The sequence below is a fragment of the Lemur catta genome, chromosome 19 (assembly GCF_020740605.2).
Source record: "Lemur catta isolate mLemCat1 chromosome 19, mLemCat1.pri, whole genome shotgun sequence".
In the NCBI taxonomy this organism is placed as follows: Eukaryota; Metazoa; Chordata; class Mammalia; order Primates; family Lemuridae; genus Lemur; species Lemur catta.
In genome coordinates, this window is record NC_059146.1 from 12,511,691 (window position 1) to 12,641,923 (window position 130,233).

General features: G+C 34.7%; 3 protein-coding genes across 5 annotated transcripts; 1 reads left to right on the forward strand and 2 right to left on the reverse strand.

Annotated features, from left to right (window-relative positions):
* Positions 1-4,656: 4,656 nt before the first annotated feature.
* Positions 4,657-37,833, forward strand: STAP1 (signal transducing adaptor family member 1). The gene is given in 10 exon segments (XM_045532417.1): positions 4,657-4,878; positions 13,198-13,269; positions 18,137-18,250; positions 19,906-19,962; positions 22,653-22,825; positions 25,031-25,159; positions 31,225-31,294; positions 33,752-33,848; positions 37,771-37,808; positions 37,810-37,833. Coding segments are annotated over 10 exon segments (894 nt in total). The 5' UTR covers positions 4,657-4,758.
* A 2,988-nt stretch (positions 37,834-40,821) lies between these two features.
* Positions 40,822-107,017, reverse strand: UBA6 (ubiquitin like modifier activating enzyme 6). 2 transcript variants are annotated; one of them, XM_045531650.1, is made up of 33 exons: positions 106,889-107,017; positions 103,476-103,538; positions 97,124-97,218; positions 96,617-96,645; positions 92,389-92,483; positions 91,803-91,914; positions 88,571-88,651; positions 85,622-85,744; positions 83,722-83,845; positions 80,468-80,571; positions 78,824-78,886; positions 77,960-78,036; positions 76,878-76,944; positions 71,996-72,139; positions 70,577-70,644; positions 69,766-69,844; positions 68,761-68,841; positions 64,942-65,019; positions 62,886-63,067; positions 61,460-61,565; positions 59,145-59,234; positions 58,961-59,041; positions 58,100-58,228; positions 56,595-56,646; positions 56,448-56,511; positions 55,370-55,439; positions 53,795-53,866; positions 50,614-50,731; positions 49,332-49,525; positions 48,458-48,585; positions 47,461-47,548; positions 47,161-47,255; positions 40,822-43,916 (listed from the first exon to the last, which is right to left on the reverse strand). In XM_045531650.1, the coding sequence occupies exons 1-33, from the start codon at positions 106,957-106,959 to the stop codon at positions 43,781-43,783; spliced, it is 3,159 nt and encodes a 1,052-aa protein (XP_045387606.1). In that variant the 5' UTR covers positions 106,960-107,017; the 3' UTR covers positions 40,822-43,780. The 2 variants fall into 2 exon arrangements, with proteins under 2 accessions (XP_045387606.1, XP_045387608.1); XM_045531652.1 differs by lacking the exons at positions 61,460-61,565; positions 62,886-63,067; positions 64,942-65,019 and having other exon boundaries at positions 106,889-106,987.
* A 10,535-nt stretch (positions 107,018-117,552) lies between these two features.
* Positions 117,553-128,073, reverse strand: GNRHR (gonadotropin releasing hormone receptor). 2 transcript variants are annotated; one of them, XM_045531774.1, is made up of 3 exons: positions 127,519-128,073; positions 120,539-120,758; positions 117,553-118,303 (listed from the first exon to the last, which is right to left on the reverse strand). In XM_045531774.1, exons 1-3 carry the CDS (start codon positions 128,038-128,040, stop codon positions 118,059-118,061), a joined length of 987 nt encoding a protein of 328 aa, XP_045387730.1. In that variant the 5' UTR covers positions 128,041-128,073; the 3' UTR covers positions 117,553-118,058. The 2 variants fall into 2 exon arrangements, with proteins under 2 accessions (XP_045387730.1, XP_045387731.1); XM_045531775.1 differs by having other exon boundaries at positions 118,059-118,303; positions 120,539-120,630; positions 127,519-128,040.
* Between the last annotated feature and the right edge of the window lie 2,160 nt (positions 128,074-130,233).

Sequence of the window (130,233 nt, forward strand, 5' to 3'; positions counted from 1 at the left end):
ATACTGTGTAATAAGGATGATGGCTTGTATTTTTTCAAGTACGGGATGATATTTTAATGATGTATTGCCAACAAACATGACCTATGTAAGTGTATCATTTAAGTATGATGTTCTGAAAAGAATTCTATAACAAGTCCTGAAACCTGCCCAGCCACTGACTAGCTGTGTCATCTAGGGCAAAATTGTGACACCATTCTAAGTGTTTCTTTGATGATATCATGAAAGTCTAAATGAGATGCTCTGAAGATTTCTTCCTACCTGACCAGTGTATGATTCTTTAAAACTGTGTCTTATTTTTATGATTTAATTAAAAATTATAAGATGATTTTAATCAGAAAATAAATTACTTGTTGAACAAATACATTAATCAGGAGTTGAACTAATAATGTTTTAAAATTTGTAATGCTTTAACAAACGCTGTCACCTATCAAAGCCACTTTTTATTTTATTGATTTACTTTTGGCAGGGAATTTAAAGGGGTTATGAACTCGGACTCTGAAATTAGAAATGCCTGAGTTGCACCCTACTCCAGTAATTCTACCATCATTATTGCAAGTTAATTAAATTATCTGTTCCTCAATTATCTTGTCGGTAAAATGGGGATAATATTAAAGTTGTTGAGATGTTAGAATTAAATAATTCCTGTTAAGATCTAAACCCAATGCCTGGAACATAGTAAGAATCAGTAATAAAGCTATTGGTATTTGTGAAGAGATCCATTTTTTAAAAAAAAGCTACTGGTATCATTATAGAGAATTTTTTACTACATTTAGCAGTTTTATCAGTCAGTCTACATTATATATAATTTGGTGCTATCCATTTGGAATAGATAATAAAAACTAATATTTATTGAGCATGCCAAATTCTGTGAATGCTCCAAATACATTTGAGACATTTGGAACATGCCTGTAAGAGACCAATTAATATCCCTATTTTATAAACAAGGTCACTGAAACTCAGAGACTTAAGTAACTTGCCCAAGATCACACCACCACTAAATGGCAGAATTAGGTAGTCTGGGGATTCTGACTCCAGAACCGAGCTCTTAATAACTATCCCAAGGCTGGGGAACCTATGGCCTTAAGTCCACATGTGGCCTTTTGGTCCTTAAGTGCAGCCTTTTGACTGAATCCAAATTTACGGAACAAATCCTTCTATTTTTATTAATACATTTTTGTCTTTTATATTTTTATTTTATTTTTAAAATGAACATACTTAAAATACCAAAGAATAAAATAAGTTTCAACAAAATAATCCTCCCAGATTGACCGACACAATTAGAACATTAGTAAACCATAAGGGCTAAATTGACAGCTGCTACACTCCTTTAGTTGTAACTTCCCCCGCCTGCCTGCTGCCACTACCACAGGAGGTTGGCAGGTAAGAGTTTATGGGGGTCAAGTACGCCAGTCTCTTATCAGCTTTTGACAACAGTGCACTGTGTTTGTGCTTGAAGTGAAATTTGTGAATAGTTGCACAGCTCTACAGTATTTTTTAATTGTCTGCTTAACAGCCCATCATGTCAAAGAAGACGAAGACAACACTGAAGGAAGAAAACAGATTTTTTAATAAGGATTGGGAATTGTAATATTATCTTCTTTCTGCTAGAGATGATTTGTTTGCTTTGTGATACTACAATATCAACATTAAAGAAATTCAATGCTCATCAAAATTATAACACTCATAAGGACCACAAATATTTCAAATTAGAGGGAGAGGTGTGAAAGTTTGTATTGCAGAAATAAAAGATGAAAAGCAAAAACAAAGACAATTCTTTCAAGCAGCAATAAGATCTGGAAATAATGCCACTGAAGCAACTTATAAAGTAGCTTATATACTTGGGGGGAGAAAGGGAAGCCCTTCGGTGATGTAGAAATTGTGAAAGAAAGCATTGTTGAAGTTGTAGGATGCTTAGACCCTGATAACATTTCAAAGTACAAATAACTGCTTCTTTGAAGGAGAACCATAACTGATCAGCAGCATGAATTAGCCCTCAACTTAACAGAACAACTTTATGCAATACTTCAAAAGTATTCAGTCCCTTTGGATGAATATATATTATTCAATAGCTTTGGATAAATCAACTGATTCTACTGACTTGGCACAGGTTTTACACTTCATTCAGATCAGAAGATTTTCTTTGCTACAAAAAGTTACTCGCTTTGGGCACTTTTGGGAACACAACATGGGGAATAGGGATATCATCAATAACTTTCAAGATAAATGTGAAGTTGGACTGAATTTGGTAAATTTAGTGAGTGTATGTACAGATAATGCACCTTCCATGACAGGAAAACATGAAGGGTTTATTGTACAGATAAAGTATTAACAGATCGAGATGCTCTCATTTCTTTTCATTGTATCTTGGATCAGCAAAATCTCTGTGCTAAAGCTACTATTTTAAGTGACACTTTGCAACAAGTTATAAGCATTGTTAACTATGTTTCTGCAAATGCAACAGGGCCACATCAGTTTCTTAATTTGCTAAAGTTGAGTTATGAGTTATTCAGTGTGGATTTGCCATATCATTCTAAAGTGTGTTGGCTATCACAGGGACAGGTGTTAGCCAAAATTTTTCTCTCTCTAAGAACAGATAGTTAAATTTATGAAGAACAGAATCAACAATGTGAATTATTGAAGGAAGATCTCTATGGGAATGTAGCATTTCTGTGTGATATATCAAATCAAAACAACTGGAATATTTCTTTGCAAGGTAAAACTAACTCTATATATGATATGTGGCAAAAAAAAATCCAAGCTATTCAAAAAAAGTTATATTTTTTCAAAACAAAAAAAGGCAACACAGTAATTTTGAATCTGCAACTCCCAATTTCTGTTCCAAACTGTTTTTATTTTGACAATGCATCTGAAAACTCTTCTCTAATTTACTGATTATCAGTCTGTATTGTTCTACTCACTTTGTAGACAACTTAGCTCCCCATAGCCACAGCTGTGGGATCAGTGGGACCCATACTGGTGGAGAAAACCATGCGGTTTTTCCATTAGGAGAGGAGGATCAGACTGAAGATTCCTGGCTTGCTTTGATTTCTGAGAATAGGCTGGTCTTACCGGGGCCATGCTTTCCAAAATCTAGAGTAGTTATGAAATACTGAAGGTGAAACAGGCAATGATGGAAATTCTCAGGACCCCTGTAAGACAAATCAGAATTCCTTCTAATAGTCTTTGCTTCCATCATTCCCTGAACTGTGCTAGGCCAAATCCAATATCTTGAGAACCATTCCCCACATGCAATTATTGAATGCATTTTAGCCCCAGTATAGCTCTATAAATCTCACTAGATAACTGTGGGGACTCCATCCAGGGATCATAGTATTAGTGATCTACAGCTCAGAAAACATAAAAGAACAAAATGAAAGTTTGAAAACCTATAGCTTTGCTAGATATTTTTTGCTAAAGGTCTTATTCTGTTTTGTGTTGCTGTAACAGAATCCTACAGATTGGGTAGTTTATAATGAACAGAAATTTGTTTGGCTTATGGTTTTGGAAATCCCAGAGCATGGCACCAGTATCTGGCAAAGACCTTCATGCTCATTATCCCATGGCAGAGAGTGGACGAACAAGAGAGAGTGAGAGTGAGCATGAGAGCCAAACTTGCTTTTACAAGAAATTCACTCACTTGGTAACTAATGCACTCCCTCAATCATGGCATTTATCCACTTATGAAGGCAGAGTCCTCATGACTTGATCACCTCTTAAATGCCCCACTTCTCAACACTGTTGCATTGGGGATCAAATTTCCCACACATGAACTTTGGGAGACACATTCAAACCACAGCACCAAATATCCACCAGTAACCCATATACTTGAAACACCTATTGGCAAAAAAGTGAAAAATTCCATGTTCCCATAACTGTGGTTTTTATTTAGTGAACCATGAAAATGGGCATGAGATAGGAGAACCATTCTTTTTAATTTAAACATAGCTTGGCCCTGAAATATTTAACCACCAGAAATAGTACTAGTAAAATTATCCCATGAAGTGATTTTTTTTTCTTTTTTGAGACAGGGTCTTACTCTGTTGCCCAGGCTAGAGTGGAGTGGCATCATCATAGCTCACTGCAGCCTCCAACTCCTGGGCTCAAGCGATCCTCCTGCCTCAGCCTCCCGAGTAGCTGGGTGACAGGGGCATGCCATCACACCTGGCTAAATTTTAAAACATTTGTGTAGATATAAGGTCTTGCTATTTCCCTGGCTCTTCTCAAACTCCTGGCCTCAAGTGATCCTCCTGCGTTGGCCTCCTGAAGTGCTAGGATTGCAGGCGTAAGCCGCTGTGACTGGCCTGAAGTAATTTTTAATGAAGTCGAGTTTATTCATGTCTTCTGGAAATAAAAATGGACAGCAATAAACAAACAAAAAAAAGATAGAAAAAACAAATGTGTCCTTGATGTCTCCCCTAAAGTCCACAATCTCTACACCTGTTTCTTTCATCCTCAGGTGATGTTAATCTTCTGTTTGTTTTGCCACTGTAAATCTAAGTACATGTCGTTTACTCAGAGATTACCGTCTAAAAGTTGGTCTATGGCAGTTCCTTCTTGCCTCACAAAAAGTAAAGGGAAAAGTGTGTGTGTGTGTGTGTGTGTGAGTGCGAGCGTCTCCTGTTGGTGGTGGTGTTGGTGGTTAAAAAGCAAGTTGAGACTTCCTCTTTGAACACTTGCCTTTTCCTCCCACACAAGGGAGATTTCATTTTGTTTGAAACTGGATATAGTTGAAACCAAACCACACACTGAAGAGAGGGTATGATGGCTAAGAAGCCCCCGAAACCAGCCCCTCGCAGGATCTTCCAGGAAAGGTTAAAGATTACTGCTCTGCCCTTGTACTTTGAAGGTTTTTTATTAGTCAAGCGGTCAGGATACCGGGTGAGTCTACAGATGATAATGTTAAACCTGAAACTTCTGTCTTAATATAAAATTATTTCATAGTAATGTGATATGACAAAACTTCCTTGTTTCTGTTGGAATTAAACCCTTTTCTTTTCCTTGAGCTCAGAAAAATGATTCCAGTTTTTCATAATTTAAATATAAAATACAGCTTAAGCATGCATGTAAACTACATATATTAATAGGTTCTAATATTAAGTTACTAATATAAAACATTCAATAAGCTACATTTTCAAATTATTTAAATACCACAGAAGATTTTGGCTTAGGAGATAAAATATTTCTTATATTTTCTCCACCATTTACTACTATGCTTCAATGATGATGTGTACCATTAAGAAAAATGATATTATGGTTGAAATTATAGCTTTTGCTCCTATTCTCAGTCATTTAAACTTAATAATGATCAAATTATAAAAATACTAAACTTTTATAAAAATTGTTTAAATGATAAATTAATACTGTTTAACATTATGTATAGTTACACATTCTAAAATCACTGGTTCAAGATAGTAACTTTAAAAGATAATATTTAGGGTGCTATTGTAGGTATTAAGTACACTAAGCTACATAAATACATTTGTTCAAAGAAAATCCACAAAGCATTCCATATTTTTAAAATGTCAAAATTAAAACCTATAGTTAGTTAAAATCATTGCTTTGAAAATAGTAATTGTGGTTAAGTTGAAATTAATGAGAAAAATAAACTGAAATTGCCTGTTACTAGAGAAAAAAAGAAATCATTGACTTAGATCACATTTTATGGAATTTTATATTGACAGAAACTCGGAAAAATTTTAAGTGTTTTCAGAAATGCCATAAGAAATGTTTAATTATGATAATAAAATATTTTCTGAGGATTCATTAATATTTATGGAAAAATTATATATATTAAAATATCTATAACAGCACATTCATATTTCCTACACATATAATCAGATCATTTACTATTTGCGAGTAATGACATGGTAACTTGTATTGTTATAGGTGTTAAACATATATGAGTAATATTTTGTCAGCTATATTAGAATATTTTTTGGTTGATTCCATTATATATGCTTTTAAAGTAAATTCAGTCTTGTCACCAGAGGTTTGCCACATTGTTACACTTTGCTAAGAAAGGGGAGTTGAGAAAAAGAAATTTCTTTGTAATTTAAATTTTCTTACTCACTGAATGTCTTCCAAAGTATTCAGAATAACTTTCTGATAGGAGGTTCTTTTTAATGTTTATAGAAGGCATGCCATTAGTATGACTAGCAGAGAACAAGAATTTTAGAGGGTCAGTAAAACATGTCTTTACCCTAATGGTCTTGCCACTTACAATCTGTGGTCTTGTGCAAGTTATTCAATCCCTTGAGACTCAGTTTTTTCAACTATAATATGGAGAGAATACTACTTGCCTCCCAAGATAAAGTGTCTGGGATATAGTAGTAGCTCAATCAGTTTATTCATTCAAGCAACATTTATTGTGTGCCTCCTATGCACTAAGCATCAGTCTCAGTTCTGGAAAATATGAATAAAACAAAGCTCTTACCTTCAAGAGGCTTAGTTTAGTAGGGGTAACGACTCCCTTACCCAATTACTATTCTTTACCTTTTCTTAGAAAGCATGCTTTGAAATGGAATAAACTATAGGCATAAATATTTCTGAAGAAATTAACAGATTTTTCCATTTGAACTTCTAGTAAAGTATCTTTTACTTGTATGTCAGAAAGAAGAGAGCAAGAGGACAATACTAATACATACTTAGGGGGTTGTTTCAGGGATTAAAGGGATAACGTATGTAAAACACCCGGTTCACACTAAAGGTTAGACTCATTCTCTTCCCCTTTCATCATTTACCATATTCTTAGTAACATACCAAAATCAATTTGGGGTCTGCAAGCAAAATGGCTCAAAGGAGAGCCACAGTGATAATTAAAGTGCTTGAATATAGAAGCTATGAGAAAAATCCAAGGAAAATAAGTGGGATTTCCAAGCAACTGGCAGCAAAATGCCTGTGAACCTTTGGAAGGAAGATGAGCCAGATCATCCTTGGAGCTAATGGGCTAGAGGAAGTTGGGAGGCTCTGCAGAATGTTAAGTGGGGTCTCTGTTGAAGTAATCCAGAACATGAAAACTAGAAAAAATACATCTGAGAAGTAACCTTCTCTATAAGTTGATTACACATTGAGAGATGTTTCTTAGCCATTTTTGTGATGGGACATTTTTAAGAATTTAAGAAACTTTGCTCCAGGAAATTGTGCCATCATACACAATTTTGCATGCAATTCCACAAGGCCCCGGATCTCAGGTCAGGAATCTATGAAAAGCACATAATTTTCATGGAAAAATAATGTGGGAAGATTTATTTAAATCACAGCCCTAGGATTATGGATAGACCAGGAAGATGTATTTGATAATAAAATCTATTACATGCCACAGTGGATACCAACTGCATCACAATTCATACAGACAGAAAAAAAAATTCTCATTTTTCTGGAACTGTTTGAAAATAAGAGAATTCGGGCAACATCTCAGTTTTTTCAATTTGTGATGTGTTAAAGTTATGATGTGGGTACATTCTATGTGATAATGGGTACATTCTTTGGAGGTGTGACATATGGTGGATATCACGCTGGGCTCTTAATGTCCTGTCACTCTGTTCCTTGCAATAACTCTTCTGGGTAGAAATTATTTTATCCACTTCATAGATGTGCGAGTTGTGGTTCACAGAAGTTATGTTCAAGGTTCCTCACCCATTAATAGCCAGTCAAACTTGAGTTCTAATGCCATTTGATTATAAGCTTCCAAAGGCTAGAAAATGTCTAATCACTAGATATTTTATCACATTGAGCTCATCAGTAAGCTCAGTATACTTTCGAAATCATTTGTTTAATTGGATGAAAATGAGACAGTGACCTTAAATTCTAAATACAAGGGCATCTAATGATTATGAAGCTAGTAATAAATTCAGAAGTCTTATTTCAGTCCCTTTTCTTACTTTAGTGATTGAACACAAACGATTGTTAAAAAAAAAGAAACTTTGTGCTAAATATATTTTATGCAAAGATGCATACTTCAAAATTAATTTTTACAGTGTTTAAGTATCTCTGTAGATATAAATATATACCTAGATATTGTTTATTAAGATTAATAGATGAGTCAGATTTTACTGGTACTTATGAGGTCTTATCAGTAACTAAATCAAGACTGTGACCTGCAGGTCTCTGCCTACCGAATACTAATTTGGTCTGTCCTTAGGTTTGTGGCTGTGGTTGCAGATCACAGGGCCTATTGCTATTTGTTACCTTACTTTTCCTCCAAGGCTACCTTTCCTCTCCACTCAGTGACTTTATACTTGCTTCTTTCCCCCATTTAATAAATCTTCCTAAATTCTTTTCACAAATCTACAGGTCTGCTTACCTGTAAAACTCCTAGTTTTCCCTGATTAAATTCTACACAATTTATATTACAAGACTGTGAATGAATACCTTTGTAATTTTTCTCAGGAGCACAAATGGATGTCTGCACATACATACAAAGGGAACTCGATAAACCCTGACTGGCTATTAGTGACATTAATTTTTTTTTTAATCTTATGGCAGGCTAATACTGTACTAATGAGACTAATTAAGATGAACAGAGTGGTAGACTTCGACGTCAGCGTTTTCTCTTGCTTTCCTTTCCTCCAAGAATCATATAATCTTGGGGCTGGACTAGATCTTAGATGCCACACTTTAGTAAAACTATACAACTGATGGTTAAGTTCCATGAACAATGCATATTCTCTGCATTCCCACATCCTCCAACACTCTCCCTCATCCCCTTCCTAGTTCCAAAATACAGAATAGCCTTGTCTTACTCCTTTCATTGCAGAGGCTTACCATTGGAGCAGGGTGTAAAAGCCTTAAAAAGATTGGTATGATAAGTAAACAAAATAAAACAATTCCTGAAATAAATTTGAATTGTTTTGTTATTTAATTGAAGGTCTAATCTGGGAAAGTTCAACTCTTTTTCAACCCAGTTAAAGACTAATCACTGGCCATGGGTTTTACAGAAAGAACATCTGCCTGATCTTAGTGCCAGTATATATAAATATTAGTAACTTCTCAAGCCAAATTTCTCAATGTAGTTTTTGTCTCTTTATTTAAGAAAACATGAAAAGGTGATTTTATATAGGAATGACAATGGGTTTCATTGTTCTGGTCTACAAAATATTACACAATCATTATTATTATTATTCAGTGGTTTTTAATATATTAAAAAACTTGTACAACCATCACCACTATCTAGTTCCAGAACACTTCCATCATTTCAAAAGGAAGCTCCATGAGCAATCACCTCTCCTCTCCTATTACTGGGCATTTTCTTCTCTCAAGTTGGAAACCAGACACAGGAATCACACAAATAAAAATCAGTTGGTTGCTTTTATTATTGACAAAGTCTATCAATATGTGGTTTAGATTTAAGGCCAAAATTATGTTAACATTTCACCCCAGACTTAGGTAGCCTTGAGCTACCTTGAGTCACTGACTCAGCTTGAGAGCCACAAGCCTGCGCCTCTTGGAGGTGTTTGCCACCTGGCAGGGAACAGAGGAAAATGGCCACTCTCTTCTGGTAGACTGAGCTGAGACAGGACAGGAAAGGGCTCAGCTGAACATGCTGCCTCCCAAACTCACCTACTAGATACCAGTCCTGTGCTCTGAGAAGGAGATAATTCATTCTGGCAGCACGGTGCGGATAGATTGCAGAGTGGAAGACGGTGGCAGAAAGGCCAAGTAAAGGGCTATTGTGGTAGAAATAACACTTTGCATCCTATATTAAGGATAGGGTTGAAATTAAGATGTGTTCCTTTGTTTTATTCAACTGCTTGACCCTGAGATGTGTCAGGTATATATTGGGCATCTGGGATTCAGACAAGAGGAAGAACCTCTTTGCCCAGTCTTACAGTTGCTCCTTTGGGGACCATCTATTGGCCGATCCTTCAATCATATGTCCTTGTGAATTATTCTTTTCTATGGTAATTCATTCTTGGTTTAGAAGGCATCAGCCAGTTTATTTCATGTTATAGCCAGTTCTCAACTGTAAGGTAGGATTGAGGCGAAAGACTGCAGGGTTCGGGCAAAGATACCTTGCCCCAAGTTCCAACTCTGCCCGTGAGGTAGACTGCTGCAGGAATACTACCAATTTGTTCAAGCCTCACTGTATGCACTCCACCCCCCATTAAAATGTGACTTTCCTGCTTCTCCCACAAAGAGGGAGTCTATTTTTCTACCCTTTGAATTCCGGAATGGGTCATGTGACATACTTTTTTAAATGTGAGAAAGGCAGAGGCTTAGAATATGTTTGTACATTGGGTTTTGCTCTCTCTTGCTTCTGGGAAGCCTGCCAGCATGTGATCAAGTCCAGGCTAGCTGACTGGAGGATAAGACACCACACGAGTGAGACTCCAGTCATCCCAGCCTTGCCTGTTGTTGTTCCTGCGTTCCCAGCTAAGACCCTAGACAAGCCAGTGAGGCTGCCCTAGACCATTCAGCCATAGCCAAGTCCGCCCAGATCAGAAAAACCATCAGCCAGCCACAGAATGGAGAGAAATAGAAAACATGTGCTGTTTTTGTCCTCTAAGTTGTAAGATGGCTTGTTATGTACAAAAATGTAGCATACATGGCACTTTATTAGCCATGAATACAAAGGAAGAAAATAGTTCCACCAAGAACATGAGAAAAGATGGTGGCTATAATTCAAAATAAATTTAATCTTGAGCCAGGAGTTTAAAAGCCCAGAACCCTAGGAGCCAGGGAAACAAAAGCAAGATTGGGTTATAGAGTTCCTATTATTCGAAAAAATAAGCTTCTAAATTCTGAAGATGTGACAAACATTTTACTGGCCAAAAAAGGGTAAATGGTATGTCAATTTTTTTTCTTTGAGACATGGTCTTGCGTCATCATAGCTCACAGCAACCTCAAACTCCTGGGCTCAAGCGATCGTCCTGCCTCAGCCTCCCAAGTAGCTGGGACTGCAGGTGCACACCACCATGCCCAGCTACTTTTTTCATTTTTTGTAGAGACAGAGTCTCCCTATGTTGCTCAGCCTGGTCTCCAACTCCTGGCCTCAAGCAATCTCCCCACCTCAACCTCCCGAAGTACTAGGATTACAGGCATGAGCCACTGCATGTCAATACTGAAGAGACACAAAATACCACAAAATAAAGGGTCTTCACATTTACAAAAAAAGAAAAATAATTTATATGACTTTCTTAAATTAATCCCCAATATATAAATCACTATGGTTTAACAAGTTGCAAAAATTTCAGCTTATTAAACTCTAAAGGAAGGAAAGATCGACATGTCTATTAAACTGACTGTAACTTTTTTAAAACATACCTTGGAAAGAGCTGGGGATGAAGGTAAGTATTTAGATGTGAAAAATTTTAAGCTTTAAACTCACTTGCCGTTTTTTGGTAATAGAGTCAATCTTCACTTGAGTAAAATGGAAGTCTGACTAGGTTATTTAAATATTTTAAACTTAAAAAGTTCTATTTCTATAGAACCCATACTAATGTGAATGCATTAATAATTAAATATTCACCACATGAATGAAATTTGGGTTTCAAAGTTCAGCTTTGATGGTGTTAATTTTTTTTATCATTATCAATTTCTCACATTTCCTTGATCTATACCAATAATATATACTATTTATTGAACCCAAACTACGAGCCATGTACTCTCTGCTAAGTGTCTTATATGTCTTAAATAATTCATTCCTTCCATCTGTCCTAGAAGATAGATATTATATGCTTAACCTATCCTGAGCTCTTAAAATGGTACATGTAACATGTGCAAACTTCTACTGAAACTGCATAAAAAGTCTTAAATCAATGAGAAGAATTTTGGAAAATGATCTATTTAAACACAAATCAACTTATAGTCATGGGTCGCTTAACAATGGAGATTTGTTCTGAGAAATGTGTTGTTAGGCAATTTTGTAGTTGTGCAAACATCATAGAGTATACTTATATCTAGCCTATTACACACCCAGGCTATATGGTATATACAGCCTATTGTAACTAGGCTATAAACCTGCACAGCATGTTACTATACTGAATACTATAGGCAATTGTGACACAATGGTAAGTATTTGTGTATAAATACAAAAAAGGTACAGTAAAAATACAGTATGATACATAAAAAATGGTACACCTGTATAGGGTACTTACCATGAATGGAGCTTGCAGGTCTGGAAGTTGCTCTGGGTGAGTCAATGAGTGAGTGACGAATGAATGTGAAGGCCTAGGACATTACTGTACACTACTGCAGAGTTTATGAACACTTGTATACTTAGGATACACTATATCACATTTTTCTTTAATAGCAAATTAACCTTAGTTTACTGTAACTTTATAAACTTTTTAATTTTTTTAACTTTTTGATTCTTTTGTAATGACACAGCTTAAAATGCAACACATTGTATAGCTGTGCAATAATTTCTTTCTTTACATCCTTGTTCTGTATGATTTTTTCTATTTTTAAATTTAAATTTTTTTTTACTTTTTAAATTTTTTTGTTCAAAACTAAGACGCAAACATGCACATACACCTCAACTTACACAGGGTCAGAATCACCAATATCACTGTCTTCCACCTCCACATCTTGTCCCCCGGGAAGGTCTACAGGGGCAATAACACACATGGAGCTGTAATATTCTATGATAACAGTCCCTTCTTCTGGAATACTTCCTGAAGGACCTGTCTGAAGCTGTTTTATAGCTAAGGTTTTTTGTTTTAATAAGTAGAAGTAGTACACTCTAAAATAACAATAAAAAGTATCGTATAGTAAATACATACACCAGTAACATAGTTGCCTATTATCATTATAAACATACTGTGCATAATTGTACGAGCTATACTTTTATATGACTGGCAGAGCAGTAGGTTTGTTTGCACCAGCCTTACCACAAACACGTGAGTGATGCCTCATGCTATGTGATAGGAATTTTTCAGCTCCATAATACTTACATTATACTACAATTAATTTGAGAAGAACCAGCTTTCGGAGGGTGATGGACGCTGCCCCAGGAGCGGGAGCTGTCCTATTCCCTCCTCTTAGAATTTGCATTGCAACCAATAAAGGCCGTTTCTACCATAAAAAGAAAAAAAAAGAATCAATTATAAAGTTAAGTCATAAAAATTAGGTGAATTACCCAAGATGAAGAAGAACCTTATATCACATAAACAATTTAAAAAGTTATAAAGGAAGATATCAATAGGAAAATAATTGAATATATACTAACAAATAATGCTTATGATTTCTTTCTTACAGGAGTTTAAACATTATTGGACAGAGTTGAGAGGAACTACACTTTTCTTTTATACTGACAAGAAAAGTACAATAGTAAGTAGACGAACATGTTCAGCTGATTCAAATTGTTCCCAATGTATCCTTGTCACATACTCTGTTTTTCAATTTGGAACTTCTGCCATCCAAGAATAAAGATACTCTATTAAAACCAATTCAAATAAGAAAATTTAAATCTGTGAGGGCTGTCAATTATGATAACCAATGGTAAAATTTCCTGGGCAACTCAGAAGAAGGTATTAATTCATGTTTTTTACTTTGCATTCTTTTCTTTCTGATCCTGATAATTAAAACTTAGTTAAAAATTGAAAATCTTAACTAGATATATGTATATAAGTTGCTTAATACCATGTGATAGCTTCAATTTCTCCCACTTTTTATCTTGCTCTAGCATGCAATTATAATCTGAAAGAAACAAGATGCTCTCCAGAACATTATAACATACAAACTCACAATTAAATTTTTCTAAAAAGACAAAAACATGCTCCACAAAGCAGGACTTCTAAGAGCTTAACCATAAGAATAACAATAAAAAGATTCTGAGATTTATTTATTCATATTAATTTCAAATTCTGATTGTGTGTTTCATTTTTTTCCAGGAATAAGATGTAGCATCTTAGTGGCAAATGCTTGCCTACCTTGGAATGCTATACTTATAAGAGATTTCATGAGCCAGTACCATGTTTAAATATGAACATTGTGGACCATGGATATAGTAGCCCATACTTCTTAGAACATCATTATTAGACGCCTAGATCTAATGAGGAAAACAAAAAAAGAACCTGTGTGATATATTCCACCTACAGGCATTTCAGCTCCATTAGTGGTGAACTAGCCAGAAACCATTTTTAAAAAAACAAACTTAAAATGGTCACCTTTCACCAGGGTTCTGGATAGACAAGATTTGCACAAGGGTGTTTTCAAATACCATACTAAATTTTAAAAAATTAATTTCTCTGTTGTACATTCCAATTTCCCAGTGATATCAGTAAATATAAAAGCCCCTGGTCTAAACTTTGTATAATGCATAGTAAACGAGAGAACATATAGTTGTTGCTCACTTCCTACATGGCAAGAGTCAGTATAGCTTAGCCATTGAGAGCCTGGTCTCTTTGGACAGACTGCCTGCATGTTTATCCTGGCCCTGCCATTGTACCCGTGGGATCTTGGGCTGGTTACCTGACTTCTCTGTGTCTCAGTGTATCAGACAGGGAACCGGTAGAAAACAGATGACATCTCGACTTGGGTAATTTGAAGAGCATTTAATAAAATTTTAATAAATATTCAAAGCAGTTGACAGGGCGTAGGAAAATCACAAAAGATAGTACAGACCCCTGATGGTAATTATAGTATCCTCTTGTCACACCTAGGAGTGAGAAGAAAGAGTGGGAGTGTAGTCAGGAGAACTGTGTGGAGGTGACTGCCGTGAGAGGAGTATGGTCTTTGATTGAGGGAGTAACCGCATAGGGTAATAAATACCCAGCCTCGCTTTCCTCACCCTTCTGATCTACCAGTGCTCTCTAGTGGTCCATTCCAACAGGCAGTCAGGGGTAAGCGAGCCCCTTGATGTTGTCCATCTAGGTCCCTCTCCTGGTGCGATGTTGGGTGGTGAAGGAATAAAAATGACTCTAGAGGAGCAAACAGAAGATCTCCAACACACTCAATCTTCAAATCTCTAAAATTCAGATAAAAACAGCAGCCCATCTCATAAGGCTATCAAAAGAATTAAATGAGACAGAATATGCAACCTGGCACATAGTAAGCATTCAAGCATTAAAGTATCTCATTTAATTTTCACAACTCTACAGAATGGGTACAATTTTAATCCCCATTTTATAGGTGGGAATAGTCAAGTTTAAGGATTAAGAAATTATACAAGATCAGACAGCTGATAAAAGGGGTACCATCCCTGTCTTGCTCCTGAGCCAGCCGTCTTAATCATTACACCAAGAAGCGATTATTATAATTAAATGCCGCAGAATTGCCCATTTACCAATTGTGTTAAAAGAGGATGCAGACTTCGGGGGAACTTTTTTGGGTGATAGTCCCAGGAGAAAGTACTGTGGCTAAATGTAAGAAAAAGCTTGCTAGGACACAGAGCTGCTTAGGAGGTGTGAGTTCCATGTTGTTAGAGACGTTCGAACACAGACTACATAGAAGGATAGCCTGCAGGAAGTTCAAGCATCAGATGGCAGGTGGGTTAGACAGATGACCTTTAAGCCTCTTTATAACACTATAATTAAAACCAGAAAGATATGATTTTCTTTCATCTAATCAATAGATCAGCTTACTGCACTCTATCTAACTCTGCCACCTTTTCCTCTGCTGCTTCCTCCTTTGTTGCAACACAACTCACTGACCTTGAGCTAGACAATCCATCAGAAAAGTATTCTTGGTCAGGCGCGGTGGCTCACGCCTGTAATCCTAGCACTCTGGGAGGCCGAGGCGGGTGGATCGCTCGAGGTCAGGAGTTCAAGACCAGCCTGAGCAACAGCGAGACCCCGTCTCTACTAAAAATAGAAAGAAATTATCTGGCCAACTAAAAATATATATAGAAAAAATTAGCCAGGCATGGTGGCGCATGCCTGTAGTCCCAGCTACTTGGGAGGCTGAGGCAGTAGGATCGCTTCAGCCCAGGAGTTTGAGGTTGCTGTGAGCTAGGCTGACGCCACGGCACTCACTCTAGCCCGGGCAACAGAGTGAGACTCTGTCTCAAAAAAAAAAAAAAAAAGTATTCTTATGTAATATTAAATTCTGTCTTCCTTCCCTTGTACCTCTCCTTCCTTTTTGCAAATTTATTTATTTAACTTTAAATTGACATATAAGATTGTATATTTTTATCATGTACAACATGATGTTTTGGAGGATATATACATTGTGGAATGGTTAGATTTGAAAATAAATAAGCCAACCCAAACTCACCTTCAACCTATCAATATAGAAATAGCTCTGGAAAAAATTTATGGACATATTTGTAAGCCCTACCTTATTCAGAAAAATAAAATAGACTTACAAGAATACAGTAAAGTAAGTTATATTAGGCATAACTAAGAAGAAAATAAAAGGAGATAAAAAGAAGGCAAGAATGAGACTAATTTAGAAAAATAATATATATACCATAAAAACTCTACTACACTTACTAGAGGTGGTTCTTTCTAATACTAGAGGGCAAGTCTGGCCCACAGCATACAGACCAATCCATATGGACCAATTGCTCACAAGAAATATTTTTATTGTACTTGGACAAGATAGGAATTACTTTTAAAAATCCTCATAACAAGTGGTGTGTGGTAAACGTTGAACAATGGCTTTCTGGAAAAAATGTATATGTGAATATATGTACATAAACTTGTAAATATTACTGATATAAAGAATATGTAGCACATAATTTAGAAAATGTACAATATTCTTTTTTTTTTTTTTGAGACAGAGTCTTGCTCTGTCATTCTGGCTAGAGTGCAGAGGCGTCATCATAGCTCACTGCAACCTCAAACTCCTGGGCTCAAGCAATCCTCTTGCCTGAGCCTATTGAGTAGTTGGGACTACAGGTATACACCACCATGCCCGGATAATTTTTCTATTTTTTGTAGAGATGGGGTCTCACTCTTGCTCAGGCTGATCTCGAACTCCTGATCTCAAGCAAGTCTACTGCCTCAGCCTCCCAAAGTGCTAAGATTACAGGCATGAGCCATCGCACCAGCCCTACAATATTCTTTATTGTAATTTCCATATAGCCGATTGATTTTCACAGAATGTGTTCCTTGATTTTTCCTTGATTTTGCATTGGTAGCCAACTGTCATTGTAATTCCATTATGATTTGACAAATGGAGATGTATTCCAATCTACTATTTCCCTAATAAATTTATTGGCATTAAATATGATATTTGACATGAAAGTTGACTGATATTTTCATTTACATTAATGAGTAAAAGAAAAGTAAAATGATGATTCTGTATGTCAGAACTTCTTGTATTCTTAAAGTCAATGACACGAGCAACTTCTTTCCTGAGTTAGATAATACTTTTTGAAATCTGAAAGAATATTTTGTCAATTTTTGTTCTATTTACAGTGAAGCAGCTTCAGACACAACAAACTTTGAAGTTTCATCCATATTATTAACATTTTTTCCTTTTCTTTCTTAAAGTCTAGACCTGGGGCCACAATCTGTGGACCTTGGGCCATATCTGACCTGTGGTCTGATTTTGTTCAGTCTTTGAGCTAAGAATGGTTTCTTTCATTTTTAAAATGTTGTAAAGAAAATAACAAAAACAAAAACAAAGAAGAATTTGCAAGAGAGACTGTATGTATGTGTAAAGTATTTACTATTTGGCCTTTTGCAGAAAAAAAGTGCTGCCTCTGAAATAATCAGTCAAGCCCTGATTTATAAGGTTTACCAATTTCTGTGGTGTAAATACTCCCACCATGGCTGATTTCAGTCTGTTCACCTGACCTCACTGAACATGGAGTTGGGATGAAGATCACAGTAGCACACCACTATCTGGTATTTTCATGACACAGCAACAAAGATGTGAATAACTAACTTCAAGAGCATAGAGAATAGTCAAATGCAGTAATATAATTAGGAAGTAACAAATTTTAAGTTTTAATTACTTTTTAAATATATAATTTACTTACTGACATGTTTATATAATTTAATTTCTAATAATGGCTGTGTTAAACAATCTACCTGCAAAATTCCTAAAAACTTAACAATTGGCTTTTGCAAACTTGTCCAGCACACCACCACATAATACATTTCCAGATGCCCTCTGGGATTGGGAAAACCAGGGTATCATGCAAAGTGTAACCCGTTTAAAAGAAGATATTACTTATTTCCTTCCTGCTAGGACTAATGTTTGTTACCATGAAATAATTTAATGAGGTTTTCCTTTATCTTTGCAGTACGTTGACAAATTAGATATAATAGACCTCACACGCCTTACTGACCAGAGTTCAACTGAAAAGAATTGTGCAAAATTCACCCTTGTTTTGCCAAAAGAGGAAGTGCAACTGAAGGTGAGTGAGGAGAAATAGTCTGCAAAAGGGTTGTGGTTATAAATAACACTTACCCAGTGGCCAAAGTAAAGAGGAATTAAAAGAGAGGCTAAGTCTTAGACTTTGTTAACATTCCTTGCTTGCTTTTGGCCAGGAACCAGTTTTCTGCATTGGTATTTAAAAGACCATGATGACTTGTTTAGTACACAAGCACCATGAAACCATATACTTCTGTCCTCTGACAAAGTCAGGGATCCCACCTGGTGTTTTTTAAAATGTTGTTCTTGAATCAGCACTCAAGGTGAACCAAGTCAAGTCAACCAACAACTACCAGTAATAACATAAAGAGAACAACCTGCAATTGAATAAAATGTAATTGGAGACTTTCCCAGGAAATTACTGATTGACCTTGAAAGCACTGGTCCTTCAAACTTTAGTGTAATAGGAATTACTTGTACTTAGGAAATCCAGACCCCACCATAGAATCTATATGTTAGGTAAACTTCTTAGATAATTTGAGGATGCGGTGGTTCAGAGCACAGGATTAGAGTCAGATACCTAGGTTTGAATTTGCACTGTTTTATTCATCAAAGGTGTGAGTGCAGGCAGGTTATTTATCCTCCTTGTAGTCTTTATTTCTCCACCCAGAACTAAATCTTTGCTCAGATGTAACCCCCTTGCTGAGGCCTACCTGGATCACTTTCATAAAAAATGGCAACACTTTTCTCCTCCCCTACCTGCAGTCACACTCCCAATCTGTCTTACCTTTTTTTATACATTTTTCCCATTTATTTCCTTCTGACACTGTAAAATTTACTACTATGTTTATTATTTATTGTTCCTTGCTAGACCCTAAACTCCATGAGAATTTCTGTTTTGTTCCGTGATGTAAACCAGTATCTAGAATAATGCCTAGCACATAAAGGTACTCAATAAATATCTGTTAAATGAACAAATTGGTAAAGCAAATAAACAAAAACTAATAGTACCCTTTGCCAAGTTGTAATGAAGATGAAATCAATGAATACCTGTGAGGTGCTTAGAACAGTAGCTTCCATCATAAGCACTCAAAAGATGCTGGTTAATATTATTAATGGTAGTAATAGCAATTATTTATTCTTATTTTTTTAAAACAGAACACAATTATATAACTTCTATACAACCCAAAAATAAAACACCACAGTAAAATAAACAAGTAATAGTAATTAGAGCTAAGAATTGGGAGTTTCTACATTGGTTGCCCAAACTTAAAGACAGTCAATATTAAATACTTATGAAGTGAGTAACTGTGAATTGACATGCTACAAAAATAAATTTGCTAATATTTTTCTGTTAAGTAAATTTGCACAATTGTATTTGTTTTAAGTAAGCAAACAGATTAAAGCTATATATGTCTGTCTTCTGACAAAAGAAAATAGTATTGAAATATTTCATAACAAATAAAAATTGATAGTTATAAACAAAAAAATGAATTATGTTTTCCTTTTTCAAACAATGTGGCTTCAATAGAAGAATATGTATTTTGTCAATCTTGCTGGGTTTTGATGACTTACATATTTCAAGTTATAAAATAATATGAAATTTTAAAGTTATTTGAAGTTAATTAAAGTATTAATGCTCATATTCACTCATGGATTTTCTTCTTTGTTTTTATCTGCTTTCACCTTCAACTTTAGACGGAGAACACAGAAAGTGGGGAAGAATGGAGAGGTTTCATTCTTACAGTAACAGAGGTAAGAAGATCATTACTTTTGAGTGATTCATTTTTTTCAATAAATATTTGCTGAACACCTACTACGAACCATGCAGAGTGAAAGTGGCCGAAGCAATGAAAAAAGATAGATCTAAACTCTTGCACTTACTCATGAAAGTTATATCAGGTGGTGGAGATGGAGAAATAAAATAAACGAGTAAACAAACAAGATCATTTCTATTGTGATAATTGTTACGGAGAAAATTAAATAAAGCAATGTATTAGGGAGTGACAAGTGCTCAGAGAGATCTACTTTTTGGTCTTATTCTTCTGACACAGTGGTCCTTTGTATATTCTAATATTTTCAGCTTACATTGCATCTTCTAAAATGTTTTTCAATTCCTTTCCTATTCATTTAATATGTATTTATAAAATGCTGAGATGAATGTTATTAATAACATAGATAATATAAAAGAGAGAGACCATCAAAATGAAAACTCAACCTTTAAACATTTGCTTAGTGAGTCTTAAAACAAAGGGATGCTTATCTGTTCAACTCTGTGGCATCTTATCAGAAGCAAATAGTAAGATCTACTTCTTAGAGTTAAGTGTTACAGCAAGATAACATTCATTATTTTAAATAAACCCACTGTAGCAACTGCCTTGGAAAAATGAAGTATTTTGATAACCAGCCCCCAAAAGAGAACCATGTCTCTAATACTTTTAGAGGATATGAAAATTTTCTGTGTTTATTAGGGCCAGTTAAAAACAGACTATCCAAAGCTAATTTCTAAGTAAAGTCATATATGAAAATAACTACTGCACTTCACCAAGATAGTGGATACTTTCTTTATCTCAGCCAGTAACAGGTAAAAGTTGGAAGTTCAACTACCATGTAGAGAAGTCAAACAGGCCAGAAAAGTGGGCCAGTTAGAGATGTGAAGTTCATGTTGACTTTTGGCAGGTAGGGAAAGAAACTCTTTGGGTGATTGCACCCTCTCCCTCTGGTGTAAAAAAAGCATCGTTGTGTGGCCTGGTGGATCTTATACTGGGGTACAAGCATCCCAAGGGTAAGTGACTAAGTGTCAAGGAGTGCCCTAAAACCCAGCAAAAACTTGGTGCATTTTCCGGTATGCTAATTATACTTGAAGTTTTGGCCAAACATTTAGCTTTCAGTTTTTTTCCTTGAGGTAAGGATCAAAACATCCATAGATATATTACAGAATATAAAATAAAATTCATGTGAATTTTCAAGAGAAGATAGATAGCCTCAGATTTTGTCCTCTGTCAATGTTTTGTGCTATGGTCCCAGCTCACTGTGTGTGAACATTTACACTGTGTTGTTGTTAGGAGAACTTCAGGACAGAAGTGTGAGAAGCACCAACTGTGTGTAGTAGAAAGAACTGAGATGTGGCTCGTGAATCAAACCCAAGTTTGAGTCCTGAACTTACTAGCTATGTGACCTTGGACTAGTTATTTAATCTTTCTGAGCCTGGGTGTTTTTTTTTTTTTTTTTTTTTTTGGAAAGTTGGGATAACAATATCTTGTAGCATTGCTGTGAGGATTTGCAATAACACATGCACCATGCTTGAGCTGTAATAGTCAATAAGGAGTAGCTGTTTCATTAGCTATTTTCCCCATTACTTAGTCATTTAGAAGAATGGTCTCTAAACCTTTTTAACTGTGTATCCCATTAGTAAATTTTTATTTAAATTTCATACGTACATATATACATAATAAAGCAAACAATAATAGGAATTAATGAAATAGAAACATAATAGAAAGTGAAGTTCTGATGTTTTCTTCCCCTACTCTAATGGCCTTTCTTATATACCTCCTGGAAAACATGCATTCCCATCTGGAAATAAAGATTATCATCAGACAGAGCTGCCTCCAGATATGGACTAGCTGGTGTCACCTATAGAAAACTATTCTACCACTCACACTACACCTTCCAAGAGCACATAGCTGGTCTTAATGAGGTCTACATCAGGGGTATGAATACAATTCAGAACATTTGTAGGTAACTCAATCCAAAATATACGGTGCCCCAAAAGTCACCATATGTAGCGAAAATGGAAAATTGTAGCTAAATATACCTTTATTTGCAAAATATTCATTACAAAATTTTCCCTTTGTATGGAAACTTTTGGGACACCCTGTATATCTCCAGAAAAGGTAACAACAAAACCAACTAAGTAGAGAAGTACCGTAATTCTAATGTGTGATTGAATGTTTGAAACACACACACAAACACAAAATATAGACCTCTGTAATGCTGATCCTCAGTGATCTGATGAATAATCCCATCTCAATCCTATGCTGCCATATGGCTGGGGGAGTTTATTCCAGGTTGCTCATGAGAAAGTGAGGCACCTCAAAGGTGCTCTGGAACTTCCCTGGCATTGATAAACTAGGGAGCTCAGAGTGCAAAATGAGAGGATTTTGGTCCTTGAATTAGCTTGTCGTGCAAAGTCAGTATACTTTGCTTTGGGGGCCAGACAAAAAGGAAGATGTCTTGAAAGAAGGATGGGCACCAGTGCAGGTTCTAGTTTGTTTAGAGGCCGTTCTAAGACACCCTTCTAGACCAAGATCCTCTATTTGTGATTCCACCCATCCATCTCTGTCTGGTAACTGAAGCTTCATAGGACCAGAACAGGCTCAACTTTACTAAAATCAGTAAGTTATTGGGCTGGCTTTCTCATCTGCCACTTTTTTAATTGGTTTCAGCTGTCAGTTCCCCAACATGTGTCACTCCTACCTGGGCAAGTAATTAGACTGCATGAAGTCCTAGAGAGAGAAAAGAAAAGGAGGATTGAGACAGAGCAGCTGCCAAGTACGTCTGTGGAAAAGGAGAAGGAACCAACGGAAGATTATGCGGATGTACTAAACCCTATGCCAGCGTAAGTGCACAATGAGCTCTAGTTTATTCATTTGATTAAGACCAGTTTCTAATTATCAAGGAGAGTTAGCCACTTGACCTTATTAAACCAGGGACAAAAAGTGGTCTTGGGGATAAACTGCATCTCTCTTGAGTACATGCCACATTTCCTCTTCTATGTCATGATCAACAAAATGCAAATTTGAACCAGCCCTCTTACCACACAGGAAATCCCCTTCCACCTATATCTTTAGATCAAATACATCTTTCCGGAACTCAAACCTAAATAAATATTCTTACGAAGAAGGAAGGAAAAGATATTTTTTCACCATGAAAATATATGATTGACTGACTTTTGTCTTTTTTATATATATATATATATATATATATATATATACACATATATATATATATATATATATAAAATAGACTTTATTTTATAGAGCATCTTTAGGATCATGGCAAAATTCAGGTCCAGAGATTTCCCATATACCATCTACCCCCACAGATGCACAGTTTCTCTAGAATCAACATCACCCACCAAGGTGGTACATTTGTTACAACTGATGAATTTACACTGATGCATCATTATCACACAGAGTCCATAGTTTATATTAGGGTTTACTCTTGGTGTACATTCTATGGGTTTGGACAAATGTACAATGACATGTATCAACCATTATAATACAGAATAGTGTCATTGCACTAAAAAACCTCTATGCTCCACCTATTTCTTTTTCCCATCTAATCCCTGGCAATCCCTGATATGATTGACTGATTGTCTAACAGAAAATTATACCAAAGGATTTTAAATACCTGGAATGTTCTGTTCAATTGACCAATCAGTGAGTAGTCGTTGAGCTTATACTTTGAGAAAGGGCCCATGTAAAGCATGTAAGGTGTTGTTGGAAAAATGAAGAGGCATAGAACATGCTAAATTCAGCAACATTCTACATTTATCTTATATTATTGAAAAGATTGTGAGCCCTTTCCTCCTGGAATCTTGGTGTTCTTATCGATGAAATTTGTCCTGATTCCATCTTTGACATCAGATTCTGACACATTCTATCTGTACTAGAATCGCTGAAAACTGCCAACCATCACTTTCAGCTGAAACCAGCGACAACTGATGGACTGATAGGTTAAGTCACATGCACTCCTTTTTTTCCTCAAAAAAACTAGTAATGTATGTTTATTACAGATACACAAAAAGATTAAAATAATTCCTTGTTCCATCACTTGGAGATATTTGCTGTTAATATTTTGGTGTATTGATTATCCTGCAAGATTTTTTTCTGTAACTATGACTATATATTTTCTTGACTATAATACACAGATGGTCCCTGACTTACAATGGTTCAACTTATGATTTTTTTCGACTTTACGATGGTGCAGAAGTGATATTCATTCAGTAGAAACCATATTTTGAGTACCCATTTGAGTTCTGTTTTTCACTTTCAGTACAGTATTCAATAAATTGCAAGAGATATTAAACACTTTATTATAAAATAGGCTTTGTATTCGATGATTTTGCCTAACTGTAAGTGTTCTTAGCATGTATAAGGTAGGCAAGGCTATCATGTTCAGTAGGTTAGTTGTATTAAACACATTTTGACTTAAGATATTTTCAATTTCTTATGAGTTTATTGGGATGTAACACCATCACAAGTCAAGGTGTATCTGTATATTATAAAATTAAGAGGTGCTTTATTTTTTAATTTTATGCATAAAAATACCACCAATGCCATAGAAGGACATATTATACCAAAAGGGGTGAGTTCAGACATGTCCTTAAATACCTGTTTTTTAAAACAGAGACCATACAAGAGAAACATTTAGATTTATTTTGTATTCCTGAAAGGAAATTGTCAACAAATTTTTATCCAAGATCTTATTTACAAACTGAGACTGAGGATACATTGTTAATTTTTTTCGTATATTTTCAAATGGTATTGGTGATTATATACTTATCAGTAGATAACTTTTGTTTAAAGAGGCTTTAGAGGAATGAAGGAAGAAGGGCCTTAAGCATTAGCATACACGGAGTGGCACAGGCTTATAAATATAGTTCATTATATTCATAATTATATAATTATATTGAAATAGTAAAGCTGGAAAATTTAAGAAATGTTAACAATTGCAGCTCTCAGCTATGGTAGCATTCTTTCAAGTAATGATCTTCATCAGTTGAAAAAAACATTTTTGTTTTTTAATCTCACCTCTGTAGATGTTTTTATACAGTGTCCCGGAAAGAAGCAACTGAGATGCTTGAGAAGAACCCTTCCCTGGGAAATATGATCCTGAGGCCTGGTAGTGACAGTAGAAACTACTCCATCACTATCCGGCAGGAGACAGAGTATGTTTAATTTTCAAATGCATGAAATTGTTGTTAAAGGCATGATATCACTTTACATAGCAAAGTCATATAAGTTCAGATCATCACCTGCTATGTGTTTTATTGGGGTTAAAGATATGAACACAAGAATAGGGAGGGGATGTTATGAAAGCAATGCTAAAGACTGAACCAACATTGATATGTGCAGTAAAGAATAAGATGAATGAGCATGTACATTACTTTGGTCCTGGATATAGTTGTATTGTTCATTCATTCAATAAATATTTACTGAGCAGCTACTATGTACCAAGCAACAGCCTAGGCATTGAAGATACAGTAGTGCAAAAAACAACATCCCAGGCTTCAGTGAGTTTACCTTCTTGTCATGAAACATAGACTGTAAATAAATACATAATTTAAAATATCATATATATGATGATAAGATCTGTCCAGTAAAATTAAGCAGGGTGAGAGAGATGGAAACCCTCAGAGGTGATACAGACAGCACATTTTTGTGGTTGCTATTGTTTTAACACAGAGTGGTCAGGGAAGGCCTGCTTTATTAACTGACATTTAAACAGAGACCTGAAGAAAGGGAAGGAACAAACCATGCCAGTATCTGGGGTAAAAGTGGTCCGGGCAGCAAGTGCATACGCCCTGAGGCAGAAGAATGCTCAGCTTGTTCAAGAAAAAGAAAGAGGACACTGTGACTGCAGTGGAGTGACCAGGAGAAAAGTGGTAGGAGTTGAGAGTCCGGAAGTAGGGGTAGGGGCAGATCACTCAAAGCCCTGGAGGTCATTGTCGGACAAGGGTTTTACTCTGAATGACATGAGAGGGCACTGGACTATTGACATAATCTAACTTATGTATAAAAAGGGCCACTGGCCACTTGGGAGCCTCTTGTCAAGGTTAAAAATTTCCTTCTGGTAAAATGTTTTACCTTAGGTAAAGTCAGTAGCACTTACATGCAAAAGTTGTTTTTTCTCTGTAATTAGGGTGGTTGGATCTTTTTAAGGGCTCCCCCAGCTTTCAGAGTCTATGAAAACTTGCATTTCCATAGGGACCCTGGCTTCATTAACACCTTCACAACATAAAATATAATTAAAATATAGAAGTTTGTCCTATATGAAAATATTTAATAAATGATTATCTTTAATATAAAAGCATAAACAACTTTAATTCTTGAATTTGCTATTATCTGTGGGGATAATATTACTCTATTAACTTTTTTACTATAACGTGTCTATCAAGGAATCTACTAATCCATCCCATAAATATCTAAAATTCTAAATAGATTGAATATGAAGACATTGATGCTGAATAAACACAGTAAAAATAAAATACTTGCAGGACAAAGTTTAAATTATGGCATTATGACTGCATTGCTAGTATGACCCGGGGCCTAGTAAGCTTCATTCACTTGCCAATTACTCTGTATAAACAGACACTTGTCTTTGTACCTTAGCCATGTGCACTGAACAGACTGCAAGAGTGTTGCATGGTAAACCAGGGCATGGTTCTGTGTGTATGAAAATGTGTATGTGTGTGTCTGTGTTTTTATTCTATGAGGAATAGTGTTTTATGCTACAGATGTGGTTTGTGACCAAACGTAATGAGGCTCTATACTTAGGATATGAATTTAATGTCACAATTTTTACTTATATTTCATACCCAGCAAGCTACATTTTAAACTTATTAAAAAAGAGTCTGACAAAGGAGTTCATATCAAAGTTGCATACTTCTAATTTTAAGTGAGCTTCCTTTCAGTTTGAATTCATATGGAAATTCATGCTTTTGTCAGCTGATGGTCATAAAAACTTATAACATTAGTTTTCATAAAACTAATCACCTTCTCTTACCAAAGCTCATATTTGGAAAGCAAGAAGTGAGGTAGAATGGTCAAACTGAAGCATTCTAACACTGGAATCAGTATGTGCTCATTTAGGCTTTGGGGAATAGTTTATCCTGGGAAGTGGGTAAGAAAAATGTGAACTGTATTGCACAAATTTTTCTTACAAGCCAAATACCTCTAAGATGTCAGGGATTGTTCTATGTGTTCTCTTAATGCCTCAAAACATGCCTTTTAGAATGTCTGCATTTATTAATAACATCTTCTATCTAACAAATCACTTATTTTAAAGGGTAGCAATTGTAGAGAGCATTAGAATTTCACCTTGTTATACTATAGAGCTTGATGTACAGAATTTGGTAGAAACCTAGGCTGTTAAAAAGACAAAACCTATGTTTCCCCACGTAATTAATTCATTCCCTTACGGGTTATAGGAGAAATGTTCAGCCAACAAGCTAGATGAGTATATCTGGTAAAACACTCGCTGAAAAGGACAAGATGGTTTACAAAGCAGAACTTAAAAATAAAATTACCTCCATCTATTAACAGAGCAGCTGTGGGAGGGAAGGCTACTGTTACCAGGAATAAACAAAAGTCATTCAATGCCACGTTATCAAGTGACTCCTCTCTTGGTGCAAAATACCATCCACTTTTACCCAGCCCAGTGGTGTGTAAATTCCTAAGACATAAAGCCAGTCTTATGACAAACTTTATGTTTTGGTTTTGTTTTCTTGAAATTCTTATGACTAGGTGCCAAGCTAGTAGTATAGACATTTTGGAAAGCCATTTTCTAAGGAGGAAATAGAAATTATTTACCTAAAATTTCTTTGCAAAAATTGAGGTCAGAAGCTAAGAACAAGTACTTATAACCACATTAAAGGCCATATATTAAAAAAAAACAAAAAACAAAACTGGCTATTTCTTTTTTGAGGTCATAATCAGGAAACCTTAATATAGCAAATTTTATCAATCTTGTTTTTCTCATCTCTCTTTATTTCTTTGGAAAAGCAAAACAAAATATGCAAGAAAAACAAAAGGTCTAATATGAGAGTCAAAGATTAAGCAACTTCAGGCAGAACAAAAAATTTGAAACAGTATTTTTCATGTTTTACAAATAAAGAGGATGAGACTCACAGAAACCACTGAATTAAAACAATAAATTTTAACGGTAGTAAAAAATAGTTATAAATTACTGAGTGCTTTAATGTGTCAGACACTGTACTAAGGGCTTTGGAAACACTAACTCACAACAGCAAGGCATCACCATGTCCATTTTACAGATGAAGAAATGAAGGCTCAGAGAACCTACATGACAGAACCAGAATTTTGTTTTTGTAATTTCTTTTTAAAAATTTTTTATTTTTAATTATTATGAGTACATAATAGTTGTGTATCTTTACAGGGTACATGTGATATTTTGATACAGACATCCAATGTGAATTAATCAAATCAGGGTAATTGGGGTATCTATCATCAGGCATTTAACATTTCTTTGTTATGAACATTTCTATCCCACTCTTTTATTTTAAAGTATACCCTAACTTATTGTTGATTACAATCACTTTGTTGTGCTATAAAATATTATTCATTCTATTTATTTTTTCACCCATTAACCACCTCCACTTTATGCCCCCCTCCCCTCTCTCTACACTTGAGATCAATTGTTTTTTTAATATTTAGCTTCCATATATGAGTAGAAACACATAAGGTTTGTCTTTCTGTGCTTGGCTTATTTCACTTAACATAATGTTCTCCAGTTCCATCCATGTTGTTGTAAATGGCAGGATTTCATTCTTTTTTGTGGCATGTAATATTCCACTGTGTATATGTACCACAATTTCTTTATCCATTCATCAGTTGATGGACACTTAGGATGGTTCCATATGTTGGCTATTGTGAATAGTGCTTCAATAAACATGGGAGTGCAGATATTTTTTTGATATACTGAATTCCCCTCCTTTGGATATATACCCAGCAGTGGGATTTCTGGGTCATATGTAGTTCTATTCTTAGTTTTTTGAGGAACCTCCACACTGTTCTACATAGTGATTACACCAATTTCCATTGCCATCAATGGTGCATGATGAGGGTTCCCCTTTCTCCACATCCTTGGTAGCATTCATTATTGCCTATCTTTTTGATAAAAGCCTTTTTAACTGGGGTGAGATGATATCTTATTGGAGTTTTTATTTGCATTTCTCTGATGACAAATAACGTTGAGCATTTTTGCATATAGCTGTTGGCAATTTGTATGTCTTTTTTTGAATAACATCTTTGCTGATCATTTGTCCATTTTTAAATCAGATTATTTGAATTTTTCCCATCCAGTTGTTGAAGCTCCTTATATATACTAGTTATTAATTAATCCCTTGATAGATGGATGGTTTGCAAATATTTTCTCCCATTCTGCAGGTTGTTTCTTCACTTAGTTGATTGTTTGCTATGCAGAAGCTTTTTAGCTTGATGTGATTCCATTTCGCCAACTTTGCTTTGGTTGTCTGTGCTTTGGGAATATCATTCAAGAAGACCTTGCCCAGACCGATGTCCTGAAGTGTTTCCCCAATGTTTTTTTTTTAGTAGTTTCATAGTTTTAAGTCTTAGATTTAAGTCTTTAATCCATCTTGATTTGATTTTTGAATATGGTGAGAGTTAAGGGTCTAGTAATCTTCTGCATAGGGATTTCCAGCTTTCCCAGAACCATTTATTGAAGAGACTGTCCTTTCCCCACTGTATCAGAACCAGAATTTGAACCACATTTTTTTAAATCAGTCTTCCAAAGAATAGCAACCATTTATTTCATAGGAACATAGGAATTCTTATTGAAGTTGGAGAATTTTCAAAAGTTAACTGTCTGATTACAAAGATCTTTTCATGACAGAGGCAAAGGTAAAGCCAGAGCCAACCACTCTAAAAGGGTACCTTTAAGACTTCCATCTTTCCGTCACCCATCTATAACTGACTCCTGAAGTTTCAGCATTAAGGAATACTCTCTTTTAGGAGGGGAAAGTATTGGTTAGGTTTTACCCCATGTTTTGAAAGTAGGTCATTGGAATTCATTTATTAGCTGTTTTCCAATGTGATGTATAGTTAAGAAGAGACATAATGGTGGATAAGGAAAAAGTCCCCTGAATAGACGGCTTCAGTGTAGCTCAGTCCTAGAGGAATGTGAACTGTAAATGAAGGGAGAAGTGATAAAAAAAAAAGGTGGAAAAGGCCCTGTAGTCGAGATTAACCTGATGAACAATTCTGCTTTAGCTTCTCTACATAGAAAACGAAAGTTGAATTAGTTTGTTGTTCAAGCAAATGACAATGTGATAAATGCTATTAATTTGTCAACATTAGAAAAAGTTTTGGTCCTAATACTCTTGCCATATGAATCAAGGGATTTCAACACATACTCTTGTTCAAAACTAACTGTCATGGACACTGACTTATGATCTCAATATAAATTCATTTAGTCCTAGCAGATAGCACTGTGAGATGGGCTCCTATTATTATATTTTTAAATTCAGTTTCATAAATATTTATTGTGTATCTAATGCTGGAATACGAAGATGAATAGAATATGCTCCTTGTTCATAAGCAGTTCATAATAAAATACCATGTGTTTAGAGTGGTAATAATTTAGAGTGCTATGTAACCATAGAAGAGGAAGACATTAAGATTCATTTACTGGACTTACACTCCCATCTATGTGTTCATATAGTGCCTAACACCTAGAATTTTCTGTATCTCTAAGTCAGCCCTGAAGTTAGCAGATATCCAGGGTGATATATGAGCTATCAGGAACAGCTTTTGAGGGCTTTCTGGTTGGATTAGTGATGAGATAGAATAGAAAGTAATTTGCTTTCAATAATTCTTTCCACTTCTCTTTTAATATAGAGAATATATATTTGATTTATATATGCTTACACAGGATTTTATAATGTCTACTTTGTAAGTTACCAACATTTAAAGAAATTATTTCTACCTAAAAGATTTTCATTTTTTTTCTGTTTATTCTTTTTTATTCACCCACTCAATGACCCAGATTTTCTATATCCCACTGTATAACCCTCCAAAAAGGAACATAGCAAACCATGTAAATAGAACAACAAAACCACCAGGGATTTTTTGCCAATCAAACTATAGTCATGGGAACATAGGTTTACTATGCAGGTGATATTTTATACTTACTTTAGTTTGTGTTGTCCCAATCCTCTAATCAAATGGAAATTAACCATGTGTTTCATTTTAGCACTCCGAGAATCAAGCACTACAAAGTGATGAGCGTAGGAAAAAACTACACTATTGAACTGGAAAAACCTGTAAGTAGCTATTTCTTTGTTGATGCAATTTCTCTCGATTCCTCCCAAACCTGCCTTATAGAATACAAAGAAAGATGGAAAAGCAGGCTTCTTCCCCAGGGACCTAGTGCTGGCAAAAAATAGCCAAGTTAAGGATCCCTGAAGGTGGCAGATACACAGGATGAGAAGTGAGATGCCAGAACAGGTGGGTGAGGCAGAATAAAAGATAATCTGCTTCTAAAAATTCTTTCCACTTTTATTTCTTTGCAAGTCTTTATCAAAATAATTATTTCAGGGAAAGAAAGATATGTTAGTTCTGTTTTACATCCTCCAGTTATAATATGCGTATTTGAATGTGTTTATTTCTAATAGGAGGAAATCTGTGAATTCCTAGTCCATTAATACCTCCCATGCAGAAGTTCAGAAATCCCCGCTTAACAGAAACATACCAGGGAAGAAAGGGTTTCTTCTCTATCTTCAAGTCCTCTCCCACCCTAGCTGACTAACCATGGCCTAATGATATAACTACCAGATACCATGTTAGGCACAGAGCTAAGTCCTTTACACATTATCTAATTTAACCATTATTATTACTCTGAGGTAGATATTGTGTTGCCTATTACACAGGTTAGAAAACTGGTATTTACACTGATCTCAACCAATGAGAAAGTGGTGATGTGGCCTACACTCCAGGGTGCTGAAAAAGGGGAATGTAACACTGTGATTTTAGGCTGCATAATGGGAAAATTGGGCCAGTAAAGATGTCTCTGAATATCACTTATATAGAACTGGTTGGTCTTAAAGATATTTTTATTTCTCTAAAATTGAGCTCCTAGTTCTTCTGCTTCTTCAGGTTTATTGTATAGATTAAATTAAAAAAAGGAATAATGTGGTTGAATTTCTTATATTTTGGCCATAGCCCTTAGAGAGCAAGGCAGCTGCTGATTCATACAGCCCACTTACACATTTGCCATGAATGCTTCCCAGAGCTTCTCAGTTCTCAGATCCATGCCTGATCAGGCTCTTTTTTTTTTTTTTTTTGAGAAAAAGTCTCACTCTGTCATCCAGGTTCGAGTATAGTGGCGTCATCATAGCTCACTGCAACCTCAAACTCCTGGGCTCAAGTGATCCTCCTGCCTCCTGAGTAGCTGGGCCTACAGGTGTACACTATTACACCTAGCTAATTTTTAAAATATTTTTGTAGAGACTAGGTCTCGCTATTGTCCAGGCTATTCTCAAACTCCTGGCTTCAATTGATCCTCCCGCCTCAGCCTCCTGAAGTGCTAGGCTTACAGGTGTGAGCCACCAAGCCCAGCCCTGACTAGGCTTTTTAAATAAAGTTCTAATGAAGGAGGCAAAGAACTAGACTGCTAGAGAATAGTCCAAGTAACCAAGTAACTAGAAGCAACGCTCAGGGAAGGATAATGTATCTTTGCAACTGGTGAACTGGGGCTCATTTCTGTCAGCCCATGTAGTCCACCGTGTAAGGAAAACTAACACTCTAGATTATCCTTTCACCCTCCGCAACCCTATCCCTCAATCCCTCAATCAAGTTGTATTTTTGTTTTTAATTTTTTTTTAAGAGACAGGGGTCTCGCTATGTTGCCCAGGCTGGAGTGCAGTGGCTATTCACAAGTGCGATTATAGCACACCACAGCCTTAAACCCCTGGGCTCAAGCGATCCTCCTGCCTCAGCCTCCCAAATAGCTGGGACTAAAGGTACATGGCCCACACCTGGCTCATAAATTCTTTTTCCTCTTCAGGGTTACCTGGGATATTCAGGTTTAACCCGATTTTACTTGTATGGAAATATGGATGGGGACCTGCAGCCTTGGGGCCACACGTAGTCTTCTGGATCCTTTAGGGCAGCCTTTTGACTGGATCCAAATTTTACAGAACAAATCCTTTTAATAAAACTCCTGGACTGAAGCTATCCTCCCATCTCAGCCTCCTAAGTAGTGAGGATTACAGGAGCGAACCACCACACCCAGCTCTAGTTATGGCTAACTTCAGCAAAAATAAATTTATTATTAGGCCATAGAATGACTAGAAGGCTAGCAAACTTTCATTCAGGGACTAGGAAGCAGTTGCTTGTACTAAGAACCATCTGATTAGGAAGCTACTGCCCTTCCTTGTTCCTCTACTAAAGTTCAAATTTCAGGAAGAAAGCATTTTATGGCTGAACTTGAGTCACCTTCTTAGGCCTTAACTAAGGGAGAACAAGATACCTACTTATTTCAAATGGGTAAAAGGTAATTACTTAACAGAGAATTGACACATGGTCAATTAGAAAGGAGAAATAAGACACATGGATAGGTAAAACTATGGTCATTCAGTAAGTCATTGAAGTAAGGTACTGACATGATTTTTGGAGATCAGGAAATACACAGTAATCTCCATTAAATTCCAACTGAGCCTTCTCTTACTGTATCTTTACCCAGGTGACACTGAGCCTTCTCTTACTCTCTCTTTATACAGGTAACACTCCCAAACCTTTTCAGCGTCATTGATTATTTTGTGAAGGAGACTCGAGGAAATTTGAGACCATTTATATATTCAACTGATAAAAATCTTGGTATGTTCTTCACTTCATTGCTGTATTAAGGAAAATAAAACAAAGTTCCCAAAACTCTGCATATGATTTGTAATACCAGCCAGGTAGGAACTGTATTTCAGCCTTTATGGTTATCCATTTGGAAATCATTTTGTCACTGAGTCTGTGAAAATAAAGGAGTACCAACATACATTGTGAATAGAGTATGGACCTATTCTAGAGAATGAAACAACCCTGAGGCACACATGTATTGTGACTATTAGCTTCATTCTGTCATTCTACTTCGCTTTATCAAAGAAGTTCGGAGATATGAGAAAACTGTAATCATATGGATTAATAAGAACCAAACAGGGGATTTAAAGGGGTGATCTGTCAACAATATTAGATGCTCCAGACAGGATAAAATAAATGAGGATTAAGGAGAAACTATAGGAATTGGTCATTAGGCAATAGATGATATGAGAGAGAGAAGTTTTAGTCCACTATAAAGACAGAAGTCAGATTGTAGGATAACAAGGAATGAGTGGGTGGGGAGGAACTACACATAAAGACTGTAGTTAGAACAATCTACAGAATCTGTGGGCCCTGTGTTCATAAATCAAGAGTTTCAAAAACAGTTATGATAGACCATTAAACCAAGTTTGGGGCCCTGTACAACTGCACAGTTCACATGCCCATGAAACTGACCCTGTTTACAGTCCAATTCTTGGCAGAGCACGCCAGGCCGGATGCAATAGTTTCTATCCTTTGCAATGATTCCTCGCACACGTGGTGACTTGGCAAGCTGTAAGCAGGAGACACACAATATCTCCAGCTTGTTGGATTTCAGTTATCAAAACAGGTCCCTGTTCCTACAGATTATGAGGGAAAACAACTTCATCTGGCTGCCTGCATCAGGGGCATATGTAGAAAGTCTCACTAATTAATATGTCAGCAAGTTTAAAAGTCCAAATTCTTAAAACATCACTATGAATCTTACGATGCCAAATAACAACAACAAAATCCCCAAAAACTCAGAGTCTGAAGGAACTTCAAAAAATTATCGAGTAGTGTCTTATCTGCAAAGGAGTCACTCACAACTCAGTACAGCAAACAGCTCTTAAGCTGTGACCATTCAGCTTGCTTGAAAATTGTTCACTGGTTTTTGAAGGAAGCAGCACAGTTCACTTCTGGACAGTTCTCATATTAGAGAATTCTTCGTTAATACTGAGCCTGAAACATTTCTTCCTTTAACTTCTACATAATAATCCAACTTGTAGCTTTAAACAATACAGCTTTTTTATTTTTATTTATTTATTTTTAAAGAGAGACAGTCTTGCTATATTGCCCAGGCTGGTCTCGAACTCCTGGGCTCAAGCAATCCTCCTGCCTCAGCCTCCCAAGTAGCTGGGACTACAGGTGCACACCACCACACCGGGCCCGATACAGGTTCTGTAAAAGGTCATCAAACATTTTTAAATGGCCACAATGTCTCCTCTTAGTCTTTTTTCTGTCATCTAAATTATTGGTTCTTGTAGCTCTCCCACTGTCATCTTTGACTTTCTCTGTCCATTGTCTAATTTATAAACATCTCTTTTAAAATATAACAAGGGATGAACACATTGCTGCAGACAGGACCAACATAATACATTACCTGGGCATTATGCAGGAAAAGACCACCTAATAGAATTTTCTGGGAATGAGCTATTATCCCCCACCACCCTGAGAACAAAGAACTTCTTGTAACATCTCTAAAATAAAAATTTTTTTGCGAGGAAGGAAAACCCAATGTAACTTGCCTCCTCCATGGATGACAGACATTATCTCAGTTATCTAATGCTGTGTAACAAACCACGCCTGAAACATAATGGCTAAATCAACAACCATTGTATCTGGTTATGAGTCTGTGGGCCAGAAATTTGGGTTGATTCATTTGGGCAGTTTTTCTGATAGTCTCATTTGGTGTCACATGACTGTAAACAGCTGGTGACTTGATGGGGGCTGGATGGTCTCATTTAACCTTGTTCACACATCTGGTATATACTGCTTTCAATAGTTATAAATATATTAAGCAATTTAAGAGAAAATAGTCTTTTACCCAGATTTTTATCATTTCTGTTGTTCTCTGCCCCCCAAAGTTTAACATTTTCCTGTGGTGTCATTACTCTTCAACCTGATGAACTTCTGAACCTATTCAGTGAATTAATTTCAGATATTTTATTTCTCATTTTGAAAATTTATTTGGTTTTATAATCTTTACTTCTTTGTTGAAAACATCTCTCCATTCATTTTAAGAGTGTTTATAACCACCTCATGGAACATAGCTGCTTTAAAGTCTTTGTCTTATAATTCCAATATCTTGGGTATCTTAGTGTTGGCATCTGTTGTCTTTTCCCTTAAGAACTGGAGAGCTGGTCATATTTGTTTTTTTGTGTATCAAGTAATTCCTAGCTCTTAGTATATCAAATAATTTTGGATTGTACCTTGGACAGTTTGAACATTATATCCATGAGCCTCTGGGTCTTGTCAAAATCCTCTGGAGCATTTTTTTTAAAGCAAGTCATCATTCTGATTAAAGTGAACCAGTTCTGTCTTACTTTCTATGGGAAGCCATTCCAGTATTAGTGCAGTTTTCAGAGCCTCTGTTATGCTGTTTCGGGTCTGTACATCTCAGGAATTATTAGCCTGGGACCTGGGCAGTAGTTTTTATCTCAGTTTAGTTTTCAAAGCCTTTGCTCTCTGTTTTGGGCATGCATAGCTCAGAGGTAAGCCTCCACTTGTATCACTTCATACACAGACCTAGGGATGCTTTTTTTCAGCTCTCACCTCTCCAAGATTTCCTGTATACTCTCCAGCCAACAAGAGTCTTTTTTCCTGGTTTTCTAGCTAGAGAGATGGGGCTTCTTAAGTGTTGTAGCCACCTGTGCTGTCATGTAATTCTGTGAGACTGTGGCTGACAAATCTCTCTAAAGAAGTCAGAGAAAAGAAAGAGAAAAAAGTAATTCCAACTCTCCTTACTGCCTCAAGCTCATTTTTTACTGGTTTCTCTGGCCAGAAGGATGAATGTTCTCTTGGGGTTTTAGATGCCCATGCAACCACTGCCACTGTCACAGCAGCACCTTGACTAGGGGCCACCCTCAGGGCAGGGTCAGGAAAGAAAAAAAACAGACAACAGAAAGAAAGAAAATGGGCTGTTGATGTAAAATGTCAATGATTTTAGAATCAGACAACCAGACTGCTATCACTATGTGATCAGGAACAAATTAAACTCAACCTCCTTGCATTTCAGATTTCTTTGTTATAAGGATTGTGGAACGGAGCAGAAGGAACAGGGAGGGGAACATAGAGGAAGACTTCAAATAATTAGAATATCTTCTCTAGAGTAACATACTTTCTTTCATGGAAAGAAAGATGGAAAAGTGAACTGGAAAGAAAATGAGAATGGAATAGGACTTTCTAAGAAAAGCTACAAAAAGGTCAAAACTTATCTTGACAAATAATGCTGACGTTCTAAGGAAACTTTGTGAAACCCTAAAATTGTTTCAGGAATTTAGACTGATAGCTGGTTGGGGCACAATGAGACTGCTAGGGCATTCAGCTTTAATTTGTCTTGAGTTGTAGAACACCTAAAGGGTTCAAATCTGGAGATCTGGAAAAAGTTAATGTAGTTTACAATAAAATACTATCTAAAAGAAAATGAGATTTCTTTTAATCTTTGTTAATCCATATTAGCATTTAGCTTTCTCTCTAATATCAGAAAGCAAGAACATAATCCCAGCACTTTGGGAGGCTGAGAGGGTAGGATCACTTGAATCCAGGAGTTTGAGATCAGCTCGGGCAACATACCATACCACTGATGTTCCACACACAAGCAAGAAAATCAACTCACATTGAAAATAAACAAAACCTTGTTCTGTGATACTGGTTCTTTAATTAATCAAGTTTTTCCACTCACAATTTCTAGGCCAAGAACCCAACATGGAAGGGAGAAGTGAGAAGATGGAAGAAAAATCCACACATCGCATGAAATAAAATGTGAAAAGTACTCCTTCACGTATCTTGGTAATTTTTATTTTCAAAGGAAGATCTTACTCTTAGAGAATTATCTCTGTATTCTTGATCCTGATTACCAAGTCAGTCACCTGGACACCAGAATTAAACACTGTAGCATACAATTTCATCATCTTATCAGAATGAAATCAATTCACTGGGAGACCATAGACTATGGCTGTGGGGGTAACTTCTAGTGTATGTATTCCCGAGCACTGATAAAAGTTGAAAACATAGTACTTTCTAGATAGAGTTTTTATTTTCCTAGGCTTCAGTTAAATACATTTCTCCTATACAACTTCCACAGCAGATTCTCTAGTTTTCCTAAATTCTACCAATTCCAAAAAAAAACCCACTAGGTTTTGTTGAAATCTGCTTTGACCAATTTATCAAATATAAGTCATTTTAATTATCAAGTTGGAAGCCAGGGACATAAAATGTACTCGGAGAAGCCCTTTTCCAATAGAAATAATCTGTGCCACATTTTTTGTTACTGGAAATAAACGAAATTTATCCATTTTCATGTTTTTCTCTGGTAACATCTTTTTGATAGCTCAAAATCAACCCATAACTCCTTACAAAGATGACAAAAGGCTGTATCATCACCTTATTTCACAAGTGCAACAGTCTCACAATCAGGATGAGACTGATTATAAACACCTAGAGTTCCTTAAAAATACTAATTCCTTAGCCCCAGACTATATTTACTGAATTAAAATCTCAGGGATATTTTAAAAAGTTCTATATTATTTTAATTATTATTATTTTTTGTCCACACTGGAATGCAGTGGTGTGATCATAGCTTACTGCAGCCTTGAACTCCTGGGCTCAAGAGATCCTCCTGCCTAAGCTTCCAGAGTAGCTGGGACTACAAGCGCATGCCACCATGCCTGGCTTGGGATATTTTTCCATAAATATTTTTTCTTCATAAAAAAAACTTCTAAATTGATTTTGATGAACATTCAATTTGGGAACCACTTACACAATCAACTAAGAATTAAAAGATACAGAAGTGAATAATAAACCAAGTTAGTATGTGGGAGAAGACAGAAATTCAGAAAGGTGAATCCTTCATTTGGGACCACCGTGTGCTGGAAACATTTACAGATTTGCAAGAAACTACTCAGAAGTTGAATGGAGATAAGGCACTTAGTATTCAAAGGTAGAGTCTAGGGCCAGTGAAGAGGTGAGGGCCCTTGCTCACACTTTGGAACCCTGAAGGGTTGCACCCTAGGAATAAGGTGAAGGAAGAGCACTAGCACAGTCTGTAGCTCTGCTTTGAGTCACAAAGATAGCCCAGAAAATCTCAATTTCTGAAACGAGATCAAAATGACCCTAAGTTACTAGTGCCCGGGTACCCTAGCAGAAGCAAAAAACTCTCTCGAGGATGAAAATACCATCCTGGGCATCAAATTATTTCAAGTTTTCAAGTACAACACTGGCAAATAATTAAAGATAACCACACACAAAGGAAATAAGACAATAAGAATGAAGACTAAAAGAAACAAAAGAAAAATAAAAACAGATTTACAGGAGGGTTTTAGATTGTGGAATTATTATACACAGACTATAAAATAATTATGCTTTTCATGATCAAGTAGGTAAGAGATTGAAAATTTCAGCAAGACAATTGGAAACTGCAAAATTAACAAATTTGCATGTTTGCAATTAGAAATTTGAGAACTGAAAATACAAAGGGCTAAGAATAACCAAGACAGTACCAGAACAGTAAGTTGGGAGGACCTGTTTTGCCAAATATCAAGAATATTTCAGCTATGGTGACAAAGACAGTATATTAGCACATGGATAAAAAAGAAAAGAAGGCAGAAAAAATTCAGAAAGAGACATATAGACATATGGATATGATACATGACTTTGGTGGCACTGCAGAAAAGACAGGAAAAAATCAGATTTTGCAGTAAATTGTGGTGAGGTACTTCCTAGCACACACAAAACTCGTATGTGAAAGGGAAAACTAAAGCTTTTAGAAGACAACATAGGAGAGTATCTTCATGACCCTAGAGCAGGGAATGATTTTTAAAACTCACAAAAAGCTCTAACCTTAAAACAAAAGATTGATACTTCTCAGTACCTAACCATTAATAAATTCTTTTACCCAAGAACATCATAAAGAGAGGGAAAGGCAAACTACAGAATGGGAGAAGATACTTGCAACTACATAGTCAATAAAGAACAGAATTTATAAAGATCTTTTATGAATTAAAAAAAGATGTCCAACATAACAAAAAAATATGTGACAGAACTGACAAGACACTTCACAAAAGGGAAAGTTGAAATGGTCAGTAAACTTATGAAAAGGCGCTCAACTTCAATGGTAATTAGGGAATGGCGGAGTAAAATTTCAGTAAGATACAACTGCATATCCATCAGACTGGCAAAATAAAAAATGTTACTACCAGTGTTGACCAGAATGTGGAGAAATACGATATCTCTAGCGCTTAGAAAAAATAACGTAATCATCTAATAAAATTTAAGATATGAATACCTTACGACCAAGCAATTCTAGTCCTAGATATATATCTTATTTGTATCAGGAGATATATAAAATAAAATAATGTTCATTGTGGAACTGTAACTGCCCCCAACTAAAAACATCCCCATCATCAACAGAATGAATAAATGGTGGTATATTAATACAAACGTAAATTATACAGCAATGATGAAGAATGAAGTATAGGTGCAACCAACATGGATGAATCACATGTTGAATGAAAGAAGAAGCCACAAAAGAATGAAGTATGATCTTTTTACATAAAATTCAAAATCAAGCAAACTATTATTTAGGTTTACATACATAGTAACACTATAAAAATGAGATAGTCACCATAAAAGGTAGGACAGTGATAATTACCAAGGGATGTGTGGGGCAGCTGGTTGTGATTGGGAAGGGATTACATGGGGAGTTTCTGGACTGCTGTCAGTGTTCTATTAAGTTGACTGCTGGTTATATACATAGCTCCTTTAAAATTATTCTCTAAACTACATATTTATATTTTATGTACTCTTCTGAATATATATGTTTGAAGATATGTTTCTTAATTAAAAAACAAAACTAAGATGTAGAAAGAGAAAAATGAACACAGATTACCAATTGATATGCTGATCCCCATGATTTCAACTTTCTGATTTTTGTTTTTAAATCTGTGAAAAGCAAAAATCGTTAAACCCATACCGAGAGATTGTATACTAAATGATTAGATATTTACAAGCACAATGAATTAATTATGTTTGTTATAGCTGAAAAAGTTAGGTAAAGACGTTTCTTCCTCAAGATCTCAAGGGAACAATTTTCGTTCTGTCTTCATTTTACTAATTATAAAATGATAGATTCTAAATATATTTATAGTTGATTTTTTAATGTTCTATCACTGTTACCACCAGAGTGTGCCATAGTAGATAAAAAAATTAAAAAAGGGTCCATATTCATTTCCAAGTTCTACCTTTGGAACAATTTATGAAGAACTTACAGACAAGTAACGTAACTGTTTTGAACTCCAAAAAGGAAACGACGTTAGAAATCCCCAACTAGTAGTCCAGGATTTAACAGATATAGGTTTTACATGGTCACGACTATTTCTCTCCAACTGTTTTAAAAGAATTTCCAGGAGCCAAAACCTCTTTCAGGTAATGTCCCTCCACAACCAGTGACTGCTGTATCTCCATGATTGCAAAATTTGAAAATTAGGAAACACCAAAGCAACATTACTCACAAAATGAATAGCAGAATCAGAATCTCTAGAGTCAACTATGGAACATGATTTACAAAGATATTCTCAAATTTCTTAATTTATTTTTAGTAAGTAAAAAATTATTCAGTGGAATTATACAAAATCAAATCATTAATTTTTACACCTGGTATTTCAATCACCAACGGTGATCTCATGGTACAGTAATTGATAAAAGAAGAAGAACCGTCATTAGCTTCACCCTGGCTTTCTAGCTTACTAGAACTAAATAAATCATGGCAATAACCATTATCTACAGAAAAAAAAAGTAACGACAAAATGATTATAAGTTTAATCACAAAATGAACTTAATCCTTATTGATTTTGTTCGTATCTGCTAAAGGATTGATGTCCATAAATATGAATTGATAGCATGGCTCTACATTTAATTCTGAAAAGATGTGGAGACTTGGACAAAATATAAGCAAGCTATTACATCATATATGAGGATTGTTCGATGGCTACCTGGAAAATATCAATTACTTTCAAAGAGCCCAAAACAAAGTGAAAGTGGAAAAATGCCTTCTTATACAAGTCCTTTTATTAGTTCTATCCTCTAAAGTTCCAAGTCATTGAGTCTTGATATTCCTGGATTCAATTTTAATTAACATTAATTTTAAGTATTACACTTGGGATTTGCACAACTAGAGAGAGTAGGATATGGTGAACAAAAAATGGCTTATTTCAAAGGTAGCCATTTCTTTAAACTCACCCTGTCCACTTTTCCCCAGCTCCCAATGTATAGATTATCCTTTAATCACACAAATTCACTCTCCACTCCCAAATATATTTTCCCAACTAGATGATATTTTTACAAAAGAAACCATGCTCACTGAAAAAGCAATTTAAACTATTTGTAAATGGAATAAAAGAAAAGTACAGAGTATAAAAAGATACGAAATTGAAGTAACACTGATATACATCTGGTTTTTAATTTATCAAAATACCTATTAAGGTCTGAATGGGAGTAGAAGGAAAAGAGCTAGAGGGAAATGATTTCCTACAGTTATAAAATGCCAATTGCTTTAGAATGCATGGTAGCCTTAGTAATAAAAGAATCACTTGCTGTTTTCACTGGGTTTACAGCACTGAATACTGTTTACATCATTTTAATAAAAGCACTTATATGAACATTTGCAATAGCTCATATCAGAAAACAGAAAGTTTCTCTCAATAAAGACTTAAAAAAATAAATTTTTATCTTTGTCAATTCCCTCTCTGGGGATGGGAAATAAAATGCTTCCCTTTAAAATAAAAATATTAAGTTTTTTTTTCTGTTCATTAGGTTTCTGGAAGAAAAAAAATCAAGACCCTACTAGTGATGATTTTTTAATTTCTAAGGATACTCCCTTCACAAAACCTTTTAGTCTTATATACTATGACAATCAGAGTTTTAAATAAATAAAATCACCACACTAGAAGGCATACTGAAAAATCAAATGATTAGTCACATTTATCTGTTCACATTCATGGATTATCTAAACGGGTTGTCAGAGTCCATATAATACTGTTAATATTTAGTCCAAGTTAACATGTCCACTGACCTACAACAATGATGCTATCAACAAAAATCCTGATTTTGTTGAGACAGTGATGTAACAAACTCTCATTAAACTAGCAAAGGTAACAGGACAGTAACTCTAACTGCACAATTTAAAATGTCTATTCTTCATCCACCACTACCATCCTTACCCTTTATACGGTATTAAATTCTCAAAGCCTACTCACTGGACAGTTGCAGGGTGCCACTATTTGTGTAGAAAAATGGGCTTCAAATACTAAACAAACCAAACCAATTCATAAAATGGGATTAAACTTTTTGGACAGTTCCATTTGTTACTTTCAATTTCTTGATCCTTATCTCCTCTGGTCATAAATATTTTTTCCTTCTTTTTATCCAAACAGGTAAATACACAAATCTGCTTTAAGTCTTATAAAATGGCATTCCAGTTCAAAGTTGTTTGTGATCAGAGCCACGTGTGAACTGTTTGAGAAGTGTATACTATGCTACAAAATGTTTTACAGTTTTTCAGGGTAGTTTCATACTGATGTTTCCCTTAAATTAAGGCTTCATCAAAGAGAAATCCATAATATTATGAGCTGATTTTTTTAGCTTCTGAATTAAGTGCATTCTTTTCAAAATCAAGTAGTTCTGGAGTAACCTTAAGACAACTTCCATTAATCAGTGTCATGAGTGAAGTAGTATCTTACTGGAGGTCCAGGCAAATCTTCATCTCCATCAGTGTCTGGGGCAAATGACACAGTAAGATCCACATATTTCTTTTCAGCAGAAGGTTTCACAAGTTTATGCATTCTAAGAAAAATAAGCAAAGATGAATATTTTGGTAAATTCTGTAAAATAAAAGAATGATTTGCTGACTAATGCCATCCAGAAAATCTGGACTTCTATCTAGACTTTATTTTAAAATTTAGTAATCCACTTGCTTTCAAATATTCAGTTTTCTTTACTAAAAGTTCTGAACTTAAGACACTCATTTACCTAACAATGAATCAAACTGGACCACTGCTGGTCATGACAAAGAATACAGACCATTTATTAAAAGACAAAAAAAAATTCCCATAATATAAGCAAGGATTTTAAAAAATTAATTCCCCTTCTATATTCCCTATACAATTTGGAGACATTATACATTCTCAAGCATTTCTCTGTAAAGAGTAAAAAAGCAAGCCAGATTTAAATCTTAAAACGCAAGATAGAAACACCACAGTATAAGACATTCTTTTTTTTTTTTTTTTTTTTTTGAGACAGAGTCTCGCTTTATTGCCCGGGCTAGAGTGAGTGCCGTGGCGTCAGCCTAGCTCACAGCAACCTCAAACTCCTGGGCTTAAGCAATCCTACTGCCTCAGCCTCCCGAGTAGCTGGGACTACAGGCATGCGCCACCATGCCTGGCTAATTTTTTGTATATGTATTTTTAGTTGGCCAGATAATTTCTTTCTATTTTTAGTAGAGACGGGGTCTCGCTCTTGCTCAGGCTGAAAGACATTCTTAAGTTTTGCCCTCATATCCAACTGTTTATCCTATTTACTGAAAAATCAATTCATCTTTGCTATTGTCACTGCTACTGTTTTCATCTTTGCTATTGTCACTGCTACTGTCTTAAGTCATCATCTATATACCCCTTAGATTATTGCATTGGCTTCTAGCTAGCTGCCTTCAGTCTCTCTTCTACCTCTAAACTACACTGCTGCCAGCATTCTCTTAAAATGTAAATTTGATGTTATATTCCTGCCTAATAATGTTATCCATTATATATTGTATACCTACTTCATGCTAGGCTCTGAACTATATAATCTATTTAATCCTCAATAACTTTCCATTTTACAAAGATATTTTGTCCCGTATATAACTTCTCATTTTTCCACCATTCATTGTTATCACCTTACTCATGAGTCATTCCAAAATACTTAATTTCCAAAATAGACAATGCATGCTCTTTTTAAGCTGCATGTGTTTGCACAAGTTGTTACTTTTGCCTAGCATAGTCCTTTCTCAAAGGTAGCTCAAATGAAATCTACCCTGAACTAGAGGTTAGAGTTAGCAGTGCCCAACGTACTCTGTAAAAAAACCTTTATTATAATAATTATTCAATAACATTTTAATGATCAATTAACATGTCAATTTCCCTTAGTAGACTGTGAACTCCTTGAAAGCAGGGCTATTGGATGAAGATATATGACAGTAAAATATTAACAGTGGTAACATTTATGGAATATTCTTATATGCCATTACACTATTAGTCCTTAACATTATTTTAATGCCTAACAACTATGGGCACAATCATCTCATCCTATTAGATAAGAAACTAAGTTTCAAAAGCTACTCCAGTGACAAAACAACTAAGTGGCTGAGCAAGGATGTGAACCCAGGTCTTTCTAAAGGTGAGTTCATGCTCTTAACCATGATCCCACTGACTGACCTAAGGTGTCCAGGCACTTAATAGGTACTCAATAAATACCTGCTAAATGAGTAATGCAATAAAATGGGAAATATCCTTCACAAACATTATCATGCTGGATGTTTCATCATGCTGGCCAACTGTCAAAAGCACTTTCGTTAATTATTTGCAGTGAATTTTAAATTCCACTGATCAATACACCTCATGACCATACATTCCACTATCATCTAGGTAGTGTACAATAAAGGAATTCTAACCACTACTCTTAATTTATCCAAAAATACTTAGGAACCTAAATGAAAAACAATGTAAGGCAAATCAATGCTTTTATATAATAGTTTTATTTTTTCAGGTATAGATAATTAAGACTGGATTATAATTTAAAAGTGATAATCATAGGCAAAGCCAACAGATATGTTAAAGATAACCATTATGCAGAGATTCACTTATTCAAATGACAAGTATTTATTGATGTCTACTATGTACCAGGTATTGGTCTAAGCACTTGAGATACAACACTGACCAGATCAGTGAAACTTATGTTCTAGTGGGGGTGGGGGTGGGAGACAGATACAAACAAAAAATATAAGCAAAACACAGAGCAGTCTTAAGATACTGATAAGTGGCATAAAGGAGAGAGAAAGTAGAGCAGAGTAAAGGGGTTTGGGAATACTAGACTAGGATTGGGGACAGGTTGCTGTATTAAATGGGGTTCAGGAAGGCCTCTTTAGGAAGTGCAAAGATTAGAGGTAAGGGTTAGCTATTTCACCATCTCAGAAAGAGTTACAACAAGAGGGAACAACTAGAGCAAAGGTCCCATGCTGGAACATGACTGGAATGTTCAAAGAAAATTAAGGCAGCCAGTATAGCTGGAATATTGTAAGCGAGGGGGAGAGAAACAGGAAAGGAACTTAGAGGGTAACTGGGAACCCGATCATTTAGGGCCCTGTAGACCACCGTAAAGCCTATGGCTTCTTTTGGTTCCTTTTCTTCCTTTTGGTCTCTGCTCAAATATCACCTTACCAGGTAAGAATATGATAGACAGAAGGAACACCTAGATTACTCAGTATAATACAGAAGCTCAACAGCCCCAGCTTCCCACATTTCCTTTTCCCTTTATTCTTCATTTTCTCCATGGCACTTACCATCATCTGACATACTTATCTAGTTATGCAAACTCAAGTAGGAAGGAATTTTGCTCAGTGCTGTACTCCTAATGCTTTGAACAGTACCTAGTACACAGTAGGCGCCTTTAACAAAAATCTGTTGAATAAATGAATAAAAATAACAATCTGGCATTTTTGTTTTAATCCTGCCTTATAAGCCAGGTAATTATATGTTTCAACTTAAGAAGCAGGTTCACTTAAATGTCTTGACCAAATCAGGTTTCTAAATCTGTTAACTGAAGAGCTGACTCTGAACTACCATAAATTCACAAGGGTACTGTAATCTTGTCAATCTCACTTGAGAGGTAGCCTGTTGGCCTTTACCTGGCAATTTCACTGTCTTCATTAATCCCATTAAGCAAGAGTAACGCTTTTATCTGAATTTCAATAACCTCTATATTTTAATTTTTCAGTGTGTGTCCAGCTTATATTTCAATTCGTTTGAATTATTTGCATATAATGTTCAATACTTACGTTAACTTCAATCTTTTCGCATGACCAGGCATTACAGGAACATAAAGCATTTTGACTCCCTGTACCACCATTGTTGGCTCAATTCCATACTTCTCCTAAAAGTCAATACCCAAAAGAGAAAAAAAAAATCAAAGCCTTACCCAAACATAACTTAACATTGTTTATAAATGACATTTTATGGCCAGTAAAGAGAGCAAACCTGTGCTAAAAAATATTTTTAATTTACAATGAAGTTACGGATAAAAACTAAACAGAAACCATACTCAAAGCTAATGACCCAAGTCAATAAAAGTATCTCACTTTGACTGCATTTATGAAATCCAAGAGAGTAAAATCTTCTTTTCCATGTATAGTCCATCTATCCCAAATTGTAAATGATATTCCATTTCTGTAGAAAAACATTCAGAACAGAAACATTTAAATTTTCTTCCTTTCACTGATAATTTAAGAAAAAAAAACAGTAGTCCATTATTTGTGATTTAGCTAGAAATTAACATGGGGGAAAAAAGGAAAATACAACTTTTAAAATATTTCCATAATCTTATTTCACCATCACATCATACAGGTAATCACTTTTATCAGTACCTTGTTGATCCATACAGTATCTCATTATAAATCAGTATGTCTTAGTGAGAGAGTGCTTTCTCTCTCTTTTTAAACAGCTGCATGGGTTTCATTGTGTGGAGGTTCCAGTCCTCTATTACTAGACACTTGGGTTGTTCCAATCATGGTATGATGAAGAATGCCATAATGATAATCTTGTATATATATAATTTGAAATGTGTGCAAATTTATCTGCAATTTTGAAATATAGTGCCATATTTCCCTTATTGTGGATTATATTATTTTATACCCTCATCAGCAATGTTAAGAGAGTGCTTGCTTTCTCACACCCTTGCCAAGATAGGTTTTTTTCCAAGTTTTGGCTGCTGCCAATAAAAAACTGCAAAATAGAGACTTAGGGAATTGCTTTGCTTTGTCACAAGCTCGTGGAATTAGATTCTAGATATCATGATTCATAGTTAGATACTAGAATACTTCTAACTCATCTGGATTAGGTAGACATAGATGAAATCATGTTAAATAGAGTGGCAGGATCAAGTTCTGTGAGAGTTCTTTGGCTAGTTTAGTCAGAAATGCTTCATAAAGATGAAGTTTGATCTGATCTTGAAGTAATGGCAAGGATTTATATATATATTGAAAAAAAAAGGTGAAACCAGTTTTTTTCCCTTTTAAAAGTTAAAATATTTTATTTCATTCTCATTATACAAGAGAAGTAGTAGATGTTCATATATACCTGATTTTAGTCTTTCTTACTTCAGATGTCTCTGTAAACACTATAATTGGAATGGCTAAGTTAAGGAAACAATTTTTGTAGGCTTCAAATGGATAGCCACCAGTTACTTTGATCATCTCCAAGGCAACCTAGATAAAACAAGGTAATCTGATTATATAGACAGCCTAAAACTATTCATGAGTTGATCTACTCAATTTTCCCAAGTTCTACTCAAGCATTTCTCTGTGAATAGTAAAAGCAGATACAGAACTGGAATAATGTACATTTCTTATTTATAAGCCTCTACACCTTGAGCATATTTTATACTTTCAAACTTTCAATCTACTCTATATGTGGTCAACAAAATTATTAAAAAAAAAACATTAATTTGACAATATAATTTCCCTACCTTGAAAGCAGATGCCAGAACTAAAAAAATATAACAGTCTAATATCGCTTAATATAAGAGAACAGGTAACTACACAGCTTCTAAGAATACCTCCAGAGTAATGACATAATATGGTATAACTAGGGCCATACTAAAGATTCTGAATCATTAAGAGTAAAGATTAAGGCAGTTCATTTTATTCAACAAAACAGAGCATCTGCATTGTATGGTGGTTATAAAGATGACTGAGAGGACTATTGCCTGTAAGAAAAATTATCATCTATCTTGAGATTATTTTTTATGCTAAAATGTTTATGTATAGGAAGTCTCAAAATGTAGATGACTATTTTCAGAAATAACTTCAAATTTTAAATTATAAAATCTAGTATTTATCCTTCCTTCTTTCTCTAAGATCTCTGAGTGACTGGTTGGGGTTGGTAATGATGGGAAAGACAGGGAAGAGGCAATGAAAAAGGAACATTTTTATTCAGAGAATAATGAACTTACCAGGCCAGAAACAGCAGCAGTGGATGTGGCTATAGCAGGTATAATTTTGCCAGCTATGCGCTTTGTTTTGAAACGGTCAGCTGGTTCAATGTTATACATTTTGGCACGAAGATTTGATGCAGCTGTGATGAAATCTATGTGTCCATTACGATCGTCATCTTTTTCAAATGAAAGCACTGCCATCTGAAGGTCACCTGATTGTAAAAACCAGAAAAAAAAATTTCCTTAGGAAGTGGTTAAGCTGCCAGTTTCACTAGGTAAAAAGTAATGTGGGTTTACTGTTAATACTTTAAAGACTCCTTTTATGTTTTTAAATGACTGAAAAATATAAGCAAAATCAAGGCAACTGAAGTTATTGAAGGACTTGAAAATGGCTTTAATACCAATAAATTAGAAAAGTTTCTATATTTAAAAAAGCTAATAAACAGTAAAGTAAGAAAGGTATGTACCGTACATCTGCTATCAAGTGGTTTATATTAATAATACAAAAGTCAACATTTGTTATTGTTCAAAAATTCATTCCATAAATCCTACCCTGAAACATTTTCCCTCTGATAACTAAGAATAGGATCAGTTGGTCAAATAAAAATATGTATCTTTTTGAAAGTTCTGTAGATCAGTGGTTCCCAAAATCATTGTAATTATTATTTTAGATTATTTTTCCTGAAATACTGGTTCACGCATAAAATACTAGAAGTTTGGGAACCACTGATTAATGTAATAAAAAGATGGGGAGCAGGTCTAAAAAGATGACTAATGGCTCTGTTTTTAAGGAATTAAGTTCAGTTTTCTTATATTTTGATATTTAAGACCATTTTAGCAAGGATGTATATAGGTTCGTTTATATTCTCTCTGTTGGTAATTATGGAGACTAAGAATCTAAGAAGAGTTCTGTTTATGGTTCTTTATCCTAAAGGGATTTAATTGGGTCTGTCTAAAGATTTCTCTCCACAAAGACCTCATTAAACTGAATTTTTAATTCATTAAAAACATAGCTATTCACCCATTGTTTTTAGATCTGCTCACCATGAGAAGGACTAAAACAATCAGAACAACAACAAAGCAGTTAATGTGATTTGGGAGAATTGTATTTCAACATTCTAGGATAGGGCAATGGTGGGGAAAATGAATTTAGTCAAAGATGAACAATGACTTTCATATAATCATGAAATCAGTATTATTATTACTGTTATTATTAAATCCCACAAACTTTTGGGCATAGAGTTTAGTGAAAATAAAAACCCATCTGGTTCAAAACATTTTTATAAAGGTTTTCCCTTACTTTTGGTAGCTTCATTAGATAAAATAGCCTTTTCTAGTTGGAAAGCAGCATTCCTCTCATCTTCACTGCTAATAGGAACATGGTCTGGTTTTCTTGCAGTTTCATCTGTTTGAACCACCTTTAAACATATGAATATATTTTTTATTAATGTTATATTCTGCATCTAAGTTTGGTTACCACTTATCTGTTTTATCAAATAAATCACAAATAAAAATATTTCCTCCATGTATTTTAATCAGATTATTAATCATCATGGTCCAACATATTTTACACCTTCCTTTAGTAAGTAATATTGTTATTTACGTATTTGTTTATTATCTGTCTTCTCAGACTGGCATGTAAACTCTATGAGAAGAAGGATCTTGATGTGTTTTGTTAACTGAGAGAACTACAATATATCTAAAACAACTTGTTCAAAGGGGATGTTAAAAATATTTATTGAATAGCTCATATGCTCTAAGTCCATATAGATCTCTTTTAAAATTACACATTAAAAGCTAATATTGATCAACAGTTCGTGATTCTGACAAATCTACTTTAAAATCAAGTGGCACAACTCTAACTTGTACACAGCTGTTTAACATTACCAAAGAAATTGAAGAAATCCATAAAATATATATTATGGGCATCCTTTAAATATTTATTGATGGCTGACAGGAAGTTCTTTCCTAAAGAATGTCTTCCTTTATCTAGAAAGTTTAGCATGAGTAAGGCAGTGCATACCACAAGTAATTTATCATTATGTTTGGGTTTTTTTTGAGACGGGGTCTTGCTCTGTCACCAAGGCTGGAGTGCAGTGGTGGTATAGCTTACAGCAACCTCAAACTCCTGGGCTCAAGCGATCCTCCCAAGTAGCTGAGACTACAGGCACGCGCCACCATACCTGGTTAATTTTTAAATTTTTTGTAGAGACAGTGTCTCGCTATATTACTCAGGCTGGTCTTGAACTTGTGGCCTCAAGTGATCCTCCTGCCTGGGCCTCCCAAAGTGCTGGGATTACAAGCATAAGCCATGGTGCCTGGCTCTTAAAAGTACTATTTCTTATTTTAAAAAAACACACTCAGATCATGCTTTTACATATTAAACATTATTACAAGTATGTAAGAAATATTAAGGAGTCAAGGAAGCAAAAACTTTTTGTTTGCTAGAATGTCTAGTTAATATTTTTGGCTGTGACATCTGTAACTAGATGTGCAGGCCTGACGCTTTGGTATGAGCTTCTTTAGGGAGTTGTTAGAAACTCTGTAATTCATGTTCAAACTATAGCTAAATTGCTCAGGAAAATTTATTACTCCCAAACTTTGACACTGATATGGAAGCAATGCAAGCCAGAAAACATACTGAAGCAAGAGCAATAAAAGCCAGTAAAGTTACTGAAGTAGGTTTCCTTGACTTCTGTGTAGGAGTTTTGTCCATGAGAAAGACGGGCTAACAACTTTCTTTCTTTGGGACTCCTGTCTATCCTTACTATATTTTTATGCTTTATAGGCTACAAGTCATGAACATTTCATTCAGCAAACCCATCTACTTGTGCAAAATTAACTGCCTATAAGTCTTCCTTTTCCCAAAAATAAAACCGCAGAATTGAAGACTGCACACACTGCTTCTTTCTTGAATTTTGCAGGGAGATGGTCATTACTCCATCTTTTTGGGTATAGTTAAAAGGTAAGGGGAAAACAAGGTTGTTCTGTGGATGATTTCTAGAGTGCATACAAGTATATACTGATAATATAAAAAATAATATTTCACATTTTCAGACTTTCCTACTTACACTGCCTAAATTTCATGTCCCATCTTTACTAATACTCCCTTATCTCTTTCTCCTTCTAACATATTTGCCTCGCAAAATCCCAACTGCAGTCATATCCAATTTTTCATCTATTCTGTAGTACAATAGCTCCCGAACAGCTAAACGTGGCTGGAGAAAAGGTAATGATCTTCTCTCCAGCCACATTTAGTAGACTACATTAAGCAGATTAACTTTCAGTGGGTCCTCAGTGTTGTCTTACAAATTTACTACATCTTCTAATAAGTGATTTTCCCACTCTGCTGGCAATTATTTCATACTTTTATTCTCTGCTCTAACTTCCTTTATCTTTCTATCCCCTCCACTCTGAGCTACTACACTTGCTTGTAATTTCAACTAAGAAAATAACAATCTTTTTTTTCTCATACTCCATTTCCAATCCCCTAGAAATCCTCTCAGGGTTGCAGTAAAATATATACAGAATCCAACCCTTTATCATCACTTTCCTATTACCTACTATTTCATTCAAACCATTATCATCTCTTGCCTTGGATCTCTCAATAGCCCTTCCTGCTTTCTCTTGGGTCACATAAAATCATCCTTAACATAAAAGCCAGAACCACCCTTTTAAATGTAAGTCAGATCATCTTGTTCCTCTGCTTAAAATCTTCCACTGGTTTCTCATCTCTCAGTAAAGCACAAAGTACTTATCATAACCCCAACTACCTCTCCAATCTCACAGTTTATCACTCTCCCCCTTACATATTCTCTTTTAAGTTCTGGCCTTAAAAGCCCTTCAAGGTTTTTCTCTGTACTTGTCCCTGCTGGCTGTATTGCTTTTACCATTCCTTCACTTCCTGTGGGTTTCTGCTCAAATGTTACCATCATCATATAAATGATGGTAACACTTCCAATCCATATAAAATGGCACTAGCTCCATCACTGTTTTTATTTCTGAAACAGGGTCTCGCTTTGTTGCTCAAGCTGGAGTGTAGCGGTGCAATCACAGCTCACTGCAGACCTGAACTCCTAGGCTCAAGTGACCCTCCTGTCTCAGCCTCCAGAGTGGCTGGGACTTTTTTGTGTGGAGACAGGTCTCACTATGTTGCCCAGGCTGGTCTTAAACTCCTGGCCTCAAATGATCCTCCCATCTTGGCCTCCCATTATGCTGGGATTATTAGGTATAAGCCACCATGCCTGGTCTCCATCATTCTTTATTTCTTTTTGGTTTTATTTTTTCTTCTTAACACTTATGTTCACATTGCAATATTATATACTTATTGGCATTTTTGTTTATAGTCCATCTCCACCCCATTGGAATATCACATCCATAAGGGCAAGAACTGTTCATTATAGTATTTTCCAGGTTCAGCATTATGGATACAAATGGAAGTGTAAAAACTATTTGCTGAATGAATGAATTTTCAAACATACCTTGTTGGAAGGTTTGAATTCCTGAACCTTTATTTCCGAAAGAATACTCAAGAGGGCATCTGCTGATAAGTCCTGTTTTTTAAAAAAGTAATCAAAAAAGATATTCTTCTATATCTGAATTCCAAAGCTAAAAACATCTTATAAAAGCTCCTTAATCACATTAAAATATTTGAATAATTATCATCTGAATATTTACACCACATCCATTTGAGACATTTACCTTTATTTCTATAGAAATATCACCCATCAAGTTTATTAGGGGGATGGTTAGGGATGAAACAGTACAAATTAGTCCTGCGATTCCCAACCCCTGGGCTGCGCACTGGTACCAGTCTATGGCCTGTTAGGAATCAGGCTGCACAGCATAAGGTGAGCCACAGGTGAACAAGCAAAACTTCATCTGTATTTACAGCCACTCCCCATCACTTGCATCAACGCTGCCTGAGCTCCGCCTCCCTCCCCATCAAAGGTTGGGGACTGCTCCATTAGTCTAAAAACCTAAAATCTTAGTTCTTTCTTCAAATTACTAAAAACGTAGTTTTAGGAGTGGTGATGAATATAAGACTGAGTGCCTTGAGATCAGAGATTATCTTTATCATTTCCTTAGCTTCAATTTTTTACAAAGTTCCCTGCACAAAGTTATACTCAAGATATAAAATAAACAAGTAAATGAAATTCATACCTTGAGAAGAAAATACTTAAATGGTTCAAGATGAACTTAGATGAATTTAAGGCTATCAGATCCACATTCCTTATTAAGAAGCTACTTAGGAAGAAATGAGGTCAACTACCACTCTTATCATAAAATTACCACTCTTCTCACAAAAAGAATATCAAACTGAATGCCGTTATTTTTACCAGACATTTATGGTGTATTTTATTTGCATTAATTCCAAAAAGGATTAATCTATAGTAAGCATTTTTATCTAGATCTCAAATAGCCAGTGTTAATTATGTACCCGGTTCATATTAGCCTATCTAAAAGAGTAGTAATTTATGTAGCTCTAATATACATTTGTGAAGAAAAATTCACTAATGCAGATCTGCCTTTCAAATAAAACTGTATTAGACCCTTTATCTTAATCAATGAAGATGATGTCTAAGAGAATGGGTATGATAATTAGGACAAGAAATGTCAATACAGGGGAGCATTTTCAGATTCTCTGAAAGCACTAATACAACCAAATAAGTCAAACCAATGTTAACAAAGAAAATCTCTAAGAAATATTTTTAAATTGCTATGAAATTGTTCACTTTGGCTTTTCAGAGTAATTTGGATAGCTGAAATTGATGAACAGGTTATAAATATTTTAAAAATAAAGTATGGCTTACAAATATTACTTTTTCCCTACCTAAATTTGGAAAGAAAAATTCAACTTTCATCTACTTAGTAATACTGCAACGAGCTTTTAGTTTCTGCTACGTTGGAAGGGGCAACAATACAAAAAATAAAAATTTTATATCAAAAAGAATGATTCTTATAACCTGTAAACACATTTTGATACAATCAGCTGATCAGGCACCTAATTGTAACCTGCTTTTATATCACTTGCTAGGACATAAAGAGTATCTTACCTCTTCTGTACATGGAATGCAATATACTGTAGCATATAATTTTGCAGCATTCTGAAGGAAACTGAGGTGCCTTTTAAAATTAAAAAATAAAGCAAAGTTTGAATGCATAGTTTTAAAGATGATGTTTAACTCATTAGGAACTATAGCCTTTAAAATATGATTTGAAGAAAAACAATCAGAATTTTGTTAAGGATTTTTGTAACAGGATTATTTTTTAAAAAGTCAGACAATGAAATTCTGATCTACATCAAAACACTGCAGAAGTTACAAAAGAGAAATCAAATGTTTACCCTCAAAAGCACTAATAATCAGGCAGTGATCATAGTTACTTCAGGCAGAGAACTGAGTGGCCAGAAGTAGACAAAAATCAGATTAGTGAAAAAAAATTCATTTTAATTCATAAGAAAATATTGTACATTTGGTCTTAAAGAGTGTACGTCAGGTTCAAACTAAGCAAACAACTTTGTTTAAAAACAAAAAAAAAGTTAATTCTTATAGGAGAAGTGGTTCAGGTAAGGTGACTGGAATCCTAAAACAAAAACCAGACAAGAAAATTAAGCATGAAATTATTTGTTAAAAAGAAGGTTAGTAAAAGGCAAGCTAAGTGTTTAATTAAAATATATACACATTAAGTGTTAATCTAATGTGTAGCTAAGATAGTATATCTAGGTATTCATGCAGAGACCAACTCCTTTGAAAACTAATTTGAGATTATTTAGGCAGATATTCAGTAATCATTTTTTCTTCCATATAACTAAAGATTCTTATATACTGGCTTCATTAAATATAAAAACATTTATTGTCATTTTATTTTACGGATAAAGTCAAAGAAGTGATTTTGGTTTTATCTTAGAGTAGATATTTATTATAAAATATGAGGTTATTTACAATGTAAACAAATGGATTCACATTTTTGTGGGAAGAAGGGTTGTAGCTGCTTTGTAGGACAGAATGACTTGTCAACTCTTAGATTAAAAGGAATGAAATAACATTAAATAGCCTGAGGTTTTCACTCTGCAATTTACAGATAAGAAATTTACAATGAAGGATGCATATAAAACTAGATATAAATACTTACAAAGGTTCATTTAAATCAAATTTTATTGGTGAGGGGGGCCTCTTTGGTGATTGCCAAAACAAACCTAACAAAAAGATACAAATATTATTTTTAATGTATGTAGCCAGTAATAAATTACATTAAAATTTCTTCTCAAGTTATACTTACTGCCATCTTTTAATCGTATGTCTAGAGGGAAACAGTGAAGAAGCTGAAGAGCCTAAAGAAAAAAAATGAATTAAAAAAACCCACTACTTAACATTATCTGAGGTAAAAAATTTTTTAAAAATAAAAATTAAAAAATTTTATATGTATTTAATAGATGCACATGCTTCAAAAATCAAACCACATTAAAAAATATACAGTGAAGTATACATCTCTCCATTCTCCCTTCACTGCCTCTCATACCTGGAAGAACCTCTATTATCATTTTTTATCAATATTTATGTAGTTTTTTTAGGGGAAGTACCTACACAAATACAGATTATTTCACTCCTTCTTATACAAATGATGGCATATTTTATATATCACTCTGCTCTTTTCAAAGAGCTAATCCTTAAATAATGATACCAGAAAATACATAGCATTTTGTATTTTGAAATAATATGATGTTTGAGATTTGCTTCAAATCATCTGGGGGAGGGTGAATATAGGTGGGAGTGTAGACAAAATGAGATTATCTATGAGTTGATAATTGTTAAACTGGGGTGATAGGTAATTAATGATAACATTAGGGTTCATTATTTCCTCTCCATTTCAATGGCTGAATTTTTTCAACTGAAAAACATTTTTTAAAAAACCTGAGAGAAGGTAAGAACTAAAACTTTCCTCAGAATTTGAAATAAAAAGGACACTGATAATAATCATCTAAATAGCAAGGGAGAAAGAAGTCACATTTACTGGATAAGGAGGTAGCTACAGTGAGCAGTACAGACCACTTTTCCAAGGTGCAGAGCCATGATGAAAGTGAAAAGATAGGGTAAGTGTAACCGAAAAATTTTTTTAAAAAGATGAACTTACTTTATATTCTGATAGGTAAAAGCCTGAAGAGAGGGAAAGGCTAGAGAATGCAAGACACATTCTAGCAAATGTATATTAACTCGAGGTAAGAATAACAGCTAATATTTAGTAATTATTTAAGTGTCCCAGGCTCTGTTCTAAATGCTTTACAAGTATTAATTCATTTGATCCTCACCACTACCTTATGTATTAGGTACTAATTTATTATCTCCATTTTACAGATGAGGAAATAGACATACAATTTGATTATCAGGGGTGGAAAAGGCAGAATTCCAATGAAATTTTTGACTGAATATCTCTATTTTCTGTCTTTTGCTTTTTCTATTCTGAACAAATTCCTTCAGTCTACAGATGAAATGCATTACCTATTCTCTAGAGGAAACCTTATATAAAACCCAACTTTGTGCACACAGGGATGGGATCAGTATAATGCACAACTGACAAGCGCATGAGTGGAATTTAAATGCATTCCTTAATCAGTAACATTCAGAGATAAATTAGTTGTGTGCCCAGCACCTTTTCTCACTTAACTTACTAGTTATTTCTGAAAAGCTTGCTGAAAGAAAGAGTATATGTTTCAGGTTAATTTCTTAATAACTAAATGAGCCAAGGCAGACCTTTTCTGAATGTCTCAACTCACAATGCATACTTACCTTATGGTTAAAATATTTTTCAAACTTTAATCTTGCTAATTCTACACATTGGGACCAATTTCTAGGTCTTCTGCTAAGTAACTTAATAACTTGAAAACAGCCTTCTAAACTGTGTCCACTTTGTATCTTCTAGAACGGGAGAAAAAAAAAAAAAAGAATACACTTCCAATTAAAAACACATAATCCCCACCCTCAAAAAGTATTAGCCAAAGTTTGATGTGCCAGCTCGTGTTTTAAGCTTTTTTTTTTTTCACTTTAAGCTCCTTGCCCCTTCCTTTCTCTTTTCCCTCTTTGTTTTTTGTCTTTCTTTTTTTGGAGAAGGGGAATGGGAGGAGATAGCACATGAAATTTTAACTCTGATTTCTAATACGTTATCCTCATATTTTTCTATCTATTAATATAAGTTATCAGTACTATACATACACTTACTATAAGTGCTATGAATAAAATTTGATACTAAAAAATTGGCCTATTTAGTACAGGGTTAAAGTAAGAAAATATCTTTGAAGTCGTTCTCATTATGAATTTACCTCAACTTCCAAACGGCCTAATAAGCCGTTTTATTATCTGTAGCCCTCCTATCATTATCATCACATCTTTATAGGTTGAAGAATCTGAATTGCTGTCTTGTTGGTCAAACATGGTCAAATACTGACTGTTTCACATACTTCAACCAAACTAAAAAAAGGGTCACTTGTGACATAATTTCAAGATTCTTGATGCATCATTTCACTTTTTATGTACAATAATAATGTTATAATTTCTCTTTATGGTAAAATAAATCACTTGTAGGCAACTTGAAAATAAGATTACACTAACACAAAGTGTTAAAAGTTTGTATTAAAATGTATTGATTTTTACCTGCAAGACTTCTTCTGCAGATGGATAGTTTTGCCAAAATTTGTTAAATAATGAAGGCTTGTGGGAAAAGGAACTTTCAAACTGTAAGAGAGGGAAAAAACTTACAAATAGAAGTTCATTTAAAATTGCAAATATTATCTTTCCTACTTCAAAGAAAATAAATTCCTTGAAAAGAAACTTTTACCTTATCTCTTGCCCATTGTATAGTATGTTCGATAGTGGCTGGAAAAGACTTTAGAGTACAAAACGGTATTTCCTCTTCAGGAGGATCCCGCTAATTTATAAAATATGACAAAAGATACTTAAAAGAAGAAATGACACATTTTTATCGATTAAATTTACTTTTGTTTAAATTTACTTTTGAGCTTTAATACCATTAAAAAATAAAATCCAAAAATAAATAAAATCTAACCACATATTTTTTATACCTTCTCAGACAATAAAAGGAAAAGTTAATTCTTCTGGCACTTTAGCTATTTGTTAATAGCACTGTAATAATAAACACTAATCCTATTAACAATATAATTATAAACATGAGTTATTAATGTAATGACAAATATGAATCCTTATCATTTATCATCTGTGCACTTATTTGGAATATTATTATGTAGTACTCACTCATGGCAGACCACCACATATAAATAATATATTTTTCTCCAAGAATTAAGGTGACATTTAAAATTTTATAATACTCCCTACTTTGAAAAGTAATTCAAGAATCCCTGGCCGGGCGCGGTGGCTCACGCCTGTAATCCTAACACTCTGGGAGGCCGAGGCGGGTGGATCGCTTGAGGTCAGGAATTCGAGACCAGCCTGAGCAAGAGTGAGACCCCATCTCTACTAAAAATAGAAAGAAATTATCTGGCCAACTAAAATATATATAGAAAAAATTAGCCGGGCATGGTGGCGCATGCCTGTAGTCCCAGCTACTTGGGAAGGATCGCTTAAGCCCAGGAGTTTGAGGTTGCTGTGAGCTAGGCTGAAGCCACGGCACTCACTCTAGCCCGGGCAACAAAGCGAGACTCTGTCTCAAAAAAAAAAAAAAAAAGAATCCCCAATATACCAGCCATATATATACCTCAGCAGAGTTTCTCTACGGAGAAAACAAAATTGTAAGCAGGGATAACATGTCCTTGATGCTTGGTACAGTTTCTTGCTGAAAGCATATATTAAATAAACAGCAAATGCCTAAGTTGTCTCATTGGATAAAGTACTACTGAAGAAATCCTTATTCTTGTATAGGGTACATTTAGTCTAGGCTTACTGGTTTACCCAACAGAAAATGACTCATTTTTGTCTCTTTTCACTTGGAGATTTATATTTTAGCTTTTTGACCTATGAAACATCACTAAATATTATATATGTCAAAGAAGAAAGCCAGGAGAGTATTAAATTCTGGTTTTTATGAGTTTGAAGTCAGAAGATACTAAAGGTTTAGGAAAGATGTAATAGACTGAATAAACCAAGGTGATTTTTAGAATTTTATAACATTCCCTACTTTGAAAATCTTCTGATACCCAACTTATGATTTTCTCCATCTAATCTTCAAATAAAACTTGTCAATTTAGTCTATTATAATATTTATTTTATTTAATCAACTTATTTCATGACAGTGCATGGGAAAACAATAAACTTTATAAAAATTTAAAAATTTCATAAAACTAAACATATCCATTAAATAGAGATATTTATGCCTGTAAAAATATTCTCTCAATTTTGTAACTAAGGTTGATCTTTTTAAAATTGTAAAGCCTACAATTATTTTCTAGATCAGTGGTTTCAACTTTGACAGTATCGCAGAATCACCTGTGAAGGTTTTAAAGTTACATCTATATAAAATACAAGCATATGGAAGGCTTAGTCCCACCTATTAAGAATCTGATTCAAAATTCAGTAAGATTTTGGGTAGGTCACTAGTGTTTGTACTTTTATCAAGTTTCACAGCTATTTCTGATAATGCACGCCAGGGGTGCAAATTCCTAATAAGAGTAAACACTAGACATGAGTGCACAATGACTAGACTTGCTTTCTTTATTCTTGATATACTAGCTAATGTCTAACATAATAAAATCAGAAGGTCAGCAAGTGAATGTAATTTTATGTCTTTGTTGATTCTCAATATAACAGTTCTATTCTCAATATAACGGTTTAATTGTTCTTATCAAGCAATCTTAAACTCAAAGTTTGTTACAAAACTCATCACGCAGCTCTGAGAAATAAATAGTAAACACAAGAATAATATTGGAGAAAGACCAAAGTTCTTTTTTTTCTTTTAGGAATGTACAGTATACAGCATATTTTCTTTTCAGCAGACACAAAATTTTGATAAATAATAAGTTTAATTATATTTTTAAAAATGTACATGCATATAGGCATGGACATCATTGGCAGAGCAAAATCAGAAGGATTAGGAAAGCTAAATCAAATGTATTGATTGATGAAGACAAAAAATTATGAGATATAAAGAAGACATTTACTTCAAAATATTGATTCACTTACATGACTATTATAAGATTCAGTCAAATGAGGTACAATAACTTCAGTGTGTCCCTTAGTGCCCATTGTTCCAGAATCTAAGAGAGGTCTTAGATTTGCTAAGCAACGGCTATTTGAAAAGATAATAGGTGAAAAACATAAAAGTGAGCAGTAACAATGTAAGCAAAGGACATCCTACCACTACCTTTTCACATACTGATCCCTTCTTGACTTGAATGTGGTACTGTATGAAACAGATACATTAATATCAAACAATCCATTGATCATTTCTGCCCCTCACCATACACACAAATTTTGTTGTTCAACTTAGTGATTTCTGTCCGTCTGTCCCTCTCTTCTACTACTAGTACTACCAAATCTTGGGCATGTTAACTTTTATCTCTAGGTTAATTCTTAATGTGTTACCATTTCTTCTCTTGCTTTTTATTTCTTCCTTGGTTACTTTCTGACTACAAGTTCTACCCCACTGTATCTTCTCAATGTTTTCTCTATCACAAAAAATATTAACCTTCTTTCTCTATACTTACAAGACCTATATTCTACACACTATAATTTCTTCAAGTTTTCTTTTTTCTTCCGCCCAAGACTGCAAACTTTTCCCTATATTTCTCAACTGATAAATTTTCCTTTGCTAATCCATCTGCTCTAGCACCCTAACATTAAGGAGTCATATCATATAACGATGTAAGAAAGATTATGTATGGTGTACACATTTATAGTCATTGACTCATCTACTTATTTAACAACTATTTACTAAATAACATCACAAGTTGGGTATTGAGGATACAGTGATGGAAAATAAACGTCCATGGATGCATGATTTACTGAGGAAACAATATTAAATAAATATGCATATCAATAAAAATAAGTGCTATAAAGGAAAAAGTACAGACTGCTGTGAATGATCATCATGGAAGGATCTAATTTAGAATTTGGGGGTTAAAGAAAGAAATATACGCTGCAACTGAAAAGATGAGGGGAAAAAAATCTAATCTAAGAAAAGAGTAGTAGTAGGTAGGTAGATTTGAGGTCAGGAGTTTTAGACCAAGAAAAACAGAACTTTCTGAGGATAAAGCACAGTATGTGAAAGTTCCTGAGATAAAAAAGTGCTAAAGGCCTTGTAAGAACTGAAAGAAGGCATGTGTAGCTAGAATAAGGAAAGTCAGGGAGGATCAGGTAAATTTTAAGCTGGAGTATTGGACATGTGGCAGTTACTCTATGGAAAACATTTAGGCTATGTTGCAGATTTTGAATTTTATCCTAAGTATTATATGATGGGAAATCACCAAAAGGTTTGGGGTTTGAGGAGTCCCACAAGAGGAACATAAAGAACAATCAGAAAATTCAGTAATTTTTCAGTAAGTACCTGTGGGAAATAAAAGTAAAAACAAAAGATAATTCTTTATGAACCTGAATTTCAAGAACCTACCTGTCTACATATCTCCTGGCTTCCACATTATCTAATGCCGTAATAATTATATCTTGTTTAGTATAGAACTCATCATTGTAAATGGTCTCAGTTGCCGGACATACTTTGTTCAGGTGTGCATCTATCTTTATTTGAGAATTTATTTTCAAAGTTGCATCAGTTGCAGTATAGCTCTTAGGTTTCTAAACAAATAATAAGAACAGAAGGAATAAATGTTAAACACAAAAAAATGAACTATGATTGAACTTACACATTCTTATCACTTTAAAATATATATATGAGGTGAAAGTAATAAGACCAGTTTGTAATTTTGGTTTGTGGAAATTACATTCATTGTAGTCACACTACATTCAATAACGCACATTAGTCCAAATAATTCACATATTTTTAATCAAAATCTAAACCACCTTTACTTCATAGCTAAGTGCTTTAGAGTTTTTAAAACAATAGGTAAAAGTCCAATTAAAGTTTTTTTTCCTAGTAATGACGTTTGACTTGGTAAGTACCTATAAAAAAATAAGAACACATTCAGTAAAATATTAGAAATCCAGACTCTGCAGAAAATAAGCTGTTAGAGGTATGAGAGATTAACATTTGGTACTAAAATCATTTAAAATTGTTACTAATTCTGGGTAGAAATATTTTCAGAAATTATTACTTATGTTTCAATTTTATTAAAAAAAAGTACAGTAGTTTCCCCTTATATACAGGTGATATGTTCCAAGATCCCCAAGGATGCCTGAAACTGCAGATGGTATAGCAAACCCTATATATATGATGTTTTTACATATATACCTATGATAAAGATTAATTTAGAAATTAGGCACAGTAAGAGATGATAATAAAATAGAACAAATATAATTTTTATTAAAAGTTATGTGACTGAGGTCTCTCTCTCTCAAAATACAATACCTTATTGTACTAGACTGTACTCACATATTTTCAGACCATGGTTTACTGCAGATAAAAAACTGTGAAAAGTGAAACTTCAGATAAGGGGGACTACTATACCCAAAATATAACTCATTCTTTTTTTTCTTAAAGATTTAGTTATCATTATTAAATCACTAGTGAATTTCAGGTGTTACCAAAGTTCATTTATATTTGCTTTGACACTAAGTATCTCTAGACCATTCTACTTGAATTCATGCATTTAGTTTTAATGGTATTTCTGTCTCTTCTCATTGTTAGGTTGACATGTTTCATTTCTCAGTATTCTTAGGGTACAAACAAATCAAAACTTTGTTAGAACTCAGTAAAATAAGAATGAACAGGCCTTTCTAGTCTTGTAAACAAAATGTACCAAGTTAAGCAAATAAATTTTGTGATATTTTAGTTCATAAGAGACTGTTATTCTGTCCTTTATATTTGGATAAGTGAGGCAATTAGGTTAACTATGCCACCTGTTATTGTTACTTTCTGTTCATAACATTCCTAAGTTTAGGAATAACATTCCTAAGTTTATTAAGATTGGCAATGAGTTGTTGATCAATGCAGGGAAAAACATTCCTAAAGTAAAAGCAAATTTACTTGATTAAAACTGCTTCTTTCCTGACTTAAATATTTTCATCTCTATAAAAAAGACTAAGAATAAGCATTTTACAATAAAAAGGAATTTTAAATAGTCAAACAAAATCAAAAGAGCACAAAAATTCTAAGTGCTAAACTTTACCTGTTTTGTAACAAAGACCAGAAAAAAAAGACAGTGCCAAATTTATGATCTACCAAAACTTCAAATTAGAAAATCTGTTTCTATATACTTCCTTTCCAAAATTAAATATGTAAACATACCTTAGTGATGACAAAGTGAAAAAAATACTGCCCATGTTTCACAACTCAGATTTTAATATCCAAAATCAATGCAAAAATCAATATTCTGCTTTAAAATAATTTCATATTTTTCTCTTTTGTCATTCCCATTATTTATTTGAGAGATTCTAAATAAAATAAAGGACATATTATGCTTATTCTAACACTATAGTCTATTTACAAAAAGGAAACTCTCTTTCTTTATGTAATATAATAGATGATTTAAAAAGACTAACTAGCAACATACCTGTATGTGATGAGGACGAAACAGGAACTGTCTATTTAAATTGGATTTTTCTATCAAGTCAGGATCTGTAACTGTAATCTAATATCAAGAAAATGGCTGAAATTACATGACAGATAAACTTTAATCTATTTGGCTTTGCTCAGTATGACTGAAAGAATCCCCACAAATTATTCTAAATTATTGTGGCTGGTAATGGTTATAACACAAATATTCAAAAAAAGTTACCAACACTACTCTTGTATACTTATATTTAATTGTACTTAATGTTTAGCATAGGAACACACCAAACAAAATAATTGAACCAATTGCAATTCATGTTCAAAACTTTTTTCTAATTATTTATAACAGAAACTAAAAAGATCACTATCACCTTTTAGAACTAAGTAATGCATTACTCACAGAGGAGCTAGCTCTTCTCTCTAAACTTATATTTCTTCTTAATCTTAACTAATTTGGGATTATTGCTTGCAGGTTTCAATTTGAAAAGAACTCTGGCTAAAACAGAAGTCTACAGACTTCTGTGCAGGCTGCCTGTTTTTGGTAAATAAAGTTCTATTGGAACACTGCCATGACATTTATTTAAGTATTGTCTATGGCTGTTTTCATGCTCCTAGGGGCAGAGCTGAGTAGTAGCAGAGATGGTCTGCGAGACTAAAAGATTTGCAATCTGGTCCTATAAGGAAGTTTGTAGAATTCCATTCTAAAGGATGCAAGAAGAAAGTAAACAGACCCAGGATAATCTGAAGAGTATTCAAAATATATTTGTCATTTAAGCTAGTATTTTTAAACAAGATTTGCCTAGGTGTAGTATTTCTCAGACTGTTTACATGTTGATTGGTATTCACAAACACATTCATTTTCTTTCTCTCTCTCTTTTTTTTTTTAAGAGACAGCACCTTGCTCTGTTACCCAGGCTAGAGTGCAATGGCACAATCATAGCTTACTGCAGCCTTGAACTCCTGCGCTCAAACGATCCTCCTCCCTCAGTTTCTGGAGAAGCTAGGTATACACCACCATGCCCAGGTATTTTAAAACAATCATTTTGTAGAGATGGGGTCTCAAACTCCTGGCCTCAAGCAATCCTCCTGCCTCAGTGTCCGTAGGTGCTGGGATTACAGGCATGAGCCCCTGCGCCCAGGCCCCACATCCGTTTTATTTTAGCTAGTAATTCCCTGACACTTTCAACATTTCTGTGTAATTATGTTACAGGGTGTCTCTTTTAATAGATTTTAAAAGAAGTAAACAGAAAATATCTTGTAACACAAAAGCTTAATCAATTCATAATTGTGATTACTCATGTAAGGCTTTTTCCTTCCATCTCCTCCAATTCCACTTTTTATTCCCTTCTGTTTTTGCCTTCTACTTGATTACATTTTCTTGATTCCTATTCCCCTGGCCCCACAAACTGGTCTGGAAGCCAAATGTCTATTTTTATGTGGCTATGCTTGAAATTTTAACATGCACATGTGATTTAAGATCTAATTAATTAAAATTTCTATCCTACTCCTGAAGAATGTGAGAATATCTAAACTACTTAACTTGGAACTCTCCCCCTCTGCTTTCCATGTTACCAATGAACAACATTTTAGTTACACTTATTTTTAACCACCCCACTTGGTCACTATTTTAATTAACGGTTTTTAAAATCAATGCTTATTTAAATCTAAGAATTCTGACAAATGCCTCTGCTTACTCTTTATGTACCTCCCACATTATCTAATAGTTCTTTCAATAAGAACCAGTATATGGTGATCTTTAATCATTTTACTTGTCAGATATCTGTACTTTGCCATTCCTCTTGAAAGATAACTTAGCTGAGTATAGAAATCTAGGTTCACAGTTATTTTCCCTTGAACTATGAAGATATGCTTCTATTGTCTTCTAGCATTATTGCTGACGAGAAGTCTATTATGCAATCTTTTTTTTTTTATCTCTGCCTTTGATTTGTTTGGAACTAGTTTATCTTTTCAATCTAAAAAGATCTGTCTTTCTTCAGCTCTGGGAACTTTTGTCATTACCCTTGGAATACACTGCTTCTTATCCATTATCTTTATTCTCTCTGGAAATTCTACTAGACTTAGATTGGACTTTGCAAGTACATCTTTCACTAAAAAAAGATATCTTTCTATACTATATTCTAGGTATTAATATTTATCTTCTATTCATCTATTCTCACTTATATCTGAGTTTTAAGATTACTGATTATACAGAAATTTGGCTTTTTGTAAAAATTTCAGTGCCTTGTTTTTCCTCATGTTTTCCTCCTTATATTCCTCTTAATCTTTCATTATTTTTAACTTTAAAGTCTGTTCTATTATCTGTAGATTCTTCTATTGTCAATAGCACTTATATTATCTATAGTTCTTAGGGAATTAATTCTTCTATTTGTCTTGACTGATTCTTAAGGTGGTTCCTTCTTTCTAGGGGACTGTCATTCTTTAGTGTGAATCAGCTTTAATGGAGGTTGGTTTTTCTGCATAGTCCTACATGCTCTGGGTATGTAAGTATCACTATAATATAGTTTTAAATCTGCTTTAATCAAACTCTGGAGGTTTCAATGGTCCTAAATTTGTTATGTTTATTTCTCTGCTTAAAGTTTTTACATGAGATAATTTTGGACCCCACAGACCAGTATGGTACATGCACTTTCTCATAAGTGACTTCCATTTTTACGTAATGTTTTGGACATTCAAGATACAGACACTTGTGAGTCACCATGGCTTTTAGCTCACAATTTTTCTCTCTCTCTCTTAATTCCTGGCACCTGGGAATTTCTCTTTCCAGCTTGGCTACATATGTGAACACTTAAAAAAATAATAATTTATATAGTAAGTCTATGTGTTTGCAGTAGGATAGAGGGCTGTCCACATTAATTTACCTCGTTTTATTATCTGAAGTTAGCAGGTTTCTTCACTACCGTTCTTTTGCTGACCTTTATACACTGATACTCCTTGTGAATTTCCAAGGAGTTAAATTTGGCTGACTCCCAAATTTATGCAGCAAGGATTTTTTTTTTTAGGAATACCTTTTAAAACCACCGGAAGTAATAGTGGTTTACATAACACAATTTAGGAAATGCTGAGCAAGGATAATATAAATGTAGAACATCTGCCTGTAACTATGATGGCAATGAATGCCCTCTTTAAGTGAACAAGAAGCCAAGTTTAATAAACTATAAGACAAAACTATCATATAAATTTTTAGTCATTTAATTAGTTACTCTGTTAGTTACCACGATAAGTCTATGAAATCATTAATGGAAGGAAGTTCACATCTTAAAAGGTGAAACAGCACCAATAAAATATATATTTTTTAAAGATATGATATGGCTCCGCAATTAACTCACATTTACAGTCTTAAGAATTTAAATTATACACCAAAGTTTATATTATTTCCACTACTTTTGATACTCAGCAATTGAAACTACATCTCAGTACTCTGCAACTGTCTAATGTTAGCCTTTCTCACCTTAAAGATTTAACAATAACTACTATCTAATAGAAATAATAACAATAATAATGTGTCTTATAGTTTGCAAAGCCCTTTTTCATTTGATCTTCACAATACCATTATAAGGTAGGTAATGCAGATTTCGGTTTTACAATATTAGAGAAGAAAACTGAGGAGCAGAGAACTAATTTGTCACAAGACCACATAACTTTTGAAAAGTGGTCAGAGGAGAATCAGAATCTTCCAATTTCTAGTTTAATGCTCTATCCTTAAATATTGATACTTCAGATCTATGCAGTCGAATACAACTCAAAAAAGGGGCAATAAAAGAAATACAAACTTTTAACTCTCAGCAATTTATTATCTTACCATTCCCTTCTCTTTGCTTGTGCCAACACCAAGTAAAGCGAAATTTTTTAACATTTCACAGCCTATGGCTCCACACCCTATCTATGGAGGAGAAAAATGACATATATCAGATTAAATAACACGACCATTTACTTATTAAAGAGCAATTTCATCATAACTTTCTTCAAATGCTTATAAATACATATTTTTTAAAATAACTTGAACACTGGTTACTCATTTTACTTTGTAATATTTAATAGCTTTATTATACTATTTCTCAAAGAAAAACAGTATAAACCAAATAAAGAAAAGCATAATATTTACAACTCCTTTAAACATAAGACATTTAAAAATTCCATAAGTCAAACACTGAGCGCTCATTTTTTACGTAAGATAGAAACGAACATGAAACATTAGCACATTTTAATGAAAGATTCTTTACTTCTAGACATTTCTTAAAACTCATTTGATGAACAGAACTATTCTAAAGACTTCTCTATTACCGTTTTTATTTAAAACTGATAACAGATTCCATCTGCATGTAAAAGTTCAGCAATAGGTGATTTTCAAAACATTTTACAAATGATTACTAAAAATCAGCAGTATTTTCAGAAATGATTATAATAATAAAAAGCAACAAATGTCAGAAACAGAAGTTTTATGCTTCCCTGTCAATGCACCAAGACATTTAAGAAAGACAGAATTATGCCTATATATTCCTTCATTTAGTGAGGAAAAAAAAAATGAACCCCACCCATTTTTAATATAGTTCTAGAAAATCATTTAATGTTCAAAACTATCATACTCATATTTTTATTTTAAATGTATTAATTCTTTAGATCAGAGGATGGCAAACTCTTTCTGTGAAGGGCCAGACAGTAAATATTTTGAATTTTGCAGGCCATTCTCTGTCACAGCTACTCACTTACACTTTATTCACTTGGACTCATACTTGTCTAATAAATTAACTCTATATACAATAGCAGTTTGAAAATACTACTTAGTCCCACAATTATTCATACTTACTAAGAAGATATTCAAATTCTGTAGCTTCTGACACAAAGTATCTCCAATGCAGGCTCGTAAGGCATCATATCTATCTCCTCTGAAGAAAACAAGGTATACCAAGGAAACAGAAAGGCATAGAAAACATTAAGATTAGTTTCATTATGGTTAATACAAATTTAATGTTGTACTTTAGAATAGAATACTCTTTAAGATTAGTTCCCCCTAACCTATTAGATGAACTATCTTATTTGAAAAAGGGAAAGACCCCATAAAGAAATCAGTTTTTCCTTTTTTCCATTTGACTTAACAGGATAAGTCCAAATGATTTAAATGAAGGTGACTTTATTTAGAAAAAAAATTTTTCTAAGCCAGGGGGAATTTTAAGAAAAGTTCTTAAAAAAAGGTTATAGATGGGCTTTGGAGTTGTTAACCCACTTAAATTGAAGGCACAGCTTTGGGTAATGTATATTTTAGGGAGAATGAATCTCTAAATTTTTGCAGATTCTCAAAGAGATTTATGACTCCAAAAGTTTAATAATGACTGATACAAATAAAGACTGCAGATGGCAATATTTTTCATTTAACATCATGAATGCTAACCAGTCTCATGGCATACAATTTAAAACTCTGTATTCATTACTTATAAAATAATAAAGAGACAGCATTATTATGATACTTAAAATGACCCTTAAGTAGAAAAGAAATGACTGCAAAAGTAAATGAGTTAGAAGAAAACATATATAAAACCAATGCATGTTTAGACAAAAACTTTTTCACTCTATTCGCCTCTTATACAACTAAGAAAAAGCAACAGAAATTTCAGTATTACCGTGGGAGAAATTCTTCATATTCAGGTTTGCCTAGGAATTCGACAATATCTGCTGCTTCAAGATATAACTTAAAGAAGATTAAAAACACAATTTATTATGTATAAAACTTAAATTCCTAAGAAAAGAAGTTCTCTTCTACAATTATTTAATAATCAAGGGAAAAATCATGAAAATGCCAATGCAGAGCAAAATAATGTATTAAAAATATAATTTTTAAAAATACAATATACAGCATTACATTCTTTCATTAAAACAATGGTAAAACCTGAAGAAACTATTAAAAGCTACATAATTTGATTCATGTCACTTAGTCATCCTAAAGATGATATATTCTAATTTCAAATCCAAGGAAATTTCATCTCCAAATCTATTTTTCATAACTACATAAAAACTTTGGAGGCCCCAATTTCAGCTACATCTGAATAATTTGATTACTTTTTGAGAAGAAAGTACCTACTTTCTACTTATTTTCCAGCTTAGATAGATTATATGTAATCTAAAACTACATACACTATAGGGAAAATGATCTAGTTTCCTACTTTCCACAATTTTAGCATTTTAAAAACTACCAATTAGTTCTAAGTTAATGAAAAAAAGAACTGACTCTCACTCTCATTTTCATTTCAGTCACTTATGTGGTTAAATTTGAACATGATCAAATGTTTACTTAATTATAACAACATAGGATCTATATTAATAATATTTTATTTCTCATGATATTAACAGTCATATCTAAATCAGACTTTCACTAATGTATTCTGTTTAAAATAAATCAAAGAATGGAGTGGCAAAATAACATTATGTGGGTACTTTTAAAAATATAAGATGAATGTTATATTCAAAATTCTAAAGTGTTTCAAAAAAGAAAGTGCCTGAAGAGAGTGTCCTTTGATACTTTGATACCTTCTGTCAATTATTCCTTTTGGTAACAGAAATGAGAGTTTATTCCATTTTGTGATATTTTTACCCTATATTCCTGAAGCCTGTACCATTCCTATGTTCTCCACCTTTAGAAGTTTATACCTAGGAAGGGGAACTGAAGATTCATGAAGGCAAAAGATTCTAAGGAACAAGTTCAAGAGTTCTGAGAGTCCAAGAATGCTAAGCTAATAGTACTAGAGAACAACTAACTATATAGATAGAAAATTCATTCCCTTACTCTCACAGCTGAGAGAAATGTATCTGAGAAAGCAACTTTGGGTTATATCTCAATAGCCTCAAAATACAATCCTGTTAATTTCAATTACAGAAATAAGTTTTAGAGGAATATTACTTGCATCTCTCTCATGCATCAAAAAATAGTTTAAGGTTGCTTTTTTAATATATTAATTAATACTAGATAATAATACATAACACATTCATTGTATGAGCAGAGAATTCAACCTAAAATTTAAAAAACATTAAAATTCAGAACTAACCCACTGGCACAAAGGAGAAAACTTTCCTGTCACAGCTTTCAATACTTCTTGGCTGGCAACACCTCCTACTGCTGCAGCAAGTGGAGGTAAAAAGCCTTGAGCAGTCCAAGAGAGCCAGTGCACGATGTCAGCATTTACTTCAGGCTGAAACACATGTCATGAAAGACAATAATATTAACAGTATTCACATAGTACACTTAAAATTTCATTGACTAAATGTGAGAATTATTAGAACTTAATTTCTAAAAAAGCTACTCACTTTCCCTAATAAATAGCTTTTAAGTAAAAAACGTCCCAATCTCACGATAAAAAAAACCCATTTGCACGTTACTTTTAGTAGTGTTTCTCTTTATCAGTACCTGCCCATTTTTGCTTTCAGACTCTAGTCAACCTGAAGCATCATTTAGAATTAACTAGAATATCTATCATTTACAGTTTTTGTTAAAGAACAGTTTTGTGATGACAGTCATGTTAACAAACAACCAGAATTTAAAAAAAAATTAATGAAAACTACTACGGAAAAACTCTGAACCTAAACTAAATAAAAATAAAATGATTCATAAAAATAATAAGAAGCTATCAGTTTGTGCTGGAAGTGGTAAATAAAACTGCAATGAATAACGACACAATACATTGTTAAACGACAAAGTTCTCAAATACGTTTAAAAATTCAAATTATGTTACTAAAAATAAAATTAATTAGCATTATGAGGAAATATTGGATTTTGGAGCTATTGTTTTAGCACAATTTCTTATATGTGAAAAAGATCTTTTCACCAGCTCTGGTATCTCTTTCTCTTCCTATTAGTTAAACATCAGTAATCTTAATTTTAACCTGAAGCTTCAAGAAAGGCTCAATTAATCTCCTGAAATCCTCTGTAAACAATAGTTTTTGTAGATTTAGGAGCTAAGAGGGGAGGGTTTTTATTATACTCTCAAAAATATCTGTGATACAAAAATGATATATATCTACTCACTATTCCACTCCTCCATTTCAATTTTCTATATCTCATTATTTCCAACTATTAAACACCAACCTCAACTCAGATAGATTATGATTTAAGTTGTGTCATTTTTGAATGCAGAGATGTCGGTGGTGATAATAATAAACAATGATGAAAATGCTAATAGCAGTTAGTCTGAATGAGCAACTACTGTGCCAAGCTTTGTATTAAGCCCTTACATCATCTTCAAAATAATCCTAGGAAATATAATTTCTATTATACAAGAAAACTGAAACTTTGAAAGATTAATTAACTTATTCAAGATTTTATACCTAGTAAGCGGTGAAGCCAGGATCTACATCCAAAAGGACCAACTTCACAGCTTTATTCTCATCATTAGATTACACTATCTGAAGTTCCTATTAATTTTTAGTAAATAAACAAACATCCAAATCTTGAAAAGTTTTGGTTACCCTAGGATATAGACAACAGCCTAAATCTAAATTTCCCCACACAATCTCTCAAACACAGGCATAACTACAAGAAGAGAAATAAAAGTGACAGGGCTTTAGCATTGCTAGGAAATAGAGAATATTACAAACTTCAAATTATTTAAAAGTGGAGAAACAGATACCAAACTCCAGCAGAGCTATCTCTGGACTTCACAGTACTACGAGCCTACACAGCAGAAAGTATGACGAGGTCACATAAAAGAAAGTGAAAGGCCTAATGGTGACAAAGCACAGTCAAAAGTATCCAAAGAAAAAAACTCCCGCGCTAAGTGCAAAAAATACTGAACAGAGGCAGGAAATCTGACAGATCTCAGGCCTGGCTACAGCGAAAGAACTCTCTGAGAGAGAAAGATGTGAATAGAAAGGGGGAGACACTCTTTGATAAAGAAAGCTAAAGAGAGGGAAGTTAAGGATCTGGCAGAAATGAAAGAGACACACTAACAAGACACACTAAGACCTCTCCACCAAAATAAAAGTCATCCATTAAAGAAATTCCTTTTCAGTACTCTGAGAGAAGAGAATGTTATAAAAGTAGGAATCTAAAAAGCACCCTAAATCCTTACCCTGTCCAAAAAATAGGCACAAAAATCAGTCTACTATACAAAGCTGAATTAAGTAAAAAGCAGAAAATTAGAATCTAAGCATTGCAGCTATTGAAAATTTCCTCCCAAACTAATCACAAATCAGGTGAAATTTGTTGGAGTGAATTATATATTCTTAAGAAGCTCTTAGAGATGGAGGAAAAAAAACAACCAAAAATCACCTTCTATTAGGAATTTAAAAACTAAGAACAGAAATCATCCATTCTACCCCTCCAAAAAAGGAAATAATTAATAAAACAAAATCTTAATCTACATACTGAAATGGGCTCACTGTGTATCTGAGAAAATTTACCAAATGATCAACTCAGAGATATAATCTGGTAAAACTATGAGATTTCACATATGAAGACAAAATACAGAAAGCCTCAAGGCAGAAAGACCAGATTATTTGTAAGAGTAAAAAATTAGCTGACATCTTATTTCTCAATAGCAAGATACAAAGTAAGATATCAGTGAAGAAAGTAAGATCCTAGAATTTTATATCCAGCCAAGCTTGTTTTCAAGTATGAAGGCCATAGAAAAAATTTGAAACATAAAAACTCAAGGAATACTATAATCCTGAGTTCTTTCTACATTGCAGAAACTCTAGACCAAGCCTGATCTCAAGACTTAACATAAAAGTCACAATAATCAAGACAAGATGACACTGGCAAAAAGATACCAGTATGAAGATAGCAGAGAGTACAGAAACAGACCTACACATATATGGTCAATAAATTGCTGACAAAGATGCTTTCACATTTCACTAAGGAAAGAATAGTCTTTTCAACAAATGGGCTAGAATTACTGGACATTCATATACAAAAAAATTAATCTTGCTCTATATGTTGTACAGTATATAAAAATGAACTCACAAAACTGTGCACAAAATTAGTATATAATCATGTATACTGATCTGTACTTTGCATTGTCATGTCTTGATCCATACTTTGCACAACATACAGAAATGAAATTTTAAAATTACAAAATCATAAATCTTCTAGATGAAAACACAGAAGAGCTGCGTGATCCTGCATTAAAAAAAATTCTTAGGACAAAAAGGCACGAACTGCAAAAAGAAAAACTGATAAATTGAACTTAAAGGGAATATTTGTAAAACATATATCTGATAAAGGACTCCCATCCAAACATAAAGATATTGCTTTAGAAAACTCACCAAAAAAAATAAAGAACTTTCACAATAAGAAAATAAAAAACCTAATTAAAAAATAGGTAAAGATTTGGAAAGACAGTTTAATAAACAGATATGAATGGCAAATAAGCATCCTAAAAGATGCTCAAATTCATGGCCATTAGTGAAATGCAAATTGAAACAACAAGACACTACACACATGTTAAAATGGCTAAAATTAAACAGACAAAGTGTTAGATACAGAGTGTTAGAGAGATACAGAGCTACTGAAACTCACACATTTCTGGTGAGAATGCAAAATGGTACAGCTACTTTTTATAACACTTTGGCAGTTTCTTATAAAATTAAACATATACCTATCATATGACTCTGTAATACACTTCTAGATATCTACACAAGAGAAATGAAAATATATGTTCACATCAAAATCTGTATACAAATATCTGTAGCAGCTTTATTCATAACTGCTCAAGCTGGAAACAATGCATATGTCCATCAACTGGTAAAAGGACAAGCTGTGGTATATCTATAAAATGAAATACTACACAGTAATAAAATGGAATGAACATGCAACAACAGGGACAAAATTCAAATTCATTATACTTAATCAAAGAAGCCAGACTCAAAAGGCTACACACCATATGATTACATTTATATGACATTCTGAAAAAGACAAAACTATAGCAGCTGCCAGGGTTTGGTTGTGGGCTGGGAAGATGATTATAAAGAGGCATGAGGGAATTTTTTGGCATTATGGAAATGTTTTATATCTTGATCGTGGCGGTGGATACATACCTGCACACTTTGAATTCATTGTGTACACCTGAATTACGCACAGAATTTTGTAAAAGGTAAAATTTACTTTATGTAAATTATACCTCAATAAGCCTAATAAATCCTTAATCACATCCTTCTGTTTAATCATAGACTTCAACAATCTATTTCTAGCTTTTCACATATTTTCTTTCTCTAACCACTAAATATGCAATAAAAGATCTTTCATTTATGGCTAGTGAGTCACTGCTTTCAGTACATTTATTATTTCTTTCTTTGTTTAATTATATACATATAGGAGATCAAAGCTTCCTACCACTGATGTTAAGATTTTCATTTCCCCTTTATTTTTATAAAATAAGAGCAAAATGAAAGAATTTTCAAATAATTATATAAACACTGCTATGTTGACAGATGCTTAAATAAAACTGTTGAGTGGCAGACACAGGCATCATAACACGAAAAAATCATTTTCTAGAAGACATATTCAAGTCCTTCTGATATGCAAAACAATTAAGAGATGTGAATGCATAAAGTATAAGAGGTGATTTACAGGAAAGCTGATGACTTACACATAATCAGCTTAATTGTGTTAACTAAGTAAATGAGAACAGAATAATAAAAAAGGATACTAATACCAATAACAACAGCATCAGCAGTAAATAGTAATTACTATGTCACATGGCATTCCAAGTGCTTTACAAAATTAAATCATTTAATGTTCATAACAACCCTATGAGGCAGGTTAACTGTATTTTACAGATTTATAAACTAAAGCAGAACAAAGTGAAATAACTTGCCTAATGTTACAGAGTCAATAAGTAGCAAAGCTGGGATTTGAAGGATAAGAGAATATTAATATTGAACATTTATATGTTACAAACAAATTTTTTTATAGCCATAACTATGAATATTCACCTTCTCTTCCAAGGTTTCACTTATAGTTGTTGCCAGTGTGAACAGTTCTTCTGAATCTTGTTGGCATCTGCAATTCAAAACAAAGCACCCTACTTCAATTTTCTCAATTGCCATAAACAGTAAGACATATTCAAAACTAAAATTTATGAAATAAAGAAAATGGAATTTTGCTAACAGGTTGCAAAAAATGTTTCACCCACTTAAAGGTAACTGGCTTGTAGTTGTAAAATATATATCTGATAAAGGACTCACATCCAAATATAAAGATATTGCTTTAGAAAAGTCACCAAAAAAGGCTGGGGTGTGGTGGCTCACGCCTCTAATCCTAGCACTCTGGGAGGCCGAGATGGGTGGATCATTTGAGCTCAGGAGTTCGAGACCAGCCTGAGCAAGAGTGAGACCCCGTCTCTACTAAAAAAAATAGAAAGAAATTAGCTGGACAACTAAAAATATATATATAAAAAAAAAAAATTAGCCGGGCATGGTGGCGCATGCCTGTAGTCCCAGCTACTCGGGAGGCTGAGGCAGGAGGATTGCTTGAGCCCAGGAGTTTGAGGTTGCTGTGAGCTAGGCTGACGCCATGGCACTCTAGCCCGGGCAACAGAGTGAGACTCTGTCTCAAAAAAAAAGAAAAGAAAAAAAGGTCACCAAAAAAAAAAAAAAGATATATAAAGAACATACTTCAAGATAATACTCAATTCAGGACAGTATGTAAAATAAGATTTAGGTTTAAATATACAAAGCAAAAACCTTCTCCAACAGTATTCTGACCTAGTAGAGTATACAGTAAAAAAAACCATGGGTTAATAATTCAATAATTCTTAGTTGTTTTTTTTTAAGTTATAGCATTTAAAGGGTTCAAAGTGGAAAAAATTCATGTTTAGTATGATGTCACTTTTGTAAACCAATCTCTCCACTCCCACCAGGAAAAAGAGCAGAAAGCCATAAGCAATGTTTATATAGTTTGGTGTGTATGTACTGGTATTGGAATTTCAAGCTTAGCTACTTTAAAAAAAATTATAGTTTTTGAAATATTACTTTTAAAAAAAGGAAAATAGTTATTTTTAAACAAAAAACATTACCCAATATTTGGCTTGCGACTGTAATTCTCCTGAAACTGGTCCAAGGCAAGCAGAGCTGCGTGAATCTGTAAAGGTGCCTATTGAGAACATTAAAAATTGGCCAGTATTTACTGAGTGCTTATTTGTGCCAGGCACTGTGTTAAATACTTTTAAAGCACTATTTAATTTAATCCTCACAATAAACATATTAGCTTAATACCATTACTAGCTCTATTTAACAGGTAAGAAAATCAAGGCTTAGAGAAACTAAATGAGGTGACTTTAAGGCCATAAGGCTACATTTAAGCAATAGCTCCCAGTTTCAATTCCAGGTTGTGTGACTAGTGTTTACAAGGTTATCAATATGAAACCTGGAGTAATATCAATCTAACAACAGTAAGACAACATCTGTACAAGAACACCTAATTCCTTTTCCTTATTAATATTTAAAAATTTGGAAACTGTTAATTCCTTATCATAAAATACATTTATCGTCACAAAATTATACCTAGTGATTTAAAGAAATAGAATATATGCTTAAGATTTTTTTTTTTTGGTAAGAAATATGTATTATACAGAACTCTACACGGTTGAGAAACTCTTTTAATAAGGTCATCTTTGTATGAGTTACTGAAATCATCTTTTAATTATCTAAGGTAGCAAATCATTACAAAACTTTTTTGTATTATTCTAACATTTTTTCCATGATACAAATTCCCGTTTTTAATCTTTGGGAGTCAACTTTAGATATGTGAGTACAACCTTTATTAAGAAAACCTGATAGCAAGGTATACACATGGTCACTCCAGTTTAACTTTATAATCACTAGCTAATTGCCATACCCCACTCTGCTGCCTCTCTCAAACCTACAAAGTGTTTATTTACCTCAGGATTGCTGAAATCTACAATAAGGTACTTTGGATGTTTTATTTGTCTCTCCAATGGTTCCTAATAGAAAAAAAAATTATTACTTCAAAGCAAGGGAGTGATTACTTGACAAAATATACTGTTATATGTCAGTGCACTAAAAGCAATGGGGATCTCCTGAAGGTCTGAAATAAATGAGGTTGGCCCAATTATGTTTTAATTGAATATAAAATAGCTACCATTCTCCCTTATCTTATGACCAAATTAAAAAAAAAAAGTTAAGTACAATAAAACAACATGCTCCACATAGTAAATTTGGGACCAATGAGTGAAAAACTTTGCACTCTCAAAAAAATGTGTTTTGATAGAAAAGCTACCATATTTTTCTGATAACAAGTTATCAAGATTTGTTATGCCCAACAAGACTTGCATAGATACTCAAAGTTAAAATCATCTTTGTGGAGCAAAGAACACAAAGGCAAAACAAACAAAAACCTCAAACACAATTCCAAAACAGCCACTCAGTCTGAAATTATTTGAGGCATAAACTATCCAATTAAAAATTGGAAACAGGGCACAAGAAGGTATGCCAGGGCAGACCTAACTAGCTATACTAATTTAATTTATTGTTTTGTTCTAACTTAGGCTTACACAAATCCTTGTACAGGCTTATAGTATTTTTTTTTTTTTTGAGACAGTCTCACTTTGTTGCCCAGGCTAGAGTGAGTGCCGTGGCGTCAGCCTAGCTCACAGCAACCTCAAACTCCTGGGCTTAAGCGATCCTACTGCCTCACTCTCCCGAGTAGCTGGGACTACAGGCATGCACCACCATGCCCAGCTAATTTTTTTCTATATATATTTTTCGTTGGCCAGATAATTTCTTTCTATTTTTAGTAGAGACGGGGTCTCGCTCAGGCTGGTCTTGAACTCCTGACCTGGAGCGATCCACCCGCCTTGGCCTCCCAGACAGGATTATTGTATTAATAGTTATTAATAATATTTCTGAAAAAGAAAAGGCAATCAAACTAAAACTTTGATAACTTGCAAGGGAAAACAAAGATATGTTAGCTTAACTGAGAAGTAGCCTAAGTATGTAAGCAATTCCGACACAAGTAGTCTCTAGATTCTCTCTGTACAGCTAATTACATTTTCCTTCCAGTGCCAGGAGTTTGTAGGAATTATTTTACATTTCCAGCATACATACTGCTTTTTGAAATTTATAAAATTAAATTAAATTTTTAAAATCTGGATTAACAAGTATAAGGAAATATTCCATTTATTTTAAACAAATAATTGAATAATAAAGCAAAACAACCCTTGCTAAATCTTTTGCAAATACATTAGTTTTATCTCTTGTCTTAGAAGGTAAATTATAAAGTATGATCAACTCTTTGATGATTAAAGAAGGCATAGTTTCTTTGGGGTATACTCATATACCTTAACTATATGCATATGGTATTCTAGTTATAGAAGATATGTCATTTTTTTGTTGATTATCAGTTTATTTCCTTAAATTCCATTTTCCTCAAGGTGGGTGCAAATTAAAAAACAAAATCTGTTCAGCCTTTAAACTGTTAACTGAATATTTATTTTATTGTTTTTTTCTCTTCTACCATTTTTTCCTTTGAGGAAATACTTTTGAAGCAGAAAAAAAGTACTTACAAAGCAAAATGTTTTAGGAGTCTTAACTTGGACAGCTATGCCTCCATGTAAATATGGTTCCAGGTCTGTAGTATTGCCAATACTAAAAGAAAATGGTGATACCACTAGAAGAAAGAAAATAAGAAAACCATTACATAGGAACACAGATATTTAAATGTTAATTCTCTCTAATTTACAAAATTAAGGAGATTCTCGATAGTTTTTTTTTTTTTTTAAACAGATGAGTGGGAGGCATATGGGAAGCTAGACAGAGTATTTTTTCCCATGTGAACTTTAGGACTTAAAAATAACCAAGAAAACTCAGAGAAAAAAAGAGTAATGAGAGGTATTCAATATTAGACATTAAAATAGATCATAAAGTTTCAATACACTGATGCTAATTATACATCATAATAATTAATATATTAATAGTTTGGTGCTGGCTCATGAATAGACAAATGGAATAGATTAGAGAATTCAGAAATAGACCCAAGTACACCTAGGACACAATAAAGGTGGCATCTCAAACCAGTGAGGAAAAGATCATATTATTCAATAAATATTTTGCGGAAAAAAGCTATCCAGGAAAATATCTGTTTCATGCGGATGGAAGTTTTAAATGTCAAAAAAGTTTAAATGACAAAAATTTTTTAGATAAAAGAATGGGAGAAAAATTCCTTTAAAATCTTCCAGTGAGGAACGCTTTTCTAAGTTAACACTGAACACAAAAGCCATAACAGAAAAGACTGAACATTTTGATTATATAAACATAAAACAGAAAACTTCATGATAAAAACCCATCACAAGCAAAGTCAAAAGATAAATGTCAAACTAGGAAAATTATTTGCAAGTCACATTTAAAAAACTGGCAAGTATGTCATATAAATCAGGAGTTCCTGAGAATGGTTAAGAAAATGATCAACAACAAGAAAACAGCAAAGGACAGATGGTTCACATTAAAGGAAAAATAAATATTAAATAGCTCTAAAACCTAAGAAAAAGACACTCATCTCATTTATAATATGAAAAAGGCAAATTAAAATTATTTTCTGGCTGGCAACAGTGGCATGTGCCAGTAGTCCAAACTACTACGAAGGCTAAAGCAGGAGGACGGTTTGAATCCAGAAGTTTGAAACTTCAGTGCACTATAATTGTACCTGTGGATAGCCACTTAACTCCAACCTGGGCAACACAGCAAGACCCTGTCTCTTAAAAAGAAAAAAAAATGCTCTGATAACATTTTCATCTGTTCCGTGAAATATTACATAGCCATGAAAGAAAACTTAAAGGAAAAAAAATGCTTTACAATTACTGATGTAAAAAGATCACCAAAATATTTTGTTTAATAAAAAGGCAAAGGGCAACACTATATATAATATGCTACCTTCTGTGTAAAAAAAAAGCATAAGGAAACCCTGAAAGGATTTTCAATAAATTAAGAGCAGTGGTTCCCTGTGGTAGGTGGATGAGAACTAAGGAAGTGGAGCCAAGGATGGGCAGAAAACTTTTCTCTGTAAACATTTACTCTTTCTTATTTTTGAATCATTTGCTTATTGAAAGAGTTAAATTAAAAAGAACAAGTAAGCCCCCCTCAATATAGTAAGACTTATATATTAAGTAGACAGAAAGGTCAGCAGAGTAAACACCAAACTTAGCTGCTGTTACCTCTGAAGAGGGGACCAGGTCTAAAATAGGACTCATTTTTAACTCTACTTAAACATATGCTTATATATACATCTAGAATGTTTTTCACATTAACAGAAACCTACCTTAGAGAAGTACCAATTAATAAATGGTAACGAAAAAAAACACCCTTCATTAACAGCCATTCTATTTAAGCATTCACCACCCCCACCACAAATAATTTTTGGTACAAAATGTGGGTTTTCTTTATGATCATTCTTTGATATCCAGTGGCTCCTCTTTATATAGGCAGCCTCGAGATTCTGATCCATCACCATAATCTACCACTGCATGGAACCCAAAATAACAAGTAATAATCCTAAATGATTCAGCTAGTCAATTTTCATAAAAACAGAAATAAGTTCTTTAATATCAATGATCTGAACCTGTATTTAAGATATCTGGCTGAAGTTGGGAAACAAAATCAAATAGTTTTGCTACCAAAGATGCTTAAATATGGATCCAAAGTTGTTTATCTATAAAGACTTTGTAACGGGGACTGATTTTTCCCTGTTACAAAATGTACCCTAAGGATATATTTTGCAGTCATTAAAAAAAGTAATTCCATTTACTAGTCTATACATTAAACACATAATTATATTTTCAGTTGCCCTAAAGATAAAACTGAATCGCTCTCTCCTAAACCAGTATAAACATGCCATACAGTTGAGTTACAAGTTGTCTAGTACTGTCTTTAACTCTTTTAAACATGGCCGGAAGAAAAATACAAACTATGCAGATTAATGCTGCTATAAATTCATTATCTCTAACTTCCAATGGGCACTATATGATGCCTGATAATCTTTCCATTTTTAAAATACCTACTTTCCTTAAACTTCTGGCTGTGGTACCTTTCATTGTTTTTTGGACAATGATCACACATTAGTCCAATAAAAAAACAGATTCCTTGACAACAAACATTCCTGCAGTCACAACCATTTATCTCTTTTATTCAAGCCACTGAACAAGAAGATATAACCAACCAACATCTAGAAATCTGAATACTTCATTGCCACCTCACCTGACAAGTCTACACTATGTTCATTATCTTTTCTCCAAAATCTACTCCCTTTCTTGTACTCTTTAAGTGAATAAGATGACCATGAAGGAATCTTTGCTCACCTATTGTATGTAATTACAAAGTTTGCTACTAAATGTCTTAAAATTAAGACTCTTGTGATCTCAATTCTCACTGTCAGTCAGCCCTGCCATATTATACAACTTGTAGTTCCTTGAGTACTACATCTGTCTTGCATCTGAGCCTTTTCTGTTTGTCTCTGCACAGAATACTCTTTTCAACAACTTCCTAAGCCAATGCAACCTTCAGATTTTAATCAAGACACACTGTTCCACTGCTGCTGTCACCAAACTGGGTGGGTTTCTTGTTAAATTTAGAGTTCCCAGAATGCCTGTACTCTCTTAATTTTATAACTGTTTAACAATGTCTTCACTTGGATTCAATGTTTTGAGGCCGAGAACTACAGATCATGTCTGTCTGAGTGATGTTGTGTTCCCAACACTAACTATAGTGTCTGAATTATAAATATGCTGAATAATAAGTATGAATAAACTAATAAAACACATAAATTTACCAGTTATTTGTTGTGTAGATCCATTTAAACCTGTCATTCCATTAATTTCTCGAAACGTTATGAATTGTCCTGTCTCAAGTTTGTGAGGATGATTTTCAAGGCAAGTGACAATGCCAGGATTACCCTAAAAAAAAGAGTAGAAAACAAATTCATGTACTCTTCCAAATCTTACACAAAAAAGACAAAGTTATCATAAAATTCTCAAAACCAAATTTCTAAGCCGTTCTTCTACATTAGTAAAAGCAAGCTTTTAAAGAACTGTCACAAAATAATTATCAAATTATTACTATTTTTTAATGAATGTTAAAAATATGACTTCTACATTTGGTGGGAGATGTTCCTGAGATTTCACAGTTGAAATATTTCATATATTCAAAAATTCTTGTGACTTATAAAAAACAAAGTTATTTAATAGTTTTAAAGTCATGTTACAAAAACTCTGTCTGCGTAAAAGATAAAAGCCTAACTTTGAAGATCAAAGAAATGGGAGGAAGGAGGATAAAGATTTTAAAGATGGGAATAATATGGTAGTTTATATACCTTGCCCAACACTCTAAAGAAATATTGCATAGTTTATCAACTTATTTCCTACACTATTCAATAAAAGAAAATAGCAACACAATATAAGAATCCATACTATCTTTTTAACAGTGTGTTATTGTCAGGGACAAATTAAAACCAAGTAGAAAAGGTAAAAGGCTAAGCATTAATGTGCCTGAAAGAATAACTCAGATAGAATAATAAACCACTCTATAAACAGAAAGATACACAGAATGATTTTTCAATAAATTTTTCTTAAAAAGGCACAAGAGAGACAACATTACACTGGGTTTAAAAATAAAGCATAAAGACAGAAGCACAAATACTATTATGTCAAAGTATATTATCATTCCCTTATATTTGGCTTCTCTGGGGGCTTTAATGTAAGTTGATGACAAAGAGCACAAATAAATTATTTAGGCTAAAAAAAAAAGAATATTAAAAGGGGACGATACTGATTTCTCCAGTTCTTTTATGGAATAAAAAATTAAGCTTACTTCATATTAGGAGAGTATGGTTAGAAAATTTAGACTTTTTAATTTGAAGTTTAATTAATTCTTAAATTTTTTTCTGCCCTCCAAATAATGTTTTAGAAACATAACAAATTAGAAATGATTTTGTCTAAGATGATTTACGACTCTTCCTATAGTCAGTGTTGGGCCAGTTGACTTACATAGTACATCCATGATCTGACACAGTAAATGGTTCATGTCCCATAGGAACATGACAGAATAAAATTAAAATTTATGACAAGCAAATGTTGATCTATCAAGTATTAAATATTGTCAGAGGAAATCTAGGATTTTTTTTTTTTTTTTTTTGAGATAGAGTCTCGCTTTGTTGCCCAGGCTAGAGTGAGTGCCATGGCATCAGCCTAGCTCACAGCAACCTCAAACTCCTGGGCTTAAGCAATCCTACTGTCTCAGTCTCCCGAGTAGCTGGGACTACAGGCATGCACCACCATGCCCGGCTAATTTTTTGTACATATATATTTTAGTTGGCCAGATAATTTCTTTCTATTTTTAGTAGAGACGGGGTCTCACTCTTGCTCAGGCTGGTCTCGAACTCCTGACCTCGAGCGATCCACCCGCCTCGGCCTCCCAGAGTGCTAGGATTACAGGCGTGAGCCACCGCGCCCAGCCCGGATATTCTCAACAATTAATTAATATTCCTATTTCCAGTTAGTTTTAATATAATGCAATCAAAAAGTTAAAATATTCACTTATGAGTTAAAACACTGCAAAAAAATGAAAAATATTGCATATTATAATATTTTGCTATTATAACACTGCCTTTTTGAAATAACATTCACATCGACTTTGAAAAATTTATTTTAAAAAGTTCATTAATATAATCATACTTGCGTTATGTTTGAAATGAAAATTTCTTTTGTTTCTTCTCCTGTTGTATCTAAAACTTCAAATTCATCACCAAAATCACAAAACAACCGTGACCAAATTCCATGTATATCTGCACTGATGAACTGTGAAACAGCGAAAACAAGTTCAAGCTTATTTATTTTTATAAAGAAAGAAAAAAAAAAAAAACAGCTCAACTATCTCAGGCTCTTTTCTGACAATTTCATTTATAATTAAGTATATCCTTTATAATATAAAGTGAATTATGAACAAGATAAGTTGCAGACTGTTTTAGAAATCAAAGAGTTTGGTATTTGGTAAACACATTCCTAGTGTAACAAAATCAAAACTGATCAGTGTATCTTTATATGTTCTATAATTTTTAAATAACTAAAATTCTGGCTTTGTCATAAATTCAAGAACAACTAATAAGAAACAGATATCTTGGTTTGACAGTCAAGCAGTGACTTTTTACTTGTTATTTTAGAAAAGAGGAGAGTAAACAGAAAATAGAACAGAGCTATTTGAGAGCTAAATGAGAGCAGAATTGACAGAAAAAGAGCTGAGAAACCAACAGTGCAAAGCAAAGTCATGAAAGGTAAAAATTAAATTCTTAAACACAATCATAAATGGTTTATTAAAATAATTTTTATAAAACATACATTATCTCCATTCCACGAATCTGTAAAGAAATTGTTTTTGTGCTTAAAGCTATTATTAGGGCTACTGCTAGTAAAGAAAAATGTTTATTCTGTAATGCATCCAATCCTATATAAAGTAATATTTTTCTAACTAAATTAAGTATATTAATACTTTGATATAAGAACATATCTCAATAAAATAATTTATAACCCGAATTATACAAGCGGTGAGATGGCTAATGGAAGACTACCTCCCACTTGATCATGTATTGCCTTTGGTGATCAAAGGGGCACTTAAGCATTTTTTTATGAAACAAAACTGAGTATCTTTAAGTTTAAAAGCTATAAATTCCAAGATAATTTCTTTCTTTCCAAAATAACTCTAAAGTATAGATATATCTATATCAATTACATAAACAAAGATTTTAATTTGTAACCTAGTATAATTATTTTATAAAACTTCTGTGCCCTGTTGTAAATTAACTGACTGTTCTGACTTATTCACATGCTTAAATTGTAAAACACAGCATAAATGCTCTACAGAGTGTAAATATGTTATGTAAATACCACAATCCAAAAATTTTCAGCACACCTATATCATACAGTATGATTCTGGCTTAGCACCTAACTCAAAGGAATAAACATCTTTTTCTTTTTTCAAAAGGAACAATGATCCCCAAAACAAAAGAGGTGGAGTTAGTAACATGCATTCAATTACAAAGGAAGAACTAGGATTTTTCCCATCTAAACCTCTTCCCAATATCTCCACCACCTAATTATGCTGGACAAAAATCTAGGAGTCTTTTTGATCACTCATTCCTTCACAACTCACATTCATCCACCCACAAGTTCTGTTAGCCCAAAAAGGCTACAAAAGATACCTAAAATTCAATGATTTCTCACTATGTCTACTTCCAACTCTTTTGTCTAACACACCAGCATCTCCCAGCGGAGCTACTGCAATAGCTCCTAACTGCTCTAGCTGCTTCTACTCTACTCTTAAAATCCAACAGTTCTCTTTCTTTTGGATCTCTTTCATGACTCCTTCACACTCTTAAAAATTACTGAGGATCCAAAAAGCTCTTGGTTTGGAGAAGGACGTAGAGGGTCATATATATCTTATAGGATCTTTGAGGATATTTGAGTTTTAGGCCCATGAGTTTTGATCTGATTTATATTTTTAAAGGATCATTCTGGGTTGCTGTATGGAGAATAGACTATAGCTCTAGTTTATGTGAGTTACAGTTATCGATATTTACTGTGTTAGAAATTAAAATTGAGAAAAATTTAAATCACAAGAATATTCAAACATGTACTCCATTAGCTGTTGGAACAATTGATACCACCACACATCATATAGACTCTGGAAAACTTCACTGTGCCCCATAAGAGAATCAGAGTGAAAAAGGCAAATAACTAATAACATCTTAGTAATAGGAAAATAGTTTGACTATGCAGATCCCTGAAAAGTCTCAGGGACACTTAGTGTCCTCGGACCACACTTTGAAAACTGCTGCTATAGGCTGTACCCTCTATCTACTTCTCCAAACCTAATCTTCTGTGTACTCCTAGTATCCTCTTTTTTTTACCTAGCTCCAATTTGGTCCTGCTTGCCTCTTGCTGTTCCTCAAACACATCAAACTTCACTGGCAGGCCTTTATACTTGCCGATGCCCCTGCTTTGAATGCTCTTTCTCAGATCCCTACATAGCTGTTTTTTTCCTCATTATTCAGGGCTCTATTCAAATATCATCTCCAAAGAGAGGACTTCCCTGACCTTCTAATCTGAAAAAACAAGCACTGGCCCCTCTGCCAACATCATGCAGATATTGTTCTCTATTCACATTTTTTTCTTCACAGAACCTGAAACTATTTGAAATCATGTATTTTTTTTTACTGTATATGTTCCCTACCAAAAGGTAATTTTCATGAGTAAGAAAATTTGTCTGTCCTGTTCACTAATGTATTCCTAGTGCCTAGAACTGTACTGAGTATACAGATGTTCAATGACTATTCATTAAATGAACCAATGAACCTCTTGAAAACCACCATCATATCATGTTTAAAATAAGATGATGAATTCAATGTTTATCATCCTTTCCAGGAAAATTTGGTAATTTGCTTATAAACCAAACTTAGATCCTAGTTTGAAAAATAGGAAATGAATATTATACCAAAATTAAAGAGAAAAATCTTATTCTAATTGTCCTCATGTAAAAAAAGTTTCTTGTATAACTCGTTGAAAAGGTATAAACACTAATAGTGAAAGTGTTCTTCCTGTGGTTAAGTACATGTCATTATTAAATATTACCTTAATTGGAGGGCACTGAGAACGGCAGAAGTCATTGATCTTCTTCTGCAATGAAAGTTTGACCTCAGTCAACACTACACACTGTTGAGAATACAAGAAATTAAAGACCAGAAAATACACAATTATTTTGGTAATATACAACAATCAGAAGCATATCAGTTTGCATTATGGAAAAGATATATTGTTACCCTTGTAAAAAATCATTATCCTATGGCATTCCATTCTAACGTTAGTATCTTCAAAAGTACAGAACAGCAAAAGTAAAAGTAACATATACAGGGGAAAACCTGCCCACATTAAATCCAAAAACTGTCAAAGCCTTCATAATCAGAAGCAAACCCAAATATCCTATATGGTATTTATAGACTCCAAATGGTTAGAGGTTTATCTGTTACTGTCATGGAAAAACTAACCTAGCCACCAGAGTATTATTTTCATGCTACCTTAAAAAGAGATGATATATTGGCCAGGCGCGGTGGCTCACGCCTGTAATCCCAGCCCTCTGGGAGGCTGAGGCGGGTGGATCGCTCAAGGTCAGGAGTTCGAGACCAGCCTGAGCAAGACCCCGTCTCTACTAAAAATAGAAATAAATTATCTGGACAACTAAAAATATATATAGAAAAAAAAATTAGCCGGGCATGGTGGTGCATGCCTGTAGTCCCAGCTACTTGCGAGGCTGAGACAGTAGGATCACTTAAGCCCAGGAGTTTGAGGTTGCTGTGAGCTAGGCAGACGCCATGGCACTCACTCTAGCCTGGACAACAAAGTGAGACTCTGTCTCAAAAAAAAAAAAAAAAAAGAGAGATGACAATTACATTTTTAAGAGATACATAAAGTACAAGAACATCTCTACATGTGGATTTAGTTTTATTATCTAGAATTGGTATGCTTCTTGTAGGGAGACGTTCCTCCATGGGTCTCTTACTCCATACACATCTCATTGGGTTTGCTATGAATGCAAGGCCCCGACTACTCTTTATTCAGGGCCATTACTCAGGATTACATTTGTTGTGAAAAACTTGTGGGATGAAGGACTTCCTCTTATCTTCCTCAGGGACAAAGAGAAGGCTTATTTACTGCTTGCTATAAAAGAGCAGATTCCTCAAGCTCAGTGTTCTCTAAAGCAACCCACTACGTGTACAGGCATCCATTGAGCCTTCTGCATTACACCAGCGGGACTTGAAAGGGAGGGAAGGGCAGAGGAAATGCAATAACACCCATATTTTCTGCTATGCACTAATAAAGTCCTTGATCTCTGACCCAGGAAATCTCATCTTTTATCAGTGAAAGAGTAACAGGCTAACTTAATAGTTTGCAAATAATATAAAATCAAACACTAGACCCAATGTACTTTTAAACTGATTTGTGTTTTATCAATGCTAGAAAATTCTCAGTCATTTATTTGAATACTTTTTCCTAATGCTCTTTCTAGAAATCCAACCTCATAAAATTGGATCTTTCATTCAAGTTCTCATTTCTTTTAATCTCTCATTCATATTTTCTCTTATTTTCATGTGCTGTAGTCTTAATTTCCTCAGATCTTTGAATTCACTAATGATTATTCCAGCTGTATCTATCCACTGTCTAATCTATACACTGAATTTTAATTTTTAAGACTTTATTTTCATTTCCAAAAGTTCTACTTGGTTTATCACATATGCCTAGTCTTTTTCAATAATGTCCTATTTTTATATTATATATTTAATCCTTTAAGATTTAGTCATTTTGAACATCTGTATTTTATAGTCTCTATCCAATAATCCTGTTCCCTGAAATTCTTGGAGGTTTAATTCTAGTTCATTATATCCACTGACTCTTGATCATGTTGAACTGCTTTTTCCTATCTTATTATTTTGGATTGTGAACTCAAAGGGACTTCACATACTGGAATACACTGTGGCCTAGTTGAGGGCATATTTCTCTAAATTTGTTTAGTTTTGTTTCCGTCTAGCATTCTAGGGTATGGCCACTACGGTACTACTTCTTAGCTTGGGAATTTCCAGACCACAAAGGATTATAAAGTTGATCTCCAAACCTAGAAGAGGGCAGGCCTATGGTTATGAATTCCCAGGGAAGACCTTTATTTTTCATCCAGAGCTCAGAGAAAACAGACACACTTTTTATTCTGATGGGCAGATTATTCTTGTCCTCCCTTTCACTGTTGGTGTAGCTCTCTGGGGTTCCAGCTTTACAAAGAGGGGAGGGTCTCAATTCCTTTTCTCTAGTTCATAAAGTCCTAGGTCTGCATCTTCTGTTTCTGTGACCATTAATTCCCAAGAACCTTGGTTACTGTGACAGGCAAGCCCTGTCCCTGAGAGTGATGACAGAAAATAGTTAACTGTCTTTTATTTACCTGTTCATTATGGCCTCTGAGCACTTCCCTTATATTATTTTGAACTCAGTCATTTAGAAGGAAGTCTGTTTAGCAATTCTAGGTGCTTTGTAGCAGGATGGATTTTAAGTTATCTAGTATAGAATGGAAGTCTACACTGATTTTTAAATGGATAACAACATAATTTTATCACAGGAAAAAAAAATCAGTGTCAACCTACTCACTTTTAGAACACTGAAGGTGTTGGGAATTTTTGTTGTTATTTAAGGAATTGTTACCTATAAATAGATTGAACTACTGATCCTTGTATTTCACTTCACTGTAATTGTATTATTTGCCACGGCTTTAGTAAGAGCAGAGTGTACTTTCCCACTCCTTGACTTTGGGCTTGACAATGTAACTTGCTTTGGCCAATGGTATGTTAATGGTAGTAACACAGAGGCTTGAAATGTGCTTGAGTGGTTAGACTTTCCTTTTTGTGTTTCTGCTACTGCCATGAAAACATGACCTGGGTAGCTGCCTGGTCACAAAAGAAAGACATGTGAAGCAGAATTCAGACTTCGAAGTTTAGTCCAAGCTGAGTTCAGCATAGGAACCCCAAATGACACGCAGGTACATAAGAAAGAAATAAATGCATGTTGCTATAAACCACATAGTTTTGGGTAGTTTTAAATGCATATCATGGTGAAAACACTTAACTGATATAACTGCTTTATCAGTAGTTCCTAGGCCCCTTCCTTAAAATGGAGAATTTGAAAGGCATTATTCTAATAAAATTCTTCTAACTTGAAATTTTTTGTTGTTCCTCAAAAACTAGGTTAAATTAGTTATACCATATCAATACTTAACGAAATGCCTTGGAATCTGTCAATAACATTTAATACAAAACGGAGTACTAACCTGGTATTTATCTAAGAAGGACAGTTCTGTGGTCTCATTGAAAGGAACAGAAGATGATGTCACATGAACGTATGGATTTAGTTCAGCAATATGTTGAAGTACAGCTTCAGCCCTAAAAAAATAAATAACCTCCACTATTCTTTTGTTCAATATACTCAATCTCCTAAAGTTGGACACTTTAATAACATCAGAGGAACCTCATATGCTATGAAATTTCAAGAGACTTGAACTGTAGAAGAAACCAAGACTTCTTTATCTTTACAGACAACTATACGATCTTGAGATGTACTATCATATTCCATAGTAAGCCACACAGTCTTAACAGTTCCAAGCTTCTCAGGTTTCTTAAAAATTCAGCAATATTAAAGACCTTCTTTAATAAATTCAAAGAAATTCATTTCTAGGCCCCTGAAAATATGTGAATGTATCCAAAATTTGACAAGTAAAAAGAAATAAGCATATACCAATTTATGGTAGTGTTAATTTATGGTGATGAGTTAAACACTGGTGTTCTAAATACAGAAAATATTCTAAGTAATTGAGGGAGTAAAATAAAAAATATCATAATACATCAAAATATCTTCACCTGTTTCTTTTATTAACAACATCATCTTCACAAAGAAAGAAGTTGGTTCCTAGATCCCATGCTTGGCATTTTTCTGTATCATGAATTGTAAGTGCCTTCAAAAAAGAGCAAAGTATTGGTTGATGTCAGGAGTAAGACAAGGATACTCACTATCTCTGATACTATTTACACGGTATTGGAAATACTGTTTTGTGTAATCAGACAAAGAAAAGTAATTAAAGGCATTATAATTGGAAAGGATATAAAACTAGATCTATATGCAAATGGTATGATTATATACATTGGGAAACCCCATTAAATTGATGAAACAAATATTTTAAACATTAAGAGTCAACATATGAAAATCCAGAAAATTTACATAAACAAACACTTCAAAATACTCCATGTTCCAAGTAAAAAAGATAACTGACAAACTAGGAAAAAAACTTGCAGCTTATATCACAGGCTACAGACTACAGAAACAGGGGTAAGATATCATGAACAAGGAGTATAATGAAAAAGAAAGGTACATGGCCCTTGAAAATATGTAAAGATGTTCAATCTTGCTCAGGAATGAAGTATCTTTTCTCAATTGCTAGACTGGCATGAATCCAAAAGTTTGACAACATACTCTATTGATGAGTGTGAGATGAATCAGCCACTTTCATACATTACTGATGGGAATGTGAAGTGGCTCAACCTCAATGGAAAGAAATCTGTCAACACTAGCAAAAAGACATATACATTATCCTTTGACACAGCAATCCCACTTTTAGGGATCTATCCCAAAGACATGCTGAGAAAAATACAAAAAGATATAGTACAAGGGTATTAAACACGGCACTATTTATAATAGTAAAAGATGAAACAATAAAAATATCTATCAGTGGGGAACTAGGTGTAATATATACATCTACAAAATGTATAACCATGCAATAATTTAAAAAAACAATGAAATCTATATTTATCACTATGGAGTAATCTCTAGGATATGCTATTAAATGATAAAAAGCAAGGTAAAAAAAGTACAGCACTTTACCTAGGAAAGGCAGGAGAAGATAAATACATATACACACACATAAACAGATATGCAAGTGTGTATGTATTTGCTTATATTTAAAAACAAAAGAAGAAAACAACAAATTTAAAAAGGGGTACCTAATAAGTAAAGGAGGAAGCAGAGTAGTGAGAAGCTAGACTTAACTTAAAATAATTTGTTTTATAAATCTAAGTTAAATCATATAAATGTCACATAATAGCAAAACTAAATTAAATTAAAAAAAAAAGCAGCTGGATGCAGTGATTCATGCCTGTAATCTTAGCACTTTGAGAGGCTGAGACACGAGGATCACCTGAATCCAGGAGTTTGAAACCAGCCTGGGCAACATAGCAAGACCCTGTCTCTACAAAAAAATTTAAAAATTAGCCAAGCATGGGGGCACATGCCTATAGTCCCAGCTACCTGTGAGGCTGAGGTAGGAGGATTGGTTGAGCCTAATTGTTGGAGGTTGTGGTAAGCTACGATCAGGTCACTGCACTCCAGCCTGGGTGACAAAGTGAGACCCAGTCTTTAAAAAAAAAAAAAAAAAAAAATCCTAAAAATCCAAAGCAAAATGAATAAATGGACCAAATTATTTACTGAGTTTGTTTCATAACCATCCAGAGAAATTACTTAAAGTGACTTAAAAAAAAGCAGTTAATTACTTTGCCAAATCCAGGTGGGATAAAAAAAAAAGATAATACAAATCTTAAATTATTTTCAGTAATACACTGTTACTAATAATATTGAAATTGGTGTTCTGAAACTATGTCATACAGGTAAAACATAACATAGAATAAAGCAAATAAGTAATTAAATTAATATCATCAGGAACCAAGACACTTACAGTAAGAGAAAAAAGATACAAATATAAAATCAAAGAGGTAAATATCCTATAATACAAGATGTGAATTATAAATTTTAGTAATATTAAAATGTAGCAATTTAAAAATAGTACACATTAAATTTTAAACGTTAAAATTTAGTAAAATTATAGTAATAAACATTTAGAATATTTATAATCCTAAACTTGAAAATCAGAAATTTCAGTATTTACTCTTTAAGAGTGTTCTAGGTCTGTCCACCAAAGACACTTTATAAACAGTGACAAAGACTATTGGGGTTGTGTCACAAGGACTCAAAAACTTGAAAAAGATTCAAATAACCAATGATGGACCAATTTGAGATCAACGAAAATAACAACTGTAATGAACCAAAACACAAAAATATGTTTAAATCTATGAGTTTATCATGATGTACACACATGTGTATACAAGTTCAATGGTCACTGTTGGGGAATGATAGAACTACTGATTTTGAAAACTGGTGAATAAAAGGGGAAAAATTAAGTATTTATTCTGCCTTTCACACATGTGCAATCTATACTTTTGTGAAACCAAGTGGTGATGAATGGAAAACTTTCTTTCTAAAATATTATTCCAACTAATAAGTGAGGAAAGAATGACAGACTATCACTGCAGCCTCTAATGAAATAATGAATCTAGGCAACCATCATCAGTGACTAATAATACTCACAAAAAGAGGGACAATAGAATATTATTGTTTCCTGATGGGAGAACAGTATCAGCTATGAAGTAGTCTTGACGAAAGAATCAATTCTGATTCTCTGGATATAACTATCAGTTTATAGGAAATACAGGAGTAGAGGTACATACAACAAAACTACTAGTTTATAGGAAACACAGGGGTAGAGGTATATGGGACAAACGACTGGTTTCTTTAACAAATAATCTTCAAGGAAAAAATAAAAACAGGGAAGGGAAAGCTATAGATTAAAAGAAAAAACAGGCTGGGCGCAGTGGCTCACGCCTGTAATCCTAGCACTCTGGGAGGCCGAGGCGGGTGGATCGCTCAAGGTCAGGAGTTTGAGACCACCCTGAGCAAGAGTGAGACCCCGTCTCTACTAAAAATAGAAAGAAATTATCTGGACAACTAAAAATACATATAAAAAAAATTAGCCGGGCATGGTGGCGCATGCCTGTAGTCCCAGCTACTCGGGAGGCTGAGGCAGTACGATCGCTTAAGCCCAGGAGTTTGAGGTTGCTGTGAGCTAGGCTAAGGCCACGGCACTCACTCCAACACGGGCAACAGAGCGAGACTCTGTCTCAAAAAAAAAAAAAAACACAAGTTCAGTATATGGATTTTACTTGGACCTCATTAGAACAAAGAGAGCTTCAAAAAAATTCCTAAGACAATTAGGAAAATTTGAACTCTAGATATTTGATGATTGTGGTAGGCAGGCTTTAAGATGGCCTCAACGCTTCCCACTTCCTGGTATTCAGGCCTTTGTGTAATCCCCTCCCCTTGAGGATGGGCTGGACATACTTCTGATATTAGTTTACAAAGAGTGTGACTTGTCTAGTTAGCAAACTCCCTCTCTTCTTGCTTGCTCACTCTAATGAAGCAAGTGGCCACACCATGAGCTGCCCTATAGAGAGGGCCACATAGCAACAATTGAGGGTGATCTCTGGTCAACAGGCAGCAAGGAACTGAGGTCTTCAGTCCAACAACCCATTAAGAACTGAATCCTGCCAACAAGACTTGAGGAAGCTTGTTAAACAGATCATTCCCCAGTCTAGCCTCAAGATGACTCCAAGCCCTGCTAATACCTTATCTACAGCCTTGTAAGAAACCCTCAAACAGAGGAGCCAGCTAAGTCATCCCTGAATCCTGAACCACAGAAACTGAGATAATAAATGTTGTTTAAGCTAACTAAATTTTGGGGTAAACTGTTTTACAGTCATAGGTAACTAATACAATGATATTAAGGACTTGTTACTTTTTAGGTGCAAAAATGGTATTGTTATGTTTTCAAAGGTCCTATTATTTTTTAAAGATTAAAATATTTAAGGATGATATAATACAATGCTTGGAATTTACATTAAAATAATTTGGCAGTTGTGGGCAGTGGGGAATGGGAAGGAGATATATGAAACAAATGTGTCCATTGAGTTGGTAACTGAAGCTGTGTAATGGGTATATGGGGGTTTATTAAACTATTCTTTCTACTTTTGTATATTTTTAAAATTTTCATGATAAGCTCTTTATTAAAGTAGAACAGTAAAACAATTCTGCTATTAAATGAAGACACAATAATGTAATAATGTACACAATAGTATAAACAATATTACCACTACAAATGGGGGGGAAGCTCATAACAAAATTTTTCTTACTAAAGATATTACTCACCTTAATTCCTGCAAGAACAAGATTCTTTGCTATAAATGAAAAAGAAAACAGAACAGCTTACTATTGGGATAGCATACTAGATATGTCTTCATGGAGCTTGGATAATTTTAACTTTTTTTACTATGCAAGAAGTTCAAGTTCCCTATTAAAAGGAAAAAATAAAAATTTGCATAATCACACCACCCTGAAATAACCACTCCTAAAATTTTAGTGTATTCTTCTACACATGTTTTTATGAATACTAACATAATTAATGGATAAAGAGAATGATCATTAATAGCTATTAACATCAGAAAAAGAGAAGCAATCAGAGTCATTATTGGTTCCTTGTGGAAGAATGTAACAGTATCATGAAATACTGTTGCCAAAAGAATCAAAACTGAATCTCATCAAGGTTTTGGATTGAACTTCTATTATAGGAAATACAAGGGGAAAGAGTTAAATTCTTTAAATTATCTTATATTGCTCAAAGCATCATACAAAGTTATGAATACAAATATTGCTTACCAATTTCCAAACCAAGACCACCCATACCACTTAAGAAAACATGGGACTTGGCCATCTTCTGCATTGCTGTGTCTCCAAGAACGTACCTCTGTCGACTATATGCAAAACACAATGAAAAATAAAAAATTACTTCAACGAAATTATCTATCCTTTAAAGTTGTTCACAAACTAATAGCTAAGTACTAGATCTTTCCCACCAAATTGTTTTGAATGATTTGCCCAATGTTTAAACATTTCTGAATTATTACATCATTAAATATGAAACATCTGATTTTGAATCAAAAGTTTAATTTATTATATCTCAAACAAGAAGCAGTACAATTAATCAAAGTATGTGCCTAAACTATCGACACAGTTTTGCCATCTTAATGGTAGTTTGCTTATGCCAGCAGCAAAGAAGCCTGGAGAGCAAGTGGCGATGAACTCATGAAAGGTGTTTTTCATAGCTTGCTGAGAATTGAATATTTTTCCTTGCAAGAAGTGGTCCCAAGTCTGGAAGATGTGGTAGTCAGTTGAAGCAATGTCTGTCTGGTGAATACAGTGGATGACAGAGTTTCCAAGTCCAGCTTCTGTAGTTTGAGCAGCATTGTTTTTTGCAACATGTGGTCTTGCAAGAGGATTGGCCTGTCTCTGTTGACCAATCTCAGATGCTTAATCGCAAGCATCCTCATCATTTTGTCCAACTGGTTGCAGGAGACATCCGCTGTAATCGACTGACCAGGTTTCATGAAGCTGTAGTGGATATTACCAGCGCTGGACCAACAAACAGACACCATTAGCTTTTTTAGAAGAACATTCAGTTTTGGACTGTGTTTTGGCACTTCATCTTTATCCAAACATTGTGCCAAACGCTTGAGATTGTCAAAAAGAATCCATTTTTCATCACACGTAACAATATGGTGTAGAATGGGTTCCCGCATTTATGTTGTGACAGCAAAGAAAGCCAATCAACTTCAAGATGATTTCTCTTCTGATCCTTGTTTAATTCATGCAGTACCCATCTATCCAGCTTCTTTATCTTGCTCATTTGTTTCAAATGGTCCAATATTGGTGCAACAGTAATGTCAAACCTTACTACTAATTCAGATGTAGGTAAGATGGATTCGCTTCCACTACAGCTTTCAGCTCATCATTATCCACCTTGGTTTCAAGTCACCCACATGGCTCATTTCCAATATGAAAATCACCAGAATGCAACTTCTCAAACCACTGACATACTGTGCGTTCATTAGCCACATCCTTCCCAAACACTTCATTGGTATTTCGAGCTCTCTGCACTGCATTGGTTCCACAACAGAACTCATATTAAAGATAATACAAATTTCTGACTTATTCATGGTTTCACAAAAATTGCTCTTAAAAAAAAAAAAACGAAAGATAATCACAAACCAACATGTACATTCAAAAGAATGAGGATGTATCTTCACAATAAAAACAAAAAACAAAAAAAACCAGACGTGTCAAGGTGAAATGTCAGAGATACCAACTATCAAACTTAGTACTTAAGGAAATCAGACATTCCATACTTAATAACCTAATAATTGCCAAGTATATGACATATTTTGAAAAATTATATGATTTGGCACCATGATTCACATTCCCTCAAGGCAACAGACAGGTGGAGCTGAGTAGGAGTTGCCCTATTTAGACACGGAGGATTGTGAACTCTAGACCTTGAGAGCAAGGAGAACTGACACCATGCTGATATCCATGCTGCTTGCTGTGTCGTGAGTAATGAAGTCCTTTTTCCCTCATCCAGGAGTTTTACATCTTTGGTCAGTATCCACTAAACAATAATAGACTAGTTTTTAACTTTTAAGTAGGGTAAAATCAAATACCAGGCCCTGACAATATATATACAAGGTCTGACAGGATAAAGAATAGGATGCTGGAGGGTAAAGTGGCATGGAAGCTAAAAAGAAAGACGTGGCCATGACTCACGGTAAATAGTAACTAAAAACTACTGAGCTCTTAGGTACTATTCTTCTATAATTAATTTGCAATTTGTCTGAATTTTTCTGATTAAATACTCGTTAAATGAAGGTATTAAAAATGAATGAATGAATCATTGAATGAAGAGATTAGGCTTAAGAGGTTAAGTAGCCTATCTAAAATCACACACTCATAAATGGTCAAGGAGGATTCAAATTCAGATCTAACGTTAAAGCTTACACTCTCTGCCACTAGGTTATGCTGTATCCAAAAGAGGGCTTAAATGCACATTAAACAGTTTAGTCTCATCAATGCAGATGATAGAAAAACCACTTAAAAATTTTAAACTGAGAAGCCATGTGCTCTGTGATTTTTAAAAATATTTGGATAAAGTGTGGAAGATGGATTCGAGACAAAGGTAGCTCAGCTCTAAAGAGATCTGAAAGAGAATATTATAATTGTTTAATTGAGAGATGCCAAATGCAATGGGAAGAGAATGAAAGAGTAGGAATTAATAGATGTTTAGACAGAATTTTAAAAATAACTAACTGAAATTGGAGAATGAGATTGGGAAAAATCTAAAATGACACCAAAGTTTCTAGCTCAGGTAACTAAGTGGGTATGGCAACATTTAATTAGTGCTTGGGAATGGGAAGAGAGAAGAAAAAGAGATCCCATGGTATTGAGTGCTACTTTATACTAAAAACTACTTCATGCTATTTTTACATAAATCTTCAAGACTATGATATTATTAAGATATGAGATATTATTCCTATATACATGAGAGAAACCTGTGGAGCAGAAGGATTAAATAACAAGCTCATATAAATACCAGGATTGGGATATGAACTTTCAGCTCTGTCTCTGGAGGCCATGTTAATTCCACTGTACCACAATGCTTCTCTCTAAGATGTAGATATTTGCTGAACATCTACCTGTTTTACATTTAAAGTACGTACCTGCATGCACTTAAACATGAAGGTCTTAAGCTTGTCAGGAGAAAGCTGAAGAAGAGACTCAAGTATCACTAGCATACAGATAGCCAAAATCATGAAAACAGAAGATATGAACTAGAATATGAACTAAGAAAAAAATCCTTAAGTTGGAATCTGGCATTTATGGTGCATGAAAAGTGAGGAAAGTCTAAAAAAAAAAATCTGAGACAGAAGAGTCAAATCTGAGATGGGAGAGTCAGTAGAGCAGAAGCAAATCCAAAAAGATTGATATTCCAGAAGCCAGAGAAAAGCGTTTCCTCTAGGATTCCACTGGAATAAATGCAGGTTTTGATGATGCTATGATGATTATATTACATCTAGAGATCTAGGAATGTCTATGTGCTATGGAAGAGAACCCAAATAGAGAGAACATCACAAAAGGCTGGAAGGATTACACCATTGAAGATGCTGCCATTGTTACAGGAAAAGCTGTGAAAGCCATCAAGCCCAAAACAATAAATTCCTGCTGGAGAAAACTGTGTCCAGATGTTGTGTATGACTTCACAGGATTTATGACAGAGTCAATCAAGGAAATCATGAAAAAAATTACGGATATGGCAAAAAAGGTGAGGGGGTGAAGGGTTTCAAGTTATGGATTTTAGAGAAATTCAAGAGCTAACAGACACCACACCAGAGGAATTAACAGAAGATGGCTTGATACTGACTTGATATAGATGAGTGCTTCCAAACTAGTGCCAGATGATGGAAGGAGGCAAAGAAGCAGTGCCAGAAAACAAACTGGCAGAAGGGTTCTGATTATACCAGATTGCTTCTGACTTCTTGTAGGACATGGACCCTTCTATGATAGGGACGCTAAAACTAAAGCAAATGGAGGACGGAGGACTGGTACCGAATTAGAAACTTTCAGAGAAACTGAAAAGCAAAAAAGTCAGACAGAAATTATGATGTATTTCCGTAAAGTTAAACAGAGTGTGCCTGCCTCTCAATGTGAAGATAGAGGACGAAGACCTTTACAATGATCCACTTGTACTTAACGAATAGTAAGTATATTTCCTCTTCCTCAAGATTTTCTTAATATTTTCTTTTCTCTAGCTTACTTTATTGTAAGAATACAGTATGTAAAAAATGTAACATAAAAATATGTGTTAATTGACTACGTTATTCATAAGGCTTCTGGTCAACAGTAGGCTATTAGTAGTTAAGTTTTGGGGGAGTCCAAAGTTATGCGTGGATTTTCGACTCCATGGGGGTGGATACACCTAATTCGTGTATTGTTTAAGTGTCAACTGTACTTTAATATACACTTAAAAATTTTTTAATAGGGTGGAATTCATGTTATGTGTCTCTACTATGATAGTAATCTTTTAAAAATATAAATGGGGACCATGCTTTTTTTTTTTAAGAGACAAGGTCTTGCTATGTTGCCCAGGCTGAACTTTAACTCCAGGGCTCAAGTGATCTGCCCCCCTCAGCCTCCTGAGTAGCTGGGACTACAGGCATGCAACACTGCATCTGACTGGAACTATGTTCCAAACGACTCTGCAAGTTATAGCATTTGGACTTGCATTATGAGACAAAATAGTCAGAATGTGGCTGTGTGAAAGAGAATGAAGAGAAAAGAGAACTTGTGGAATCTATCTTTACACTACTCTACCTTCATCCAGCTTACTCCTGAATCTATCTCCCTAAGATGGTAAGAGGTTAAGGATTCTCACTTCACACTTGGTCCCTAAAATAAATCATTGCCCAAAGACTTAAATCTTAGTCCCCGCTAAGCAGAAGACATATATTTAAAATTAAAGAAGAAAAAAAATCTCCCAAATCTTTAGGTTCAGTCACGTAAAAAAAAAAAAAAAAAAAGAAAAAAAAAACCTCCATAGCAGTCACTGAAAAAAAATCTATAAGTTAATTAGAATAATTTTTAAAATCTAAGAACATAAAAGCTAATTTTTGTGTTCAAAAGCTCACACTTTGGCCTTTGTAATATACACATTTCTTTGGATTTCCAATAAGAAACCTTAAAAGTAGTAACTGTTTCAGCATTCACTAATAGTACCCACACAAATTTCTGGCTTTATCATTTATTATTTTTTCTTGATTCTTGCACTATGACAAATTTTTAAGAAACATATCAAAATATAAATAAGTATAAAGATGTTGGTAAACAACTAGAACATGTTTATAACAAGTCATACATCCAAAGTGCAAACAACTACACTAAAAGATATTTTGTCAGGTAAAAGAAAATAGCTTACCTCTTAATAATATCAGCTAAACTGCTATGTTCTATAACTTTCAGTCACGCAAACTACGGTCTACTTACTTAGCATTGTAAATGAAAAATTTAGTCAGTGGTCTACTCAAAATTATATTAATCAGCATTACAGGGTTAGAGGGATATAAAAAAAGTTTCACAAGAATTATAACTATACAATCAATGAAATTAGCCCATACTATTCCAACAAGTTGCCATTTGTTATCCCAAAAACATGACCAAGAGGACATTAAGAATGTAATTATAGATTAAGAATCCCAACTAAAGGTGACTTCTGAAGTATATTTTATAATCAGGAGACTACCTACAAAATTATTTTCACATAAGTAAGATTAAATGTTAGCTTTCTATCTCTTTTTCCAAGTGCAAAGCACAAAACAGAATTTGGGATCAACATATCAGGTGGCATGCATCAACTCCTAATAAAGTACTCATAGTTAACTCTGCACCCCACATTAAAAAAATATAAAGAGGAATTAAAAATACATAATAAGCCTATCCTTCCAAATTCGACTGACATTAAATGTATTTTTCGTGGTTATATTGAGAGGAAATCTAATAACTTTTAAACTGAGACTCTGCTGTCTTCCATACAAACTCCAACTATTAAAAAAGATTTCTTAGGTGTGATAGCAATGTATGTGTTTTTAACTTTTCTTTAATTATTGAAAAAAGTATTCTGATTTCATGAAAAAGTGCTGTTAAAAAAAGTCCCACCAAATTCCATTCAAATCACAACTCTTCAATCACATAATACTTCTCCACTGTTTACAAATTACAAACAAGCAATGTTTTAATGAGATTATACTGAAGTAATTATATTCTCTAGATGCTACTGTATGACTGAATAAGGTGAAATTGAATTTTTTTATGAGACTCCTGCATTGTCAAGAACATAAATACGTGTTATTGTCCAAAAACAAGATGTACATTTCGTAGGACAGTATAATCCTTCTTAATTAGTCTTATCACCTAAACCAATCGAGATTTAAATATTATTAGAGCTTTCAGATTACAGTGAAAAAAAATCCAATTACTGAAACCCTAATTTTGACCTGAGAGGAACTCTCAGGATATATATACATATATATAATTCTGCATAAGCTTAATGGTTTCTTCAAATAGACTACTTGATTACTTGAGAACAATGAATCGGGAAAATAAGTTTCTGTTTCCATGAAGTTCTTACCTGTATAATGCATCATCAATCTCCACAGAATCTGTTGACATGATGGGCAGATTTTTATTTGTACTGGAAAACAAAAAAAACTTATAAGAGCAAATATGGTTATTAAATATTCACATTTTATAATATAACATTTGATTATACATGGGATCAGATTTATAAGTTACTAAAAGCTTTTACAAACCAAATATATATTTTATTATGTACCACTTCTGATTTTTAAAATGTTTTGAAATTAAATTCTTTTTTTTTTCTTTTTTTTGAGACAGAGTCTCACTTTGTTGCCCGGGCTAGTGAGTGCCGTGGCGTCAGCCTAGGTCACAGCAACCTCAAACTCCTGGCGATCCTACTGTCTCAGCCTCCCGAGTAGCTGGGACTAAAGGCATGCACCACCATGCCCGGCTAATTTTTTCTATATATACTTTTAGTTGTCCAGATAATTTATTTCTATTTTTAGTAGAGACGGGGTCTCGCACTCCTGACCTCGAGCGATCCGCCCGCCCGGCCTCCCAGAGGGCTAGGATTACAGGCGTGAGCCACCTGCTGGGCCTGAAATTAAATTCTGATTGCTTGCTATGCCCTGTGTGTACTATAAGATTAGAGAGCCCAAGGTTTTATTCTCAGTTGTTTTATCACTTTATCATTGCCACATATATTCTGATGGATCCATATTTTAGCAATTTTGTTTCATGAACAAAATTTCTCTATATACACAGTCTCCCTAAATAAATTCCTTCAGTCCCACAGAAGTCACTGTATACCGATATCTAATCTTATTTCTTCATATTTGATCTCTGACCTCCAGATTTTAAACACCTGCCAAAAAAAATAACTCTATTCTGATGTCTAAATGTTACCACAAACTACTGCTGCTTAATCTTATCTTCCCCAGTCTTTCCCAAACAGTTTTTGGTACTACCATTTTCCCAGTTGGGCTTGAAATCTAGGTATCTTCTTATTTAAACCATTCCTTTGCTTTCTCCACCTGTGAGTCCTGTTAACTCTACCTTCAAAAGAGATAGCAAATCTGATCATTTCTCATTACTTCAATCAGTACAATCTCAAACCATCACATTTCACCTGAATTACTTCAAAGACCTCCTAACTAGTACCCTTATTTCCACTACTGCCCTCCTCTTTAGTGTATTCTCTATATAACAGCCTGAACACCTTAAAGTGTAGTCAGAAATTATTCCTTGACTTAGAATTACCCTCCCGTGGATTTCTTTTACTTTTAAAACAAAATTCAAATAACTTACCATGCTTGAAAGGGCCTATTTGTTCTGTCTCCCAATTACCTCTCCAATTTCAACTCCCACCACTCTCCCTTCTTGATTACTGTCTACAAGCCATACTGGCCTGCCTGCTGTTCCTCAAGAAGCCAAGCTTGCTCTCACTTCAGAGTTTTTACAGTATTCCCTCTGCTGGGAATGTTATTCCTTCAGATCTCAGAATAGCTGACTTCTTAAGCCTCTACTAAAATACTGCTTACAAATATTACACAGATCATTCCCGATCATTCTATCAATAAAATGACTCCCCTCATGCTTAGGTTAACCTGCTGTACTTTCTTCAAATCACTTATCATTAACTGCTTATTGTCTGCCCCTACACCTCCCAGTAGAAAGTATGGTCTGTTAAAAACTCACTATTGTATTCCAAATACCTAAAACATTACCTGGCATTTAGCAATAACAGCTAACCCTGCGCCATACACTGTTTTAAGCGCTTCAGATGTACTAACTCAGTTAACTGCTACAACCTTATGAGATAGGCACTACTGCCATCTCTAATGAACACAGGAAAAAAACTGAGGCTGGGAGAGTTCAACTTGAATAACTTGCCTAAGGTCACAGAAGCAGGTAAATGGCACAGCCAGGATCTGAACCCAAACAGTCTAGCTCTTGACTACCACATTATACTGCCTATTGCCTCTCATAAACGAAGCAATTAAAACATGTTTTTTTTAGGAATAAAAAAACTAAGCTAAACATACTAGTGTGACAAAGTATACTTATACTAATGTATTATTTGCAGTAGCATGTCCCAATTTTTTCACAGCATGGCATACAAAAAAATGATATTGTAGGAAACACTTAAGAAGCAGAGATAGTTCCCAGGCAGAAGGAACCAGCCTGGGGCATTTGGGCCCGAGCCACTGTAAGAACTGAGATCAACATTATCTTGGCAAAAGTGCAAGCAATTCCAGGTTCTGAGAAGCTCTAATTGTCAATCACAGGATTCGAAAAACAATGTCAGAACGTGAAATTCAGGTTTGGAATCCAATTTTCTAGGCTTGGGATTGATAAATAAGCCACAGGATTTGTAAATATGGGTAATTAAAATGCTGCCGTTTATTTTACCAAACATTGACTGGTATCATCAAATGATATCAACTTCTAGCAGTTAAATGGATAACTATTACAAAAACTCCTGACTGCGATTATGAAAGCAAACCAGAAGACAGCTGCTGCCTCTTCAGAAAGTTCTGCCTCACTGGAATATTTCAAGAATATTTGAAAATAATAAGATCTATAAGGCAATCAAAAACGCTTCAAATAAAGGGCGTGTTGTGTATGTATGACATAATAGCCCCCAGGTAAATGTGGCAGTGTTGGGAATGGCAAACAGTATCATGGTACTAAAAGAAACGCTTCTGTCTGAAACTGGCGAAAAAGCTACAGGTTTATGGACAGTCTCTCACGTTAGCTGAAAATAATACAACCTTCACTTCTAGCTTTGGCATAGTGTATTCTGATAGTGGGCAGGACATAATCACTTACTTTATTATGAGATGACTGAAAGAGAAACTACTAACCAAGAAATTGGTAAGGGCCTAGCACAAACCTTTCCCCCTAATTTTGCAGGGGCGGTAAAGAAGTGAAGGAGAACCTCAGTTCCAACTTGGAAATAAGAATGGGTGACTTGAGCCTGTTTTCCTGGCCTTCCCCACCCCCACCCCACAGACTGCCACTGATTCATTCTTTACCAAGTTGCCTCTGGTAATAGTTTTCAAAGGAGGATCTCAGAGAAGGATAGGGAACAGCGGCGCTCACAGCTTTCACGTTACCGAAAGAAGAGGAAAGCAGCTTGGCTCCAGGCAGGGAGGCTCGCAACAAGCGACCGGGGCCCGAGCACTCTCTCGGCTGCAGACCCAGATGCCCCGTCCGGGGACCCGGAGGAAGGAGGATGCCAGACCCCGGCCGGAACTGAAAAGCGCCGCAAGGAGCGGGAAGCGGACTTTCTCCTCAGGAAGCCGAGGCCGGAGCCCACCCCGCCACACCCACCCCGCGCGCCCCCCGCGCCAACCAGGGCCTCCCGCGCGCTCCCAGCCCGCCCGAGGGGAGAAGCAGAAAGCTGCAGCCCGGGTCCCACCCGCGACCCCTCGCTTCTTCTCGCCCTCATCGTCCTCTCACCTGCCAGTCCCCCAGGAAGAGCAGGACGCCTCTTCCCCCTGACGGGCTGCGACCGGCTGGGATCCCTCCATTGCCGCCTCAGACACCGCCGCCGGCGACGGAGAGACAGGGAAGGGGGCAGGATCGCGAGGGGTCAAGGGGCGAGCGGTGACGTCACCAGAGGGGGGCGGGCCTAGGGAAGCGAGCGGCCCGGCAGCGCCTTCCCGTCAACCCTAGGGGCGTCCTGGCTTCCGGTTTGGGTGTGGCCGCGGGGCCGGCCGTGGTGCAGGTGGCTGAAGTGGGCGTGGCTGCTGCGATTGCGATTCGGCAGATGTTACGTGGAGCCAAAACTGAAGTTTTGCGTCGCTGCTGGCTGTACAAGCAAGCGTACGGGACTCCAGTGATCCGCGAAATAATGAGATTGTGTTGCAAATCCTTAAGAGTCTTAGAGCAAGAAGAGGAAACTCCTTTGTTTTATAAATAGAAAACCGAAGGCTGATTTTCTATTTCTAGTTCCAGATTTCCACTCTGATGGTCTATTTAAAGACGTTATACATTTAACGAATAACTTTGGGTGTCTACTATACGTGAGGAACTGTCTCAAATTTAATGGAATCATATAATTTTTAGAGCTATAAATGACGTTGGGTCACCCAGTTTGGTCCTTTCAGTTTATGAGTGAGAGAAAGGAACTTCCTGTCAGTGTAAGAGTGACTTGGTCAAGATCTCAGAGCCAGTCACGGTCAGTTTACCAGAACACAAGTCTAAGGACATCTCATCTAATTCTCTTTCCGTTAACCCCTATGTCAGTCACCTTTCTTAGAAAACCACACCTAGTTGGACACAATAACGATAGGTTTTGACTTTCCTTCTAAATAAGAATGGGTATTTGAAGAAAGGTCCACAGGATTTTAAAAATTGGTATTTACCTTGACTTTGGGTATTACATAATTTTCTGTAATGTATGATATTTTTACTTAATTAGAATTTCTTCCTCTCTCGTGGTCTAGGCAAAACTGCATTTTCCTTTGTGTTATACATTGTCTTCGAAATTGCATATCTCCAAATACCTGGAAGCCTCATGTTCACCTATGACATCATCTAGGTTTCACAATCCTGTTGTGGGCCTTTTCTACATAACCATTAAAATGAACTTGATTTATGTCCTATTCTTTCACAGTTCTGCTCTATCCCTAAGTTTAGATATAAATATCTTTGGCTAGCTGCCCCTCCTCCAATACCATCAATTTGTTTCCCTCCCTCTAATTTCCCTTCCCTATTTCTTTGCTTCCTAAATATTTGTTGAATGTCTATTAAACATTAGGGTCTAATGACTAGACAATGATTGGCAATAGAGATACAGTGATTCCCGATTTGATCAATCTCATTGTGGAAAGCCAAAAATAGTATGTGAAAAAATAATTTCAGAAAGTTGGTAAGTATGATGAAAATAAAAGAGGATAAGGAGATAGAAAGAGACTTGGGTGGGTGGGGAGAAGGAGGGAGACAATTTTAGTCAGAATAGCCAAGGATGGCCTTTTTGAGGAAGTGATGTGTGAGCCAAAACCTAACTGATGAAAGCTTTGTGAAGATATAGCGGAAGAGAATCCTAGACAGAGGGAAAAGCAAGTATAACCTTTTAAAATATTCTTTTTAGCATTTATCACCTCCTGGCCAATACTTATTTATTTGTATATTGCCTCTCTCCTTTTAAAAGAGACTGAGCCTTTCCTGGAGAAAGATTCAAAGTGTAAGGGGGATTCAATGTGAGAGGGATTCTCCACTGCTAACTTTGAAGAGGGAAGGGGCTATGTAGCAAGGAAGGGGAATGGCCTCTAGGAGCCTAGAGTGACCTCCAGCTAACAGCCAACAAGGAAGTGGGGATCTTGGCTTACAGTTACAAGAAATAAATTTGTCAACCACCTGTATGACCTTGGAAGAGGACTCCAAAGCTCCAGATTAGAACACAGTCAGCTGATACCTTGATTTTTGTGAGACCCTGGGCAGAGAACCTAGTTATGCTGTGCCTCAAGTTGTGACTTACAGAACTGTGAGCTAATAAATTTGTGTTGTTTTAAGTCACTAAATTTGTGGTAATTTGTTATGCAGCAATAGAAAATGAATGTACTGTATTTTATATAAGATCTCTATCGAAAGATAAAATTACAACAAAAAATTAGTTTAAAGATCTAATTGGCTTTTACTTGAAATTCTAGATTTAAGCAACAGAATGTTCTGATGAGCTGAGTAGTGAATTTTGGCTTTATAGGCAGAAAAGGGCTGAAGAAAGCAGAAACAGAGAACAAAAAGCAGATTGGTCATTTCAAAGTTACTGTCTTGTAAAGGTTAAAGTAGATGGGATTTCCTTATTACATTGACTCAGGCTGACTGGAATCTCCTATTTTTTAGGAAAACCATCCCCTTGCACAGTTTAGTTTGATTACGTGGCACTTAGCCAAGTGACTCCTTCTGGTTTGGTCTGGTCTAATGGGGCTTGGTACAGAAGGCAAGTCCAAAACAATGGGCTCCCATAAACTTGAACATCCACATTTCTTCACACTTAACATCCCTGAAAATAGAATTTATTTTTTAAATAAATTTTCAAAAAATGGTGCATCTTAAAATTGAGGGCATGTTAGACTTGATAAAATATGGCGCAAATTATTTCAAACATACAGTATAACAGGAAATCAGATTTAATAGATGTTAATGAGAAAGGAAATTAGATTATCACAACTTTTTGACAGTGAAGCTTTATGCCATAAGGAAATGGAATAACGTATTTAGTGATGGAGCATACAATCTGGTTGATGATGTAGTTAAGGTTGTTGTATATTGGGTGCTCAATATCAAGGTTTCTGCACAAATATTATAGGTAGCCCTATTATCTAATAGAAAGACACTATCAAAGTGCTCCAGAGTAGATGGAGTTGAAGACCTCAGCTTATGCTAAGCAAAGCAAAGAAGCTAGGTAAATGGAGAATGCTCTTCCTATAATCAACAGATAGAGATTATATCAATAGGAAAGCAAAATAACAACTGGTTTTACCACCAACCAGCAGACATTCAAGAACACCTGATGACATGTACTTAGATCAGCTAGCTTCTGAATCCTGTCCGGTGCTTGGTCAATGATTTCCTTTTCAGTGGTGTAGTGACCAGAGGTATCACTGTTATTTGTAGCACCCTTTTTGCCGGTGATGGCATCCTAGAGAAAACTTCATCACTGACTGTTGGTGCTAGGTCTACAAACATTACCATGGAGTCATGCTTGACAACACTAGTCTCATTGAAGAAGGTGTTGAAGGAGTCCCCCTCTCTCAGAATGCCCTTATCCCTTGGCTTTGTGTTAATGAACCCACAAGGGGGGTTCTCTCTGTTGCTCGCCTCACAGAAAGCCAACTACTGAGACAACAAGGACTGTCAGGGAAGAAAGGATTTATTACAGAGGACGTGTCAACCAGGAGGTGGGAGGAATGGACTGCCTCAAATATTCCTCTTCAGCCAATAGGTTTAGGATTTTTTCTGGAGGTGAAATAAATAATGCATGAAAGGAGTGAGCATCATTACATGTTTCGGGCAGAGTACAGGGCACACAAGTGCAGTGAGAGATCATGCTAGTACACACATCCCATGATCAAAAAACGGTGGATATGTCCTTCTCAGGGTGGGGATTTTAGTAGTATAATGAGCTAGAGGTTAATAGTGGTCATTCTTTCAGCCTGGTGTGCAGGCAGGATGTGAGGAGGAGGCTGCTCAGTGGGTTCTTGGGCACAATCTGTGGTGGGCTGTCGTTTGTCTTGTCTTCTCTGGACAAACAGTTGGTGTAAGGCTTTGTAGTTATTTCACGGCTACAAGGAGGCCATGCCCTTTCTGGGAAAGAAACTCAAAAGGGAATGCATCAGTGCAACAGAAAGTGACAAAGTTCTGATCAGCAAATCTTACTAGCCTGGGAATTGGAAACATAAGAGAACTATAAAAAAAAATAATAAAAAAGTTTTCTTGCTTATGGGGCCAGTTACAATTTACCCCTTATGTTTGTTCATCTCTCAGTCTTGGGGAATCAGGGCATCAAACCATCTAGCTGCTTCCTGCTGAAATAGGGCATAGTTGGGGTATGAGGAATGAAAATGTTGAAACTGCTGGTGAAAGCGCTCATGAGTCATAGGTGAATGATTGAACATCTCTAACACTGTTACTTGAGTGTTTTGTCTGTTAGTTTGAAACAACATTTTAGTCCACATTTAATTAATATGTTTATGATGAAGTAAATCAAGAAAATAAGTACTAAAAGGGAAAGGCTAAATTTCAAGATCCCAGAAAGAATAGAATGAATACCCTCAGGAATCAAAGAGAATGGTCTTCAGAACCAATCTCCCATTCCTAGATCATCCCTTTTAACCTGTTGCAACCACGAAGCTTGTTGTCTAATCTTATCAATATGTATTTCCTCTTCTGCATAGGCATTTATGTAAGTGCAACATGAAGAATTAGCTATCACATAAACACCCCCTTGTTCTGCTAAAACATAATTAAGAGCAATGTGATTTTCAAGAGCTACTCGAGCTAAAGAGTCTAAAGATTTTTGTTGAGCAGCTATTGCTATTTCAGTTTCATTAGTGATAATTCTCAAGATTATGGATAGGTTGCAGAACACGTATTGATGAGCTGCCATTCCCCACTAGGGCAGTAGGGTGTACCCAAAGAAGTCATCTTCTCCATCTGGGATTTTCCCTGGAAGATACTGTTTTGGGGTTTCCCCAGATGGAGTCTCTGTATAAAATTCCCCTAGTTATTCATTAGAACAATTTCGTGGAACTGGTACAGTGATCAACTTCAGACCTATTATGCATTGAGAAGGGAGTGGTGAGGAGTCCTAATAAACAAGTCCCCGCATTGCCCAGCTGTTTCAGCAATCATAAACCCAAGGAGTTCCTTCCTTGCCTCCACAGACAAAAATATATTCAACGGGGGAGGGAGAGGGGAAGGCACAAACAGTACCTGCTCCTGTTTTAATTTGTTAAACAAGAATCTATATAAGGGAGTTGATCTTGTCCCTCCAGGAGCTGACGGGTTGCTATTAATATTAATTGTTTCCCCAAGCCTTGGGGATACATTTTTGCTGGCATACCACAGTACAGGTAGGGGTCCCATGGTCCTTATCTGAGGGGTTAAAGCATTTGTTAATAAGATAATCTAAAGAGGGCAGTGCTGAAAAGACTGTAATAATGGACCACAATAGGTGGTCAGTTTAGGGAGACTGTATGGCCCATAGGAAGTCTGTTTATAAGATAGTGGGTTCTTGCTGTCCACTTGTACATAATGTCTGATACCGGGCTGAGCGAGAAACATGGGGCCTCTGAGTATGAAGTTATTAATTGTACCCTGTAGGTGATCCAAGAAACAGGCTTCCATAAGTTCAACGTACAGGAGGGTGCATTAGTGAAATTGTATACAGGGACTACTATAGGGTCAGAATGGTCCTGTGCTGAACAAGGTTTAGGATGACAAACCCAACGGTGGGACAGGTTAGTGGAAGAGGCGATAGTTTAAGAAATTCTAACTAAAGAGTTGTCTTGCCAGGCAAACAAAGATCCCCAAGATACAAAAGGTATATAACTTCGTGTTACTTATCTCTTTTTGTGAAAGAGCAACTTTAGGTCTTCTAAGGGCTCACAAGCCCACGGCTCCTCTAGTCCCTCGGAAGGTGCTGAATCCCGGAGGTGTGGGGTTTCTGGTAGGGGTGCCTCCTTTATCTGTGTGTGATGAATCCGCAGCTTAACTCCTGCAAATTTAACTGATCAGTGAGTTGTCAGGAGCACCTCACATGGGCTGATCCACTGTAGCTGTAGTTGATCTTCAGGATGCTGGTTTCTCCAGATTTTCAGTAACACCTTATCTCCTGGCTGTAAGGAATAGAGGGGCACGTCCGTTGGAAACTGGAGTCTCTCAGAAGCAAACTCAGAAATACTAATTAGCATATTACCAGCTGTTTTACAGCTGAACAAGCCTCCATCTCTGGGAGTAGACAATCATTAGGTAAGAGCTGGAAGCTCTTAGGAATGGTCTCCCATATAAAATTTTAGGGGCTAAGTGCCAGCTTACTTCTGGGGGCCACCCGAATTCCCAACAGGGCAAGGGATAATACCTTGTCCTAAGTTAAATTGGTTTCTTGACAGATTTTGAAAAGAGTCTTCTTTAAAGTTTTATTAATTTGTTTAGTTTTCCCCAAAGACTAGGGTCTCCATGATGAATGAAGTTTCCAGTTAATTTCTAAAATTCTTGCTATTTCTTGGGTGATTTTGGCAACAAAGTCTGCTCCATTATCACTTTGGAGAGTTGATGGAAGTCCAAAGCTAGGAATAGCTTCCTTTAAAAAGGCCTTAGTGACTTCTGACGCCCCTCCAGTCCTGGTGGGGTAAGCTTCAACCCATCCTGAAAAAGTGTCAGGATTAGAAGAATTTTCTGTCGACCAGCTTCAGTACATTTTGTACCTTGTTTCCCCTTCACAGCTTACATAGTTCTTGTGACATATGTCTGGACACATTCATATAATGACTCTGACCCTACGCTTTCCTGTCACTATGCCAGGTACGTCAGTACAAATAGGCATTTTATCTAGCACTATGCCTAGAAGCTTACTTTAATGGTTACTAACGACTTAAATAAACATGAAAGTGACCAAGAATCACATAATATCCCTCTAGATTCAATCTAAAGATATCTTTAGTTCAACTTCTCCTTGCCTGGATCCCAAAGATTTCCATGGCCATTCCAACACCACCTCATCTCAGGGGAAGTTTTGCAGAGGGCAAGTAAGAGTGGAAAGAGATAGTCTTAGCCAATTGCAATTAAAATATCTTATTTTTGCTAATCTTATAAAAACACGTGACTGTGTGATAACATCTTTTCCAGGGCCTGGGGAGTGGACTGAATAAGTGAGGAGCTTTGAAGTTCAGTTTCATGAGCTTTACAGGAAATCTACCTCAAGTTGCCATTTATTTATTAACTTACGTGACAATTATTCTCTGAATCTGAAGTAATGGCCAGAATTTAAAAAACTTATGAAAATGTATTGCCCAATGGACTAATTATAAAAACAAACAACCAAATGAAGAAAAAAACAGGACCCAAGAGTTCCTAAGAAAGTCAATAATTATGCAGAACCTACTCTCTATACATCAAGTGAGGATTCCAATCACTAGAATTTAATATGCTTGGATTTAAATTGTGAAAAACAGTGAAAATCTGTTATTTTCCCATAGGGCTACATTTATTGTGCAATTACTATGTTCCAGGAACTGCATTTAGTCTTTATGCTTTGTATTTAAATTGTGTGCTATTTAAAGTTGTGGTATATATAGTCTCAATTTTGCTTTGAAAGATAATTGGTGATTATGACAGGTACTGCTGTTTTCTGACCCAAAAGGCATTACCCTTTTTTACACTCTCTCTCTCTCTCACACACCCATACACACAGCACGTCCCCCCTCTCAAAAAAAAAAAGAAAAGAAAAAAAAGCCTGCCTTTTTTTCCAGTTATCAGATTGCTAAGTGTTCAGGGAAATTGAGCCCTGTCCCACGAGATGGATCATGCCCTTAAAGTGTTCAAAGTAATCCCCTTTTTCTTTGTAGTGATTGGTTTGGGGTTGGTCACGTGTCCCATTCTGGCCAATTAAAGAGGAAGTGCTGAGGTTGTGGGAAAGAGAGATCCGTAATGAGGAGTCACCCGTCCTTTCTGCCTTTGAGACTTAGAATGGTGAAAACCAACCTCTAGTCATGAAAGAAAAGCCTAGTGGAAGCAGAGAAGCTGATTCAAAGGTCTGGGTTAACCAATTCCACATGCCTACCTCTGGACATCCTGTAACATGAGATGGAAAAATACCACTTCTAGTTTGACATTTCTATTCCTTACAGCAGAAACAATTCTAAAAGAAACAGAGTGGCATGAAATAAAAGTCATACAAACACACACATATGACATTTATTGTGCTTCTTCTCATTACAAAAGCATTTTGGGAATTTGGAATTACAGGAATTCACAAGGAAGAAAATTTCAAAATAACTCAGAGTTAGCTATATTAACACTTTTTGCATGCATTTGTCTATTGCCTCTATGTATGCATTTTATGTTATGTAACTTTTAAAATTAGACTAATTATTTTAAACTTGATTTTTAACTTAATAATCATAGACATAATAAGCAAGATTAAATTGAACCTTATTCTTTTTTCTTTTCTTATTTCTTGTATTTATATGGTAATTAAAAAGCCCAAGACATTGGTTTAACATGTAAAAGCAGGTCATAGATAAAATAGATGAAATTCTAAAAATACTTTAACTGCCTAAGATATTATATCTTATGATGACCACATCAGTTCTGAGATGAGGTCATTCTAAGGAAATGCCTAACTCATTTATGCTAATTTATATTTCCTGGTAGATAATGTTTGTACCTGGTACCTCTCCCAGAGTAATTTTTAAGCTACTATATCTCTGTTTAATAGGCTGAAATGTAATTAATGTAAACTTTGTTCAATTCATTGTCACTAGTTTATGTCACTTCTTTACTAAACTGAATTGCTAAAGGAAATGCAATTTTTAACTACTTTTATAGGCTAAGTAGAGGATAAGACACAAGATAGAATCTTATAAATATCTGATTTGTTGGATTGACTCTGTAGAACATGTCTTTTTTTACAAGGAATATTCATCTTTTATTATACTTGGAAATAGAATAAATGACTTTAATATTGAATATGAGCTACTGCCTGTTGAGTGGTATATCTTTAATTTACAATCCATATTTCCCTTTTGGGTGCTGTGAATTTTAGTTTAAATTCATCTCCACATTATAATTTATGGACCATAACATTGATATAGAATACTTATTTCTGTGAAGTTTTTCATTGCATATTGAACCTTAAAAGAATTTGTCTGTTTGAAAAGAATAATTAAGCATATTGAAGCAATCCAGTTTCAATATTAAGATTATTATCCATATATAAAAACAAATGAATATTTTCTGATACATTTTTATTGTAATAACTCTCTTATGTATAGATACAAAATCAAGCAGGGATTCTTAACCTTTTTGTACCAGGGATGCTTTGGCAGTCTGATGTAGTCATTAAACCCCCTCTCAGGATAATGTTTTTAAATACATAAAATAATACAAACAGGACTAAATGAAAACAATTACACTGAAATATAGTTTTGTGCATGGACTGTAGATTAAAAAACCCCACATCAAGATTTTGAATAGCCCTTTAGTTAAAGTATCAAAAAAATGCCTGAGGAAATACTTAAATAGAACAGTTTCTTGAACACATAAGAACCAAGCTGAAATACATTCATTAAATACATGTGTAATAAAGCCCTTAGATTGTTCCTTGTATGTGTGTGTTATCTTTGTCCTTAAATCCAGAAGTAACAATTATTATCAGTTTAGCAATAAGTATATGAACAAGAAACATGGAGAAGATATATTTTTTGCAACTTATCTACCTCCCTGTGTCATCTAGGAATAAAATCTTGGAATTGCTGTACATGTCAACTTTGAGCATTTTAGCACACTATAAATTTTTAGCCTCCCCAATTCAACTGTAGAGTTGGGTCATAGATTGGCTAACAAAAGGCGTGAGTTTAGTAAAATGAAAATATGAATGAAAGAGTACAGGAAATGAGCTCAATGGAGACACAATTGAAAAATAAGATAGGATGGGGGGAAAAACCCAACTACTTCACAAAACTGAAAGTACGAGAGGAGAAAAACAAGGAAAGGAAGGACTTATTGTCAGTGAGCAATCTACTTTTCACAATTCCACGCATCCTGGAATATTTAGAAATTACATTTCATCTTTTGTGTGGGACTACATAGCTCATATGAGTACAGTGGTATCTTACCTATTTAAAAAATCTTAAATAATGCTTGAAGTTTCCTTTAAGACCCTTATTATATTTTTCTCATTAAATGGAGATGATACTCCCATTATTTTCATCTCTTCCCATTTTTCAAGAGAGAATTAAGGCCTGAATTAAATAAAAGAGATATTATTGTGCAAACATATTTTGGAAACCATACTGTTTAATGTGAATATCAGTAGGTGTTAGTTTCACATTTACAGAGTTTCCTTTTCCTTCTCCGCTTCTCCAATACTCTGTTGTCTTTGACCTGTATAGACTGAAACTGTACAGTTTTCTTCCCAGAGTTCCTTTTATGTATCAAACATCTTTTTGCTTGTGCATTTGCTTGATTTTTCTCAGTGATGTGTGGCTTATGGATTTAGTACACTCAGGAGATGGACAAAAAATTCTTCATATTGTTAAAACAGGGTATATTATGCATAAAGCATAATCAGTACAAGTATTTTCTTAATTGTATTTTAAAATGCTGTTATTATTGGAGCAATTAATTATCACAATCCCCATAGATTGTATAGCCTAGAGGAATATTCTAAACCCCTGTGTGATCCTAACCCTTCTAAGATCCCCGTTTATATAGAGGCACGTCACAACCTGTACCATGTAGATGGGATGAAGGAGAATTACTCATAGTCTTGTCAGATTGGTAGAGTGGCTTGGGGAGGGCGGGCTGGTTGCTGAGTACTCCACATGTCAGAATGCTTTTGAAGCCAAAGTGAAAATTAGATCCATTCTTTTTTTTTTTTTTTTTTTGCATCACAAGAGGGAAATTTGATCTTACGGGCAGGAGACATACTGTCCTCTGTGCTCTATGTATTGTTACAGCATAAGAATGTAATTACTACTAAATCCCTTTTGAAGAAAAACTTCATAGCATGCTGAGGTTAGGACTGTGTTGTAAACCAGCCTTACTTTTTGGCACCTTTTTTTGCCTTAGGCTGTGTCTATTTTAAATATTTATGCACTTTTATACAAAGAGAAAGTGATAAGAAACCCACATAATGTGCTATATGAGGTCTGAAAGGGCAGAGATTAATTTAGAAGCTTATGATTAAGAGAAAATATTTCAGTCTTTTTCCTGAAGTTTTTGTTTTCTCCCTTGTAATTGAGGTTCTGACAATATGTTTTTAAAAGAATAAGAGTTGTAACTTAAGCTTAAATCCTGCTTTGTTTGTCCATAAATAGCTGAAAACTTTGTGTTTATCATTCACAAATGGAGAAATTCATTACCTGCCCTTCTTTACTTGACTTCTTGTGTAGCCTATCCATCACAGAGAGAAATATCCATATATAAGTGGATCAAAGCATGGGTTTAAAAAAGCAAAGAGAAAGAAGAAGTGATTTACTGGATCTGACACCCTGTTTAACATTTCAGGATCAAACCAATACCAAATTCCTAGGACATAATAGGGAGTCCAGCAGACAGTAAATGAAGTGGCAAAGGCAACTGTCATCTTTAGGGTCCTCAGCCGTGCTCTTGGTATATTGTTCTTGGATTGATTCAATTGTAGTTCTATTGGATAGAAAAAAGAGTAGGTGTTTCAAGAGCAGTTTTCTTACAAGACCAAAATGGACAAAAGGAAGAGACCATCACTAATTCAACCTAATGAATATAATGGGAGAAAATGTTCACTATTTTTAATAATGATAATTTGTTTGAAAAGTATGTTTTTATACCAAGTTTTCCAATATGTCACATAATGAATAGAAAAGATTGAAGATCATAATGCTGTTAACATTAAGTTTTTACCAAATGCATCTGGATTTGAATATGGGATATTCAAACTCTTAAAATAGAAATTCAAGACAGTAGGCTGAGGTTGTGCTGAGTTGAATTCTGACTTCAAAATAGAATCATATTCCTTGAATGTCTCTGCCACTAAGGATAGTAAGAATTGTGTATGGATGGCAGTGTGCTGCCCTAAATTATCTACCTCAGCCGTGTGCTTCTTTCTATATCTGAAACAATTTCACTTTTCATATTAATACATCCTTTAAAGTTCATAGGTTCTGCACTCTTCTTGTGCAGAAATTTAATGGAAATTAATGGAATTGCTGACTTTAACAGTCAGGCTGCCTACCTGAAGTTTAGGACTTTGTTCTTAAAGGCAAAAAGCTGCAATTTCAAAGTGCTCAAAATCTGTTCTTGTATTTCATAATCCAGAACTGCTACTTTAAAATAAGAAATACTCTTCACACAGTATATTTTTTTGATGGAAACAGATAATGCTATTCAGAAATAGTCATTTGGCAACTTCTTATTCATCGATCACCAAACAGTGGAAATATAGAGGAAAATCTTTTACATTTATCATGCTTTAATTATAAAATTAATTTTTGATCAGAAATGTTAAAATAAGTAATTTATTGACTAAAGATTGGTTGTGAATTTTTGGTCAAACTAATTACCATTTACTATGTGCCTTGCTCTTTTCACATGGTGTTTCATTTAATCTTCAATATTTGTAAACTTTAGTGACATATAAGTAATAAAGCAATCAGAGTGAACACATTTTTAAAAAAGCATCTTGGCTCAGCTCAGTGGCTGAATATGAAAAATATATAAAGACACCCACTACATGCTATGTTTGAAATAGCATCACACTTGATTATTAGTTTACTGTTTACTCTCTGAATTTTCTGTTAGACTGTAGACTCCATGAAAGCAGAATAGCTACTTAGCTTATCTTATTCATCATGGTATCCTCAACCTGGCAATTTCCAGCAATATTGCGTATTCAGCACATATTAGTTGAATAAATACAAAATCAAATAAATAAATGTGTTAATAATATTTAACCACTGCTCATTGCCTCTGCTTTTTGTTTTTCTGCTTCTGCACTGCCCGTATTTGAAATTCATCTTCTTATTCTCTCTGCACCCTTCTTAGATATCCCTTATAGAACAGAGTCTCTCTGGAGTAAAATCTGGAAGGCAAATTGCTTTTGCAGTACATATTTTTTGGAAATATCAAATGCCATTTTGTGTTAGCATGTGGAAACTGCCCAATACCTATTAATCAGCATCATCATGATTGTGAGAATATCCACTGAGAGTGTTCACACCATAATAATTAAAATCATATCCATATTAAATTATACCAGGCATAACTTATGCACTATGTTACTGACAACATGTCTTTTGGATGTTGCCAACGTAACCATGTGTACTTTATAAGTTTGTAAATTTTAGTTTGGGGGAATGCAGCAGATTACTGAAGCAAAAAAGGTACAACCATACCTATGAAGTGTTGGATGAAATAATCAATTACATATTCCACAATATTTTTCCCACTAATACATATACAAATGTGCATAGTTTATGTTGTATAGATATAGGAGATTTGAATGTAAAACAAAACAGCTTAACTTTAATAAGTTTATTGACTAGCACTTAACAGGTTATACTTTGCTAATACTCTCAATATCACTTGTTTGGTATATTGTTGTTTGGCCCAGCAGGAACAATTTGCCAGTGCTTATCTTGGGTATTAATGGAGTAATTGTCCTTTCTGTCTTAGTTTCATGGTGCAAATGTAGAACATTAGGAGATATTAAATTATTTCATCTGTAAATTGACAATGCGAGTATAATAAAAGTACTACCTCGGAGTGATTGTGAATATCAAATGAGCTGATATATCTAAACTTTTTTAGTGCAGTATCTGGCACATAGTAACTGCCACTCTGCTGTGAGTACTTTTGTCCTAAAACTGCCCACAATTACCACTAAATCTAAGGAATACATACTGTGGGGGTCCTGATGAAGGACTCGTGTCAAGGTGAAGATGATTTTTGCATTGCAGATCAGCATGATGAGAAGAGGGATGATGAAGAGGAAGCTGAAGGTGAAAAAGTTATAAAAGGCTTGATGCCACCATTGTGGAAAACTGCAGTGTGTTACACATTGAGAGAAAACTTCCGTCTGTCCAGTGCTGTCTGCTAGATGGATCATCCTAAAGATGTATAACTGTATGAGAAAACAAGAAGTTTATGTTACTTTTTCCCAGACACTATTTGAAAATTTTCTCTCTGGTATTTGGCTAACCTCTGAACCTATTGTTGCCTAAAGAAATTTCTAAGTTCCTTCCTAGTTGGCATTTCTAGGAAAAATTATTATATAAGTGGATGTTTACTTAAAATATGTTTGGTGCACATTGACAACCATGTGAATAAAAAAAAATAATGTTTGGGTGTGAATGGAACTGTAAGATTTTGAACTTTTTGGAAATTATTTCAACCTTGCAGAACAGTCATCAACCAAGAATTTAAACCTTCTTTGTACTTTCAATTTCTGGTACTATTACGCTGAGCAAACTTTTTGCAAGCGGTTTTGTTCATAATTATATCTTCAGTATCCAAAACTGTGATTGGCACTTAGAATGGATCCCCAGAAATACATATTTATATTTTATTTTAGAGACAGAAAAACCCATTAAAATGACATTCCCTTAAAAATGTAGTCAAAAGACATGAACAGAGAGTTCACCAAAAAGATATAAAACTGGCCCTTAACATATGAAAAGATGTTCAACTTGGCTTGTGATAGGAGAAATGTCAACTAAATTTACACTGAAATATCATTTTCACTATCAAGATCGGCAACAATTAAAAAGTACAGCCGTACTCTCTGTTGGCAAGGTTGTAGGGAAACCAGCATCTCATACATTGCTGGTGGGAATGCAAATTGGTACAAACATTATGGAAGGGAATAGCAAAGCATAACTACACATGCATTTACCTTTGACCCAGCAATTCTACATCCAGGAATTTACCCTGAAGATATACTCATACCTCCCATTATATAAAAATACATATGTGCAAGGTTATTCATTGATGTATCATTTGTGATTTAAAAATGTTGAAAATAATCTAAATACCAATTCACAGAGCAGTAGCTGAATAAACTATGGTAGAGCACTTAATAGAGTGCTATAGAGCTGTAAATAAAGTAAAGAAAATCTTTTATTTTAAGCAAATGAGAGGTTGTATTCATTTTTTAAAAATTTTTGATTGAGTTTAGAAATTTTATTTTTAATTATAAATATAAGAAACAGAATTATTTTTTATACGTTACAAACATGGCAAGAAACACTTTATAGTATTCTTTTTTTTAAAGGCATTCTCCACTCCCACTCCTGTCACCTCAAAAAGGAAAGAAACCCGGGACCTGTTAAAAAAATTAAAAAGTTGATTTTCAGTTTCAGATCGTTTTCATTTTCAAGGGGAAAAGAGAAATTTTAAATTAATCCACTAGGGAGCATCTAATTATCTTACTATCGATCTTAAAGTCAAACCCAAACAAGTACGTTGAACTAATTTTATCTTATAATTCAGACAAACTTTTTTCCACATTACAAAGTGAGCCTTTCAGTTTTCCATAATTCTTTGCAACCTGATCTTATTTAAAGTTCAGTTTTGAATCAGACTCAACAGATGCTGTGAGTAAAAGTCTTTGGAAGGGTTACTTCACACAGAACCTGAGAATCTTACATTTCTTTAAAGTCTTAGCTACTTCCCTCCACACTTCCCCAGTTGGATTTGGAACCAGATGACACGAGTTTGACTTTCTCCTCTGCACTGGGCTACATTTTCACGGTAAGGTTTCATGTTTTTAAGCTACAACGATGAAACTTTCAATTAGCAGTGACCCTGAAACATAGTACTATAATTTGAGTTAATGGTTATCATCTTTAACAAATGCTTATTTTTTTAAGCAACTCTTTGGTAAAAATAACTATACCAGGTGCTTTCTGTCACAAAAGATGAACCAGATATATTTTTCTGTCAGGTAACTTAATATTTGGTAATGGAGATATAAAATGTGTGTCACACCTGTAATACAAGGTAGAGCGATAAATTTTAAAAGAGAGGTATAGTAAAATGTGTATAAATTCAGAATCTTACTTGCCCATAAATTAATTAGCTTTAGTCTTGGTTAAATTTATTTTGCGCTCCAAGGCCATGTTCATTTGAATGATTAATATAGAGATCCACTTTACTTTCAGTGTGATTCCTTTGTCCTTGGATTATATTTCTTTAACTTCTGTGTTTTGCTTCTTTTATCCCTATCCCCAGTTCTTATCAGTGTCTGCTTTATTTTGCCATAAACAAGGACATTCTGTTTTCCTTCTTCACAGTCTATTGCAGATGTAATTCCTTCTTAGAATAATATCTTTAACCCTCACCTTACCCCACACTAATTACACCATTACCTAATCTTTTTCAAAGGTAATTATCTTCAGATGGTATGCTTCAGTTTACTCATATATAAATGAAGATAATAATAGTATATACCTGTAGGGGCTGTTATGACAATTAAATGAGTTAATACATGCAAAGCACCTGGAATAGTGCCTGGCACACAGTGCTATATAAATCTTAACCATTATCATTATAAAATATTGAGGATATGTACAACTTCTATGTGTATCCATATATATTCATTTATATATTTATAAATGCATACCAAATATTTTTTTCCTGATGTCTTTTAGCCCTCTATTCCCACCTTAAGTTTTTCCTTCCTTTTCCTTCCCCAGCCTCCTACAGGAAAAAAGGAAATAGGTAATATTACATTGCACAGCATGGTATAGTAGTTAAAAGCTTTGACCATGGAGTTAACTAGGTATACTGATATTTCCACTCATTAGACAATAATGTTGGGCATGTTATAGAATATTGTAGAATTAGTTTTTTCATGTGTGAAATAAGGATAATAATTACACATAATTTATAGAGTTGTTGGGAACATTGCATGTAAAAGCATTTATCACAATGTCTGGCACATATTTATGTCCTTTACTATTATTTATCACCATCATTATTGTTTTTGTTATTTTTGCTACTAGCATACTGCTACTATGTTGCAGCACAATGTTTGGCATGTCGTACATGTGTGATAGGTATTTATTGAACTTAAACTGCTTGTGAAGTTCAATAGTGCATTCTATACCAGTAAATTCTCTACGTGTTAAGGCAGTACTCCACACATCTTGAGGCTGCACACCTTTACACCAAAGACTAAGAAGTGGCTCACATTGCCTTCAGGCCTGGATTAACTACAGAATTAACTACAGAATTTAGAAGTTGTCAATATGTAATGCTGCATATTAACACAGATAAGCTAGTAACATGAACATGTTTGGCAAATAATCTGCTACTCTGAAATTCTTGTGATCTTAGATGACTATCATTAGAAACCATGCAATTTTTAATTAGATATGGACACATCTTATTTAGAAAATGTTTTCTCCTCAATTTATAGTTATAGCCTAACCACAGATGGTCTTAAACCAGAGCTACGCCCAGGCTATGTTTTCTCCTTGCCTCCCTCCCTGCCTCCTCCCTCCTTTCTTTTTCTTTTCTTCCTTCCCTTCCCTTCTCTCCCTCCTTCCCTCCCTTCCTTCCATCCTTCCTTTCTTCCCTACTTTCTTTTAGAAATGATACTTCCAAGACTTGAATTATTATTCTCTGGCATATGTAGATTTCAGAGTGAGTAGGATAGTCTGTGACCAGGGAGTAGTTTGGCCAAATTTATTGATCAGTCAGAATGCATGCTATAATTTTGAAAAATTTGAAATAATCCACCTTTATATAAGCATTTCTTTTTGCTGTCTCTTAAAGAACTAATCATTTTCCTTTTATAAAGGAGAGAAGAAAGGGAGGAAGAAAGGAGAAGAATGAATTAAATGTTAACTAAGTGTTTAAAATTAAAGTGTAAAGTCTTAAACTATTAATAGATGATTTTATATATTGTATAATTTATTCTTTACAATTACTCTCTTACACTTAGTTAATAATTTGTTTAGAGTCACATAGTTGGTAATTCATAGTACTATGCTTTGAACCCAACTCTGTTTAAATCCAATACTCCCATGACATTTCTACTATCTCATTGGCTTTCAACTTTGTTGCCAAGAGATCTGAGACCTTTAAAGGAACAGTGACTGGGAGTTGGTGAATAACCAAGTGGAGGACCAGTCTTTCCTTGACCGTATTTTAACCAGAGCAACTCCACTTATATCTGTTTCATTTATTGGGGCTCCACATAAGATTTTCTTTTAAATGCTATTGCTAGAAAAAAGTGTGAAAGTTTCTATGTTATACTATGGGGAAACTTCTGAAATTACATATGCAAACCATCATAGAACTTAGCTTCTGAGGTTAATAATCAGGAAGGTAGAAAATCAAGGTGACCAATTTGAAATTTGATCATTCTGAGCTCTAGCAAAATATCATAAATTCCCAGATTGCCAGGCCTGAGTTGTGACAACTACTTTGTTAGTTTTTTTTCCAATTGAAGTATGAATTACCCAAGTGATAAAAAAATCAATATGCGTACCAAAGGATAAAAATTAAATTTGCCCTTTTAATGTAAACTAGCTATGACAGGATGCACCACTGTCAATGTGCTTATGCATAGAGCGTGGTGAAGCATGAGACACACTTCACCATGTGTCACAGTCTAGAGATAAAAAGGTCTATCTCTTGCCTATCCCATCAAATATACATAACATTAGTTGCAGGGTTGAAATCTCCTTTATTCAGAGAGATAGCAGAGAGCTATAATAAAAGAAAAACTGGACTTAATAAAAAGACATGAGTTAAAAAGGCCAAGAGACATTGGAAATGCCAACCAACACTTTTACTATTTATTTATTTATTATTTTAGAGACAGAGTCTCACTCTGTCACCCAGGCTGGAGTGCAGTGGTACGATTGATCATATTTCACTGTAGCTTCGAACTTCTGGCCTCAGGGGATCCTTCTGCCTCAGCTTCCTAAGTAGGTAGGACTATAGACACACAACTCCATGCCTGGCTAAATTTTTAATTTTTTGTAGAGATATGTTGCCTTGGCTGGTCTCCAACTCCTGGCCCCAAGGGATCCTCCCGCCATGGCCTTCCAAAGTGTTGGGATTACAGGCATGAGCCACAGTCCCCAGTCCCCAATGAATGTTTTCTAAACTGCAGGATTGGCCAGCAGTGAGTTGTAATCAGCACTAAAAAATGAAATGGAGCAGAATAGAATATTTATTTCAGTTATATGTGTAAGAGAAAGAGAGACAGAGAAACAGACAAGGTCTTGATGGAGCATGAATTTATTTTGGGTTATTGCCCAAAAGGTTTGAATGCCATTACTTTCAAAGGTTTAGAACTTAGTTCTCCTGTATGTAAAATGGGAATAATAACTCATTTCCTGTTTACCTCGTAGAGTTAATGTAAGTATCAAATAGAATTATTTATGTGAGGTTTCTCAGGAAACTTCAGAAAGTGCTTTATAAATTTAAAGTGTTGTTGAAAATAAGGATGAGTCATTTGTTTTACACAATAAAATAATACCATCATTTTCTGTGGCTCATATTCACATAAATCTCTTTGGTAGAACTAATGTATTTGAGGTCAGATTACTACATGAAATTCCTGAACAATTCAAAGTTAATTTCATATTTTCTTTTTGCTATATTAAGATACATAAGTATTGGCATTATGTTTCTATTATTGCTGTGATATACCTAAATGAAAATAATTAAATTTATAAATCACTATTTTATTTATAGCTTCTGGGCGAGTTAAGGGGAATGAAATTGTGGATTTGCCCTTCAGTTATTGTCACAAATAGACTTATTTTTACTTCTGTTTGGACTTTAATGTATACCAGTATCTCAAATTACCAACTACTTTCCAGATAGCTGTACTTTTATTGCCAACAGTCATGTCCTAAAGCAAATGTTTTCTCCTCTTCTTACAGCCTGCCTTCCCTTTCCTTCAGACAAACAAACAAACAAATGGGCAAACATTCCTCTTCTTAACCTACCTGGCTATTTCAATGGTTTTATTATTCAAACTCCTTGGTCAAAAATATTGGAGAAATTTATGTTCATCTGCTCTATTATTAATTCTCTGAATCCAATTTGTTGCCAAGCCTTGTTTTTTGTTTGAAATATTTCTCTTATTATCAATGCTCTCCCATACCACCCTAGACCCTCAACTTAATCACCTCATTGCCAGATTCTTTGTCTCACTCCACTCTATACATAAATTTTCTTGAAATATTTTTGCTTAAAAAGATCAGTTTAATTCTTGCACAGGACTCACAAAAACTATAAGGCTCTCAGATTAATTTCAGGAGTTTGCATGGCTATCAATGTCTTCTATGATACAAATCTATTATGCTTCTCATTCATTCATTCATTTATTCAAACATTTTTAATTTCTATTTTTGCTAGGTATCGTATTAGGTTCTGTGATAAATATTGAACCCAACAGGTTCTCTTGAACACAAAAGAGTCTCCACCATTTAGAAGCATATATCCTAATGGCAAAGACAGACACACGTATAATCACAATGTTCTACAACAACTAAATAGTTTGCTATGGAGTTAAAGGAAAGGGGTGACCACTAAATTTAATTTCTCACTATTCCCAATTCTCAGTCTTTCACTTCAGCCAAATTAGCCACTTTAACATATTATTCATTTAATCATCACAAAAGCAGCACAAAGAAGGCATTATCCTCCATTTTATCAATGAAGGAACTGAAACCCAGAGAGGTTAAGAAATTTGCCCAAGTTAACAGAGCAGAGCCAGGATTGAACTCTACTTGTGAATTTTCAGAGCTCAAGCTCTTAAAGGTCATACAGCACTTCCTTTGATAAGACTTTTACTCAAGTTTAGATAGGGAATCTGTGATCACCTTAACCTAACAAGTTTATGAAGAACGGCCTACCTGTGGCCCAGCAAAGACACTACTGAGGATCCAGGCCAGGCCAATCATGGACTGTCCGAGCTTGCTGTTGCTTTTCACAGCTAGGGGCCTCGTGATGGCCAGGGAGCGGTCCAGGCTGATTACCACCATCATGAAGGCTGGGGCGTACATGGAGAAAAGCTTCAGGTAACTGAGGACTTTGCAGAGGAACTCTCCCGCGTACCACTGGACTGTAATGTTCCACATTCCGTCCAGTGGCATGACTATCAGAGTCTCCAACAGGTTGGCTAAGGTGAGATGCTTTAAAAGCACCTTCATTCTCGAGAGCTTTTTCCCTTTCTCTTTCTTCTGAGTCCACTTCTGAAGTTTCAACAGGAAAGAAGCATTAAAGGTTGTGGAGAGTAGAAAAAGGAAGAAAGTAACCATAACTCGGATCTTTCCAGACAAGGTCAGAGTGGGGAGGTTGCCCTGCATCAGAGGGATGCTGCTGTTGACTGCAGAGCAGTGATTTTGATTCTGTTCAGGAGAGGCGTTATTTGCCATATTTCCCCAAAGACAGAGCTTCGAGACTTGCGTTTCTGGCACTTCTGATGTTTTACTGTAACTGAACCCAAAGTCCTGTTTTATTTCTGCCTTCTTTAGGTGGAAACGTCATAGGTTTAAATTTATGTGAAATTTTGTCCCTGGGATACTTAATGTGAAAGATCAAGGTGAACTTGTTTTGTGTGTTTGTAATCCAACAGAGTGCTAAAACAGAGCAAGCCAAACACCTTCTGAGGGCCACTTGTAACTGTAGCCACCTTAGCAGATGGCCTGGTTTTCACAACATTCTTCCTAAGCAAAGGACACTCGAAGTCTAATTTTAAATTTAAAAGTCACTCATGATATGATTCAATAACTTTAATGAAGAGATTTAGAAAAACTATTTCGTGTTAATGTTCTGTCCAACAGATAGATGCAAATTGAAAATGAAGAAAAAAACTAGAAATACCTCAACTTAATTCAATTAAAATCTGGTGTTTTAAGAAATTAATACATTTCTCAAAAACATTTTTGTTTCCTTTTTCAAACACACTGTTGAGCATTCAAACACTACATTCATTTAAAACTCTCCTACAACAAATTCATAGCTTAACTATTAAAATCAATTTTATCTAATACGTGTTCAGCTGTGTTCAGATTTATCAATCAGTCTTAATGGTCAGATTATCTGTGCTTAAGTTAGAGAAAAAATGATTAACCATTTTTTTATTATTGCCTTGATTTTATAATTGTTTAAGTAATGTATTTGCTATTGAACATTATTGCAAAAGTAGATATTAGAGATAATACTGTATAAATGCACTAACAGCATTAATATATGTGTATATGTATATGTATATGTGTATATATGAACATTTATGTTCCTTTATATGTTATCTGATCATTGCACACTGGGACCACTTGGAAACTTTTTCTGTGTTGCTGCTTTAACTGTCATGGTGAGTGCTTGATGATATTATTTACTGGTATGACTTACACGGAAATTTATTAAAAGACGAGCTTGATTTGTCTTATGTCAACTAGTTTGCTTCTGTGGCAACCAAAGCAGGAACAATGTTGAGGATAAAAGTGGCTATTTTGACTTAGATGATCTGTTCTTGTTCATTTATTGTATTTGCTTATTCTGTCTTATATTCATATCTTTAACAAATAATTTCTAAATATCTATTAATACTATATACATTCTCTTAGCCTTTGCTGGTGATAAAAAGTGAACACAACACCATCCATCCCCTTAAGGAGCGTATTTGGTATGATTGGATAAGCATATTGGACATACTTTACATATCTCCTCATCCTCCCTGTGTACTGCCTGTCTCCTGCATCTTGAGCAGCTCAGACCAGTTGCTTACCTGGGCTCCCTTTTGGCTGTCACTATATGCTCAGAATTACCAGCTTCTTTCAATATTTCCAGATTGGAATGTTTATATTCTGTATTTATATAGAATATCAAAAAAGGCATGTTTTTCACACCTGAGACTTGTGACTATAAAATATGTACCTACTACATTAGCTATAACAAGTTCCTTATAACCAAATAGTCCTGATTATAATTTGTTTTTCTAAAGAACTCAAAAGCCTTTGGATATACATCATGTCATTAATCTGATCAGGGACATATGCTTGGAACAAACAAAACAAGATACCCATTGGATAGATTCCACATGTAAGTGAGATCATGCAGTATTTGTTTTCCTGTGTCTGGCTTATTTCAGTTAGCATAATGTCACCCAGGTATATTCATCACACAAATATAAGATTTCCACATTTTAAAAATGTATTCATCCATTAATGGACACTTAGATTGTTTCCATATCTTGGCTACTGTGAATAACGCTGCAATCAACACGGGAGTGCAGATATCTCTTTAAGATACTGATTCCATTTTCTTTGAATATATACCTGGAAGTAGGATTGCTGAATCATATGACAGTTCTATTTTTACTTTTTTGAGAAACTTCCATAGTATTTTTCATAATGACTGTACCAATTTTCATTCCTACCAACAGTGTACAGGGTTTCCTTTTCTCCATACCCTCACCCACACTTGTCATCTTTTCTCTGTTTGATAATAGCCATTCTAGCAAGTGTGAGGTGTTATCTCATTGTGGTTTTAATTTGCAATTCCCTGATGATTAGTAATGTTGAGCATCTTTTCATGTATCTGTTGTCCATTTGCATATCTCCTTTGGA

What these genes read in the sequence shown, in the direction of transcription:
- UBA6 (XM_045531650.1), bottom strand. Translation starts at nt 106,959, where the DNA reads ATGGAGGGATCCCAGCCGGTCGCAGCCCGTCAGGGGGAAGAGGCGTCC. An exon ending in AGTCGCAAGCCAAATATTGG is followed by an intron (nt 76,945 to 77,959) that starts GTAATGTTTTTT and finishes TTTGAATTGCAG; the next exon opens with ATGCCAACAAGATTCAGAAG. An exon ending in GTGAAACCTTGGAAGAGAAG is followed by an intron (nt 72,140 to 76,877) that starts GTGAATATTCAT and finishes CATGTGTTTCAG; the next exon opens with CCTGAAGTAAATGCTGACAT.
- GNRHR (XM_045531774.1), bottom strand. Translation starts at nt 128,040, where the DNA reads ATGGCAAATAACGCCTCTCCTGAACAGAATCAAAATCACTGCTCTGCA. An exon ending in GTGTCTTTGCTGGGCCACAG is followed by an intron (nt 120,759 to 127,518) that starts GTAGGCCGTTCT and finishes TTTCTCATACAG; the next exon opens with TTATACATCTTTAGGATGAT. An exon ending in CCTTCATCAGGACCCCCACA is followed by an intron (nt 118,304 to 120,538) that starts GTATGTATTCCT and finishes TCTATCCAATAG; the next exon opens with AACTACAATTGAATCAATCC.